The sequence below is a fragment of the Archocentrus centrarchus genome, chromosome 8 (genome assembly GCF_007364275.1).
Source record: "Archocentrus centrarchus isolate MPI-CPG fArcCen1 chromosome 8, fArcCen1, whole genome shotgun sequence".
Classification (NCBI taxonomy): domain Eukaryota; kingdom Metazoa; phylum Chordata; class Actinopteri; order Cichliformes; family Cichlidae; genus Archocentrus; species Archocentrus centrarchus.
Window position 1 is genome coordinate 9,458,242 of NC_044353.1, and position 126,822 is coordinate 9,585,063.

The window sequence follows — 126,822 nt, forward strand, 5'->3', positions numbered from 1 at the left end:
GCAGCGTAGCAAGCCACTGTTGCTATGCTACCGCTGAAGTATGGAGACTAATGCATGTAATAAACTGAATACTGTAACATATAACAATGTAGATATATAAACAATGTAGATATCTGCATTAATAACATAATAATATAATATGTAGGCACCAAAGTAGGGGGTGTAGATAGAAATGAGAGTATTATAATCATAATCTAATGCATGCTCTTTATCTCTATAGATGCACCAGAGGCACATTTCTTTGTGTCCTGATACCTCAACTCCAACTGACACTTTTTTTTTTACATGTATTTTGGATCCATCTGAACAATAAAGCAGTTATCTCTCTGTCATGTCTTTTATTATCAAGTAGAAATACAGTAATGTGCAAAAGTCTTGAACCACCCGTTATTCTTAACTGTCTTCAGGAATAGTCCTTCAGGCTTCCTGAAGGTCTTCCCAAAGGCCTTTGGATGTTGACTAATTTTGGTTCCATTATCTGTCAAGATGATCCCACACTGCTTCAATCAAGTTTTTTTTGGCATACGTCAGCCTGTGGTCCCTGTTTCCCTTCCTAAAGAATGGCTTCTTGACAGCCACCCTTTAAATGAGACTGTTTCTGATGAGACTTTGGCGAAAGGTACATGAATCAGCTGAAGGACCAGTTGCATCTTTCAGGTCCCCCCCACCACCACATTTCTTAAAGATATGACTTTCACATACTGTTCATCAGCACTCCTTCAGTCACTTCTTCTTTTGTCCAGTTTCCTCGAACATTCAAGAACACACTGCACACCATGCTGTCATATACCAGTTTTTCTGCAAATAGTTCATTGGGAATCACCTTGTTGGTGCAAAAAAAATACTATTTTATACCTGTCAAACTGTGTTATCTTTGATATTTTTCACAGATTCAACTAAATGTTATGTGTAAACACAACACAGGTTCTTTGAATTTTGTGTCTTTTTATGCTTAAATGATTCATTTCGTCGGTGTTAAGTGAAAATGAGTGAAAAAGCTGAGAAATGTCCAAAGAATAAATTTGGAAGACCTTCAGAAAGCCTGGAGAAGTGTTGCTGAAGACCACTTTTAAAAAATGACAAAGTCTGGCTCCTTGAAAGTAAAATATAAAGAAATGAGGGGTGATTCAAGGCTTTTGCACAGTCCTTTATTTATTATCATGATCTGATCAACTAAAAAAAAAGTCACAGATTAGAAATTGCAAGTCAAAATGAACTACCGTATTTTTCGGACTATAAGCCGCTACTTTTTTCCCACGTTTTGAACCATGCGGCTTATAGCCCGGTGCGGCGTTTCTGTGGATTTTTCTTTAACCACCAGGGGGCTCTTTAGCAGGATATGAATCATGGGACGTCAAAGTTGGAAATCAAAGAAGAAAGCGCCAACAAGTGCTAGCAGCAGGCACAAAAGAGATTTTTTTCAAACTCCCTCATCATGGAAACCACAAAATGAACTTCCTATGATGCCGCTTTTAAGTTGAGGGCTATCGACCTGGCACTACAGGAGGGAAATAGAGCCGCTGCACGTAAGCTCGGCGTGAACGAATCAATGGTGAATTGACTTGTTATAACTCAAATTTGGGGTTGTCTGTCCCCCTCTGTTGAGTGCCGAGTAATTGTGGAAAACCAAGAGCGGCGGAGATACCAGCGGCTTATAGCCCGGTGCGGCTTATATATGTACGTTTCCAGTTTTTTCCCAAAAATTTGTAGGTGCGGCTTATAGTATGGTGCGCTCTATAGTCCGGAAAATACGGTACATGGCAACCACACAGTCATAATATAAACAAAACAGTAAATATTATCAGGGTGAATACCTGTGTAACCTGTTAAATATGCACATACCTGCGTCATCACATACATATCATTGAGGACTTTTATGACAATTTTTAGCACCATAATATTATTCTAGGTTTGGTAGAGTGGGTTTGCTCGATTTACAGTTCAAAGTAATCCTTATTTATCTTATACTCTCAGTTAATTCACTGTGTGAAACATGCTGTTGCAGCTCTTATCCCTTTAAACTAATTTTCCCTTGACTGGCTGCCCCCTGAAAACAGATGATTTGAAGAAGAAACACTCAGTGCATCATGGGAAGCCCCGAGCAGCCTAGGCCTATTGCAGCATAAGGGAGGGTTCAGGGTCACCTGATCCAGCCCTAACTATAAGCTTGATCAAAAAGGAAAGTTTTAAGCCTAATATTAAAAGTACTGTCTCCCGAATCCAAACTGGGAGCTGGTTCCACAGAAGAGGGGCCTGAAAGCTGAGGGCTCTGCCTCCCATTCTACTCTGAAATACCCTAGGGACCACAAGTAAGCCTGCAGTCTGAGAGCGAAGTGCTCTGTTGGGGTGATGCGGTACTAAGATGGGGCCTGATTACTCAAGACCTTGTGGACCTTGAGGAGAAGGATTTTAAGTTTGATACTGGATTTAACAGCGAGCCAATGAAGAGAAGCCAATATGGGAGAAATATGCTCTCTCTTTCTAGTCCCTGTCAGTACTCTAGCTGCAGCATTTTGAACTGAAAATGCTGAAGGCTGACAGGAAATGAGTCCTCTTTAGGTCCTCTTTAAGGACTACCAGTAAATACTTTTAGATTAAAGTTGGTGTACTTATGCAATCAAAAAACAGTTAACAGGATTTTTTAGTATAATAATACTTCTTTTTAAAAATTGATTATCATTATGTTAAAAGAATCCAGCAAACCACACATGGTCAGCAGGGAATGTCATGTTGTGCTAATTCAGTAGGTTGAAATATTACAAATGTTTCATCATCAAAGTCAACTGAACATCAACTGAGAACATAAAAAGATTTCCGAAGGGGATCGCTGACAAAGTATTTCTTCTCCTGTGGAGTTGTGACCACAGTCCTGCTGCGAGACAGAAACAGTAACAGCAGCCATCAGTGCTCATTCATTTTGTCACAGTTACGCCCAAGAAAGTTCCTCTTTCTCAGAGAAATTTGGATTCAAAATGTTGCATCAAAGACAGATAAAACAAGGAGCAAAAATTAAAACTCCTCTGCGAAAAAGCTTTTTATAACTTTTCTCTGTATTCCCTCCCACCGCCTTGCCCTTCTCCTTCCGCCATGTCTACCTGTTACTACACCACTCAGTTTTGTTCCCTCTCACGGTGCCTGACATGCAGGCACATAAAGATCTTTCATTTACTTTCCCTGGAGTAAATGTCAGAGATGATTTCCAGAGGGACAAAATATAAACCGCTGCAGAGCGATGCAGGCCTCTCTAAATGCGTGGGCAGCACCATGAATTGCTTTGCTTCCTCCACCACTGGGGATTATTCGGTGCATTTAGAAGAACTTTCTGTCAAAGCTGTTAAAAAAAGAGAAGGAAGAAATAAGAAAGCATAAAGTCTTTAATTGGCAAAGCATAATATTGCCTTCCTTGGGACTCTTTAATGTCTCAGCCAGCGCTGTGTGAGAACAAGCTTTTTCACGAGCATCTAATTAGTGTGGGTTGGCAGTAACTTGTCTATATTCACACAGTATGGAGCCTTGATTAGTCTTCTCAGCCTGCAAATTAAATACAGCAGAGAGTGTTGCTCGCCCCTGCACAGGTCTGTTTATCTGAATCCAGCTGTGACGGCCTTTATCAACTGTCATGACTATGTCACCACAAAAGAGACCACATCACCGCCTGTGAAAGAGGTGCAGACAAAAGCAATGCGGACGACAGCACCTGAAAGTGAACATTCATATTCAGACGGGATGGTCCATCAGGAAGCATTTATGTGACAGTGGTCCTGCTTTTGGAAGCAATAAATCTTCATTTTATGAATCATCAGTGACTGCAGTGTGTATTATTGTGTGTGTGTGTGCGCGTGTGCCTGAACGGTGTGGAGAGGAGGGCAGCTGAGGTAAGTTATGTGGAACTGAAACCATCAGCAAACAGAAATACCTCAAACCATCGCCACACACACACATGACAGCCTCTCATCCCGTTGTCATGGCAGTAAAACACAGGATGGCGGCAAAATATTCCTTCAAACGGGTCAGATATTTATGCTCACGGCTTCCACTGAACAGAGCTTTTGTTAATTACACGTAGTGTACCGGACACAACTGTGGAGAACACACTCAGCAGCTTCTGTGTGTTTACGGTGACAGTTTGTTGGTGTGGCATTTTCTTTATTACAGCTACATGCAGAGTCTGAAAATGACACCCGCAAAGCATTGAATAAGTCTCAGAAGACGGGCTGCAACAATGTCAAATCTGAGAGGAAGACTTCTGCTTTTATTTTCTTCACATTTTGCTCTGATCTCTTCTTAAGTTTGTATTTAATGTAAAACCTTAATATTAAATTCAGACAGGTGTCGCTGAATCGTGTGTTTCTTCCTATTATATCTCAGGTATTTTGATATACACTTACCAGTCACTTTTTATTAGGTACATCTGTTCAGCTGCTTGTTGATCTAATCAGCCCATCACACCACAGCCTACCTGACCATGTCCATTTCTTTGTGACCACAGTGTACCCATTTTCTGATGGCTGCTTGCAGCAGGATAATGTCACAAGGCTCAGATCATCTCAAGCTGGTTTCTTGAACATCACAGTGAATTCACTCCACAGTCACCTGATCTCAGTCCCATAGAGCACCTTTGCGGTGTGGTGGAATGGGAGATCTGCATCATGGATGTGCAGCTGACAAATCTGCAGCAACTGTGAGACGCTGTCACGTCAACACGGACCAAAATCTCTGAGGGATGTTTCCAGCACCTTGTTGAATCTGTGCCACAAAGAATTAAGGCAGTTCTGAAGGAAAAGGGGGTCCAATCCAGTACTAGCAAGCTGTATCTAATAAAGTCAGTGTATATCACTCTCTCCATACATATAATATTCACTTGTTTAATAATTTCTTGATAGAAGATTATTCAACCTAAAAAGTTGAATAATGTTCATGATTTTATAGCTGAATGTGATGTTGCTGATGTGATGCTGATGTGTTGGCAATGAAATTTAGTGCCGACACTGCTGCTACACACAGGGGGGTGTGGTCTATGGATGGGGTCAGTGAAGGAGTTCATGAACCGTGTGGAGTTGAATTCTCAGAGTGTTTTTACTCACTAAAGAGCATGTCAGCATGAACTGAGGATTTGAGAAGGTTTCTGCCAACTATGGACCCAGCTCCTGCTTCACGTTGAAGGTGGTGGAGGAGTGTGAGGGCCACAAGAGAGAGACTGATGGCAGCATCAGGCGATAAGAATACCAGATCTGCTCTCTACAAGTGACCACATATTAAACAACTGAGTAAAATGAAATGTCACTGAGTGATGATCAGATGATTTTGAACCACTTACGGAAGGGAGGAGGTTCCTATAGCCTCTGATAGTTAGGACAAACACAATGGAAGAACATTAAAAATCTTTATTACAACATTGCAAGATGCTACATTTAGAGTCACATCAAATTATGCTAAACTGTGGACACAGTTGTTTTCGTTTAATCATGTCCTGCGTGTTGAACGCTTTCTTTTTTTAAAACAAATATGGTACTGTATGACTTCTTACTAAAAAACAATAAAACAATAAAAGTAATGCCCAGTTAAAGTCATAACAATGTCATTACAATAATCATCAACCACAGCAAATGCCCAAGTGAGATTGGTAAGTGATTTTTGCTCTCTCTGGGATATCTGTACTTCCACTTTCTAATATATCCCCAATGGCTAATGGCACTGTCAGAGCAGCTATAATAACATCTAACAACCGTAACTGAGCAGGAATCATTAGCAGATTCATAAGGCGGCAAGCTTTCCTGCTGCAATACATATAAACACAGTATTTCACCGCAGCAAGTCGCATAAATTATTTTAATACATGTCACTTATATTACAGCAAAACGCATATAATCTTTCTTGTAAGGACACAACGGATGCATGAAAGCACTGAGGAAGTGCTTTAAGAATCAGCAGTTTTCCTCTGGACAGTTACATGATGGAGCAGGTGAAGCCGCAGCAGTCCTTCAGCAGCGTCAGTCCGGTTTTGGAGATAAACGGTGCTGATGTCTGGGATTTAGACCCCACCTTCTGATCTTGCGAAGCACCTGAAGTGTAAAGGAGAGGACAGCATACTCTTCACCTCTGCGGGTTCACACTCACTGACTTTTACCAGGCACTGAATTGGCTTCAGTCACTGACTGCGAATGCCAGCTCTCTGCTTAGACTCACCTCTTGCAGCCAAAGCTTTGGGAAATTTGGACTGTAAGAAGGCGGCCATTTCTCTATCTTCCTCTATTTCCCTGTGAAGGAGCACAGTTTCTTGTTTTTATTTGCAAATTAGTGGCTTTTAAGATTTTATTACAGCTTGTTAAATGCCACTGGGTTTATTTAAGAAAACCTCAAGCTGTGGACGAGACAGACACATCTTCATCAACGCAGTTCAGTCTTCACTTCTATTTTCACTTTAATGAGTAAGGGGAGGTGACCGTCACATTCCTGCTATGTTTTTGCAGACAAGCAAAATGTCACCCAGAGATATTTCTTCAAAATAGCAGCCGCTACTTATTAGAAGTGACAGCTACTTTGTGAGTGATGGTGGACTTGCTATTATTATTTAGGGAAAGTATCCAGAGGGGCTTCATAAAAACAGCGCTATATGAAGATCTGAGGATAACCTTCAGAAATAAGTAATTAAGACTTTAAGGCTGCAGGTGATGAACTGGAGTACTCTGACAGAATCCTCAGACAACATAATCAATAATAAACTCTAAAGTTAAATGACAAATCAGAAAATGCTTTTTTGCCTTTAAGAAAACCTCTTTGCTGTCTGACTCCCTCTGTAATGCCATAATGTCTACATGGGCTGAGTAGCAGAAGAGTGCCACTCAGTCAAAGTTCTTTTTATTCATTAGCCTCACCTCAGCCTTTCAAACTCTACGTCATCCACAAGGAAGTCTCTGGTCTCCACCAGCTTGTTGATCTGCTGCAGCAGCTCCTCTTCTCTCTCCCTGTCCTCTTTGGACTTGTCTTTGTCTGTCCATTTGTCACAAGACAAGGCTTCTGTTAGACACTGTAGTTATTAGTTGTTCAAATTTAGGCTGCAGTCCATCCATTAAGACTGTAAAGCCCCATCGTGAAGCCTTGAGCTTCAACACAAAGCACACTCTGCTTTATCCTCAATTTCACTTTCACTTTGGAGCAGCATGTTGTAGTCAATAAGATGAGAAACTACCAGAAAAAAACAAACAAATGTTTACAGAGGTTAGTGTGCAGTAGGGTCATTTTCACACCGATTTCTATTCAGCTGGACTTCTTTTTGCAACCACAGGCATCGTCCCCTGCAGGCAATTAGAAAAAATGCAGATTTACTCTTCGGACCCTTAAGCTAAACCTATATAATAAGCCTGCCTATTATTAGTTGTAGTATATTTTCTGTAGGTTATTGGCAGGTTCTCAGAAAGGTTGCATATTGCCTTAAAAACTGATTCTATGTGAGCTTTACCGTATTCACATCTGCTGATAAGGTATCATGTTTACCCTTTAAGCAGGGTATGTGAAATTTAGCGCTGATGAAAATTTGCAATAAACACAAAATGAAATACAAAACACAAGAACCAGTGTATTGTACAAACTGAAATTCTGATGCTTTTATGAAATGGTCAAAGGGATCACCGAAACTATTAGGATAATATATAATATATTGTAAATTGTTAAGGTTGAACACACAGGCACATCATGTACATTGTATATAGTATTATTATTGGTATTATTGTTATTATGGTTAATTTTATATATATATATATATATATATATATATATATATATATATATATATATATATATATATATATATATATATATATATATTCTCTTTCTCTTAATAATGTAAATCATTATATTTATAATAAATGCGGCTGCTGTTACACCCAAATTTCCCCTCTGTGGGACAATAAAGGCTGTTTCTTCTTCTATTACCATTCACTGTCCAGTTTGTAAAAGTGTCACCACAATCCATCCAACTGTTTCACCCCAAACCAGAAATATCAGCCTCATGGCAACAAGAGGACAAGAGTTCATCCTCTGGGAACAATGAATTTTTCTGTCACTTTGCATAGCAATCCATTCAGTATGGGTCTGACCAGTTCTGAACTTTAGCGGCGGATTTTAGTAGTAAAAAATGTTCAGTATTATTTATTTATTTGTGGATATTCTTTAAATACACAAGCATACATACACTGATTAGGTATAACATCATGACCACTGACAGGTGAAGCGGATAACACTGATTATCTCTTCATCCTGGCCCCTGTTAGTGGGTGGGACATATCAGGGAGCAAGTGAACATTTTGTCCTCATTGTGTTAGAACCAGGAAAAATGGCTAGATTGTGATGGCTAGATGACTGGGTCAGAGCATCTCCAAAACTTACGGCTCTTGTGGGGTGTTCCCGGTCTGCAGTGGTCAGTATCTATAAAATATGGTCCACAGAAGAAACAGTGGTGAACCAGAGACAGGGTCATGGGTGGCCAAGGCTCAATGATGCATGTGCGGGTGGTCTGATCCAACAGACAAGCTACTGTAACTAAAACTGCTGAAAAAGTTCATGCTGGCTCTGATAGAAAGGTGTCAGACTACACAGTGCATCACAGTTTGTTGTGTATGTGGCTGCATAGTTGCAGCCCAATCAGGGTGTCCACCCCTGTCCACCGCTGAAAGCGCCAACAATGGGCGTGTGAGTGTCAGAACTGGACCACAGAGCAATGGAAAAAGGTGGCCTGGTGTGATGAATCACATTTTCTTTTACACCACAGGGATGGTCAGGTTTGTGTGCATTGCTTACTTGGGGAACAGCTGGCACCAGGATGCACTGTGGAAAGAAGGCAAGCCGGCAGATGCAGCGTGATGCTTTGTGCAATGTTCTGCTGGGAAACCTTGGGTCTTGCCATCCATGTGGATGTTACTTGGACACGTACCACCTACCTCAGCACTGCTGCAGACCATGTACAGTACACCCTTTCATGGAAACAGTATTCCCTGATGGCTGTGGCCTCTTTCAGCAGGATAATGCTTCCTGCCACAAAGCAAAAATGATTCAGGAATGGTTTGAGGAGCACAACAATGAGTTTGAGGTGTTGACTTGGCCTCCAAATTCTCAAGATCTCAATCCAATCAAGCATCTGTGGGATCTGCTGGACAAACAAGTCCCATCCATGGAGGCCCCACCTCACCAAAGTTGGCAGGATATATCCTTTAAAACCCATAACAATCCCAAAAATTGTGGAAATATTCAAGTGGTGGACTGACTGACACTGTTATCCTTAGGAAAAAAACAAACATTTGTGGCTGCAAAACCTACATAGAGTAGGTTTTTTTTTATGATTTAACAGGCTAATAAACACTTTGGTAAATTGAGCTACTTTTCTTTTTAGTTGCCAGAGAAACCATCTTTTGTACCTCGGCTGCCATCTCAACTTAATGAACAGAGGAATGCAGGTATTCCTTTGACAATATAACCAAAATTCAAATGGAACACAGAAAAGGCTCCTGAGGCTTAATGCTGTTTCACCTGAAAACCTTCCTTTTTTTTTTTCTTTTTTTTTTTTTATTGACGCCAAGCTCATTCTGAAGATGTGTTTAATTCACTGCAGTCCTTGTACTTGCGGGACAGAGGAACACAGTGTTTTACTGCAAACAGCTGATAGCTTTTCAGTTACAACAGGGTGAATTAAAACTACATGGGGCCCGTTCAAAACAAACTGTCACCAGGTTAAAGACAACGTGCCAAATGCTGAAGGTACAGGCTACTTCTTAATTTACCTGGGATTGAAACAAGTTTCTGCAGCTCCTGCTTCAGCCTTGTGATTTCTTTGCAGAGCTGGATGTCATCCATCCTGAGAGAAAAACAGACAAATAAGGAAACTGATATGTAAAGCTGCCCAAATTTTAGATGTCTGCAGCCGATATCCAGGTAAGAAAAACAACAAATAAACTACATTAATTAAAGTTTTTTTACTGACACTGGGCTTGTCTTCAGGGGGCTTTAGAAACAGAATGTTTCATGTGATTCTGTCCTAACACTACATGAAGCCATCAGCATATCAAACAAACACTGGACTCAGATTTTGGCCCCAGATGACAATGAGGTCTGTGGAAATAACACCACCACGTTGCCCTCTGTGAATGAATCAGACCTGGCAGTATCAGATCTCATTTCATCCTCTGACTCTGATGGTGATTTCAAAACAACAGGGGCTGCTTGCACGGGTATTATCTGTGTATGTGGCTGTGTTTGTGCGCGCATGTGCGTGTGTCTGTGTGTGTGTGTGTGTGTGTGTGTGTGTGTGTGTGTGTGTGTGTGTGTGTGTGTGTGTGTGTGTGTGTGTGTGTGTGTGTATACACATGGGCTGCTCTAACAGTGATGGTAAAAAGAGGAAAATGACTATAATAGATATACTCTGAGCTGCTGTTTTAATAAAATAGGTTTCACTTCAGTGTACTTCAGCTGTATATGTGTCAGGATGACTCACAGGCTCACAGTGAAGTGTTTATTCACAAATGCATGAAAGTAGGAGTGGGTATAAATATCACAGAGAGCCTATAGAATGAGGCGGCATCAGCTGCCTATAAGATGACCTTAGTAGTAAAAAAAAACCCCCAAAAAACCCAACAAAACACAGGAAAGATACTGAGAGAAGACCATTTTGAATCCAAACAGTGTTGAATAATAAAATTTTGCTTCAAAGGATGAGTGTGACATTTCTTTTGGAAACACTTCAGACTGAAGATAACAAATATCATGTTTACATTTTTTTTTTTTAACCTTTAATCTTTTTAGTCTTTGTTCTGTCTTGAGTGTTTATATGTTGCAATAAGAACAGAGGAATTGTATTTCTGTTATATTCATCAGAAATTTTTGGAGCTTTTATTTTGACATTTGTATAGACAGGAAGTGCTGAGAATTGTGGGGGAAAGCATGGCTGCACACTGAAGTCATTTATGTTACATCCAAAGCAATCCTTCGACTGGATCCTTCAGAAAGCAATGGCTTTTCACTCCAGTTCATGGACGTCAGTTCAATGTGATGGCTGTATACGAAGTCATTAAAGGAGCAAGTACGCTCACTTTCCTGGCTCCAGAAAAGGAGTTTGGCTGGCTGTTTATTTATGTTCATGCTCAGTGAGTACAACACATAGAGAGAACAGTACAGTGAAAAGCCATAACATCAGAGGGATTCTTCAGCAGAGTTATGGATCCCGAAACTGCAGAGCAGGATGAAAAGGTGTCAACGGTCTCCAGCTCCAAGCAGACCTCTTACTCACGGCAGTCAGTAGCTAGTGCTGCTGCTAAAGCCAGAGCTGTGGCTGAAGCTGCGCGCACGAGGGTCACATTTGCACAAAAGGAGCTTGAATTAAAAAAACAAAGAGCCAAATTGGATTTGGAAAGGGCCACACTAGAAGCAGATCTAGAAGCACTGGAACTCGAAAAAGCAGCAGCAGCTGCTGTCGCAGAGGCTGAGATTTTGGAGGCAGCAGCAGCCATAGAATGTGATGACAAACACAGTATCAGGAGTGGCATCTCGCCCTTGACCATCAGACAGCAAACTGAGGCGTACCTTGAAGATCAAGCTCAGGTCAGTCTCAAACCCACCACAGAGCCTCTAGACACGCCAAGTCCCCTCCAGGTTAGGAAGCCATCGCTATCAACAAAACAAGAACCCTCAGAATCTGGCATAGAGTATTACCATGCCTTACCCACAAAGCCAGACTACTCGCAGCTAAGTGAGTTTCAACCAGCTATGGGACGGCAGCCACTCTTACCTCAGTACACTAGGTCACACTCTCACTACCCTTTTAAGGCTTCTTCAGAACAGGGTCCACCCATGAAGCATTCAGATGCCACTCAAAGGATCAGCAAACAGCAAAACTCTCAGACTTCATCTACACATATGTTGGATTTTGCAAAGTATCTGGCGCGCAGGGAATTAGTAACCACAGGTCTCACAAAATTTGATGATCAGCCAGAGAGCTTCAGAGCTTGGCAGTCATCCTTCCTTAATGTCATTCAGGACTTGGAACTGACGGCCAGTGAAGAGCTAGATTTACTAGCAAAATGGCTTGGCAGGGAATCATCAGAACACGTAAAAAGGATTCGCGCTGCCCATGCCACTAACCCTAAGGCTGCACTTCAGTTGTCTTGGTTGAGACTTCAGGAATGTTATGCAACACCTGAAGTGATAGAGTGTGCTCTTTTTAAGAGGCTAGACAGCTTCCCTCGCCTCACTTCAAAGAAAACGTAAAACTAAGAGAACTGAGTGACCTACTAATGGAGCTGTTGGCTGCCAAGGAGGATGGATATTTACCAGGTCTTAGTTACTTGGATACTCCGCGGGGCATTAACCCTATTGCTGAGAAGCTGCCGGTGAACCTACAAGAGAAATGGCTCTCTGTTGGTTCAAGGTATAAAGAACAGTATAGGGTATGCTTTCCCCCATTTGACTTTTTTGTTGACTTTGTTAACAGTGAGGCAAAGTCCAGAAACGATCCCAGTTTTGTTTTGACAAACAGCAGTCGTTTTTATAATCGTAACGAAAAACCCTTGGTAAGGCATGATGGTGGGAAATTTGCCATAGCTGTTCGAAAGACAAATGTGTCAGCAGCAGCTGATCCAAACTTAAGTCATAGAGAAGAAGTGAATAGGAAGGGTACAAGTGATCTAGCTAAGTACTGTCCACTTCACAACAAGCCCCATCCTCTGGAAAAATGTAGAGCCTTTAAAACAAAGCCACTCGTGGAACGCAAGAAGTTATTAAAGGACCACAAACGGTGCTTCAGGTGCTGCTCAGGCACTCATGTTGCCAGGGAATGTCTGCTGGACCTACAATGCAGTGAGTGTGGGAGTGACAAACACTGCACCGCGCTCCATCCAGAAACTACACTCCTAGAAGTGTTGCCACCTGAATCAGTGCCAGATACAGACCAGCTAAACAACTCCCCTCCAGAGGTAACTTCAAAGTGCACTGAGGTCTGTGGAGATGGTCTCCCTGCACGATCCTGTGCTAAGATATGCCTGGTGCGGGTTTTTCCAAAAGGACAAAAGGAACACTCAGTCAAGATGTATGCTATCCTTGACGACCAGAGTAATCGCTCACTAGTCAAATCTGAGTTTTTCCAGCTTTTTAGCATTTATAGCGACCTTGCACCTTATTCACTGAAGACCTGCGCTGGAACCACTGAGATGATGGGGAGGAAAGCAGTTGGTTTCCAGATTGAAGATTTAAATGGTGAGCTGTGCTTAGACCTACCTCCACTTATTGAATGTAATGAGATCATGAGCAACAGGTCTGAAATTCCTTCACCAGAGGTGGCACTTTCCCATGCCCACTTGTTACCTGTGGCACCTTACATCCCTGAGATAGATCCTGAAGCACAGATTCTGATCTTATTGGGGAGAGATCTCATACGTGTTCACAAAGTGAGACAGCAAATTAATGGACCCCATAATGCGCCCTTCGCCCAGCGTTTGGATTTGGGATGGGTGATAGTTGGGGAAGTTTGCATCAACAGTGCTCACAAGCCCATTGTAACTGCCTACAAAACTAACGTCCTGCAGAATGGTCGTCCATCTTTCATGGTGCCATGCCAGAATAACATCTCCGTGAAAGAAAATTTGGGCTATGGCGGGGAGCATAGACCCGATATATACCCGTGCCTGTTTAGCTATGGGTCCATCAGAGTGCCAGCTGAGGAAAATCTCGGGTTGACTGTATTCACAAGACAAACGAATGACAACAAACTTGCCTTGTCCTTTGATGACGAGATCTTTCTGAACATCATGCAGAAAGAGTTCTGCCAGAATGAGCAAAACAGCTGGGTTGCTCCTCTACCATTTAGGTCACCCAGACCACGCCTGCCAAACAACCGAGCTCAAGCCCTCTCTCGTCTCCACTCCTTGCATCGCACATTGGGCAAAAATCCTGAAATGAAAGAACAGTTTATTGCTTTCATGAGAAAGCTTCTCGAAAACAGACATGCTGAGGAGGCACCTCCTCTCCAAGAAAATGAGGAATGTTGGTATTTACCTATTTTTGGTGTCTACCACCCCCAGAAACCAGATCAAATACGTGTGGTATTTGACTCGAGCGCACAAGAAAATGGAATTTCTCTTAACAGTGTCCTGCTCTCAGGCCCAGACCTAAACAACTCCCTTCTTGGAGTACTGCTTAGGTTCAGGAAGGAACTTGTTGCTGTGACAGCCGACATCCAACAGATGTTCTATGGTTTCATGGTGAGAGAAGATCACAGAAACTACTTAAGATTTCTCTGGCACAAAGACCACGACCTGACCAAGGAAGTATTGGAATACCGCATGCGGGTGCATGTGTTCGGGAATAGCCCTTCACCTGCAGTTGCTATATATGGACTTCGAAGAGCTGCCCAAAAGGGTGAACACATGTATGGACCCGATTCACGCCACTTCGTCGAGAGACACTTTTATGTGGATGATGGACTAATCTCTCTCCCAACTGTAGCAGAGGCCATTGACCTCCTCAAACGCACTCAAGCATCACTGGCAGAATCCAATCTTAAACTGCATAAGATTGCCTCTAACAGCATTGCAGTCATGCAAGCTTTCGCTTCTGAAGATCTGGCCACAGGTCTAAAAGACTTAGCGCTGAATGAAGAAATTCTGCCAATGCAAAGAAGCCTTGGGCTGTGCTGGAGTATAGATTCTGACACCTTCACATTTAAAGTTGCGGCTGATGACAAACCGTTTACTCGACGAGGAGTGCTATCAACGGTTAACAGTCTCTTTGACCCATTGGGCTTCGTTGCTCCAGTGACCATCCGAGGACGAGCACTGCTAAGAGAATTTTCGGCCGACATTTGTGACTGGGATGCTGAACTTCCCGCAGACAAGTTGAATGAATGGGAAACATGGAAGAAATCACTGCAGGATTTGAGTGACCTCCAGCTTCCTCGTACCTATACACAGCAGCCCCTTTCCAGCACTGCATATGCTGAGCTGTGTCTATTTTCTGATGCCTCAAACTGGGCCATAGGAGCAGTAGCTTACCTGAAAGTCATCACTACAGATGGACAGTGTCAAGTTGGCTTTGTACTCGGGAAAGCAAAGCTAGCGCCCAAACCAGAGCCCACGATCCCTCGCCTTGAACTTTGTGGGGCGGTGCTAGCTGTTGAAATGGCAGAGTTAATTCTTGGGGAGCTTGATCTCAAACCCAATAGTGTGAAGTTCTTCTGTGACAGTAAAGTAGTTCTTGGATACATCCACAATGACACCAAACGATTCTATGTGTACGTGCATAATCGTGTTCACAGAATCCGACAGACAACTTCTCCTCAACAGTGGCACTATGTACCAACAGATCAAAACCCAGCTGATCTAGCCACCCGATCTGTCTCACCATCACAGCTTGCAGAAACTACCTGGTTTACCGGTCCAGAGTTTCTTTATAAGCCTCCTGTGGCTGAAACACATGAACCATTTGAGCTGGTGGAACCAGAAACCGATGTGGAGGTGCGACCACAGGTGATGTCCCGTGCCACCCATGTGGCTAAGGGTAAATTTGCATCCGATAGGTTTCAACGTTTCTCCACCTGGAGGTCTTTGCTGAGAGCGGTTGCCTTCTTAATACACCAGACTCACTCATTCAAGACCAACTCCCCGGATACATGTAGGCGATGGCATATCTGTAACAGACCTCGTACTCCAGAAGAACTGGAGGCAGCAAAGCTAACCATACTAAGGTTGGTGCAAAGAGATGCTTATCCAGAAGAATATGCTGCACTACAAGAGAAAAGAGCAATTTCAAGTACAAGTGCAATCCTAAAGCTGGATCCTGTTATGTGCAACGGCCTGTTACGGGTTGGGGGACGTCTGAAACACTCCACTGTGAGTCTTGAGATAAAAAATCCAGTCGTTCTCCCGAAACGGAATCATGTCACCAAATTGCTGGTGAACCATTACCATGAAAAGGTAAATCATCAAGGACGACAACTTACGGAAGGTGCAGTTAGAGCTGCAGGCCTGTGGATAGTTGCTGGCAAAAATTTGATTAACTCTATGATCCATTCCTGTGTTGTCTGCCGAAAGCTGAGAGGGAAACTAGAAGTCCAGAAGATGGCCGACCTTCCCCCAGAACGTCTGAGCATGTCACCTCCTTTTACATATGTGGGGTTAGATGTTTTTGGTCCATGGGAGGTGACCACCCGACGTACCCGGGGTGGGGCAGCTCAGAGCAAGCGGTGGGCGATACTGTTTACATGCATGAGTACCAGGGCTGTGCACATAGAAGTCATAGAGTCCATGGATTCAGCTAGCTGCATCAATGCACTACGTAGACTCTTTGCCTTAAGAGGACCTGTGAAGCAGCTGAGGTCAGATCGCGGTACAAACTTCATTGGAGCTTGTTCCGAACTGAGAATAAAACAAGACAATCCTGGGCAAAACAAGATCCTGAGACACCTCTATGAGCATGGGTGTACATGGGAGTTCAACCCCCCCCATGCTTCTCATATGGGGGGCGCGTGGGAGCGCATGATAGGTGTAACCAGGAACATACTGGACTCCATGTTGCTTCAAAGTAAACATACTCACCTGACTCATGAAGTACTCTGTACCTTGATGGCGGAGGTGTCTGCCATAATTAATGCAAGACCACTGGTTCCAGTTTCTTCTGATCCTTCTTCGCCATTGCTGCTGACCCCTGCTATGATAGTAACACAGAAACCAGGTGTATCGCCACCAGCTGGTAGTTTTGTTGGAAAAGAACTTTTCAAGTGCCAGTGGAAAAGAGTACAGGCACTCGCTGACGAATTCTGGACCCGATGGAGAAATGAATATCTCCACACTCTGCAACCGAGGCGCAAGTGGCATGTAGAATGTCGCAATGTGCAAGTGGGTGACGTCGTGTTGCTTAAGCAGACGCAATCACCTCGTAATGAATGGCCAATGGGGCTGGTCACTGCTTCCTTCCCGAGTGGAGATGGAAAAGTACGAAAAGTTGAAGTCAGAACAACATTGGAAGGCAAAGTAAAGACTTTCTTAAGGCCTGTAAATGAGGTTGTTTTGCTCCTATCAGTAGAGAGTCAAAGGTCAGACAAAGACAGTTAAACTTGAAATGGCATGTATAGATGCCAGACGGGGAGTGTTCTGTCTTGAGTGTTTATATGTTGCAATAAGAACAGAGGAATTGTATTTCTGTTATATTCATCAGAAATTTTTGGAGCTTTTATTTTGACATTTGTATAGACAGGAAGTGCTGAGAATTGTGGGGGAAAGCATGGCTGCACACTGAAGTCATTTATGTTACATCCAAAGCAATCCTTCGACTGGATCCTTCAGAAAGCAATGGCTTTTCACTCCAGTTCATGGACGTCAGTTCAATGTGATGGCTGTATACGAAGTCATTAAAGGAGCAAGTACGCTCACTTTCCTGGCTCCAGAAAAGGAGTTTGGCTGGCTGTTTATTTATGTTCATGCTCAGTGAGTACAACACATAGAGAGAACAGTACAGTCTTTAAACTTTACTGGCTGGTTAAAGAGGAGCTCTGACTAGGACCGCTGTCTTTTCATCTCTTTGTTGATGCAATTCTCCAACAGCTGACGGACTGAATTGCTAAAAAGTTTGGGATGGAAAACTCTTTTACATGAATTCCCTCTCAAGTCGGCATTTTGCTGTATGACTTGCCGAGTGGTTGACTTTTGATTAAAGGTGAATCATTTGTACAGTACTGTGCAAAAGTCTTGAGCCACCCCTTATTGCTCTATATTTTGCCAGGAAAATGGGAAATAGATGCTGCAATTTATTGAATATCAATTCTAATATGAGCCTGAAAGTAAAAAAAAAAAAAAAAAAAAAATTTGTAATGGTTATAACACTATCCACAAAGTAGATTGAAATAGTCTTCTATCAGCAGTTATTCTCATAAAAAAATCAGGTAACACATTATTAATTAGTTATTACTTATTATTAATTAAACATATTGCTTGTCGCTCTAAGCAATAACATATAATACATCTTTGTGGCGTCTGCTTTGTTTCCACATAAAAATACATGAATGAATAAAGTCAGAAGTGCTTTTTCTTAGCTTAGGAAACAGGACCATCCACTGAGCACAATAACTGTCAGTGGGAATCTGAATGCGTCTATAATGAATCTGGCAGGTCTGGTTTCATTTCATCTCTCCTGGAACTGGATAAGAGCTAACCCTGATTTAAAAGTAGTCTGGAAAATTAAAACCCAATTAAAGAGTTAAACAGGCTGAAACCATCTGTACCCCTCAGAATCAGCCAGGTTTTTTTTTTTTTTTGTATAATAACTTTAATGGGTTTAATGAAGCCATGCTAAACTCCCTGATTTTTCATGTAATAACCATTATTAGAGCTTAAGACGGGTTCATAATGTTCTTATGAACCCTGTTTTTCCTGTTTGATACCTTAAAGCTAAGCCTCCCAGCTATATGTTGTAATCAAACTATGTCTTTAATAAATGTGAGCAAAACTAAAGCGGGTCTCTGTGTTGTAGTTTGAGCCATTCAGACAGGCATGATCAATTATCAAGAGTGGGACTGTGCATCGCTTTTCACCCTCTGGATATGGTTAGAAAACAAAAGCAGATGATGGTTGTGACATGTTACATCAAAAGCCAAAACAAAACCCAGAACAACAGCGATTATTTTCAGATTTCCAGCTCACCATATTATGCAGTTTTAGCCTCTCCTTCCTACTCTCCCATTGCATGTCAAAATAATGACAAAGTCACGATAGAAACCGAGTGAAATTTTAAAAGCCGCAGTAGAAAGAAAGGCCACCTTTCAAGATCTGACAAAATAACAAACAAACTGTGGGTGTAAGTGTGCTGGCAGTCTGCTAAGACCTTAAATAGCGGGGCTGTTTTCCTCACTTCCATCATGCACATGGCTGCTCCAGCCGCTGAAGGCTGACAGCTGTGGTGCATCATCTCTGACTCCTGAGGATATGTTAGCTGTATCTTGGTGTATTCAGATCCCTGAACTTAGAAGTTTTACTGTGTATGCAGCAGCAGAGGAACAAGCAGCAAAGCATCACGAGACAGAGGGACAACCATAAATAATGAATAAAAAACAAAATTAATCAGCTGTAGTCTGCTGTGATTAGACTTAAAGTGGACTGAATTTTGGAACACATTTAAATGTACTGAACATGAACAGTTCTGGCGAACAGGCAGATCTTACATGTATCTCAGCTCCGACTCTCGCCGTACGAGAATGTCTCGTATTCGTTCAATTCTGAACAGCTCTCCTTCAATATCCTCGATTGTGATTGTGGAGTCGGCCATCGAAATGACATCATCTGCTGAAAGACAGAAAAGATCAAAATACAGTTGTTTGCAGGGTTATAATAATGGCAGTAAGGTTAAGTATACCAAATATGATCATCTCAGACACACATTCTGGTCTGGTTATGAGCACAGGGACTGAAAAGTCCCTTTTAAACAATTTGTCAACAAGTTACAGTTAGGGCATCCAGTGGGATGAGCAGTCTTCACAAGAACAGCTGATTACCATTAAATGCAACAACAGGACAGGTGTAACTAATAACCTTATGACTGCTTTTTTTTTAGGTGCAGGGCATTGGTATTGTGGGTCCTGTATCTTGGAATGCCTCACAGACAATTTATGCTTGCTATTTGTTATCTGTGTGCACCAAAAGCAAAGTCATGATTGCTGCTGTCAGTTCCAAATGATTGTAACTTGGTGTGCACGGGGCTGTCTGGAGGTACAACTGTGCCACCAGGGCTGTCTCTACAGTTATTTCATTGATTTCAATGATTTTAGAACTGACAGGAAAAAATTAAATGTAATTTTTGGAGGTGGAGGTGGTTTTAAATATTAGATTAGATTAGATTCAACTCATTGTCATTGTCCGCTCAAGGCACACAACAAAATGATCGTTCCAGATCACTCATCCAGAGACGAGCATCTGCGGTCATGCAGCCAGAGACCGGCGCTCCCGTTGTGAGTATCAGCGTGTTCATACCGCACCCTCCCTCTATTCTGTAACCATACAGATGCGTCCACATGGGTTGCAAGACTGCTCTTTTAATTCAGTATGGAACTGCACTTCATTGCAGTCAGTTTGTGTTTATAATTTGCCAATAAAAAAAAAATGAATGCGTTGGAAATTTCTGCAGGAAAAAAATAAAATAAAATAAAGCAGTCAAATCTGCAATACTGCACGCTGAACATTGAAACCACCTTGGATCAAAATCTACATCCTGCTATGATGTGATCAGAGCTCTGTGGATACTTGCCCCCCAAGTAATTCTCCGTACATCCCTGAATAACTGCATTCCCCACCCTGCTCCTGCAGCCTCCTACTCCTCACCAGGAGCGATGAGTCATCTAGCAGAGCTTGGATTGGCTTTTAATTACCCGACCTTGTGTGAAAAGATACTACAATCACACTGAATCACCGGGGAACAGCAAGCAAACACAAACACACAAACCCTTAAACTCCCCACACAGCGATCCCACCGCTGTTCCACATATTAATTATCAGCAGGTGTTTTGGTGTTGAAGCCGTTTGCATGTGTTCTTCTTCTTCTCATTAATTTTGCTCCAAGCTCGCAGAGAGGCTCCAAGCATTCTCTCAAAACTGTTTCACACTGTCACTTTAAATCATACATATTATACAGAAGCTTTGCGTCAACATGCAAACTGCGCTGTTTACTCACTTTGAGTTCTTCATCCAGAAATCTTAGATGTCATTCCTTTTGAGCCTGCATGCTGCTGTCAATTACATTCTTTTTCTGTTTTAAAGATTCACGATTAGCAGTGTTACAATTTGGGATGTCAGTAAGAAAAAGTTAATATAGTTAGGTCCATAAGTGTGTAAACCATGATACAGTTTTCGAAATTTTGCCTCCACACAGCGCCACAATACAAAAGTATTGTGGCGCATTGCATGTGCATGAATGGCTGCTGGGTCACTAGTGTGAGTGCTGATAGTAGCAGCAGGATGAATTGTGAAGCGTAGAGGGCCGTGCTCTCTGCTCAGATTCAGACAGCTCTTCACAGTGCAAATGGAGATTGACCCAAAGCAACCCAAGAGTTTCCCAAGGCAAAGAAATGTGATATTCTTCAACAGTCAAAAACATGCTCTATTAGGTTGACCTCAATCCAATACAGCATGTTTTTCAGTTATTCAATACAAAGATGAAAGCAGAGAGACCCACAAACAAGCAGCAACTGAAGATGGCTGCAGTAAAGGCTTAGAAACAACAGCCTGTGGGTTCTAGACTTCAGGCAGTCGTTGACTGGGAGGATTTTCATCCCACTATGAAAACAATGCTCATTTTTAAAGCATTAGATTATCCAGTTCATTTTATGTGGCTGGCCAAATATTTATGGACCTAACTGTAACTCCTTAAAACTTTATTGTACATAAAATTTTTTGCTGGGTATATAAACTATGGTAGTTGGAACTATTTACAGGAATAATTTTCTTGGAATTTCAGTTTAAAAATCAGCCTGAAATGTGCACGTATATATGTATGTATCTGCATCTGTATGCTGACTTGATGTTTTAAACATCATCACCTGTCTCTAGACACTAGTTGAAATTAAAGAGGAAACATTCAGTGACTGAAAGAGCTGCGTAGTTTGAATAACTGGATCACTTGTTTGTGTCTCAGCTGAATGCACCGCCTTTCTTCTTCTTGCATAACAGAAAAGTGAATATGCGTAGATGATCTTTTACAGACCAAAAAATGAATATAATAGTCATCAGATTAAAAGATTTGAGGTATTAGAAAAGATCAGTTTAATCATTCTCCCAGCAATTTCCCAAATTATAGGATTATCTTCAGAAACCATGTTACAGACCTAGCTGCTGGTTGTTTTTTTGTTTGTTTTTTCTTTAATTGCTGTTTGTATTTTTAATCATGAGCATATTAGGGACTTTTTTTTTTTAAATGAAAATGGTTGACATTTTATTTCTTGCATGAAGCAGGTGGCTCTCAGACCATCATCAGGCTGCAGGTAGCTAGAAAACAGTATGATATTAACGTTGATAATGAATTATTCTTCTAAACTTCTTACGCATAAAATCTCCTCTACCCCACGGGAACCCTAAGATCCTAACTACGGCCCTGTCGACGTACAACTTTAACATGATGCTCACAGTTGCGATCTTCAAGGATACGAACCTTAAATTCTCTTTTCTGAAAGTCTGCTTCTGATTACTTCATGCTGTTGCAGACAAACTCAAACGCATGCGCCCCGAATGACACTCAAAAACTCACTTGATTTCTCCGTCGCTTCATCCACCTGCGTCTTTTCCAGCGCGCCATACAGTTGAGAGGATTTTCTCTCCTTCTCCATGGTCTTCAGAAGAAAAAAATAAAAACTTGCCTTTTTCTCTGCAGAGGAAATTCAGAGGAGATAATCGCGCAGTCTGTAAACGAATATTAAAAGGTTTCTACGGGGTCCGAGCAGCATTGCCGAAACATGTGGGTCAATACAGAAAGGACAGCTGCCAGCTGATGCTGAATCCATCCAGTCCTAAAGCGGATCTCTGAGCCTGGAACAGCTGAAGCGCCTCATGCGCGCTCTGAGGCGCCACCTACTGACGGACACACAGAGCAGCGGCAGGAACGAGTACAAAGTGGAAAATTACGATTAAATTTATTAAAAACTAACTAACTTTTTCCTTTCATATGGAGTCAAATCAAGATCTTAAACAATGTTAAATTACATTTTTTGCATTATGAGGAGCCCAAAGCCATACCAGACAACAGCACTTGTCATTTATTTATCATCTTCCCCAAACACAGGAATGCAAGCTGTTCAATTTTTGACCCAAAATTTACCCGATACTGTTACAGTTCACCCTCAGAGGAGCATGAAAGTCTGAACCAGAACTCATGGATGAATGAACTGAGACATTTTAGTCAGATTTTCAAATGCCACCTTCAAAACGTCCAGGTTCCCCATGGCTGCATCCTCTGCGCAGCATCAGTGTCATTTCATGCCAGTCCATCTCAGTCTGAATGTTCCATGAACTGTGAAGTTCATTGGCACAGAGTCCAGGTGCAAAGCTTGGTCACTTTTCTCACACCTCATTTTAAAACAACAAAAGACTCAATGGTTAAACAGACGTCTGCCATTTTAATGGTTTGCTGCTCTGTAATCACAGCAGAAGAATCCTCCACAGGAGAATAAGCTGTCTTTCATCGTGAATTTTTCATTGTGCCTCACTGAGTTGAGCTCTCAACAAACTGGAGAAAACTCAGCTTCATGCAGCCAGGCCCTTGAGGCGGCAGCCAGATGTTCGGGGAGTGCGGCATGCATCCGTCTGCATGCAGGAGCTGCCACTGTGCCATAGGTAGCCATGTCCCACAGCCAGGAATCCAGCCAGACATTTCACACTGTTGCTACAAACCCAGAAGCACATAAAGGAAAAATGAGTATCATTCATGTCATATGACATGGGAAGAACATTTGGAAGCCCCACAGTGTGAATACTGTTTCCAAAACTGGCTCATAATGTGTGGCAGATTCAAGTTTTTAGTGCTTTCTTTGGCTTTCACATCATATAAAGTAAGTAGTAGTATGAATATTCAAATATTTAACAATCCTTTCTATAACATACAATTAAAAAATATCTGCAGCTATAATAATTTTTTTGGCATAATTGGCTTAGACTTCACATACCCAGGTCTGCAACTGGTTGGAAGCAACACAGGGCTCTGATATTGCTCAAAGCAAAAGACAATTATCTTCACCTCACTGCATAGATATTAAATATTTAGCACTACATATATATATATATATATATATATATATATATTTTTTTTTTTTTTTTTTTTTTTTTTTTTTTGCATATTTGGCCACAGCAGCTTTTATGGGCAGTGGAGAGAGACAGGAAATGGGGGAAAGATACAGGGGAAGACACATGAGTAAATTGGCGATGGGCCGGGACTTGAACCCACGCTGCCCGCACTGCAACGCAGCATGTGCATGTGGTCGCCGGCTCCACCACTAAGCCACCCAGGTGCCAACCACTATAAATTCAAGACAAAATTTAAGGTAAAACATCACACTTCACAAATTCCACTGGAGACAATTTTTTCCAGCTATTGTATTCCCACAGACTGTATACAAAAGATGGATGTAGCCACTGTTACCCCACCCACTGGTTTTTAAAGCCTTGATTTCAGCAATCTGGGAACAGCCAACTTAAGCAAGTTGAATCTGATGGAATTTGAGGACTCTGCACACTGGTAAAGACTCACCAGTCACAAGGAAGCCGTGTCTAAAGCATACCCTGATTTATTGTCTATTTTGCTTTAAATGGGACCATAATTTACAAAATGAGAAGACGTGACACGGGCAACTAAGACCAGTGGCTCATAAGGAAAGCACTTTCTGTAAATGAGGTGAGAAATAGGTTGCCTTTCATACAGACATCTATACAACTGGCCTTTTTCTAAAACCAGAGCAGTCACCCCCTGCTGGTCACTGCAAAGAATTCAGGGATAAGGTTTTACAGGCCACACCCATCTTTTATAAATGGCCTATGAGTAGAGCCGTGGTCAGACAACAGAGAATATGACATGAGCACAAATACAAATCAAACATATTCTTACACAGGTGGCTTCTATATGTATGCATAACTCAACGGCTGCACAACTCAAGTCATTTTTGCACAAGACATTTTGAATGTACTCCAAGCACACGAACAAAGATTTTCAGCTTTCAGCTAATCAGTTCAGAGTTTAGAGCCCAGAAGGAAACACGAAGGTGATAACTGACAGAAGCCAGTGGCAATTTTACCAGCAGATAACCCGCGGGTTTGGGTGTGGTGCAACAGTTTGTCCTCACCTTCTGCACACGACTTGTGTTTACACACCTTTCGAGAAGCTTCCCACTTCTATTCAAATAATAGCTTGGGCTGTTTAAGCTGCCTGGTGGTACTGAGTAATTGCTTTGCTCACCCATAATCCTGCTGCCTTGTTTGCTTTAGAAAACAATAACTGCTTATGCAAATGTACATTAGGACAAAGCTCAGGAGGCCCAGAGACGAAGCCCTAAATTCTTCTGTGCAGCTGACACTTGCAGACTGATAAAAATGGAAGGACAGATGGGATGGCATAACATTTAATTCTGATGGAAAAGTAATGAGTGGGTAAAGTCAACACTTTTGATTGTAATTAAACCTGTCAGGGTGGGAAATCAATCATCTGAAGAGTGGCACGTCTTTAAGCGAGGCTGCAGAGCTAGAGGGGAATGATGATTTCTATTTCCATATTATAGAAAAAATGTGATGAATTCATTTTGTGACAGTAAATTTCTTCTATTCATGAAACTGCATTATGCTTCTTTTAGTATTTTCGCAGTGCGGGTGATTTAGTGGTTTACCCTCCTTTCATTGTTGTTGTTACTCCTGTCATTTTCCATTGCTTTATCAAGCCAGTCTCTTTCCTGTTCAGACTCTGAGTCACTGGCCTCACTTGCGTCAGCTGCTAACAGGCGAGAATAGTTAATCCTGCGCTGGTGAGGGGCTTTCCACTGGAGCAGAGGCAGGCATGCAGACCAGACTATCAGACCCATCGCCACTCCTCTGAAAAGCCACGTCAGCCCAATGCTTTGCGCCACAAACCCTCCGGCAAAGCTCCCCAGTCCACTACCCAGATGAATAGAGAGGGAATAGACCCTCCCGACGCTCCTCTCAGCCGCCAGCGTGGCAACGTCCTCGCACTGGAGCTTCACGGCCCACCAGATGGCTCCGCTACTGAAACAATTCAACACCTGAGCAGGCAGTGCAGCCCACGCTCCCCAGAGGAAGGAGTAGTAGAAGCACTGTAGCCCGAGACTCGCAGCCCCAACTGCGAGTATCCTTCCCGGGCTGAGCAGTTTGGAGACTCGCCCAGCCATCAGAGGGAAGGCGGCCTGTGAGAGCAGAGCGAGGGCGAGAGACAATCCCATATGCAGTTCACTGCTGCCGTGATCCTGCATCTGCCACAGGAGGAAGTTATCCACGGCCGAATTTGCTACCCCAACCAGCAGGGTGGTGAAGGCACAGAGCAGAGCACGGGGGGAGCCACGTACCAGCTGCAGGGCTTTCAGGAGCCTGCTGGTCCTGTCTCGCTTCTTGTTCAGGTAAAGAGGGAGGGAAATAGCCAGGGGGAAAACCAGAAATGCCAGGCCAGCATAGCAGTAGAAATGCACCACACTCCTGGGGGTCTGAGCAGCTATGAGACATCTCAACTGGCTCACCAGCAACCCGGTTCCCCCAACCCCACATGCTGCTCCGAGTACACCCCACACCCTGGTGCTGCCGTAGTGATCCGAGGCATCCGCGAAATCTAAATATTCATACAGGCCATCATCTACATTCCACTCCAGAGGGGCTGACACAGCCTCCCACACACACATGATGATGAGTATCAAGAAGAAGAGTTGGTGCTGAGCGTCCATCGTGTTCAGGCTGCTCAGGAAGCCCAAACTGCTCTCCTCTTTCTCCTCCTTGGGCTGCTCTGATCTCAGCTCAGACCTCTTATTCCTCACTGGAGTTCCCAAAGAGCTGCTGGTGTAAAACACTCTGGACCCGTTCTTAACCAAAACCGAATCATTCTCTTGTGACACATAAGGAGGGGATTTGGTTGTATGATTGTGATGATGATGATGCGAAGTTTCACTTGTAATAACAGGAGATTTCGTATCAGCGAGTGTGTTATGAAGGTAAGTGACAAATGACTGGGAAACAAGAGGTCTTGTCGGGTGTGATGCTGTAGGTCCGGTGCTGTTCACAAGCAGTTCATCAGCTGGACTTTGGGTTGGACCGACACTCAAATCCGATGTGTTACAAGTCTGTGTTTGCACATCTGCAGGTGGGATGAGCAGGAGAAGCAGAGCGGCTGCTGCCGAAAACACAACGGAGCCGCAGATCACCACTCGCCTCTTGTTGTAGTGTTTGGAGAGCAGACTCACCACGGGGCTCCACACCAGTGTAATAAAGTGCTTGGTGCCCATGACTATGCCTGTCATGGCAGGAGTCAGGCCCAGCTGTCTGAAGTACAGAGTGAGGAAGGGGAGCAGGCACGCTTTAGCACAGGAGCACAGGAAGTTAAAGCTGCCAGCCATAGCAAGGGCCTGCTTAACGTCAATCTGCTTGATCCTCTTCATGGTCGAGCAGCTTAGAGTCTCTCCTACTTGGTGTCACTTGGAGCGCTTCAAACTAAGAGGCACAGACAGAAAATATAAGGAAGTAAATACAGATACTTCTGTCCTCATGCACTTTTTCCAACTCTATCACACTGTTTGTTTACATGTCAGCTAAGCATTTTTGGCAAAGAGCAAAGGAGAAAAATGAGAAAGGCTATATGTGAGGGTTAATGGTTGCATAACTGTATAGGCTTAAAACTAAAAACATCCATCCCAAAAATCCAGTATTGAGTTGTTGATTTAATGATGGCAGTGGCTGTAGCTGAGCAATCTTAAAATGCTTCAGTGATTTTTATCCCCCGGCACAAAACTGGGAATAAATAACAACAAAAACAATACAAGCAGCCAGAAAACAGTACTGGCATTGACTGTTGGCATAATTATTTTTTACTGACCTACTGCTACTGGCAAAGCCCAGAACTGGTGCATCCCTGCTTCCCTGAGCCCAGTGTGACGTCTTCAGTTATCCTTTAAAAAAAACAAAACAAAAACAAAGTTCACCACAAGTCCAAATGCTAAAGATATTCAGCTGACAAATGGCATCAAATTAGGAAAAGAAAACCATTGAAAACCTTCTGAGGGCAGACTATGCCACTTTTCTTTTCACCATTTTGAAAGAAGGACTGAAAAATAAAGCACGGCCTGATGACAGTAATTCCGACACCTCGTAGTGTTGGAATTTATTCCTATATAAGAAACGCTTCTTATAAAAGGAATAAAGAAATATTAAAGGCAGTTAGTTATGTTCATATTATGTTAGCGATATGGAGTTGTTAAATAAAAATACACTGCCTCAGGTGTCCAGGCGATTTATTTCTGTTCTTAATACAAATATTCTTAATGCTGTGGCAGAGTCCCTTATTAAACGAGTTCAGGGCTGAGCCTCTTTTATTTCGCTGTAACTCCGACAATATTAAAGTATCTGGTTTCACCTTCATTGTCATTGCGGAAATAATCTAATACAAAAACAAGGAACTGCCAGGAAACCACCTGTCAGGCTGGACGCACCTGTACGTAAGATGTGGAGGATTAGTCCACGTCACGCCAACTTTACAGAAGGAGGGGGAAAAAGTTAAAACAATTACCTTTAAACTTCTGTCCACCTGAAGTTCCTTATCCTCTCCTATCAATCATTTCCCACCCGTGACTCCGACAGCACACCCACGGGTTTGACTCTTTGGCGGTCTGAGCGCAGAACACCTGTAGCAGTCCGGTATGCGCTCAGCAGCGGCGGCACCAGTTCACACCTGCAGATGCAAATTCCCACTACTACAGCTCCTCCTAGTGGTGTGGATGCCTCTGCGCGCCACAGGGGATCATCACAGCCCCGACAGGCACATTTTACAATGTGATCAGAGAGATCAAACTACTCTGTTTTGATATCTAATTAAAATACTGAGGCTGCATTTATTACAAAACACGTTATAAAAGCAGGTCATGTGGTTTAGTTTCTCATTTTTGTCTCCTCAGTGCAAAGTGTGATTATGCAGTTAAGAAACTCCTCAGTAAGAACCATTACCATAAAATGACCCCTGATCTGCGATATGAACCCCCTGCCTTTCTTTTCTTTTGTGCAACAGAACTTATGTGTTTGTTCTGATGGATCACGGATGAAGTCTTATGAGTATGCATGATTTCACTTAAAGGATCCTAAGTGTTGTCAAACCAGAAAGTATCAAACTCTCCAGTACCTCATGGAGCGATTCAAATTTAGAGACATAAAAAATTTTAACATAAAATATTATAAACAGAGCAATAGGATCAAGTCACATATGTTTATGATTTATATTTACCTCTCTGGCAAATGGTACTTTTACCTCCTCTGCTGGAGGCCAGAAAGAATCATTTTAATGTTTTACAGCATTTTGCTGATTTGTAACATATAGAACACACAGCTAGCTTATAAAATATGAAATTTATTAGAGAACAGCATGTAAAGAGCACTGTTGATACTTTGAGTATATTTTGTTAGTAAAACCTATGTACTTTTATCTGATTTCTTGTAGTACTGTGCCTTTGAAGCACAGCAAATGGTAAATGGACTGGTACTTATATATACACAGCACTTTTCTACTCTAACTGAACACTCAAAGTGCTTTTTCCTACAATCCTCATCCACCCAATCACACATCCATTCACAGTAGTTCTGTTTTCCCTTTATACCTCAGCACCTTGTCTAACATTTGCACACACACTCTGATGGACGCGCCAGGGACAACTCGAGGTTAAGTATCCTGTCCAAGGATACTTCGACATGCAGAGCGGGGAATCTGAGGAGCGAATAATTGACCTTCAGAATGGTAGATGACCCGCTCCACCTTCTGAGCCACAGTCGCTCGAGTGGTTAGTGAGAGATCCTCTAAAATAAAGGCTCTCAGTACTTAGTCCACCACTGACTGTTCTTTCTTATTACATTATTTGTGGTTATTTAGAATTCAGTTAGCAAGAGAATTTGAATCCAAAATATCAAGTGGATGGATGGATGGATGGATGGATGGATGGATGGATGGATGGATGGATGGATGGATGGATATTTTGTTAATGTAACATTATGTCCTGCAGATGACTGTACATATGAAGCAGTTTATGTCCCTCAGATGGTCACACCAGAGAAGGTGTTGATTGGCACTGACAGGACTTTGTCCAGATACTTGTTAAACGGCAGCTCTTGCTCGTTGCCGATGCTGCGCCTGGATCGAATGTTGCATCCTGGGTCCAAGCACGGAGAGATTTCTATTCTGTGAAAGAATGATAGGGCGGGTTAGTTTTTAAAATGGGTGGAAAGTAAAAGTGAAGCAGAAATGCTCTCAAAATGCTCTCCAGTTACCTTTGGATATCAGTGTATGTCCTGCTAGGGTCCTTGTCCAGACACACACACAGTGTTCGATGCTCCATTGTCTTGATGCTGATGTTTTGAGTTTGGATTTTCTATCATTAAAAATTCAGAACATTTGACAGTTGCCTTCAGATTTGGTTACAGTACAACTGCATCGTATATACTATATTGACAAAAGTATTCGCTCATCTGCCTTCACAGGCATATTCAATTCAGTTGAGTTTTATTTATATAGTGCCAAATCACAACAACCAGTCACCTCAAAGCACATTAAACTTGAGTGACAGAAGCACATTTGTGAGGTCAGACACTGATGTTAGATGAGGATGCCTGGCTCAGTCTCCACTCTAATTCATCCTAAAGGTGTTCTATCAGGTTGAGGTCAGGACTCTGTGCAGGCCAGTCATGTTCTTCCACACCAAACTCACTCATCCATGTCTTTATGGACCTGCTTTGTGCACTGGTGTGCAGTCATGTTGGAACAGGAAGGGGCCATCCCCAAACTGTTCCCACGAAGTTGGGAGCATGAAATTGTCCAAAATGTCTTCGTATGCTGAAGCATTGAGAGTTCCTTTCACTGGAACTAAAGGGCTGAGCCCAACTCCTGAAAAACACCCCCACACCATAATCCCCCCCTCCACCAAACTTTACACTTGGCACAATGCAGTCAGACAAGTACTGTTCTCCTGGCAGCAACCATACCCAGACACCCAGAGTGCTGAATCACACTTCTCCATCAGATGGAGAAGTGTGATTCATCACTCCAGAGAACACGTCTCCACTACTCTAGAGTCCAGTGACGTGGTGCTTTACACCACTGCATCCGATGCTTTGCATTGCACTTGGTGATGTAAGGCTTGGATGCAGCTGCTCAGTCATGGAAACTCATTCCATGAAGCTCTGTACGCACTGTTCTTTAGCTAATCTGAAGGCCACATGCAGAAAGTTGACGAGTTCTGTTCACTATGCACGTCAGCATCCACTGACCCCACTCTGTGATTTTATGTAGCCTACCACTTCATGGCTGAGTTGCTGTCATTCCCAATTGCTTCCACTTTGTTATAATCTCACCAACAGGTGACTATGGAAAATATAGTAGTGATCAAATTTCACATCTAGACTTGTTGCACAGGTAGCATCCTATCACAGTACCACACTGGAATTCACTGAGCTCCTGAGACTCATTCTTTCACAAATGTTTGTAGAAGCAGTCTGCATGCCTACGTGCTTGGTTTATACACCTGTGGCCATGGAAGTGACTGGAACACCTGAATTCACTGATTTGGATGGGTGAGTGAATACTTTTGTCAGTATAGTGTATAATGAGATAATTAGCCAATAAGCCAAGGCAGAAGAGAATGCCTTCTTACTGTGTTGTATGCTGGGTTCAAACTGTCAAATCTTGCTATCAGGTAATTCTCCCCTAAATAAAACAAACAGAATATTAATTTTTTTTCTCAAAAAAAAAAAAATTGTATCACATTGAAATAAAGCGATCAACCAAAAAACCTGACGCTGAAGCTGCTGGCTCTGATGTAATCACCACACGCCATGTCATAGCCGCCTCTCCTTTAACATTTCTTTTGCTCATCGAGGTCTGTTGAGAACACAGTTCAGTTCAAGTCTGAGTCAGCGTATTACAGTGTTAATGAGTGTAAAAAAATAAAGGGTGTACCTTTGTGTAACTGACTGAGAGAACCACTCCAAAGAGTTCCGCAGATGACTTCTTTTGACGCACAGAGGGTTCCTCTGTCAAAGACGAATTGGATCATGTCACCATTTGTTACCACAATCACGTCAATATCTGCACATGCACTGAAAGAGATTGACAGACGTACTCAAATGCTGGTCTTTAAGGTGTCTGAACTCTGGGATGTCGGCCTCCAGATGGGACACAAACAGCTCCTCCACTGAGGTTGCATCAGAGTTGCAAGGGGTCATCTAAACACAGTATATTTAATCAAACCAAAAAACTACATGTGTAGCATGAATAAATGATTGACAGCATCTGCCGGACTCCTCACTGATGTGAGCGCTGTGTTTCAACCAGAAAAAAAAAAAAAGATTAATGTCGTTAGTATTAAGCTGTGACATTTTAATCAGCTTGGAAGCAGTGAACAAGTTGGAAAGACATTTATACACTCACAGGCCACTTTGTTAGGCACACATGTTCAACTGCTCGTTAATGCAAATATCTAATCAGCCAATCATGTGGCAGCAACTCAGTGCATTTAGGCATGTAGACACGATCAAGAAGACCTGCTGAGGTTGAACCCGAGCATCAGAAGCGACGCGGCAGGGTCTGAGTATTTGGCTACACCAACTGAAGACCACACTGGGTGCCACTCCTGTCAGAACAGGAAACTGAGGCTACAGTTCACACAGGCTCACCAAAATTAAACACTGAAAGAGTGGGAAAACGTTTCCTGGTCTGATGAGTCTCGATTTCTGCTGCGACACTCAGATGGTAGGTTCAATATTTGGCGTAAACAACATGAACGCATGGCTCCATCTTGCCTTGCATCAACAAACCAAAATCGCTGAGGGATGCTTCAGCATCTTGTTGACTCTATTTCACAAAGAATTAAGGCAGCTCTGAAAGCAAAAGGGGACACAGAGCAGTGTACCAAATAAAGTGGCCGGTGAGTTTATATGTGCATCACCAAAAGCTTATGAAGTTATTATTTACTGAGCTCAACGTTTTTATACTGATTCAGTCCACCTAATGGATCACGTCCAATACTGACTTCTCATTTTAGCTCAGATTTGTTTCATCCTAGCGCCTAAAAAACAGTTTCCAAAGATAACACTGTAAATTAATACAACATGAAAGCATTTAAACCCATTTACAAATGAGGAAATACACAGTCTTTAAAAAATTATATACAAATTAATTAAAAATCACATTATTTAGTGTCAGAAGAGTCAGAGAATCTGGAGAAAGGGACAAGGCTGAAAACCAGTTCTGAATGGCTGTGATCTTTGGTTCACTGTAAGTGAAGACAGGAAGATGTAACACAACACAGTGCCTACCTATTACCATAGGTAATATATAGAATTATAGATTAGTACAGCTTTAAGTAAAATTAACATACAATGTAAACACACTGTTATTTTCTTTTTAACCTGAATTCTGAGCTACACCTGCGGTAATGTGATATTTCAGCTGCCGCTGCTGACACACAAAAACCCAACATCTCTTTGCATTCCACATTTGCATACATGTAAAACACAACATACTTGCATATGATAGCTCTGCTGTACCTTAACTGAATAGACCGGGAGGTTAACTGGCTGTGTCCCGCAGCGCAGGTAGTAACACATGGTGTCCAACAGGTAAAGGCTCAGCTCTGATGGTTTATTGTAAACAGGAGGCTGTACAAAGGGTAGACAGGATGAGATAAACTGCATTTATAGTTAATAAGATGTAATTCCTGCAGCTGGTTACCAATTCAGGTAGCGTGGGGATTGCAGCTCCCAGACTGCTAATGTTGACACTGTACCATGGATCCACTCTGTCCAAACAGGAGGCCAAAGACAATCTGCTGTCATCCTGTGAGGAATATTAGAGTTATGTAGTCTTCTGCAGTCACACCTGTCAGTGCTGCTTTGAATGAGACAGTGCAACTCACAGGTGAACTCAGTGAAGGCTCCACACCAGAGACCGGGATGTAGTACAACTGCAGGTCAAGTTTCTTGGTCAACATATTACGTTTGGACTCTTTCTCGCTGCACAAAAAAACATTTTGAGAAAGCTCAATTAAAAGTGTGTGCACACACACACACACACACACACACGCACACACGCACACACCCTCACCGTATGGCATAATAAGCCCTGGTGAGCCTTCCCAGCGTACAGTCGTTGCCCATTATCACCACTCGAGCCGTGCAACTTCGCTCCTCTTTTCGTAGAGAGGCGTTTCCAGTACCCACTTCAATCTTCTCCGTCATTAGAAACAGCTGGTCTAAAGACTGTCTTTTCCTCCAGGCATTTCTCCGTTCTTGTTGCTTTGGAGATCTGTCAGGATGCTGCTTTGTATCATCTGAGTCAGGCACCTTTAGATTTTTCATTATTCCACTGTCTCTTGAGAGCCTTTTTGAGCCAGAATTTAGGGTGAACTCTGCCAACAGATCCCCTTCAGGAAAGACAGATTTAATGCCAGTAAAGCTGCAACCTTGTAAGATCATAAATGTAAAGCATCAGATCCTGCTTGTTTGATGGACTCACATAGTATCGCTTCATCTTTCCACGTGAGGAACTTAATCTCTGGTAAAGGCATTGTAGTGCTGTACACAGGGCCTTCACCACCATTTATGATTTCTGTGAGACATGGGTGAAAATGAAGTGCCACATACCATCAAAATACTCTTATCACTGTTCATAATAACACATGCCATCACAGACTACACCCAAACCTTTGTTAGAGGCAGCCAGGATGCTTTTGTTTATCTGCTTCAGTTGGTTCAGATAGTGCCCACGACCACCCGGACCATCATTTAAACACTGGTTCACAGCTTGAACCACATCCTGGAAATATTCCTTCACAACATGGTCCTCTAAAACCTGAAAAGGTCAGATCAAAAAAAAAAAAAGACAAGAAAAGAAAGTCATCATGTCTGCTTAAGAAAATCAAGGGAACGCATCAGAGCCTGATGAATGAAATCTTTACCACCAGGTATTGTGTAATTTGTTGAGAATGAAACTTTGACATCACTGTGGCTACATCTATCTTATACATATAGTGCATCTGATCATGGAACTTATTGGGATTCATTTTCTGGGGATCACTGCTGATTCTTTGTTTAATAATACAGCTTCACAGCTCTGAGTTTACCTCAAGAGCTTGAGCCAGTCTGGAGCTTTGGCAGGTCATTTCTAACCCCGTCTGTAGCACATGGAAAAGCACAGTTTTCTCCATAGTTTGTGTGTTTCTGAGCCAGCTCGCCACGTTCAGGTACGCTTTAACTGTAGCTTCCAGTGGAGCAGAAAACACAGCTGGGTCTGCAAGCACAAACACTCTGGAGGACACAAGCAAAGAGGACAGCAGGAGACAATAGTGTTGTGACATATAGTCTAAAGGTCATTTTAATACAGACTGGAGGTCTCTCAATATGTTATGCCTACTTTTCCCGCATGGCAAAATGCTCATTCTTCATATTTTGCTCTGCAATGACTCTCTTCAGATACAGAGATCCTGTTGAGGGAAAGGGTTCGTGTGGTGAGAGTGGGGGCTAATTTCAGTTTTCAAGATAAATGTGTGATGATATGCGATATACCTGGTGCAGTCATTTCCATCTTGATGCTCCTCAGAGTGTGCAGAGCCACAGTGGAGTACGGCGACGGCAGGATCAGCAGTTTCACCAAACACTCATACAAGTTCTGATAAAGGCTTTTATGAAGCGTAACACCCGACTGGATATGGAAATACAGAAGCCTGTTAGCCTGTGTCTGTACACTATTTACAGCCTCAAACAAACCTCTCTGCTGCTGGAGCCCTTTTTCATATTTTCTCCTTTGAGTCACTCGGGCATGTCTTACCTGAATGACCACATAGTAGAGAGTGTGCAGCACTGGGATGATAGGCATGTAGGTTTCTTTCTCATGGCTCTGCATCCATCAGCAAAAAAACAAAACAAAACAAAACACACAAATCTGTGCTTTCATTCACTTTGCACTTTTTCAGGCAGAATTTAAAAAACAAAACAAACTTTAATAACAAAACTGAAAAAAAAATGCACAAGCTTTTGCATGTCTGGGTGCATTTTCAAGCTTTGAAAGTGGAGATGGAGAACAAACCTTAGAAACCTTTGTTAGCATCTCCTCCAGCTTTTTGACCAGAATTGGGATTAATGAAACACTGCAGGAAGGATTGTCTTCTACCTTCCTTTGGAGGCTCCATGCTAGCATTCCTGCACAGCAGACAGACAGTAGTTTGCTTGCATTATTTATTTTTGCATTTTTGGCCACAGCGGCTTTTATCATCAGTGGAGGGAGACAGGAAATGGGAGAAAGATACGGGGGAAGACATGCAGGCAAATTGGCGACAGGCTGGGACTCGAACCCGCGCCGCCCGCACCGATCGCACCGCAACGGTTGCATATGTATGTGGTTGCCGGCTTCACCGCTAAGCCACCCAGGCACACATTTGCTTGCGTTATCGCAAATAAGCGTGACTATGACCAAATCCTACTGTGTGTGAAAAGTTTTTGAATTTTTCTTGCTGAGATTTGGATGAAAGATTGGGGAAGAAAGGTGGTCTGGTCAAACGGGCTGGACAGAGTATTTCAGTAAATGGTTATCTGCTGGGATTTTCTCACACAACCATCTCTAGGGTTTACTTCCAAGGTATGCAGAAGATCATCTCTGTATGCACAACACATCAAACCTTGGAGCAGATGGGCCACAGCAGCAGAATACCACAACGGGTGCCACTTCTGTTAGCTGAGAAGAGGAAACTGAGGCTACAGTTTGCACAGGATTGGAAAAACATGGCCTGGTCTGATGAGCTTTGATTTCTGCTGCCACATTTGGCATAAACAACATGAAAGTATGGACCCATCCTGGCTTGTATCAGTAGCTACCTTTCTGGCTGTTCATGTCGTTGAAAAGATCCTGGACATCATCGCAGAGGCTGGATTCGAACGTGGAGGAGAGAGTCTCTTCGGCTGTTAAATAAACACACACACACACACACACACACACACACACACACACACACACACACACACACACACACACACACACACACACACTCAGCAATGTTTGCATTCTGCAGACTCCAAGCATGGAGCTTTAACTAGAAAAACAAGCTACCTAAGAGGAAAGGAACCTCCATACCTGTGGGATCGACCATCTTTTCCGCTCTTCAGAATCACTCTTCAGGAGTGTTAATTCTAGCACAGGTGACTCAGACCAGAACAAACCATGAAAAGTGCTCTCCTCGGAGGAAAACTTCAGCACTGACTTAGCTCCATTAGTCCCTGAAGTTCAAAATAGAACTGAGTACATTCAACAGCAGGTAAAAGAACTGCCCTGTCTGCTTTGATGTCTGAAGGCTGGCTGAGCTATAAACACATCACATTAACAAAACGCTGTTAGATTTATCATTCGGTCAAATAAATTACTCTCTGTGTGGCCTGAATTTCTCCACAACTCACCGTGAAAGCTGCTGTCCGGGCAAGTGTTTACGAGTAACTATGAAAACTGTTTCCTCCTGAAGATTCCCCTCTGCTTCCTGTTACTGACATGTAATAATGAAGATATCATCACATTGCAATCTAAAGTATGCTTGACAGGGTGTGATTAATAGAGAGGAGGAAATAAAATACTCTCCAAACAGAACTGAATGTAGTATGACTTTATTTTAGTTGGGTGACTTATAAAATCAAAATGTTCTGGAAGATATAAAAAAAACCCATCAAAATAAATAGCTTACTTTATTACACATTATTATTGACTGTCATGGATCAAAAATGTACACAGTAGTACTCAAGTAATCAGTTTTAAATTACTGACAGCAGATAACTTACATATTTTATTGAGAGAAGAACCTGTGAAACCCCCAACAAGCCAACAGGTACACCCACATTCCTTCAAACACAGTGAGTGTTCTTGTGTCAGTCAAAAAGCACGCGTACACTTCCTCACTAAACAGTGTGGCACACCTTAACCTAAATTAGACGGCACACCTGAAAAAAATGTCACTGTTTTAGTCTGTTTATTTTCTCCAGCTGTGCAGCGTCCGTGTCCTGATTCTTTTGGTTTAAACATTCCAGCATTATAATGACTTCCACTATTTTTTTCTTTTTTAGCGTTGCATCGAGTGCATCACGGATATGAGGCAGAGAATGAGGTGATGGGGAGGCAGAGCATGGAGCAGTAGGACGGGTGCAGAGGCTGAACTTGGCCTAGCAGTGGCTTGTAGGTCCTCCAGTCCAAGCCGCTTCCTGCTTTGCAGCACAGAGACACCTCACACCTGCAGGCGAGACAGAGCAGCACAGCGTGAGTCTGCGCGCACACTCAGGTTATGAGTCACTTTTTGGAGGAGCAGTGGAAACTGCTGGCCTCATGTTTATTCTGCATTTTTGATTTATTGTGCAAAATTCCCTTAAAGGTTTTGTTAATGATACAATCACGCACTCAATTTCGAGTAATTCACACATTGCACACATTTAAATTTGCAGTTGAGTTTTCTTTGCCCATCAAGGTAAACCAAAGACTGAGTTGAAATATTATATGTTTTTCATTATTTATGAGCTATAATTATCAAGGATCAGCACCTCAGTAATTTTCCATTTTAACAAATATTTGTGGTACTTTTGCTGCTAATATTTCTGTATTTTTATTTCAGTCAAGCATCTGAGTGTTTTTTTCCTTCAAAAACAGCAGTAACACTTTCTGCTTCCCTCGTTTGATCAAACCGGATTCTTTCATCAAACTGGGAGATGATGCTTTGTGTTACCTGGTGACACTTTGGATAAACTTCTTTTCATCCTGATCCAGACACACAGCAAAAGTTGTCCCAGCATCTCTGCATTCCACTTGCAGCTTGTCCACCTTCGCTTCTGATACTGAAATGTGCTGCAGAGGGAGGAGAAGTGTGAGGACTGGATGTTTCAAAGGGAGAGCGAGAACAACATTAGGTTTAATATCACCTTCACCTGCTTGTAGCCCTTTTTGGACTTGGAGCACTGCCTCTTCAGGACTTCTGTCATCGTCATCTGCAGACTGTCCGTTGAATCTGGACAGACAATATTTGATTTGCTTAGCTTGAAGGAAAACAATGAATATGTAAGACAAAAACAAAATAGAACTGGGAATCACACACACACCGAGCTCCTGGGGTGTCCTGCACTGTTTGTGGAGATTAATCGATGTGCAGACTATTTCTGTCTGGATACACTGGCTCCTCCCACTAATTGCCACCTGTAGCCGAGTCACAGATTTAAGAAATATGTCTGTCTGTCACCTTAAATATGTCATCCTATTAGCATTGCAGGAAATCAGTGTGTAGCAACACTACCTTGTTGTATGCAGCGCTCAGCGTTAAAGGGACAGCCTCTCGCTCTTCATCAATTCCGAACCTTTTGCTGGCAGCACCTTTAGAAAGAACACAAGACAAATTAGACAATATGCGCGAATGCGTGTGTTCACCTGAATGGTGTTGCTGTTGTCTGATGACGTCTTTTAGAGTGTGACTCACCCATGGCCTTCACAGCTCTGATTCCAGCGGTGTGTCCGAGCTCCAGAGACTGAATAAACACTTCCCTTCTCCTCTCTCCTCCAACCAGGGTGAGCTGTGTGGAGGAAGGAACAGAAATATTCAGTTTTATCAGCCAGTGAACATTAAGTGATGGTTACTGTGTCCTGCACACATGTGTGCGTGCGTGTGTGTGTGTGTGTGTGTGTGTGGTGCTCCTCTGACCTCAACCTGGTAAAGCTGCACCAGAACAGGCTGGTCTGCATGTCTGCAGTAATAAAGCACCAAGTCAGCCAGCAGGGGAAGCTGCTCCACGCTGCCGTTGCTGTGTGAGACGGCGTCATCCTTAGAGGCTGCCTGAGTCATTTACATTTCAGAGAATATCTGCTGTTATGTTGACAGAACGTGCAAACAGGACTTGATGATCTTAAGCATGCTTTATCAGTAAAGTAGCTCTGCCAAACTGGCACATGGTATAAGGTGTACATAATGAGAGCTGAGAAGGTCAGATATTTTTAGCTTGAATTTCACACTGAAACACTGAAAAGTCGCCATAAAACTGAGTCAGCTCACATGAGATGATTTCAAAAAATCCTCCTAATTCAACGTCAATTTGCAGTGATTGCAGAACCTCATCTACTTTTTTGCCCTAACATTGTGTTTCTTGCTTTACAGACTCACACCGTGTACTGAAAGAACCACTGAAAGGTGATGATGGCTGTGTAACATATACCTGACAGAGCACGTCAGAGGACAAGCTGAGCAGGCTGAGGACATTTCGTTCATACCAGGGATCCATTATACCCATCATGAGGGCTATATCAGTTGTACTGTCATCCAGTACAGGGCCATTTGAATCCTGCATAAAAAGTAAGGTATTAATACTCGAATCAGTTCAATTTAATTAACAACATTTCATTGTCCAAACTGTTAACATGTCCATAAAAACATGGCTATTATATTATAATACTTTTAAAAAATTGTATCATATTACAACTGAAAAAAAAACAAAACAAAAAAACTGTAAATCACAGCTTTAGGAGTGCCACAGACATGTGTCAATACTATACACTCACTGGCCACTTTATTAGGTACACATGTTTATCTGCTCATTAATGCAACTATCTAATCAAGCAATCACAAGGCAGCAACGCAGGAATGTAAACAGGGTCAAGATGACCTACGGAAGTTCAAACTGAGCATCAGAATGAGGAAGAAATGATATTTAAGTGACTCTGAATGTGCCACGGTTGTTAGTGCCAGACTGGCTGGTCTGAGTATTTCAGAAACTGTTGATCTGCTGGGATTTTCCCACACAACCATCTCTAGGGTTTACAGATGCATGTTTGCTTCTTTTCATTCACCTCTTTTTACTCTGTTTATACCCCACTCTGTATTTAATCATTAGCTATTATTAATCTCTGGCTCTCTTCCACAGTCTGTCTTTTGTCCTGTCTCTCTCCCCTCACCCCCAACCAGTCATGGCAGATGACTGCCCCTCCCTGAGCCTGGATTCTGCCGGAGGTTTCTTCCTGTTAAAAGGGAGTTTTTCCTTCCCACTGTCGCCAAGTGTAATTATTGTAGGGTCTTTACCTACAATATAAAGCACCTTGAGGCGACTGCTTGTTGTGATTTGGTGCTATATAAATTGAATTGAATTGAATTGAACTGAAAAGTCTCAATTTTTGCTGCAACATTCAGATGATAGGGACTGATTTGGTGTAAACAACATGAAAGCATGGACCCATCCTGCTTAGTGTCAACAATTCTGGTGGTGGTGTAATGGTGTGGGAGAAATGTTCTTGGCAAAGTATTTTTGCTGAGCAAATCCATCCCTTTATCACCATGATGGCTGCTTCCAGCAGGATAATGCACTATATCACAAAGCTCAAATCATCTCAAACTGGTTTCTTGAATATGACAAGAAGTTCATTGTACTCAAATGGCCTCCACAGTCACCAGATCTCAATCCAATAAAGCACCTTTGGGATGTGGTGGAAGAGGAGATTCTCATTATGGATGAGAAGCTGACAAATCTGCAGCAACTCTGTGATGCTATCATGTCAACATGGACCAAAATCTCTGAGAAATATTTCCATCACTGCATTGAATCTATGAACTCTATAAGAATTATTGCAGTTCTGAAGACAAAATGAGTCTAACCCAGTACTACCAAGGTGCACCTAATAAAGTGGCTATTAAGTGTGTATGTCTGTTATGTACTAATAAAGAGAAAAATTCTGGATTGCCAGGTTGTGGAAAACAAAACTCTAAAGAAACCCACAAATGCTTAATTTTTTTTTAAAGGAAGGATTTTGTTATTAATTAAATTTTTAGCACTAATAACTCACTGACTAGTGCTTTTGCTTAATGTACAGAAATATTTTTATGACTTATCGACATCTGAAATTGCAGATTTTATTATTCCAAAGTCAGTCATTTACCCCTGCTCAAAGAAAAGTTTGATAATTGTGTGAAATAGTTCTAACCGCCAGCAGGGGGCCCACTCCTCTGTCATTTAGAAGTCTATGTAATGATCATTACTTGGTGATTTTATGGTCTTGGTCACTATCTTGAAGTTATATTTAACACAGCACAATGTTGATATCGTCCCATTTAGAGAAAAGCTAATGATAAAAAGCAGATTATGTTTTGAAGTGTTGCTATGACAAGGTTCTCAAGTTGCGACCAAGATGGTTTTGTAAAGTGTGGTTTAAAAACCAAACAAAACAAAAAAGCTGGAAGCTGGAAACAGCCAAAATACTGAGATCAAGGCTTCAAACTGACAAACCAGTAAGTGAAATTTCACTGGCTACATCCATCTTTTATGTACAGTCTACAAATTTGATGTTTAAATCTTTAAGTTTAGGAGAGAAAGCGGTTTTTTAATGTACCAGGAAGGGAGTGTTTTGCAGAGCCTGGCAAAGTAAAAGTTGTATTAAAAATTACTAAACGATACTAAAAAGTGGTGCCATGCTCTCTATGAACCTATGGAGGTAACAGACAAGATGAACTGAGATGGAAACGTGGTACATGTTCTCACCACAGAGGTAGCGGTTTTGGTTAAAACTGCTATCCGTTCTTCAGTTGGTGTGTGCCCTCCTCCTGGACTTCCAGCTCTCCTTTTGGTGGGAACAAAGTAAAACTGCAGTTTGCACATCTTGGTCAGTTGGGGACATTTACTCTCTTTCTGCTGCAGGTCACTGTAGGCTCTGGCCAGCCTCCCAGCCTCTCTGTCACCTCCAAACACCACCACTTTGACAAGGGTAGGCACTTCTACCAGATCCTCCTCACTGCAGCTCAGGATCGGCCTCCTGCGGATGCACAAATGCTTCTGTGGGGAAAGAGGATCTAAGGGAGCAGGGGACGCATGGAGAGGATGAGCCTGTTTGAGCTGTGATCTAGTTTTTTGAAAGTCTTTGCTGATTTCGCTGTGGTAGGCCATGCTCTGGACACGGCGGCAAACCTTAGGACTGCGAGGGGTCTTGAAAAGCAACGAGAAGCCGAGGAGGGATCTGGACTTCTTCTTGGGTTTCTTTCTAGGTTTTGGCTGGCTGCCTTGTCCTTCCTCTATGTCCTCCTGCGTTGTCTCCTCACCTGATTCCACACCTGATGAACCAGATGGCACCGACCAGCTGGAGGAGAGAGAGTAGCCGGAGTCCCTGGAGGACGAGGATGCAGTGGAGATGCGATGGCTTTGAAACTCGTGATCCTCTTTGTTTCCTTCCAGTTCGTCTTCCTCATCCAGGCTAGTGTCGTTATTTTCATCATCGTCCAGTCCAGTTTTATGGAAACAATCTGTTGAATCCATGCCATAATCAGCTCCAAGGATGTGTTTCAGAACATCTGCATGGATGCAAAGAGCACGATTAATGCTGGACAAAACATGGCTGCACAGCAGGAGTACAAAGAGGTTTGATTTTATACTCGATGAGGGAGCTTTATTTTTGAAATGTGCTTAAATTGAAACTATTACCAAAGTTTTCATTTTCCCAGAGGCATTTGTGGCATTTCGGGAAGGGCAACATGAAAATCTCAGCAGCCCCTGATGAGAAGAAGAAATACTGAGATTAAAGAGCCATTTTGATACATATTCTTTATAAAGGGCAGCAGTTCATACGTTTAACTATCTCCGTGTGATATTCTCTGTCCTACCAGTGTCTGTGCAGTCATCAGCAGGAGCAGGCACAGCAAGACTTTCACGGAGCCTCTCCATGCTTTGGAGGAGACCCTCTCTAGCTGATTTAAGATCTGCTGCAGAGGCTGCCATCTCCATACTTTCAGTCAGTGCCTTCAGGATCTGCTCCAGCTCTTCAGACTGCTTACTCTAAAAGGAGCAATAAAAAAAAAAAGAAGATAGCTTTAGGGGGAAAAAAGTAGTGAAGAAGATGCACATTTACAAAAAATGTCAGTGGTGAGTCACCTGCAGGGCTTTGCAGAGTTCCTGCAGGTCATGTTTGGTACCCAGAGCTGCCTGAAAGCTGTGCAGGATCAGAGTGATGGTGACGTCTCTGCTGGAATGGTGGAAAGCACTCAGCTGCTCAGAGACAGACTCGACCTCTGGAGGAACGTCATCATCTGGGCTCACCAACAGCACCGTTCTACATGCATTTACACCCACAAACACATATGTTCAGGATGCACAGGAATGTATCCATTTATATTATGTAATCATGACAATTTTAATGGACTTACATGGTTTTAGAGCAGTGAATCCCATGTGAAATACCCTGCTCTGTCCTCACCAGTCTTTGAAATGAAATACCTACAGCAAAAATAAGAGAAAGGTAAAATATAGTGATATACAGTATGAATATAAACATATATTTTATCAGGTAAACACTGCCTCCATGTGGTCACAGGGTAATCAGCCAAACCAGTTGTTCCTACATGTTTGTGTGTCACTACAGCTCCACCAAATAAACTCAGTTAGCCTTTATTGTCCACACCAGTCAGGCTCCAAGTCAGTTCATATGGTTTTAAACTCTATTTGGCTCTATTAACTACTTTAAACTGGTTTGATTAACCATTTAAACAGTTTTGTCATTACTTTCATTTACAAACATTTACCAACAGCTTTGAGTTCACGTTCATCTCTTAGCTGTTTCCTTTTAACTTAATTGGTTTTCTTCTTCTCTGATAAAAGGGTAGAACCGTCTCTGTGAGAACAGTAAACCATCCTTCTTCTTCTCTTGTTTCCATTAAACTGGCGTCTTTAGGAAACTCAGATGCTCACTGTTATTGCATAAACACTTGCTTATTTAGTTAGCAAGTGTTATTTAGTTAGTTACTACTACTTCAGCTGTGTATCTATTCACTTGAACTATTTCAGGAGTCAAATTATGTATATCTTTCATATTTCAGTGCTGTGCATATTAGTTTCAGTGCAACCTGGTGCTCGGAGCTCCTGCTGGATGATATTTAGCAGACGTTTAGCGGCAGAACTGCACGGCTCGGGCCAGGCCAAGAAACTATGGAACAACAGGTAGGCCTCCTGCAGCACGCCGCAGTCTGTTGGCACATAAGGAGCCTGCAAGAGGCAGAGAATAAAGCTGATAAGTGCTGAGGTGCATTTTTTTTTAATAGTGCAACTGAAGAGGGGAGAGGTTATTCTTGTTTCTGCACTGATCAGTAAGTACAGACTCACTTTCAGGAGGGTGGAGGAGAACAGAAGAGTGAGCGGCACCACCAGTTCATACTGACACTCATCCAGCACCTGTAGAGGAAGAACAACCTTGTATTGAAACCACTGCCATTCCTCCTGTGGCAATAAACAGTGTAGAAATGGATGTTAGTGTTTCATCTTTTCACCTCATTTGTTTTCCTCAGTATTTTCTGTAGGAGGATGAGGAAGTTGTGTGGATCTCTCTTTACAAGTTCCTCCAAACACCAGCGGTTTAAGCACAGTCCAGCTAGTCAGGCAGACAAAAACAAACCTGAACAGAGCTGCTTATTTCTCCTTTTAGGTTTCGCTGTGATGACAATCAGTAAACAGACTGCGTAGGCACTCCACTTATAGCCATGAAGATGCTCATTAAAAAGAAGATGGTAACACCACTTTCACTTACTGCCTCGTTTTTTGAATGAAGTGCTCTTTTTTTTTGTTTGATATTTTAAAAGCAATCTTGCATAACATGTTATTTGCTCATTCTGTGTGTCACCACTTTCAATTCCCATTTTTTTTTCTGTACATTCCTAATTCGTTGGACATGCAAGAGTGTAAAACTACTCAAAAGAACATTTGGCCCAGGCTATTTTAAATCATTTTACAGTTTTTCATCACTAGTTTTAACATGTAATTTTCCCCCACACTGGTTTGTTAGGTCAGTGAAATATTACCATTAAAAGCAGCTTTGGTTTCGAGTCCTACCTTTCCAGAGTTGTGTGTCGGGAGTGTCGATCCCCAGGTCACTGAGGCAGCGCTCGAGGACATGATGGATCCGATCCTCAGTGCACGAGCTCTGATCCAGCGTCTCTATCATCTTCTGCCGAGGCATCCACAGACAAATAACAGAAGTTAGGCCAACAGGAATCTCCAAAAATAAAAGCAAGAATTATACCCTTTGATGCTTTCTTGTCTCTTCAGTCGCTCCTGTTCCTGCTACTGATGTTGTCCACACTTTATAATCATTGTTTTTCCTTTCCAGAGTAAGACCTGCTCTCACAGGCAGACAGCAAGTGTCCAACAAGTGTCCACAGCAGGGCAGAAAACACAGTAGACTGGCACTTCCTACTAATGCCAGTGAGTCACAGACTGCGTGAGTGGACCGGAGGTGAGGTGGTGGAAAACAGCCGCAACAACTTCTACTTTTTCATTCTTAAAATCAGCTGGTGACACCAGATTTCATATGACTCACAAGCAAGTTGGAAATGACTCTTACAAATGGACAACTTCCCATCTGAGCCTCATTCGTCTCGAATCGAGCAAATGCGTTATTTTAAAGTCAAAACAGTTGGACAACAAAGAAAGAACTGCTGGAATTTGCTTACTACAGATCACATTGCACCTGTGGTTAGGCCGTTTATACATTTAGTTGCAACAAAAACCGCACAGTGAAAGAGATAACAGCGTAAACAGACTCTCCTGAGACATGTTTGTTGTAAGGTTTACTCAAACTCAAATTCAGCCCCCAAAATGGATGAGAAGGAATATTTCCCCGGTATGTTTTTTTTAAGGAAGCTGTATCTGGAGAAATAAGGCCATCTGAGCCAACCAAAACAGGAAAAGCCCTTCTGAGGCAAGCAGTGTAAATTAAAGGGGACCTATTATGCTTCTTGTATAATTTGTATACACTGTCACAATAGCGGATGCTCACATTAAGCGCACCCTACTAAAGTAATGTGAGTGGAAAGCTTTCAGGCTGCACACTGATCAAAACACTTGTTTTCCAGCACTTTTTCCCCCTTTTGGCTCTGTATGATATCAGTAAGAATGGATATCCCTTATATGTTATCTCAGGAACAAAAGCCCTGCCCACCTACTGTTAAAACTTATTTGTGAGAATCAAAAGACACTGAGCTTAAAGAGCTTGTGTTAGGCCGAGGGTGAACTGAGGGGCTGCACTTAGACACAGTATAAACTAAATAGGGATTATTTTGAATTGTGAAATATGCAGGAATAAAAATATGTTGCTGGGCATGAATATAAAGAGCTCAGCTGAAGCTTTTTTTCTTTCTTTTTTTTGAACTGAACTGTTGCTGTTAGACATGACATGGGGTGAAATAGATGGTATGCACCGTATTGCAACATAGTGGTGACACTGAAATTTTATGTTCAAGCTCTGCTGCCACAGTCAGATAAACTCAACTAACCTTTCACCAAAGTCACCAGCAGAACTAGAGCTTTCAGCTGCTTACTGTATTTTTGCTGTTTGCCCATTTCCTTATAGGTTCAATTATTGTAATGTGTTTGTGTACATGATCGCACGCACAGAAACAGATCCTCTACTCGGAAATTACTGTAATAGAGGACACAACAAACAGCAGTTAAAGCATAACATGCGATAGTTAATGACACTGACAATGACGCGTAGCCATGCTGTGGCTTTGTAATAGTAGAATGAGCTTCAAATCCAAAGCAGCAAAGCACAAAATAACTACATGTGCACAAAGCACATGACCAACAAGGATATGTTGCAAGTGTTTGTTTGCAGCGGCTACCTGGCATGTCCTGCTGCAGCACGCAAGTCTGTCAATTGTCTACTGAGGAAGCAGGTGTTAATCCATTGTGTGCTGTTGGGCTATATTGTTCAGGCCTGCCATGTAATCTTGATGTGCCACAATGCAAAATTACCAATGTTTGCTGGGGGGCAAGGATCACTTGACACAATAGGATCACTGCACATTAAGCCAATGAAATGTATTTCACGGTGTGAAAGCCTGATTACATTTACATCAGCTTTCAGCAAAAGAAGGGGAACAGGAAATCTGCAGAGGCTGAATTATAGTTTGCAGTTTGATCTGTTGTAAGCTGGGTGGTAGATGCTTATTCCAAAAGGAGATGTCATATACACACAACAGTCAACCTGACACACACACACACACACACACACACACACACACACACATGTGTCATGCACATGCATGCTGAAGCATAAATATTTTAAAGACCTAAATTAAGAGAGATAACTCTTACCAATGAATCCTGTAATCTGTGTCCTAGATCATCCCAGATGTACCACAACTGAGAAACGCCAACGAAGGGAAACAATACAGAGACCACATCCTCCTGTGTTGGTGCTTTTCAAAAATAGACCCTCCGACTGCACAGCTAAGAGAGCGTGTGCTGCAAAACAGGAACTCGATGAGTCTTTACGCTGAAGCAGTTTACATGAAACATTGTTAGGTAGGCAGTAGGTGGAGCCTTTTCTAAGACACATGTCATTTTACTGAAGTTGTTCACTGCATCATGTCCCAGTGGTTTGGACTATGGTGATCAAATGTCTGCATCCCCAGAAAAACTCGGCTTCTTAATCCTTTACTTACAGGAAATCAATCAGATGAGTTTCGTGCAGGTTTCTGAATACAGAATCCTCAGCTTGACACCACCTCTAACAATGGCCTGTGTGAGTGTAAGCAGTGTACATGCAGCAAGAAAATGGCAACAAATGGACAATTTGTGTACAAATATGTATTATTAAACATTGACAACAGCATTTTGAACAGCTTAATGTCAAAATGTTCTGTCTCCAGTAAATGAAAGGACCAGACTGGTTGCCAACAGGCTGTGGTAGAAAACATATTTCTGCCATCACTGGACCAAAAAAAAACAAAACAAAAAAAAACATTTAAACCACTAAATGACCTTTTAAAATAGTACAATTCAAGCAGACTGAGAGGAAACTGCACTTGTGCGTCTTCTCTAAGCTGTGAGTGCAGGACTCTAGCTCCCTCTAGTGCCTCAGGTGAGTACCATAAAGAGAAAATAAACTGAGGGGACAAAGAGGGGAGAGCTGCAGCTTGTCTCTTATCTCTTGCTTTTTAAAAATTATTATTTTTTTTACTAATATGGTCTTTACTAGTTTTTTTGTTCAAATGTTTGTTAACACAAATAACATGGCAGTAACACAGTGCATTTTGGCGCATAGACATGATCAACATGACCTGCTGAAGCTTAAAATGAGCATCAGAATGGGGAAGAAAGGTCATTTATGTGGCTTTGAATGCAGCACGGTTGTTGGTGGCAGACAGGCATGGTCTGAGTATTTTAGAAACTGCTAACTCTACAGTTTACAGAGAATGGTCCGAAAAACCAGTGAGAGACAGTTCTCTGGGCAAAAATACCTTTCTGATGTCAGAGGAGAATGGCTAGACTGCTTTGAGCTGATAGGAAGACAACAGTAACTCAAATAACCACTTGTTACCTCCAAGGTGTGCAGAAGAGCATCTCTGAATGCACAACACATCAAACCTTGAAGCAGATGGGCTACAGCAGAAGGACCACACCGGGTGCCACTCCCGTCAGTTCAGAACAGGAAACTGAGGCTACAGTTTGCACAAAAGATTGGAAAAACATTGTCTGGTTTGATGAGTCTTTATTTCAGCTGTAATATTCAGATAGTAGGGTGAGATTTTGGATTAAACCACATGAAAACATGGATCCATCCTGCCTTGTATCAGGGGTTCAAGCTGCTGCTGCTGCTGGTGTGATGGTTAAGGGAGTAATTTCTTGGCACACTTTAGGTCCCTTAGTACCAACTGTGCATCATTTAAATGCCACAGCCTACCTGAGTATTGCTGTTGACCACGTCCATCTCTTTATAACCACCGTGTATCCATCTTTTAATGGCTGCTTCATCTCAAACTGGTTTCTTGAACATGACAGTAATGACCTCCACAGTCACCAGAGCTCGATCCAATAGAGCACCTTTGGGATGTGGTGGATCAGGAAATTCACATCACGGATGTGCAGCCGACAAATCTGCAGCAACTGTGATGCGGTCATGTCGATGTGGAGCAAAATCTCTGTGGAATGTTTCCAGCACTTTTTTTTGAATCTGTGCAATGAAGAACTGTTTGCATGTCACATCTTTGCACTACCACTTCAAAGACTTTATATGTTTTACTTATTATTTTTAGATTTGTTTAAATTTATGTCTTAAATTTTAGTACTTTCTACATTCTTTTATACTTTTATTTGTACTGTGCAAATTCAGATTTAGATTTGTGTTTACACCGTTCCACCTGAGAGTAATGCAGTTTCAATTCTCTGTATGTGCTGCACATATGTGGTATTAACAATAAAGAGACTTGACTTGACTCGGCAGGTCAAATTAATTTTGTGTCGCGTATTGGTAATTTGATGAGCAATGAGCTGAGATAATTGGCAGATGTGCTTCACTTGTTGTTGTTTTGTGAGCGTTTTCTCTTTCACCTTACAGTATGTTGTCACAGCGTACGTGGACTCCAACGACACCAGAAATAGTTTCGCAACTGTGACACATTTATCAGCTTCCCCTTTCTTCAAAACAACCCAGCTGTTGCACATTAATCAGAATTACAGTTTAAATAGAAGTTACCAGAAATAAAGGCTGGTTTAAATAGATTATGCTTTTATGTTTCACATAAATTACCCAACTAAATATTCTCCATTTCCTCCCTTACTAATGGTACCTGAATATTTACATTCATGTGGCCACATACAGTAGTTTTCATAAGTTTACAATATGCAACACGTGTGTTTCCATGAGGGTTTCAAATTTAAACAATAAATGAGAGTTAAAAAATAAAGATCCGGATTCAAGTTTTGACAAAAGTGGCTATCTGTAAAATAATGAAGTCTTTTATTGGGTTTTATTTCTTCTGGACAGTTCTGATGAATGTTTTTTAATGTACAGTTTTTCTGACAGGAAGTTTGTCTGGCCAGCAATGACTTTACTTCCACTTGCAAATGTTGCATCATTAATTTGCGGCCATATTAGACACTAACAGCATAAAAAGAAAGAAAGTCTCTTGCTTCTTGTAGCTTGCCGGGGCTGCAAGCACAGCCGATTTCCTCTGAGTAAAGATAAGGATGTGGTTGAAACCACTGTGGCCAGTGATAGTATCTCAGATGTATTCTGTTTTTACAAGCCATGCATACAGTACTAAGTAAAAACTGTGTAGCTTAAAATTAAATTACTGCATAATTCTAAACTTCAAACTTGTAGTTTCCAAAATGAATCGGAAGATGTCGCTGCTCCCTCTCCGACATCTGTGACACTCAAAGAAAGCTCCGACTCCTGAATGAGCGGAGCCCCCTTTTTTTTCTATTATAACAGAGAGGGAATGGGACAGAAAGAGACTGAGGTGGGCAGAGGTGTGACTGAGTGGACAGGCAGAGGCAGAGGGAGAGTCAGAGCCAACTGGGCATTTGCCATATCTTGGTTTTATTCTCCATTTTTTAAAGAGAGAAGAAACTTTATAGCAGGAGTTTCTTCTTTTTTCGTGCGTAAATCGGATAGGCTGTGTCTCCAAATTCTTTGGAGTTCTTCTACACTTTCAGGCTGAGCAGTATATTTGGAGGTAGTGATCTGGGTGGAGTTTTCTTTGCCTTGTAAGAATATTTCACACACATTTATTCCCTTTCATGGTTATTTTTTTGCGTCCTAAGCCAATCTCCAATTTCTTCATCAGCATTAATTATTGTTTAATAGTTGTCTTTATTTCTTAATAACTGACTGTAGCGCCGTTGACTGATTATTTTGTCCTCATTGCTTTTCAGCGCAAGAGTCCCTGCGACGCACGGATTACAATGCAAAGGATTTTGGAGATTTGGGTCACCTTGGTGACAGTTTCTGCGCTTACCAAATGTGTCTTTGGAGGATACGGGTTCAGCATGTTTGCTGCACAGTCTTCCCCTCCGGACCCGTGCTATGATGAGAACGGGAATCCTCGGAGATGCATCCCCGACTTCGTCAACTCCGCTTTTGGGAAGGACGTGCGCGTGTCCAGCACCTGCGGCACTCCGGCCGCCCGCTACTGTGTGGTGACCGAGAAAGGAGAAGAGAGGACTAGGGACTGTCACACGTGCGACGCAGGAGATCCCAAAAAGTCCCATCCACCTGCCTATTTGACAGACCTCAACAACCCTCACAATCTCACCTGCTGGCAGTCTGAAAACTACGTGCAGTATCCGCAGAACGTCACCCTCACCTTGTCCTTGGGTAAAAAGTTTGAGGTCACATATGTGAGCCTGCAGTTCTGCTCACCCAGACCCGAGTCCATGGCGATCTACAAGTCCATGGACTATGGCAAATCGTGGGTGCCATTTCAGTTTTATTCTACTCAGTGCAAGAAGATGTACAACAGGCAGAACAAGGCAACAATTACGAAGCAAAACGAGCAAGAGGCAATCTGCACGGACTCCCACACAGACATGCACCCTCTGACAGGTGGGCTCATAGCCTTCAGCACCCTGGACGGCAGACCGTCGGCGCACGACTTCGATAACTCCCCGGTGCTGCAGGACTGGGTGACGGCCACCGACATCAAAGTGATCTTCAGCCGGCTTCACACTTTTGGGGACGAGAACGAGGACGACTCCGAGCTGGCCCGCGACTCCTACTTTTACGCAGTGTCGGACCTGCAGGTCGGAGGACGGTGCAAGTGCAACGGGCACGCGTCAAAGTGCGTCAAGGACAGAGAGGGGAATCTGGTTTGCGAGTGCAAACACAACACGGCGGGACCGGAGTGCGACAGGTGCAAACCTTTCCACTATGACCGACCCTGGCAGCGCGCCACAGCCAGAGAAGCCAACGAGTGTGTCGGTAAGGCATCCCCCCGTTTTGTCCTTCACTGTGGAAATATTTATTTTTGCTGACTAACATTCACGTCAATACTACTGTAAACCCCCCCCCCCCCCCCCCCAAAAAAAAAAACAAGCAAACAAACAATTGTTGTATTGTTATCCGTGTTTTCTGCTGTTACTCACACACACACACACACATAATAATTCAGTCCAGGTCATTATTCGTTTACTTTTGTTCTTCTTACTTGGAATAAAACACAAATAGAGCTCCCCTCAGAATTTTATCCTCTTATTTTAAAAATATCTTAACGCGTCTAGTCTAAAAATGTTTACTTTATGCACAGGACCAGATGGTAAATTTTGATCATTAAATTCGAATTGAATTCCTTTGCCTTTGGCTAAATAAATTTTATCTGAGGCAAAGAGGGAAAAAAGGCCTCATGTGTCAAGAGCAAGCTGAAATTTCAGGACCTGCTCAGTAAAAACCCACAGAAGAGACGCCTGAATCAAACTAAAACGCCTCTTAGAATTACTTACTTGAAAAATTAAGCTACATTATTGATTATACTTATTATGCTTTTTATACGTCTCAAACCAAATAAACTGTTGTTGAAACAACCTGAGGAAAAAGCAAAATCTATTTTCAGAGGCGTAAAAAGATCCAACAAAACTTGGGAATAAATAAACTGCAAATTGTTTCAGTAAACTGAAGAATTCACCAATTTAGTTCAGAAAAATACTAATAAAATTAAAAGAAACATGCATTTTAGATGACTTACAGCTACAAACGTAAATAATTTCCCGGACACAGGGGCGCAAACATAAAACATAAAAATCTTTTAATTGTTGTTTACCAGCTTAATACTCTATATTAGCTCTGCAGAAAAAAAGCACTTTGGTACCCCTTGATCTTTATCAACTTCCAGAATAAATCCTTGAATAGGAAAGAAAAGGCAGGAAGTCATTTCAGCAAACAAAGTGCGCCTGTCCAAATGCGTGATTGCATTTTGTCCCGCGTGTTTCCGACTGTAGTAGGAGCTTTAATAGGAAGGAAACATTGCAGCTGCAGAGATACACTGCAGGGGCGTGTTGTGTTTCCATAAGCAGGTGCTATTACAGATTGGACGAGCGATTAGGGCGGTTTTATTGACATTTTTGGCACGTAGAGTATAAACTGCCACTTTAGAGGCAGTAAACTATTCAGAGAGGAGGACAAAGCGCGAGGTAATCTGAAGCCAGATCGGAGTTTTTATTGTAGAGAGAGCGTATTTGCTGCGATGCTTATTACTTTGAACAGAGCAGCAGGGTTTATATCAACAGCTAAGGCGAAGCAAACCTGGAAATGTAACAAGTCCCGACACTGCCATGGTTTGCTCAACCAAACGGAACAAGTGAACAAGTTGTTCCCCTTGGCCTCCGCCTTTCGCCCCTGCAAAGCCAGCATGTGAGTGTATTTTACTAAAACAAAGGCTTGTCACTTGTGACATCCATCTCGCTGTCAGTGGGAGGCCCCCTTTACACCACCTCACTCTTTGTGCGAGTGGTGTCATCAGATAAAACCGCAGAAAAGCCAGACTGAGCATGTCTTCCAAAGAGGAAATAATAAGGGTGGCCTGACACCTTAGCATGAAAGAAGAGGACCCAGGGGAGGGGGGGTTGTTTCCATTGAGCGCTGGGTCCATATGGCCTGGCAGTGGGGATGCAGAGTTGTGGCGCTAATGATCTGTCGGGATTTCTCCTCCCTGCTGTAGGACGTTATGATATTGAGGGAAGAGTGAGAAAAAGCGGCGCGGTTATGGGAGAGTTGGTTTCACTTATTGTTCAAGACAAAGTCAACTTCCCATGACTTCGCATGCAGGGTCGCCATCATTTTGTCAAAAGGCATTTATGTTGGCAGCAGCAGGCTTCGCATTCCTATCAGCTGGAGGTGCACGACTGACAAATTTGTCCATAAAAAAAAAGAGTGGCACGGGTCCCTCCCCTCCCTCTCACCCCACGGAATGCGTTTGGCCACCCAGTGTTTCTTCATAACTTCCATATGAAGTGAATGTTAACATTTGCAAAGAGACAGAAAATGACTGCAAGGACATGCAGAAGGCAATGCAAGATGAAAAAAGAGAGAGATGCAAAATTACAGTACAGAGACTGAAAAGATTACAAAGAGACTCACATGAGTACAAAAGGATGCAAAGCAGCCACAAAGAGACTTACTGACTACAAAGAATCACTAAAGGGACACAAAGAGACACAAAACCAAAGCTGTGTCTCTGGAGTTACAAGCAGCTTTTTTTTTTTTTTTTAGGTAGATATTTTACATCAGAAATAAACTAAATTGTTTATTTAGTATTGCATTTCTCATGAAGGCTTGTTTCTATTCATTATTAATTCTTATTATAAACGCAAGTCTCTGCACATTTTAACTTACTGTGCAAAAGTAGCCTTTTTTTTTTTTTAAATCTCTGTGTGGCCCACAGCTAAGTCTTTTTGTAACTTTATTATTCACGACTATAAAAACTGGTTGAAATCAAGCAAAAAAGGTATGTAATCAACAATAGTTTTCAAAGCAAAGCTGCAGATTCTGCTCTTAAAAATGTTTTATGAAAAGTAAAATAAATGTGACTATAAAAGTTTTTGCTTTCCATGCATTGAATATTGCGGTGCGTGTTCACTGAAAGCTGACTTCCAGTTTAACAAAAGTTTTGCAAAGCTTTCAGATCAGCATTCTAATAAAAAGTGTCTTATACTGACAGGTTTTCCACATTTTTCTAAGTGCAGGATTTATAGTTTTGCTCTAAAATAATTTTTGATTGCAAGCTCGCCCTGTTTTGATTACATAACAGACACTAAAGGAGTTCCACACACACCAGCTGCATGCAAACGTTTCGAACAAGGATCTCCCCATAAAGCCTGCAAACAACGAGCGCCGTGCTTGTTTAATTACTCAGTGCGTGATCATATTTGACCGTGAGCCATAATCAGTTATATAAAGGAATGCATAATGTTGGGAAACGCACACATATGGTGACACATCAGGCTCTCCTGTCCCAGGCAGCTGCTTCATATTCTCTCCGTGTTCAGCGTAGCACTGACCCCTGACAGTTAGGCCCCCGCTCCTCTCTGGCCTGACTGACTGATGGGCTGTGAAGGGGACTGTGGGAAACTTTGGCTTGCCAAGTGGGTTTTGAGGCAAGATGAAAATGGTCGCCTCAGTCACTCATACGTGTAATTTTGCACTTGTCCAATTTCAGCTTTGTTTTTGCTGTCACCCTGCCATGTGATGTTCTGTTTTCTAATGGCTATAAGTCAACTGGAGGCTCGGTCAGTCTCACACTTTGGATGCACATGCTCATGTATCTCCACATGTCTGCTCTTATGGTTTGTGGCCTTTTATGCAGCTCTAGGTGTTAAAAAAAATAAAATAAATAAATTGTGGGAGAGATTTCATCAAGCCACCCGGTGATGTGTGATAGAGATCTGCTCACATTTTAACACAAACTCAGTTACTAGTAGAAAACAGTGTTAGGCATTCATTAAACCTACACAGATATCTCTGTGAGTAAGAGCCAACCTATTTGCCACCCACAAGGTAGCTGAATTAGGATGTGATTGTATCAGTTGCCTGCTGGCTCCGCTCCCAGTCTGTGCAGCACATCTCAGTACACTCTGTAATAAAGAATCTAAATGCATGTTCACGTATCCTTAAAGAGCCGCTAGGTTTGATGGTAAATAAGATAGAAGATTTCAAATCAATACTACAGCTGCCTTTTAAGTGGTTGCCAGACTTTTTTTTTGTTCTCGTTTTTGTCAGATGTGTCCCAACAGTCCTCTTAAATGAACTCAAGTGGTGCTAACAGCAGCACTCGTGTTTAAAATGTCTTCATCTGAATTTTAAAACCAGTTAAAATGGATGTTAATGTGCACTTTTACCCACATAAAAGTGGATGCTGTCGCAATATTTTCATCTGAAAGAAGTGTCGGTGTTTAAGTTGATTTGCATTTGTACAGCCGGGCTACCACTTGGATTCAATCGAATCAGACTTTCAAATCAGTCAAGTTATGAGTACCTTTAGAAAGCAGCAGCTCAGAGAGAGAGAGAGAGAGGGGAGACACTGCTACAGGCAGGAGGGAGCCTCACGATACAAGGACGCCACATTTGCCATTTAAGTTTTTACACAACCGCTCCACATCCAAGGCCTGCTTTCATGTTCAGTTTACAACTGAGCCATGATGATTTCAAGTATGCATCAGCCTTTGTCCGTGTGGCTGAATGGGACCACTGACACTGTTTCTGCTGACGGTGACTGTGCCACCCGCCTCCCCCTGGGATGCCAGGTTAGGCCAGGCCAGGCCTGCTCACCATCTGGGTCTCATTTCAGCTCCATGGCAGCGGCCCATGTGACGGGAGAGAAGAATTTCTGTAAAGCATGATGTCATAGGTTTTCTTGTAATAGAAGCTGCATTTGGGTCCCTTCGCTCTCCCTCTCGTCCTGTTCCCCCCTTCCTTATCCCCCCACCTCCATCATTCTCTGGCCTATCACTGTGTGCCAATGCCAGGAGGACAAAGTCAGCCCTTTTTGTTTAATTTGGAAGCTGAGACATATTTGTGGGGGGTTTGATTTTTTTTTTTAACGGCAACAATAGCCATAGGACAGTTATTTCTGGGATTGTTTTTGTTTTGATGACTTCTGTTTTGATGGGTATAATATTTCAATACACCATCTTAACAAGCTGCATAATACAGGAATGGAAACAAGCTGTGTTTATAGATGATGAGACAGACTTTCTTTAACAAGGGGTTCAATGCCTCTCATAGTAAGTGAAGTACCCAAAAACAAGGCATTGGTGAGGAATAACCGTGATAGGGATAATGATAATAATCAAAAACAAAGTAAATGTTATAGTGAGCAGCATGCTCCTGTTGTGGGTGCTTAATGATCCACAGCCTTTTCCCTTTGGGTTTAAAACAACCTTCATATGTGCTGTGCAAATAGTCTAAAAATGACCAAGACTCAAAAACAGCAATACAAAGCGCTTTTAATAAAGCTGAAATAATGAGAAGAAAATAGAAAGATATGTTAAATAAAGAGCAGTTAATAGGAAACAGGTGTGCTGCAGGTGAGGAAACACTCAGGAACATTTCTGGCATCGTAGCAGCATGGAAAGTCAGACACCCTTGACAGAATCCAATCGGGACTTGACTGCCAGTCCGACGGACTGACGAGTCTCAGTCATCTAGAACATGTCAGCACTCGACTGCAGCATGGAGGCACGGGGGAGGAAATCTCAAATGGTGTGGCCAATGGGAGAGAAAATTGCAGGCAGTAATAAAGCAATTTGTTTCAATCAGTAAAATCAAATATGAAGCAGACTCGCCGGTGCTTTTCTTATGAATATGAAAAAACTCTATCAGAACAGCTCATGTGACAGCTCCTCTGGAGAAAAACTGAACTAAGGCAGCAAACTGGAGACAGCCGCTGTGGAAACTGTGAGGAGATCCACAGTCCCTCACCACGGCATTTTCTTCTCTTTTCCTATCCAGTTTTTGAGCGGCCACTTATTTCCAAGTTTATCTTGCTGCTTTTTAGAGACTTGAAAAATTACAGACTCTTTTTGGTTTCTGTTTGTTGAAGTAAACCCCAACAACTGAGATGTGAATGCAAAGAGTTAATCAGTGCTTTGTTTTGTCCCATATCTCATCATAAATGAGGTACATTCTTTTAATCAGTAATATGAATTAACAGTGTTTATGTTTGAGCCACTTATTAACAGTTTACTTGGATGCACTCAGAAAAAAAAAACCCCATAACAAATTATCACAAAATTACAAACTATTAAAAAATTCCTATGAATTAGTTCAACAAATACAACATATAATTGTTGATAACAAAAAAATAGAGCATAAAGAATGTAATCAGTAATTTTAATATAGCCTTAAGTAGACCCATAATTTAAAAAAAAAGTTACATTTTATATACTATAATTACCACAACATAATTTATTCTAATTTACCATCATATAAATATGACTGACAGTTTATGAAAGATGGTTGCAACCCCTCTGGCTGCCCTTTGTTTCTTTGCTCTGTGACCAGTAAACACTTTCTTAATGAGTTTACGTTCATAGTTGCTCATTTCAAGTCTTATTTAATCCAACATGATGTTCATTTTGTAAATTATGGTCCCTTTAGAGTCAAAAGGGAAGATAAAGCAGTGCATGGTTCAAGTGTGGTGTCCTTCGGTTTCTCAGTAAAATCCACCCCTCGCTTGTAATGACCAAAACCAACAAGCCAAAGGCTGAAATGCTCAGCTTAAAGCTTCACCACAGGACTTCACTAAGCAGTGGGTGATGTCACAGTACTTACAGCCATCTGTTATATACAGTATGTGATAAAAAATAAACACCTTTCCTTTTTGGGACACTTCTTCCCTCCAAATATTTTGCATACAGTCTTTGGTCCATGCTACACCTACTCTTTGCTGAGGCTGTTTGTCCATCATCATAAACCTAAAAGCATGCTGGGTGTCTGGATTATGGGAAATCAATGCTTAGTGTGTCTAGAAAAAAAAAACTGTCAATATCTACAGAAATATACACGTGTATATACAGAAAAAAGAAGGCTTTAAATATTGCACTTCACAGACCCGCCCGGGTTCACGACAGCTTGACACGACTGGGATTCAGCGTCTCCCTTGTAACGTTTCAACAGCTCGTCCTGTTGACATTCCCAAACTTCTGCTCAGTAGGACTAAAGCCTACATTTTCTGTGATTAAGGCTCCGTGTTAGGCGATCCTCTGTGCTGGAACCAGATTCGTAGTGGTTCCAGAAAAACATCATTTAGCTCTGTCACGATTACAAATGGAGAACAATACTTCTGAAATTGGCCCTCGCTCTGTCGCCTCCAGTCTGTCTTGCAACATAAGCCTGTGTGACTTTGGTAAAAGGTTTCTCTGTATACAACCAAACCATAAAACAAAGAGATGTATTTGGGGGATCTCAAAAAAATCCACGCTCTGCTACAATCCAGTGTCCTCTGGGTAAAGGCTGCATGTTTTGAGGATTTTGTTTTGTTGAGCTCATAATTCAACACAGACACGGCTGTTCGAGCCAGAAAGGTTTCACTCAGGCTTTTAAGAACATACTGAAAAATCTTGTTCTGCTAAGTTTCGGATGGTGGTTTGGAGAGGTGACTCAGTGTTTTGAGTGGAGCATGTTCACTCTCATTTACTGCTCGTAGTCTTCATGCAGGGGCTGTTGGACACCAGAACTCCAGTGTCCACTAGCGCAGAGCATGCTCAGATCCAACATGCAGATTGCTTTATTTTACATTTGAATCCAAAGCGTTTGAGCTCTGTCTGATTACATGAAGCACACAATGCTAGCAGGAACATTTTGGTGGTTGAGTTTGACACATGCTGTGATGAAAATGGCCCAAAATATATCTTTTTGACAACAAGTGCAGTACATCCAGCAGTTTTTACTGAATTTATTGCACAGTGCAGAATACAGTTTGACTCATGTTGCACAGGTGTCACCTTCAGCTTGTCTCACTGCATGTCTGAACTTACGCACCATGCAAAACAGCCAAGAGTATAGCATCTCCGGCTGAATGATGGTCTTGAGCTGGTGATTCACAGAAACTGCTTGACTATTTAGATAGATAGATAGATAGATAGATAGATAGATAGATAGATAGATAGATAGATAGATAGATAGATAGATAGATAGATAGATAGATAGATAGATAGATAGATAGATAGATCTGTCTAAGTCTATTTGAAATTTGCTCCTCTGACTCTGAAATTTGCTCCTCTGTAGGAGATGGTGTAGAGGGTCATCAGTCATGCATGATGGATAACAGTTTGTCCCTTCTCTCCATCACTGTTTCCAGAGCATCTTGTTTGCAGCCAATAAAGGAGCCAAACTTTTATATTTTCCCTTGATTGGAGACTCTTTTCTAGTTTAGTTTTCTTTATACACCACCAACTTTCCTCTTTCAAATAAATAAAAGCATCCACTTTAAAATAAACCCACCAAGACAGGTGTAAAACCAAACTTCAGAAAATTCACATAAAATGAGCAAACATGAAAAACAGGACACTCAAATATGTCAGATCATAGGAGCTTTTTTTAAATTTACCAATAACATGTCAAACTAACTTTAACTTTATTATCCTCCAACATTAGCAGCTATGACCCTATAATAACTTGCTTTTTGTTTCAGTGATAGAGACAGATTGTTCTTACATTATATGCAAATACACAAATTTCACATTTGGGAATTTTCACTGACTCATGTACTCCTACATAAAGGAGACTCAGACTCAGACTCAGACTTAGACTCAGATTATACTCACTTTTCGATGCTAAATAATATCATGGTTATAATTATTTTCATTCTTACATTTATTTGACAGCAGACGACACTGTTAGTGCAGCAAGTTGAATGGCGAAGACATTTCAGAGTGTTTATTTTTGTTCGTTCACGGGGCGCCTCGTTGTTCACGTAGTCGAGATGAAATAGATGCACATGTGTGTGATGCTCAACTCTTTGTGTCCATCGTCTGTCTACATGGAGCTGACTGGGGCTTCCAGGGTGGCATCGGGACCACCTAGTGCGTGCACATCGAGCCCCTTTGAGGCGCTGAAGCAGGGCAGGCTGGGAATGATTAATGGGCCAGCGGAGTGACACGCTCCGCAGCTCAGCTTCAGACCCCCAGCCAGCTCCCCTGCTGCGCCGCCACCCGACACAGCCAGCTCAGTGACAACGCCGCTTGTATGACCACACACAACACACTTCCTTGGTGTCACTTACCCAACTTACCCCCAGTGTCACATCCCCCTCGCCCCTAAAAAAAAAAAAAAAAAAAAAAAAAGCGTTAAGCAGCTCCACAGTGGAGGAAACACTAAGCTCCTTGAGCTGGTACCATCCTTCCTGCTGCTCTGTCAACACAGGCCTTTTTACTGGAAAGAGAACAACTGACAACCGGCTCAGCTATAGATGACTAACAGATCTGGTCATCTATGAAATGTCTTGAACTTTGCTAGAATAACACTTATACTAAGTCTTTACTACAGTTTTATGAGAAATCTTAATTAGTTTGGACCTCTTGGTATGTGTGCCTGATCTCAATAGCATCATTTAAATGAAACATGACTGCTGTTTAAACCTTCACCAAGCATTAGGAATTCCAGCTGTTAACTGCCTCACACCTCTTTTCATTAACAGAAACTTTGCTTTTAAACTAAGTGTAGACATAATATGCCTACCTTAAAGAGGAAATAGGGCTGTTGGTTCCAGTTTCATATTTATTTTTCCACACAACCTCTGTGGAGGCGTCTCCGAGCGGCTCTGTTGCTCCATAATGGATTTCTACATCCTCCTGTGCTCTGGCTCCATCCCTCACATACCCCAGTGACCAATTCTTCTCTGAGAGAGAATGAGGAACCACTTATTGGATTTGAGGGGATATCCAGCAGGATAGATACAGGACAGGAAAATTCTCTGGCTACCAGACATGGTTCCCTAAATGACTATAAATATCCTAGGGTTCCACATCTGCTCAAATGCGGGAAAACCTGGGGATTCATCAGCGGGAACTCTCCCTCTGCTCTCTCTCTCTGTCTGTGTGTGTGTGTGTGTGTGTGTGTGTGTGTGTGTGTGTGTGTGTGTGTGTGTGTGTGAGAGAGAGAGAGAGAGAGACTGAGGCAGACTGCTTTGGCAGCCTGGGAGCAAGGAATCATCCACAGGCAGAGGATTAAGCTGCCTTCCAGTCTGCTGTAACTCTTCCAGTCTGAGTGGGTATGTAGACTGTTCCCATCCTCCCCTTATCTCTTGTCCAGGTCGTCACAGCTACCGTGGGGCAGATGGCTCACAATTCCTTAACATGCTCTAGCCAAACAGTAGAAAGTGATTTCCTTCCTCTCCCCGATTGGTCTGAGATGTGCAGCAGACGGTTTCCTCCCATCTCTGCTCACAGGAAAACATCGGGCACTGACCGTGTGATCTAAATTCAGGCAACGCCAAACAGCCTGTAGCATGCACACAACTACATGTTGTGCCATGGAATTTATTTACACAGACAGTGAGGCAATTTCTCATGATAGTGAGTCAAAGATAGCGCCTTGTATCTGTTTCCCACTTAGACAGACATTTGGGAAAAATAATGACCTCAGAACAGTGGACCCAAAGACGATGTTAGATTGCACCATGATACACAACGATCGGTACCTGGGCTCTGTTACTGCACCTTTTTCTACTCTCTGAACAGAAGACAGTAAAGAAGTCACAAAGGTGACTGCAAGGTTTCTATTTATTTATTAAAAATGTATTTTAATAAGATGACACTGCACTCATTGATGCAACACTGATTGCTAAGAAGTTGCAGCCTGCCACCGGTGGTGTTTCCTCTCACAGCTCACTGTGCTCGCTCTGCTTTTGATCTGAAGATTACAGACTTGAAAATTAAAAACTTCTGTTCCCACTCATCATCTCTACCAGCAGCTCAGGGGTACATTAGCCACAACAAAAAAAAACTCTGTTAGCGTTTCCATTGCATTGAGGGTAATGTGCATATGCAGTGAGGCCCATATGTGCAAGCATTAGCCTCTGGGGCTAAACATGAAGCTGATGCTGAAGTGTCAAAAGCTGTAGTTGTCATGGCAGGCCGCCGTGCAGGCAGGAAGGAGGACCCCAAATAGCAGACTCGGGACAGGTGTAATTCATTCACTCGCTTTATTTACCCCAATCTGACAGACATTAACATGAGCTCTCCCTGGCATACACTTAACGGAGAGACGTGAAACTAACTAGACTTGACTTGAGCAAACAGACGTACATGCAGGACAGCAGAGAACAACCATCAATGACGCGACAAAGAACAAAGCAAACCCAGGGGCTTAAATACATACAGAAGGCAATGGTGGGTAACAAGAAACAGCTGGGGAACACAGGGCACAGGTGAACAGAATCTACCTAATCAACAAGGGAAGACAACTAGACAGGACACACAGGGAGTACTAAACTATCAAACTAAAACAGGAAGTAAACAAAGACATAATGCAGACTAAGCACAAACCCATAACCAACTGAAGACCCACATGAGAGAAACCAAACATACATAATCAGAGATAACCAAACATAACCAAAAGAACACAAAGCACTGGGCCACCGGCCCAGGATCATGACAGTACCCCCCCCTCAAGGGCCGGCTCCCGACGGCCGCAACGAAAAACAAAACCCCAACCAGGGTGGGAGGCGGGGGACCAGGACGGAGGGCTCGAGACAATAAGGCCAAAAGGGCAGCAAAGTCCAAAAAACGAACTAGTACAGAAACAAAAGCGGCAGCACAAGGCTGGAAAAAGAGTCCAAAAACAAAACATGAGTGACCAAACACCCCAAAGACACCATTCAGGGGGCCTGCCAAGGAAACCACAAAAGTGGCAACTCAGTCTTGGGGGCCGCCCGCGCCTCCAGCGGCGGCGGCGTGGACGTGGCGTGGCTTGAGGCCGACCGCGCTCCCAGCGGCGGCGGCAGCAACGAAGAGGAGTCACTGGAGGCCGACCGCGCTCCCAGCGGCGGCGGCGAAGAGACGAGACTGGAGGCCGACCGCGCTCCCAGCGGCGGCGGCGAAGAGACGAGACTGGAGGCCGACCGCGCTCCCAGCGGCGGCGGCGAAGAGACGAGACTGGAGGCCGACCGCGCTCCCAGCGGCGGCGGCGAAGAGACGAGACTGGAGGCCGACCGCGCTCCCAGCGGCGGCGGCGAAGAGACGAGACTGGAGGCCGACCGCGCTCCCAGCGGCGGCGGCGAAGAGACGAGACTGGAGGCCGACCGCGCTCCCAGCGGCGGCGGCGACGACGACGACGAAGAGACGAGACTGGAGGCCGACCGCGCGGCATGCGGCGCCGACGAGGAGGGGTCACTGGAGGCCGACCGCGCTCCCAGCGGCGGCGGCGACGAGGAGGGGTCACTGGAGGCCGACCGCGGGGCATGCGGCGGCGGCGACGGGGAGCAGACACTGGAGGCCGACCGCGGGGCATGCGGCGGCGGAGAAGGGCGACCCCGGGCTCTGGTGGGGAACCCTCGGGTGACGTGGAGCGCTCGGACTGAGCAGAGACCCCCACCGGCTCGGACTGAGCGGGACCCCCTGGCTCAGAGCGCTCGGACTGAGCGGGACCCTCGTGCGCGGAGCGCTCGGACTGAGCGGGACCCTCGTGCGCGGAGCGCTCGGACTGAGCGGGACCCTCTGGCGCGGAGCGCTCGGACTGAGCGGAGACCCCCATCGGCTCGGACTGAGCGGGACCCTCTGGCGCGGAGCGCTCGGACTGAGCGGGACCCCCTGGCTCGGACTGAGCGGAGACCCCCATCGGCTCGGACTGAGCGGGACCCTCTGGCGCGGAGCGCTCGGACTGAGCGGGACCCCCTGGCTCGGACTGAGCGGAACTCCCTGGCTGCATTGCAGGGCGCGCAGCCGTCTCCTCCGACGACTGGGGCTGCTTTGCAGATAGATCGGGTGAGTCAGATGGTGAGGATGAGGGTGACAGGAGAGCTGACTGAGGGCGAGCTAGTGCTACAGGAGCGAACTGCGTGGAAGCAGACTGAGACTGGGAGGTGGCTGGAGCTACAGCAGACTGAGGCTGAGGGAGAGCGGCTGGCTGAGAGCTAGGGAAATCAGGCTGCGTGGAAACTGACCGAGAGCTAGGGAAATCAGGCTGCGTGGAAACTGACCGAGAGCTAGGGAAATCAGGCTGCGTGGAAACTGACCGAGAGCTAGGGAAATCAGGCTGCGTGGAAACTGACCGAGAGCTAGGGAAATCAGGCTGCGTGGAAACTGACCGAGAGCTAGGGAAATCAGGCTGCGTGGAAACTGACCGAGAGCTAGGGAAATCAGGCTGCGTGGAAACTGACCGAGAGCTAGGGAAATCTGGCTGCGTGGAAACTGACCGAGAGCTAGGGAAATCTGGCTGCGTGGAAACTGACCGAGAGTGAGGGAGAGCTGACTGAGATGGCTGGGAGTGAGCTGAGGCTGAGGCTGACTGAGACCCTGCTGCTGCAGTTAACGCTGAAAACCGATGCGAAGGCTTGGACCTGGCTGCCCCCACCCGCGGAACAGGAACGGGTGCAGAGGTCAGCCCGTCCGTGGCTGCCCCCACCCGCGGAACAGGAACGGGTGCAGAGGTCAGCCCGTCCGTGGCTGCCCCCACCCGCGGAACAGGAACGGGTGCAGAGGTCAGCCCGTCCGTGGCTGCCCCCACCCGCGGAACAGGAACGGGTGCAGAGGTCAGCCCGTCCGTGGCTGCCCCCACCCGCGGAACAGGAACGGGTGCAGAGGTCAGCCCGTCCGTGGCTGCCCCCACCCGCGGAACAGGAACGGGTGCAGAGGTCAGCCCGTCCGTGGCTGCCCCCACCCGCGGAACAGGAACGGGTGCAGAGGTCAGCCCGTCCGTGGCTGCCCCCACCCGCGGAACAGGAACGGGTGCAGAGGTCAGCCCGTCCGTGGCTGCCCCCACCCGCGGAACAGGAACGGGTGCAGAGGTCAGCCCGTCCGTGGCTGCCCCCACCCGCGGAACAGGAACGGGTGCAGAGGACAGCCCGTCCGTGGCTGCCTCCCCCCGCGAAACAGGTACGGGTGCAGAGGACAGCCCGTCCGTGGCTGCCTCCACCCGCGAAACAGGTACGGGTGCAGAGGACAGCCCGTCCGTGGCTGCCTCCACCCGCGGAACATCTCTTGCATGGAAATGGGTGTCTGCAGTCTTTTCTGTGGCCAAAGTATCAGAAGTAGTTTTATGGGTCTTTGAAGGAAAGGGAGTTCAGTCCAACTCAGTATTCGCTCTACATAACTATGAGTTAATGGTGGTAATGAGTCCGTAAGCCAGGGGTGTTCTATTATTAGTCCATGAAGTCTGTGTGCTATGGCTTTCCCCTGCTTGTCACAGGGTTGCCGAAACCACTGAATGCACAATTCCAAAACATGTTTACAGGAGTCCTGCTTAAATCCCTCACTGGGCTGTTTACACAGTGGTTTACAACAATCTGGTTCCATTATTTTCTTTTTGGGGTGCAAAGAAACAGGCATAGACAAAGAGTCACTCACGGACATGATTAATGGTGTATGAAGCGGTGACGGCTGTGTGGAAACCTGAAGCTGTGGTGACTGACTCCGCGGCGATTCTCTCCGATGCTGCCGGGAGCTTGGCCTTCCTCCCTCAGCGGCAGGCAGCGGCGAAGCGGAAGCGCTGGGAGGCCAGGGACCCCTGTGTCCCAGGAACCGGAAAAACGACTCCTCCGGAGTCATTCCGGGCGGCGGCTCCGGCGAAAAGTCTCTTTGCTTCCTCCGGGTTCTCGTCCTCCGTGGCTGCGGCGTGGAAAACCGCGGCGTCATACCGCACGGCTCCGGGGACGAATCATGCAGCTGCTGCCAGGAATTCCCCTTCCGCCATGGCTGCGGCGCCCGCTGAGGAGGGGAGGGACCAGTGAGCGGAGTGACAGGTGAGCGAGCGGCAGGAGACAAAAAAATTCCGCCAGTGCGGATAACTCGTGGCTTAGGAGGAGGAGGTGAGTGGCGTCGCCGGGGACCGTTCCAAAAAGCAGGTCCCCCCAGCGCCAGGCGAGTGCCACTGTAGGGGTCGGAGTCTGCGGGGTCCATTCGTGGTCGCGTCATTCTGTCATGGCAGGCCGCCGTGCAGGCAGGAAGGAGGACCCCAAATAGCAGACTCGGGACAGGTGTAATTCATTCACTCGCTTTATTTACCCCAATCTGACAGACATTAACATGAGCTCTCCCTGGCATACACTTAACGGAGAGACGTGAAACTAACTAGACTTGACTTGAGCAAACAGACGTACATGCAGGACAGCAGAGAACAACCATCAATGACGCGACAAAGAACAAAGCAAACCCAGGGGCTTAAATACATACAGAAGGCAATGGTGGGTAACAAGAAACAGCTGGGGAACACAGGGCACAGGTGAACAGAATCTACCTAATCAACAAGGGAAGACAACTAGACAGGACACACAGGGAGTACTAAACTATCAAACTAAAACAGGAAGTAAACAAAGACATAATGCAGACTAAGCACAAACCCATAACCAACTGAAGACCCACATGAGAGAAACCAAACATACATAATCAGAGATAACCAAACATAACCAAAAGAACACAAAGCACTGGGCCACCGGCCCAGGATCATGACAGTAGTTCCTAGAATGGCCACTGGTTTCTAAAGTGAGCCAGTCTCAACAGACATTGTGTTAAAATGCTTTACAGCTTAAACTAACATGCTACAAAGAGGGTTTTGGTCTTTATAGCTATTTTTGTACAGGGGGGTAAATTTTTCTGTAAGTACATGCTTTAAATGGTGTTAGGGCTTAAAGGTTGCATTATTAGGAGCACGACTGATTTGAATGACAGGTGGGTACCAACACAGCACCTGTAGCCACTTACTATCAGCTATGCTACATCTTTACACATCTATTTAAGTCACAGAACTGGACCTATCAACCTTCTCCATGATGTTGCCTTTTGGATCCTTTCTAATACAAATATCTGAAAACTATTATCAGATGTACTTGTGGTAATTGTACTAACAACTTGTCCAAAAGTATGTGCACCAGTTGTGGTTACTGAAATTCTAATGCTTTATTTGTATTACTAATTAGCATGTCTGTGCAATGTAACTACAGCAGCTGTGGAGTCTGTGGATGCCACGCTTGCTAGTTTTAGCTGATAATTTTGCACTTCATCTATTATAATATTGTCAGTTCAGCTCCAAAAAAACAAAACAACAAACAAACAAATAAAAAAAAATGCTATAACCAAGTCTTCAAAAAGAGACTTTGCAAACTAATGGGTGACATCACCTTGGCCATCTTTCACATACAGTCTATGGTCTGAGAATCTCTTGTTATGGCAGGTAACTGATTATGATTTGTAAAATACGCAGCATGTCCCTTTAAACAGTACTTCAGAAAATGGTAAGTCAGTAATAAAGCATACAGGTTTGACTGACAGCTGAGGCCTTCCTACTGCGTGTGCTTTACTCATTACTCCTGTAAGTTTCAGGGTCACTGACCCTTACTGCTAAGATTTCCTGCAGTTGATATGTTTCAGGAAGACCCCAAGCCTTTTCCTCTTCACTCACTTCCTGGAAGCCACCTAGCAACCAGGACAAACTTTGGGACAAAATGAACACAGCAGTAACAAAAACCCTGTGACTTCTCAGTGTTTCCATAAGAGCAACCATTAACCATCATTTCCCTCATTTTCCCCCTCCTATCTGAAGAAAATTTGATGGCAGTCGAGTTGTAACATTTTCCCTTCACACCTTATTTGACTTGTATAGAGAGCAAAAAATCCATAAATGAAGTGAATAAAAACTCAAAAGCAATTTGCACTTAAACTTCATCTTTGATAGCTAGGACAAAGGGTTAAACGTGCAATCTAAAACACACAGGAGAGACATTTCTGAGATGGGAATGTGGCCAGTTATAAATAGGCCTTTGGAGAAAAGTGGAGAAAAGCACAATAAACATGCCACAAAAACGATGGATTGTCACCTCAGCATTATGATTTACAGCCTAGTGGCTTCCTGCCTCTTCCTCCCTTATTCCCTCAGCACGGGAGAACACAGTGGTGCTGCCGCGTGCCGAAGTGTTAAAATAACCTCCTTGCTCTGTGGGGGTGATTTGGACCTCAGCCTAACACTGGAGTCCTGCAGCAGCCTTGCTGTGTTTAGATGTTTAGGACAGGTTTAGTCTGGAGAATGTCCCTTCAGACCACAAGCTCAATTAGGTTGCATTCATGCAATGTCAGGTTTACTGTAAATACAAGCTGTGAGCTGGAGGAAACTATTCAGGCCAGCCTCAATTCAGTCATTACAGTTAGGGTAAGTGGGTGATTTTCAAATGTCTCCCTATTGTATCAACACTTCAACCACAATTCCCATAATCCAAAATTGCTCATAAGACACAATGAGTAAGAACCATAGGCTACAGTAATCCAAAGGACAGAATAAGTACAAAGCTTCTGGTGCCACAAAGGCCACACCACTCAAAAGTTTTATCCTACATCATGCCAACCAGCTGGGTTTGTGACTAAACTTAAATGATAGAGAATTTTGAAGATCTTGGTAATGAGATGGAGGAGAAAGGTTTGTCAGACAAGAGGATATGGATTTAAATTAAACTGATAATTTATAATGTAGAAAATTCAGGTAAATGTTCAGACATTAGTAGCAATTAAAGTGTGACTGTGTGCTTCTACTAGGTACTTTAAAGCACTGACTACCAACCAGGTCCCAGTGATTGTTTATGCAGATTAAAAATGCATATCCAAGAATCACAATACTGTGCAAAAGTCTCAAGCCACCCCTCATTTCTTCATATTTTGCTTCCAAGGAGCCAGAATTTATTTTAGTATTGTCATGTGGTCTTGAGCAACAGTTCTCCAGGCTTTCTGAAGCTCTTTCAAGTTTTTCTGTGGACACTGGCTGCTTGTTCAGTCCAGTCTTAATATCTGACCAGCCATTTATAAACTGACCTATAATCATTCAAGCAAAGGAGGAACCAGTGTTGTGTCTACACATAACAGACAGCTTAGCAAAGAACCAATTTTGAATTGTATCTTTAGCCACTTTGTTACTAGCAGCCTGTTGCAAAAACACACCATTTTTTTTGCCATTTCTTTAGTTGGATCTATGAAAAAATGTCAAAGATAACACAGTCTAACAGACATAAAATAATATTTTTCCACCAAAAAGGTGATTCCCATAAAGCTATTAGCAGAAAACTTGGAATAGTTCAGCATGGTGTGCAGTTTGTCCTTAAAGAAATGTAAGAAAATGGGACAAGTGGAGGACAAAAGAAGACGTGGCAGGCTAAAAACTATGATGAACAGTATCTGGAAGTCATGTGCTTGAGAAATAGGAAGAAAAATCCAGCAAAGACCTGACACAAGACCTGAGGGTGGCTGTCAAGAAGCCATTTTTGAGGAAGGGAAACAGGGAGAAAAGGCTGAGGTATGCTAAACTACACAAGAACTGGACTGAAAATCAGTGGCAACAGGTCTGATGGAGTGAAGGATCTAAATTTGAAACTTTTGGTTCAAATGGTCATCAATATGTACCAATGAGAGAGGTCAGGAGAGAGGAACAACAGTGAGTGCCTGCAGCCATGTGTCAAACACTGTGGAGGCTCAGTCATGGTTTGGGGCTGCAGTGGTGCCAGTGGTGTTGGAGATATTGTCAAAATTGATGGAAGTATGTATGCAAATAAGTACTATCAGATTTCTCTGTCAATGCAGTAAAAGCATACCTGGATAGAAAAACACACAGTGGAACACCATCAGTCAACTCAACTCAACATTACTGAAGCAGTTTGGCATCATCTTCACAGAGAACAGAACAAAACAGTAAGTGGAAATTGTAAAGAGAAGTTCAACTAGTTTGCTAAAAGCATTGGATGGATGGTTGAAATAACTGTAAAATTAATGAACAACAAAAACAGTTAACATACTGGTTAAATGGCTGCAATAGTTTGATAAACGTTGAGGTTAAGTTTAAATAATCACCTTGTGCTTTTGGGATACATTGTAAAAAGTAAAGGCTAAAAGGTGTAAATAGTTAGATTAAAGCTACTCTTAGCTCAAAGTAATAGATGAACAGTTAAGAAAGGAGGGATGGGGCTTTGTATTGCACACATGTAATCCACATACCATAAAAGCTGCCTTTAGAGACAGAACGGAGGGAACAGAATTTGCTTATCAAGCTTAATGACCTTAATGACCGAGGACCTTTTCATCACCTCTCCCATAAACTCGAGGAAGGAAAGGACCAGCACTCCTGTCAGCATGTTTCCACACCTACAATTTGGAAGCTCTCCAGTTCATAAATGAAAATATACAAGGCATCAAACAAAAACACACAGTTTTATCAGAAACTAATAAGCTTTTATGAGATTATTACTCAAGAGAATATTTCAACAACAGTCACAGTGGGTGTGTTTAATGACTGACGCACACACGCACACATACACACACACACACACACACACACACACACACACACACACACACACACACACACACACACACACACACACACACACACACACACAATGCATAAAAAAAAGGAAGTATTCTCCAGTGAACACCCCGTCGTCTTGAACAGCAGTGACAGCAGGATGTTCCGTCACCAATCTATCAGCTTTGTGCTTTAATTGAAACTAAGTGCAGTCTTGTTTCCTCCAGTGGGCTGCCAGGAAGCAAACCTCAGACGGGATCAAGATTTGGCTCAGTGTTAAATTTAAACATATGACCTCTGATGGTGGGAGGATCAGGTGAGAGAGAGGCCTTGACAACAGGTCTGGACATCTGAGGAAAAACTAAGAAACGAAAAAACTAACAGCCAGGATGTCCACCCCCCACCCCCGATTTTTCCATGATATTGTACTTTGAATAATAAGCTTACAGTATGAAAAGATAAGACAAAAGCCTGACAGAAAACGAGTGACATGCAACAGAGATTCCAAGTAAGACTGTTGCAGTACGGCGTATGTTCCAGCAAACTGAACCAGCGCTACGCCCAATCCCGCCTCCTCTGGACTGCTCCCAATCCTGCAACAACAGGATAAATGGGCTGAGATACACTGGCCATTATGCATTATTATTCATAAGAGAGGGTGTGTTATCCTTGGCACCACCTAGCAGCCGGCTGTTTAGAAAGGGGAGTGAATAACTCTGGTCATTACTGATTGCACAATTACAAAACGTGGCTGGTACAAAATGTTGGGTCTTGATTTTTCCTTAGAAGTAAAAAGGGTCATGGCTCAGATCAGACAGAGCTCGCACACTGCAGAGAAAATGGGAAACGCTTCATTGTACTGCTACACACGCACAACATTGTGAAGCCAAGCAGGTAAAGCCAGGATTAATGTCTGCAGATCATTAAAACCTGCGGGAACTACTATTCTTTTCGAGTCACCTCTAGCAGGTCATTAATTGACCCACACAAATTATTACCAGCTAAACTTAAATTACACTGAGTAGTGGTAAATTGCATGAGCTGCTGTCACGCTGCATTACCTAATGACATATACCATACTGAGAAGGAGAGTGGAGCGCTACTTTGGTCAGGCTGACTTGGGTGGCTGTTGATGTTGAGGCAGTGCATTCCCCCTTCGCCAGGCAACCAAACGGTTTACGAGCAGTTACTCACACAAAAGCACGGGGCGGGCTGATTGCTCAACTAATTGATCTCCACCAGAGATCACAGAGCTGTGCTCATAAAGAGGGGGAACGCCTCCCATGACATCAGCGCATGCTGCACGGCGAGACGGGACCTGCAAGTCAGGGAGAAGACTTATTCCCACACTGAGAGAAGCAGTCGGCAGAGAGTTTACACACATTTTGCAACCAATAATCAGCAGCAGGGTACTCTGCTATTAGACAAAGTGGTTGGTGGTATAATGATAACCTTATTAGAACGTCGAAATATAAAATAATATACACATAAGCTGCATGGGAAACATTTACAATGACACGTTCTCTTCAGTGTAGTGTAGAAATTTGCTTCCAAAATCTTTATTATGCCTAACACCCATAGGGGAATTCCTGTTAGGTCAGAGGCTGACAGGTGCTCTGATGTGATCGACCCGTTTAAACACAGATGAACTGATCATGGTAAAGTTTCATGTAGTGAAAAACACTCTCCTTTCTATCTTATATTAATATATTTAATCTAGACTTCAGTTTGGGTTGGAGCAGCTATAAGTTTTCCTGATTACAGACATGTAAAAGAGCATACACAACTTTATCCCTTTAAGCTTTCAAATAAGGATAACTGTATCAGCTATTGTAGAAAACATATGTACTTTCAATATGTACAGCTGGGATTATTTCACATAATCCCAGAAAAAAACTTGCAATAGTTTTTTTTTTTTTTTAACTCACGTTGCATCACACAAAACATCAATTGATATCTACACTGAGGCCGAAAGCAAACACAGTAATGCAGCACATTTTCACAGAGACACGGGAACATGCTCGGGCCTGGGTGAAGTGGAAAAGAGCGAACGCTTTAGATGGGCTTTCATCACGAGGATAATTCAATTCATCAGCTCAGCTCATACCTTTCATCTCTTACCTGGTCCCAGGGCACAAAGTGCAACCTTGTGTTGTCTGACAGCTCCTCAGAGGTGAAAGGTGAGCTGAGTGATGGCTCATTATGTTTATGTGTCTGCTGTTATGGTAGCAGTGCTGTCGCAACACCCCACATGGAGCAGATGTGTGACTGCCAAATTAGCCATGATGGCATCATTAGCCTGATAGCACCTGCCCTCATGCAAGCAGGCAGATGCAGCTAAACCATTCTGTTAGCCTTTGGCCTTCATATTAAATGGAAAGAGGTAAAGGTTCTTGTCAGCTTTGCTTTGCTGCCACAGACCATAAAATGTGTGATGTAATGTTAGCTCTCTGTGAAAGTGTGAAAGATGTGGCTAGTTGTTTTCAGCCAAAATTCAAATAACCCAAAGCGGATAGTTTTGCATTGCCATCATGCATGCCTAATAAGTAGAACCAAGCCCAGTTTGTGACGATCCATGCTCAGTATGTGAAGGACACTGGCCCCTGAACTAACCCGAGGGCTGATATTCCAACAGATCCTGCGCCCAAGTCTAGACTCCCAGTGCTTATCCATATCTGGCAACCACACTTGGTGGCTTCTCACATTTGGTCCTTCAGTAGCAGGACACAGCTGACAGCACTCATACCCAATCAGCCTGAGCAGACTGACCACCTGGGTGGGCAATGTGGTGGAGCCAGGGGACAAAACGAATGCAATAGTCTGTGGGAACAGTCGAGTCAGACAAACGTGTCAAAGTGAAATTAAAATGTATTTTTGCTAAGAAATCGACAGACACTCTGTAGCCTCACTGTTTGTTATGATGTGTGTTTGTCTGGTCAGAAATGTAATTAACCAAAAAGGAGACATTCAGCTTTTATTTCTTTTTCTGCCACGTCAGCTTTCCTTATGTTAGCGTTCTCCAGGCATCTTGAATTTAACTTGATTGATGGAGTATCTGCGTAAGCTGGCACTAAAATGATTTGTGATCATTCAGCTGCAAAGGCCATACAGACAGTTAAGTAGCGGGGGAGCGTGGGGACACTGTGGCATATCTGGGTTTTGACAGTGCAGTTATTTGCTGTTGCCACAGCCGGAGACTTGAGGAACAGAGACTGCTAACAAAGGGTTGACCCCCTCCTTTGTATAACGTGGATAAACAAAAGAGTGAGTATGTGTGTGAGAACCAAAAACAGTGGGAATCCATTTTTTTTTTTTTTAACAAACTAAGTTAACTAGATTCTCCTTTTGATGGAATTTGCAACAGATGATTGTTTAAAAACGGGTAAAATGATTTCTTGTGTTTTAGAAGCTGCACTTTGGCTGTGATGTGCTCCTAACATTGTCAAGATAAATACCTAGCCAGAGGCTTGCAGCTCTGACAGTTTATACAAATATGCCAAAGAACTGTTTTGTCCACTTTGAAAATTATGCTCCTCAGCTGCAGTTTGGCTGCACCCCAACTGGTCACAGCAGATCGCCTTTTAAAAAGAAGGTTTTTGTCCTCCTTACCGCTATAGCTGAGATCTTTCTCATAGGGAATCATAGGATCGTCTTGATTCTATTTACCTTACAACATAAAGTGTCTTGAGATAAAATTACTGTGACTTGGTGCCTTATAGATAACTGACTTTTGGTAAAAAAAAATTTCCCCTTAATTCATAATTATACATAATTTAGAGACACAAGACTGAGACCCCAATTTATTCTGCAAAAAAGGTGAAATTTGTTGCAGTTTTTTTTTTTCAAACATTTTTTTAACCACCATCTAGCGACCATTAAAGGAACTGCATTTTTAAGCAGTTGCAAACTTCACTTGCCACTTAGTAATTGTATGATAAACACCGCAGTAAATCCTGTTTTAGAAATCCTGTAGTTAAATGCATGTTGCTTCAGTTTCTTGTCCCTGGGAAAATATATGGTCTGTAATTGTGAGGCACTGGATAGTTTTGGGCTACAGCACCGTTCAAAAGCCTTGAGCCAACCCTCATTTTTTAAAAATATTTTGCTTCCAAGGAGCCAGACTTTCTTGTAATTTTTTAAACTGGTCTTGAGAAACAGTTTTTCAGGCTTTCTGAAGCTCTTTCAAAGTTCTTCTTTGGACATTGGCTGCTTTTTCACTCATTTTCAGTCAATTCTTTGTACCTGACCATTTTCAGAGGGATGTTTTTTGTTGACCTTTGAATCATTCAAGCATTAAAAAAGGCACCTAACTCAAAGGATGAGCCAGTGTTGTGTCTACTCATAACAGACAAGTTAGCAAGGCACCAATTTTAACTTGTGTCTTTAGGCACTTTGTTACAGCAGGCTGTCACAAAAACACATCATTTGTTCCCTTTTCTTTAGTTTGAATGTACAAAAGTGCCAAAGATAACACAGTTTGACAGACAAAATAAAATAGTATTTTTGCAATAACAAGGTGGTTCTGAGCCAAGAACATATCTCAGCATAGAAAATACACAAGACCTGAGTGATGCATCTGGACTTTCAGCTGATCCATCTACTGTTCACTGAAGCCTCATCAGAAATGGTCTCAGTGGAAGGACGGCTGTCAGGAAGCCATTCTTTAGGAAGGGAAACAGGGCGAAAAAGCTGAGGTATGCCACATTACACAAGAACTGGACTGAAAATCAGTGGCAACAGGTCTGATGGAGTTATGAATCTGAAAGTTCTTGTTCAAATGTTCATCAGTGTCCAGCAGTGAGTGACTGCATTTCAGCCAGTGCGGTTGGAGATCTTGTCAAAATTGATGGAACTGTGAATGCAGAAAAGCACCATCAGATTTTGACCCACTGTGCCGTACCATCTGGAAAGTGCCTTAGTGGCAACAATTTTTCAGCATGACAATGATCCCAAACTTGCCAAATGCAGTAAAATCATACACTGTAAAACCAGATGAGTTAGTTCAACTCAAATTATTTGAGGAAACTGATTGCCTTGAATCATTGAAGTTCATTAACTCAAACATTTAAAGCATGAAAAAAATTACTCATTATGAGTAAAAGTAACTCAGATATTCTGTGTTAAAGCAGCTTGGATGTATAAAGCCAAAAATGCTCTGATTAAAAGAAAACATAACATTCCTGCCATTTTTTTTCTTGGGGTGGGGGGGGGCTTTATTTGACAGTCAGTGGTGAGGAGAGAAGGGGAAGTCATGAAGGTCGGGATGCAAACCCGCGCCGTCACGCCACGTGGCACGCGTGGTCACCTGATCTTCCATTGAGCCGCCCAGGCGCTCATGAGTGCCTCTTTTTTTTTTTTTAATGTACAAATGTACTTCTACAAACATTATTTGTGTTTATAGTGAATTTATACTAGTGAATTTTCTTTGAATCAATTTATTTAAAAGTTACTGATTTAATTATTTATTCTATCTTTTTGATATGACCAACATCAAATCTTTACACTGTGGGGAATCACTAACAATTATCTGCATACATATTTGGTATGTGATTATTTAAAAACTGAAATAGAAACAACAACTGAAAGATGAAAGATGAAGTGGTGTTTACATTTTTTGTAATGATATAAGGTAAACTCCAAGAAAATCAGTCAGTGGAGCTAACTGGAAATATATTACAACAACTTAAAATACTCAACACATTTAAGTGTACTTAAAACAACTGAGTTAGAACTTCAACAATTCATTTTTAAATCTATTTAATTTATGAGAATGAGTGGCTCCCACTTTTTCAGCAGATTAAGTTAAATGAACTTACTTCTTTTATTAAGATATACTGTTAGGTTTTACAGTGTGCCTGGATAGAAAAACACACAAGTGAACACTATCAGTCATGGATTGGCCTCCCCAGAGCCCGGACGTCAACATTATTGAAGCAGTGTGGGATCATCTTTGCAGAGAACAGAACAAAAGGCAGAAACATCCAAAGAAGAGCTTTGAATGTCCTTCAAGAAGCCTGGAGAACTATTCCTGAAGACTGCTTAAAGAAATAAGAAGAAAGCTGCCTCAGAGAGTTCAGACTGTGCTGAAGAATAAATGTGGTCACATCAAATATTGACTTTCAAGCTCATTAGAATTGTACAAACTCTTTTTTTTCTTTTAAAGTGCATCTTCATGTGTGTTTGCACATGTTTCAATAAATCACTGCACTTATTTCCCATGTTCGTAGAAAAATATAAAGACATGAAGGGTGGTTCAAAACTTTTGCACAGTATCCGTCAGTGTCTAATAGCTGCTAAAAGAATGTAGCTAGTTTGTGTGATATTGAACAGCCAAAGCTGGAGTCTCTGCCTCTCCTTTTAATATAAATAGTATATAAGTGACAAAGTGCAGCAAAGCGAACGAAGTATTCACATTTTTCACCCCCCCCCACACCACCACCACCACCACCACCTCCAATATGTGCCTCATTAAAACCACATCTTGAACACCAACTCCTCATGTTCATTCAGTTGTTTGTCTCATTCATGCCATCTCCTTTTCGACTTGATCAAAGAAAAGCAAAATCTTTAAATAATTTTCGTATTTTGATGCTTTGTTTGTTTATATAACACCAAGGGGACAGGGGCAGAGGTCACTGCGTAAACCCGATCCATTCTGTGGGAGATAGAAATCTCCCCACTGCAAATCCATTTGGTTTTCGTTCACTGTTTACATTTTTCTGAAATCATCAAAAGCACTCCGGAAACTTGTAAAAAGGATTCATCATCTGGAGTCCTTGTTGCTGAAGTCCTTTGTTGTTGTCTTTGCCCTTATCAACCTCACAGCTGCTGCAGTGTTGTGTGATTGAAATATTTATTGTGGGGGGGGGGGGGGGCGTGAGCCTGGTGGAAGTAAGCCTGGAGGCAGCCGAGGGTGACGGATCGTGGATCATTTTTATGCTTTTGCATCGCCGAGTCAAACGTGCTTTATGAAAGAAAGTCCACGAATTCTGTGTGACACATGCACTGGCTTTAATAACGAGGCTAAGTGCACCATTCTGGGGCCATGGCAGCTACAAAACTGTATTTATGACAAAGATTTAATAGCAACCCTAACGGCAGAAATTATTTGTTTTTCTGCCATCCATTTCATGCAACACGATGTGATCAGCGACTCAGTGGTGTTTTTATGAGCCTTAATAAGGACTACTGCCAGAGAATAAAGCATAATCTCTTCATTGCATTATTAGACACAGCTTTCTAGTTTAAGGAAAAGATTAGGGCATGACCTTATCTATTAAAACCACACTGCTACAACTGCTACAGCTCTCTACAGTAATGCTTATTTTGTCAGTATACACAGTGCATGCAAAGTGTTCAACACAGCATTAAATGTATTAGGAAAAAATTGAGGGGGGGAAAAAAAAAAAACTTTCTGGTGTTCATGATGCAGTGAAACTGTGAAAAACAGGATTATAATATACTGTACGCAAAATGTGATTTGAGGAAAATCACAGTGGAAAGCTTAAAAAAGGCTACTTTTTATTATAAATATTTTATAATACATTTTTATAGTTGCTCAAAAACAAAACAATAAGCTGTAAAGAAGGGTGTAACTCTATAGCTGCAGCCGTAAAATAGTTATGCACATGTTTTTAAAATGATAAAATGCTGGGGGAACAATAATGTATTTTTTGGGCTCCATCTAGTAATCGAAACTGATGTTGGAGAACCTCCTAGAAAAGCTTTTATGTGTTGCCATATGATCGCCAGCTGAAGTATTGCTTTTGCGCGTGTTATTATTAAATGATACTACACTGCTGCTGAGACAAAGCAGTGGAAATGAGGGAGAAAGCTCACTTGTTATAGTGTAAGTGTGGGGTGCAGTTCACAGAGTGATTTTCATCTGTACCCCCCAAAAATATTAAGGCTGTCATTTAACACAATCCAAGCGCTATTTTTCTTTTTATAATACACAGAAAGTACAAAGGCACTTCATGGATATGAATGAACTCTTGCAACTCTTCTGAAATATCACCCACATATGCGCCATAGGTGTTATGCAAGCATTGTATAAGCTCTATACACTGGAATCGAGTACACGTGATGCAGTCACAGTAAGTACGCGTTCGTCTCTCTTTGTCAGATCAATAAACCAACTGTTGTCGTGAAAATATGGCTCTGTAATCTGCAGCCTAAGTGCTGTCTTTCCCTCAGATCACAGGCTGCCACGAGACACGAACCCTGTTTGATTTGGCGCACGTCTCCGGCTCATGATACCAGCGACTGTACAGGATTATACACAGTGAGAGAATAATTGCTCCTAGATAAACAACAATTGTGCTGGAATTCTTTCCCTCTCCGTCTCTGAAGAAGCGGCACATTCTTTTCAGGCCAGATCACACAGAAAGCCCTGCCTCACGTCTCACAAGCGCTGTCATACATGTCGTACCGTTAAACATCTGACACCTGTTGACAGGGTTGGTAAATTCCTGCTGCTGCGATGGTGGGTTTTCAAACCACCCGTAACCAAATTTCATTAGAGATCATCATGCACAGACATTTGATTGTTTCTGAAGTGTGATTTTTCCCTGCAGACGGGGCGAAAAACCGCCTCCGCCGAGCTGTGGGATGCGTAATTTTCATCCAATATGCACACCCACCGAGAGCGCTTCCTTACTAAGCCTGATAGATGGCACTTGAACATAAATAGATTGGAATAGCATAGCTCTAAGTAGGCCCTTGAAACCAAATGAAAGCAGACCCAGAAAAGACACATTGCCACTCTGGCTGTCCAATCAAAGCAAGCAGCTGTTTTGCAGTAACCATTCCTTTTTAAACTTATAAAAGAAGCTCAGTCCTGCAATGTGTCTCTCTGATTGCAGACGGTATTTTAGACCTAATAAAACACCTTATTTAACTCAATTAACTAAATGTTCTTCTCTAATGACCTGTAGTCACCCTATTGAGAACTTTCACACCAATTTACTTGGGTATTAGATTGCAGCAGGATGTAGTGGAATTAGAGTCAGTGGCTGAGATTTACATGTGGCTGGGCTTTTCAGTAACTCGGTTATTTGGCAAATGTGTGACAGATTTTTATTGAGAGGCATTTGGAGCCTGCTGCTCCACACATGGCTTATTATCAGCACTCAAGCTATTGTCACTGCAGGAAAACCACTACAGTGACAGTGTGAGCAGAGTGGGGATGTGTGGATGAGATAACACAGCTCATTAGAAGAGCCTGGGGACAGCTGAGGAGATAGCACTTATTATTCTCATGATGCTGTCTCACAAACATAGAAGAAAGTTGTTGTTTTTCCATGTGAAAGAAGATTTGATTCCAAAAAAAAAAAAAAAATAAATAATCACCGGCTTCATTTATCTTCCTCAGCTGACATCAAATCAAAAGAATGAAATTAAGATGTACTGACTTCTTTTTTTTCTTTTCTTTTTTTTTTTTTGTCTAAGGCTGTTTTGTTTAAAAAGTAATTGTGTACTTTAAAATGATGGCTGAAGTGTTACAGTTTGTGGAAAGATGAAAGTCCAGTACCAGCATTGGCTTTCTTTAGGACAGAAAACTGAGAGCACTCAGTTACCTGTTCATGAAAAAAGGCCCTGTTGCATTTTCCCTCACACTTCCCTTAAGTGGAGATAACATCTGGGATAAGAAAGCAGCAAAGAGTAAGAGGGAAAGGGAGGAGGGAGCATGTGTGTGTGGGGGTATGTGTGTGTGTGTGTGTGTGTGTATGAGAGAGAGAGAGAGAGAGAGAGAGAGAGAGAGAGAGAGGTTCTTCAAAGCCTGGCAAACTGCGTGTTGGATCAGCCTTGGAGAGGGAGGTGTGGGAGATAAGCCTGCGACAGCTGCCAAACACCTCTGTGTTTTACTGTGTGTGTGTGTGTGTGTGTGCGTGTGTGTGTGCGTGCGTGCGTGCGTGCGTGCGTGCGTGCGTGCATGTGGGCCTCCCATTCAAAAGGAGTGTTGCTGAATCCCAGCCACCTGCCGGCTCCGGTCTCTTAAGGCAGGTGTGAATCAGTCTGTACGTGATTCAGACCACTGATGAACACGGAGCATATGTGACAGTCTTATCGCCTGCATCTCCCTGTAATAACAATGAGACGGGTGCGCTGATGGAGAGATTACCAAAATGTGAGGCACTGTGGGGGTTGCTCATGTAAATGGTACATGTCTGACTCAGCCAAAAAACGGGGAAAAAAGTGAGCTAAAAGGGAAAAAAATGATAAAACAAAGACAATCACAGCTGAGAATTAGAAACCAAATGTGTTCAATATTGAAACAAATATAGAAATATGATATTTAAAAAGTGTATACATGAAACAACATTACGCTGGCAGAAAAACTACTGCCTTCTTTTGCTTTCCCTTAAAAGGCTGCACATTCTCCGACCCCTGGGAAAAACACTCGAAGGATGTTTATTCAGCTTTTTACACTGTAGCAAATAAACAAACCAGAGATATAACACAAAACAATTTTTTAAATTTGTGACACATACTTCAAACAAGTTTAATTAAATTATGTTAATTAATGGCATATCTTTTCCAAGAAGATGAAGAATTATGGAATCACTTTGTATTCTGCAAGTCTAAAACAAATACCTGCACAAATCTAAACATCCAAAAAATAAATAAATGAATACATAAATAATATGCAGCTAAAATAAAGCATTTACAGACCTTAACAAGCTGTTGCACCTGGCTAAGTGAAAGGAAGCGTGACCCCCAGCAAGAGAGCTGTCAGTTGAAGCCAAACTCCTTCAAGATGTTGGTTGCTCCCAATTAGCTGTGTGTAAAATATGGAGCAAATACAAACAAAATGTGAAGGTTAGAAAAGGGAAATATACAAGTAGACGGAAGATGTCAAAGCACCAAATGAAAAGCAAATGTGCAGAAACAGGAGTCAGCGTGGCTGACACAACTGTAAGAAATGGGCTGAATGAACATACAGCACAGCCGAGTGCAAACCAGCAGGAAACACCAAAACAGGAGAGAACAAGGTTACTGTGGCTGATTGGGTGGTGATCAAGTCATTTTCAGGATGATAATATATCACGCCACAGACCAAGGAGTGAAACGTGACTGAAAATCCATGGTGGAAACTGAAAAAAAAAGTGTGTGTGTGTGTGTGTGTGGGGGGGGGGGGGGGGGGGGGGGGGGGGGGGTGTCTCCTGCAAAGGTAACCTGTCAGCAGCTATTCACTAAAGCTGGAACCAGTTTCATGGACGATTTTCATGAGCGAAGGCCACACTTCAAACAGTTCTGGCAATTTAAAAATGAGGAAGTGCAATAAATAAGTAATGTTTTTGTTGATGAGTCCATAGTTTTTTTTTTTCCTCTATGATTCTCTGTGATCTGGAAAAGATAAATACCACCAATTAAAATCAGTGAACTTGTTTGAGGCATGTTTTACAAAGCCAGGCTGTTCTGCTGTGAAATAAAAATTGTTTTGTCCTTTATCTGAGAAAGTAAAAAAAATATCTACACGAGCATCCTCCAAATTTAAAGATTCTGTCATTTTTGACGACGGTTTTGAAGACGTCTTCATTTTTGAAGATGGTTGTACCCAGTTAAGTGGCTACTTAAAAAAAGTACTTAAAAATAAAACACCACTGGACACCTGCACTGGCCTGTCACCATGTTTTTTGGGGGGGTTTTTTTTGTATTTTTTGCTGCTCAAAACTAGAAATGAGCCTCAAGTGACTATTGGAGAAACTGCATTGTTTTGCTCACTTGCATATTTTAAGCCTAGTGAGTGATGCTTCGTAATAACCTAAGCTCACGGCCAACTATATCTAGTTAGCTGGTTAGCTACTTAAACTAACTGAAGGATCAGGTGCGACTATTACTGTCTTTCTAGTGACTTGCACTTGGTTTAATTATACTTGTTTTGAGGCACTTCTTGTTACAGCTGATAGGAGCTACTTGCCTAAATTTAGTAGAACTGGCTCAAAGTAATTTAGTGAAAGATGAGTCGACTGGTGGCATTTTGAAATAAAAGCATTAGTAATTAAATAGGTACAGTGCCATTATTATTTCAAAATGAATTCTTTATTTAATGCATCAGTGCATGAGTAATATGCATCTTGGGGTCAATATTCACGTCTCTCAGATGCGTGGGAGAGTGGATGAAAGTTTTCCTGCCTGACATCACCAGGGTTCAGAGGTTAAATTCACAAGCAGGTGGCCCAGCGACAGAGAGCCTGAACCAGGACCAGGCTTCATTATTCTCAAGCCAGACCACAGCACACCATCTGTTTCAATAACCCCGTCATACTCTGACAAACCCATACCGGGAGATTGAACTTTGTGATGTTTTTAAGAGAATGCATTTTCTCAGACTGCGTTTTCTCAGACTGAATTTGGCTGCACCGTAATTGCAATTTGGAAAGTCTTTAAACTCTGTGTGCCGAGTTCTTCGCTGTCAGATAGCGGGTTCATATTTCTAAAATGTCAGCTTTTCAGGAGCTAAGAAAAACAGTGCTGTTCTCTGGCTTGATGACACTGCATTTGGTTTCGTGTGTCCACAGGTTTGGAGTGTTTCAAATGACAGGGGACTGTGTAACCATGCGAACGGAGTGAAAACACAAAAATCAGCAAAACTGAACAGTTTTCAATGGCCGTAGCTCAAAGGATTGCTTAAATTCAATAAACTGAGGAATGAACTTATTATGCTTAGCCCAGCTGCAAAATGTCAAGGTAGGAGTTCTTGCAATAGTGATGAAAGTCTCCCTCTCTCTTTCTCCCTCTGTGCACTCAGCCTGCCACTGCAATCTGCATGCCCGCCGCTGTCGTTTCAACATGGAGCTGTACAAGCTGTCAGGGCGCAGAAGTGGTGGAGTCTGTCTCAACTGTCGTCACAACACAGCAGGACGCCACTGTCACTACTGCAAGGAGGGTTACTACAGGGACATGACCAAATCCATCTCTCACCGCAGAGCTTGCAAAGGTAACAGGAGGGGATGCTGTAATTCTTGAAATACGAATCCTCAATCTTTCTGTAAGACTGTCATTTGGATACATACTGGGGGGTGGTGGTGGTGGTGGTGGTGGTGGGGTGTCCTTCAAAAAATGCTGTGCTCAGTGCAATATACAATTAGACATGCAACGGTTTAAAACAGACTTGAGTAAGCTACTTTCAGCTGCTCCCCGAAGGGGCTGCCACAGCAGGTAGCTCTATATGTTTGATTTGGCAGGTTTATTTTACACCGGTAACCCCTCCTGACGTATTCCCAAAGGGGTTTGTGTCTCCTCCTGGGATGAAACCAGGGATGTTTCACTTGTTTTAGGTGAATGCGTAAACCACTACACAACGGAGCCACTTAAACAGATTTGAGTAGGCAACAGCTAAAAATCTTATAACTTGTAAGCGGCAACCAACCGTGGCTGAAATTGAATGCAATGGTCACATGAGCCTGTCTCCAAAGGTGTGGATATTTGAATAGAGCAGTGCAGAGTAGGCCACTAGTTATCCGCTATTTGTCACCTTAACTAATCTGCATCACTGAAATGGACCTCTCAACCACATTTGTGACATTGGTGCACTTTGGATCATTAGAATGCCATTATGTGACAAATATGTTCTCTAACTTTATGCTAAAACACCAACTATCAGAGGTTTTTTTCCTCTCAGTCAGAGACAGTATAAAAGATTAATGTACAGTAGTTACGAGACGTCACCAATTGGTCTCGTTTTGAAACCTCAAGATGTCGTGTTTTGAAGGACCTCATTGTGAAACTGCAAGTTGTTTGCCAATGAGCATTCTCTGGATAACCCTCCCTTCTGAAACAAAATGGACTTTTATTAAAAATGACCCGGGGTGAGTGACTGAGACCAAAACTCATCAGGAACGTGTTAACTTAGGTCAATCTCAAGGGTCGCTTTCTCATAGAATTCAGTCACTTTTCAGACCCAGATTCTGAATCCATTTTTTATACCCTGTGTTTTTGTGAGTGAAATTGTAGTATTTTATGTTAGCACAAGCTAAAATTATCTGAGTCTTTGCACCACCCTCTCAAGCAAATATGGTCATTTCTGGCTCCAGAAAAACCAACAAGGTGGATGGCCATAATGACAAAATGGTTCAAAATGGTCCACAAACCAATGTTTGGGTATGTGGCTATCTTTTATATACAATCTATGTTTGGATCCAGAAATTCCTGCCCTTTAAAGGAGAGTAATGTTAAGGGTGATTAGAGAAAAATATTTGTTAATTATAAAGTTATATTTGAATATTTTATAGAAAAAATTAACTGTAACATCCAAAATCAGGCTCTGTGTAATATTTTATGCACCCACTGTTCACCATGTTCAGGTATTAAAACAATTCTTTAAAAGGTTTAGGGAAAAGCACCCACCTGTCCTGGTGTTGGTGAACTGACCCGTGTACCTCCCGAGCTATTTGGGGTTCTCCGTGAATCCCTGACAAGACAAACATAACAAGCAGACCAGATGTGTGAGCTGATCCACTGAGCAGAGCAGTGAAAACAACTCGCTAATCATCCCTCTCTTCCATTCAGACCTCCAATGCACATACACGTGTGCGTAGGGAGACAAAAACCCAGCACGCACACACAGGTGTGAGCGCATACGTCCGGTTTGAGCCCAAGCTGCTGAGGATTAATGTGCGGTGGGAACAAAAGCTGAGCTCCTTCTGTCTTGCAGCACCTCTGGGAGTAAAGACAGGCTCAGTGGCCCTGAGCAAGCAAACTACTGTCACTCAGTCACACTCTCTGGCAAAATAATCCGCAGATGCACATTCCTATGTGAGGCATGTATAGCAAGAAAGTCAAGAGTAGATGAGCCATTGTTCTTTATTTCCATTATCAGTTGAGCTGAAGTTCATCTTTTGAAGAATATGAATAACAAAAAATTTTAATTTTTTATTAATTTTACAGCTGTACCCCAGCATGCTTCTTTTAAACAATATTTCAGCCATTGCACATTAATGTCCAACCTCTTCCTGCACGCTAATGACAAATGAGAGACTTTGGGTTGATGCTCATAGTGTGGTCTTCAGCCACATTCACCGCTGAGCTCTGATTGGCTGGTGACAAGGTCTTGGAATGCCTATCCTCTGGTGCCCCTATCCTTGGTACACCGCTGGCTATCAAAACACAAGAGCAGCAACATGATATTTCCTACTGCATGCCACAACAGCCTTCCTCTGCTAATTCACTCTGACTTCTTCAACTTACATGAAAGGAAAGCGAAGGCATGAGAAGCCGAGCCCACAAATGCATTTTAGAGGCGTTTTATATCAGAGACACCCTGAAACAGTCTGCTGCATGAAGCAAACTCAAGCCTGATAGATCATCTGCACTTTAAAACTTGACAAATGGTTCTTTGCAGTGCTGTTTCAGTCTGCCAGCCTAAACATTTTCTCAGGCTATATTTGGGGAGTTGTTCAGTTCAGGGGGTCAGAGCGAAGAGCAGGTTAGTTTAACAGAGGTTCTCACTACACATAATAGCGCAGCAACACCCATACGTCTTTCCAAAGTCTTTCCAAACAGCTGGATCAGTAACCTGAACACTTGAAGCCCTTCTCCCCATCCCCTTCACATGCGCTGCTCACTGCTCTGGGATCAAACCCAAACAGCCTGATTGCTGTCTTACTCCTCAGGTGACAAAAACAGGGTGATGTGACATTAGTTAAAAACCACTATATTTATTGTTCAAGTCAGCCAACCATCCCACTCTGCTGTTGTTGGACAGGAAATACAGCGCAGCGCCAACACAGCCAGGAGGAAGTCTGCTTTCATTCTCCATCCCTGGGCTCCCCCCCACCTCCCGATCCTTCACATCTCAACACAAATTCCTCCCAATAATTTGCTTAATAGTTGGAGGTTTAGTGGAAAAAAAGGCTCTTCCTTATACTGTGCCTACTTCTCCAATAGGTATGTGGAATGCCTCATGCTTTATTTCCTAGATTAACAACTTCACCCCTCATCAAGCGCAGTGTAAACACGGCTCACGGAGAACCACAGTGGATGCCGCCCACCCCTAACAGTTTGTTTTTTTCTCAAATCGCCTCCTATGTTTGGCAGTCTAAAAGCCTTTAACCAGGCACGGTGAGCCCAGAGAGATGTAACTGGCACATGGTTCACTGCACTGTACCCCTCTCTAAAACCACTCAGTAACCATTCAGCTCTACAGCCCCCCCTTCCCCAATGGCAGGGTGAAATTAATTCATGTTTCCAGTTTCTAGCACCTGCTGTGAGGGCAGCAGTAGTGTAGTTTTGCTTAAGATTGCAGTGTTTAATATACAGTCTTGCCTCTCTTTCAGCTTACACAGTTTCAGATTATACAATACAGTACATTGCTTTGGAAGAGTTTAGCATGAAGCACATGCCTACTCTAAAGTTACTTATTAAAAAAATGATTCAGAAAAAAAATATTTGAGGAAATATGCTTACTTGCTTTCAGCGTTGGTGTTATGGGCAGACCTTGGGGTTCCAGGCAGATCCAGGCAATGCTCGCTCTGTCACTTTAGCTGAATTCTGTCAGGTTGAGGTCTGGACTCTGTGCAGACCAGTCAAGTTCTTCCACACCAAACTCACTCATCCATGTCTTTATGGTCCTGCTTTGTGCACTGGTGTGCAGTCATGTTCGAATAGGAAGGGGCCATCCCCAAACTGTTCCCACCAATTTGGGAGCGTGAAATTGTCCAAAATGCTGAAGCATTAAGAGTTCCTTTCACTGGACCTAAGGGGATGCATGATGTGTCTCCACTGCTCTAGAGTCTAGTGGCAGCGTGCTTTACACCACTGCATCCAAGGCTTTGCATTGTGCTTGGTGATGTAAGGCTTGGATGCAGCTGCTTGGCCATGGAAACCCATTCCATGAAGCTCTCTACACACTGTTCTTGAACTAATCTGAAGGACACATGAAGTTTGGAGGTCTGTAGTGATTGACTCTGCAGAAAGTTGGTGACCTCTGTGCACTATGCAGCTCAGTATCCTCTGACTCCACTCTGATTTTAGGTGGCCTACCCCTTCATGGCTGAGTTGCTGTTGTTCCCAATCACTTCCACATTGTTATAATCCCACTAACAGCTGACTGTGGATTTCACTGAGCTCCTGAGAGTGACCCATTCTTTCACAAATGTTTGTAGAAGCAGTCTGCATGCCTAGGTGCTTGGTTTATACACCTGTGGCCATGGAAGTGATTGGAACACCTGAATTCAATGATTTGGATGAGTGAGTGAATACGTTTGGCAGTACAGTGTATCTTTTCATTATATTTTTTATTTGCAATCACAGCCTGAGAAAAGAGCCATGCGATAGACTGGTGACCTGTCCAGGGTGCACCCCTTTCACCCTAAGGCAGCTGAGAGAGGCTCCAGTCCACATGCTGAAACCAATGGATGGATATCCTGGGAAAGCCAAAGTCTCTAGAGAAAATGGGGACAGGCCTAAAAAGAAATATGAAAACATAAAAGAACAGCAGGATACATTGAAAAACAAGGCAAAAAAATTGTTAAATGTGTTGAGGAGATTCTGTACTCACAATTAGTGACTCTAACTTAAGCACCAAAAGAAAATCATGAAAAACTTGGGCTTTTATTTTTTTTTTCCAAAATCTACAATTACCATACACTGCAGCAATTCCAAGTTAGGGCCACTTTTATTTTTAATCATAAAGTTAGCATAAAGATATTTCCCGCTATTACTTGCACTGGAGCTTAACAGTTTCATCCATACAGTTCACCAAAACTCTCCTCCAAAGTCATATTTCAAAGTTATTTATTTGTTGGTTTTAATCTCTGCTCCCTCAAAATGACAACGTGCTCATCTCCGTCCTGCTGCTTTTACCATCTGAACCAAAGCCACAGCGTGCTCATGAACTCATGTGTCAAAGTGACATTCAGCTCCCTGTTGTCTGTTGCTCATGGGAAATATTCTTAACTAACTACTGCTAAAACCTGAAATATTGAATAAATAACAACATTAGATTGTCCAGTTCTTTGATTACAGCTCTTATCCAGATATATGAAGCAACTTGCCGACCAAATCCCTCTTCCAAGCCTGGATTTTAATCATATGGTTACAAAGTCAACAGGATTTTGGAATGAGGTTTAATTATTTGTGGAGCAGAAGCTACAAGTTGCACTTTTTCTTTGTTCCCAGTCTAACTTTAAATTTTACTTGTATAAACTGACATTTGCAGTATGCACATGCAAACGTGCAGTAGCAGGCAACAGAAAACCATGGTGGTTGAAATGTTTAGACTGAAACAAAACATCTCTCCATCGCGTTGTTAATTTTTATCGTTAGCTGTGTTATGTGATGATCATTTTACTGCAGCCGTGGCTTCCATTAAATGGCCCTCCCTCAGATTTATGCAAAGAACATAACTGCTGTTGCGTTCTTGGAGGGGAAAAGAGGTAGATCCCTAAAGAATGTCACCATTTGATTGTATTTCAGCAAACTGGGCAGAAGCTTTTATATGATACGAATGAAGCAGAAGAAAAACAAAGAAGTTAGACCTTCTTAAAGAAAGATTTAATAAGCATCCCCTAATGTTCATAAAGCTCCATAAATTCCAAGTAAAAGCAACGTCTACTGGACCACTTCAAGCAAATTTCGAATGACTCCGCTGGTACACATGCAGGACTAATAGTGAGGCTGGGCTTCAACTTCAAACACAGACTTTATAGTAAAAGTTTGGCAGAGCATACACACACACACACACACACACACACACACACACACACACACACACACACAGAACAAATTTCTCACATTTAACGTGCGATCCTCCCAACTAAAAGCTTAAACAGACTTTGAAGTGCGTTCCACTCGTCCATTAATGGGAAACATTATTCAGGCAGTATTTGCAAGGAGCTCTTTGCCAAAAGGCTTTACATTGGAAACTCAATCTGAAGAGCACACAGCCTGTCTGATCGCGCTGAAGCAGAGGGCACAAAACCGGCTCTCGAGAAGCTCGCTACCCTCACGCACAAACGCATCCGTAACACGCACAGACTCTACATTTGGTGTCATGCTGTGCGGGGAAAGTGAAATACTGTAATTAATCAAGTTATTTACCCTTCTGCGTGCCTTCCAAAGCAGACCTAATGAAGAATCTTATGGTCGTAATGGGTGGAGGGAAGCAGTGTAATTTGATTGAGGTTTTATGCTGGTGCAAGGCCCAGTTCCCCATCTGTGATGGTCTGGAAGCAAAACACAGGCTGCTCTAATGTGAATGATTTCTTACTAGGTTTTAGTGCTAAGATGACTTTTTTATTGTATGGAATATGTAGAGTCAGCAGAGGAAAGGCCAGAGGCATGCTGTTATTTGTTTTGTACTAAACTGCTCGTGTTTCCTTTTTTTTCAAGTCCGAAGTTGTTTACTTGTGTACAGTCTAGCTTGATGCCCTTGTTCTGCTTTTCTCCATTCCCTCCACAGCATGTGATTGCCATCCAGTTGGAGCAGCAGGGAAGACGTGTAATCAGACAACAGGCCAATGCCCCTGCAAGGACGGAGTGACGGGGATCACCTGCAACCGCTGCGCCAAGGGCTACCAGCAGAGCCGCTCTCCCATAGCTCCCTGTATCAGTAAGGGCTACTTCTACCACTAACAGCACGGTTTGCCATTTTAAATGCAGGCGCAAGCACACCTTTAACCAAATCACTTGCTATACATCTAAGTCCAATGAAACCCTGGTCGAAGAAATTCTGCCTCACAGACAGGACTTGAAAAGGACAGGACGTGCCTTTTTATGCATGAATCCAACGCTCACTCTCATCTTGAGTTATTTTTATACCCTTGTTCCATTACTTTGGATAGATATTTGGCTGTTTAAACCTGAGTCTGGATAAACAGAGGATTACAGCTTGACTAACATGGCCTTGTTTGCCTTCAACGCCGTTAACTGGCAATAAATCCCCGGAATGGATCCAAGGGATTGATGGCTGATATGTTTATTGGCTGTATCTACTGCTGGCAGATTCCAGGCCCTTGGCAATAAACACCAATGCCTCACAAAAGCAGAGATGGGTCACTAGTAGCTGCTTTAGCCAGCAGCATCAAGTAACTGGCTGGTATGTACAGATAAGATAACAGTGATGTCCGCGATGGACGTCTACACGCTAATGATTGTCCGCTATATTACCAGGGCTGACAAGCCCATGAGTGGGAATTGAACATGGTCTTTGTAAAGTCAGAGTCTTTGAGCAGATTCACAAAGCTAATCTAAACCTGCGAACCTGCTGGAACAGGATTCCTTTAATTTTGTTGGGGCAGTAACACATGTGGTGTAAAAGCTGGAAGAAACTCAGCTCTTCAAGAGTAGAATGGATCTGGTTTCTTGTAACTTTTTGAGATGATGTCTTTCGGTTTTAATGGTATGATATTAAATTTTTGTATATATCTAAATCGCTGCCAGCTCTGAGTTTAACAAGACCAGCAGCCTTGGCTCACTGTACCTTCAACATACCAGAGTCAGTAGGGAAGCAGGACATTAACAGGAAACTCTTTTCAGTACATCTGTGTGTTAAAATCAGCTTCGTACTTTGATATGCTCGGGGTAGAAATTCCTTTATTTTCTCATAGATGTAACTATCGCTATCTAATATGCAATATGGCGACAGAGAATTGACATTTTACTGTACTTCTTACTCTGTCACAGAGATCCCAGCTGCATCTCCGACAGCAACTTACAGCAGTTACGAGGAGCCGACAGGTGAGTGACAAAGCAGATATTGGGGTGTTTTCAAAACTAAAAAAGCTTATGAATTACTTTTATATTTTACTACACATTCTCTTTTCAAGCTCACCTGCTTGATTTAGTTCATTTGTAATAATTCAGCTATGATATTTCATCATTGTGGGTGGGTTTTTTTTTTTTTTTTAAATCATTGTGCAACTAAACTAAGCCAACTGTTCCTTCATGCGTGTAATTAGAAGTGCATCTCGAGCACACGCACATCTTTCCACGCTCCTCAACTAAACGCACGTCGGCGAGGTCAGACTGATGCTGATGTAAACTCCAGATATTTTGCCAGTGCTCCCTGTGGCCTCGTTGCCTGTATTCCCAGCCTGCCCAGCAGCCTCCCCAGGGTTTCAGCCCTAATCTGATTACATGCTTCATTTGCACCAGTTTGTATTTCAATCAAGGCTGGCTGTACCAGCAGTGAAGCTCTGCCTGAACCTATTGTTCATGTGCTCTGACAAGAATCAGCATGTCAGGCTGCTGGCATTAGATGATGCGCTGCACCAGTATACCTTTAATGTACAGCACTTTTTGAGTCTGTCCTTGTATGATTATTCTTAAATATTCAACAAGAACTTAAATGCATGTCAGAAATTAATTAGTTTTCCTTGTGATCCAGGTTTGTTTAAATAGGCTGAGTCACCTCTGATCATCAATCAGTGTCTGACGAGAGTGGCGCCACTGACTTCAGCGCGCTTTGTTGCGAGTCCCACTTCCTGCTATAGTGACTGCCGAGGCTGTGTGGAGTTTGGATTCCTGTCAGAAACTCCAAACAGACACCACCCTCCAAATTAGGAGCAGTGTGGTCCCCGGGGACCCCGCAGAAAGAACGTGGCACTGCTGCAGAGATGCACAAAGGGGGCGTTTGTCCTCACAGCGGGAGATTGGACCTTAATGAGAGCCGTGGGTGTAATGGCCCACTGCAGCAATTGCGCTAAGGGGCTAATGGGCAACGTCAGCTATCAAAGAGAGGTATGATGAAGGCCCCCAGGGGCCTGCAGGAGATAAAGAGTACCCCCCCACACCCCACCCTCACCACTTCATTTACATGGAAATCAGGCACGCTCGATATGGACTCGTCAGATTCATTTACTTTGGGATTTCCTCTTTTCTTATTTTTCCCGCCAACCCAGAAAGCAGCCAGGCATTCCAGCAGAAATGCTTTCTCTACATACATGAATTCGATCCTCATCCCACGTCCCAAACCGCTCTTTTTTCTCTCTCTCTTTTTTTTTTTTTTTTTGGAGAGGGAGGAGAGGGGTGTTTTTTTCTTTCTCCATCATTACCCAGGCAACCTCATTCACACAGAGTATAATGGGGAAGAAAGGGGAAGACTGGACAGAGGGCTGGAAGAAATAATGAAGTTTGTCCATATTCAGGCAAGCTGAAAGGTCCCCCCTCTCTCTCAACTGCTCCCCTCCTTTCTCTTCAGACTGCCCAGCCCAGCTTTCCCACCCCCCCAGAAAGGAGCACAAGGCTTATTGCTCTGTGAGAGGCAGAGTGGGAGGTGGGAGGTGGGGGGGTGGGGGTGGGTGTACACTCGGAGATGGTCTGCTTCCAATTTGTGTCAGTCAGTGGAAAGTGGAGGGAACAAATGATTTCAATTTTCAGTTTGGCCTCTGGTCCCACCACCACCTTCCTCATTACAAAAGGTAACTGGCGCAGTGACAGCACGACAGAGTGGCCATCGATAAAGCCCTCTGGCACACACACCCACATACACATACAGTGGTGTAAAAGGGCGACGCTGCTGAGACATTAATCAAAAGTCTGTGAGCTTCTCTGTCGTTGCTCCTCTCAGGAAGGACGCTGCACATTTAGCCCCGGAGAGCTTTAGAGTATTCACTTTCTCGCCTCATGTGGCTCAGAGGGTGCTAAGGGTCCCCGCTAATGTTTGGTAGGTCTCTGGTTAATTCCACTCTGTGACCTTCTTTTGTGCTCGAGTGACCTCGGTAGCCCGCAGAACTGACACAAGGGATGCCGGGACAGTGACGAGGGAGCAGGCTGGAATGGAAAAACATGGGAGGCGTATAGTAGGAGCGTGTTGACGGACACAGGAGGATCTGTGTAGGCGTTAATCTGTTTCACAGTGGCACTCTGAAAGCATCTTTAAGACCCCGGGGAGGTGCAAGGAGTGTGACGCAAGGGACTGCGTGTAATGTTCATTCAGCTGAGGCGCTGTCTGATGAAACTCACATATTATGAATGTACATTTAAAAAATTTTCTGACTTAAGACTTCCTCCCCTTCTCTCTTCTCATCCTCAGATTGTGAATCTCACTGTAAAGCTTCCAAGGGCAAAATGAAGATCACGATGAAAAAATACTGTAAAAAAGACTATGGTGAGTGAGTCCGGTACACAGGAATACGTACTGCCTGATGTCAGCCAGCAGTCACGAGGTCAAATGTGTCAATTAATCTGATCCGGAGCACGGCCAATCCACACCGTGTAGCTGTGTTTTATTGCTGGCTTACTTAAACAGCCTCAAGACATGTCCACTAATCTAAAAACATCTCGACTCTCTCTGATATGAGCTTCCACGCACGTAGGCTAACGTGTTTGACCCCTGAAAAAAGAAAGCTTTATAAAAAATGTTCTCCTGAATTAATCACTTTCAACTGAGGGCAGGGAAAATTAAGCTTTTCAAGATGTATGAAAGCCAGCCAATATTCTGTCACTTGTAATTGCTCGTTAGTTATGCTGATTCAGTTGATCTGATCACATCATACAGCCATCACACTGGTGACATATTTCTTTTTCTTATCGCTCATACGTACAATGGAGACAGTAGAGGACGTGTGTGTATACCTCAGAATTATCATTAGCATGGGTCACCACCGGTGTTTAACCTTGATTAAATTGCTAATTAACATTGTTTGTGCAGTTGCATGGCAATAGATACATAAAAAAAAGCTGGGCAGTCACCACACTCAGCCTGACTTCATACCAGATGTTTGTGTTAAAGAGTGTGTTTGCTTGAGAAAAGAGGAAGTTTTTGAAAATGCAAATGTGAACAGAACGAGCACCGTCCAAGCCCGTTTAAAATTCCCTACCACATGTACTTGGGAAGCAGTTAGACAGTCAGACATCCAGCCCAAATATTAAAATTCAGATTATTGGCAGGATTATAATTTGTTTGTGTCATTCATGAAGCAAGATTAATAGGTTCGCAGAATTATGATGATTTGTTAAGAACTTTATATTTTGAACTTTATTAGTATTTCTCAGAGAGAACGTTCAGTCAGTAATATGAATCTTAGTTTGATCTACTCTTGTTTTTTTTTTTTTTGCAGCATCTATGTTTTTTTTTCCTTGCCAAAATAACTGTTTACATTTTTTTATACCTCTGCGTGAGCTGTTCCTTATGACTGATGTTAGGCGGCAGTCCCACTTTATGTGAGCACGCGGTTATGAAAAAAACTTCATAATCACCATCAGGATTTTTTCTTAGCAGGGTTTTAGGTTTGGTGGAGAAAGTCTGGCTTGAGTTGAGCTTGGCTTGCAGTATATGACTTTGGTCAAGAACTGGAAATTTAATCATTCAATCAATCATTATAGTTAAAGGAAGATTGTTATGTCAGTGTGCAGTAATTCATATTTGGCAGTATGGATCTGTTACCACCCTTGACATGGATATTTTAAAAGCAGGAGGGGGGGGAGGGTAGCAGCAAGACAAAACAACCATCAGCACTGATTAAGTCACACACAACATGACAGGTGGAGCTAGTGTTAAGGTGGGTTGCAAAGCGGCATGCCAAAGCACGGCAATTGCGTGCAGCTAAAGCAGCTTAAATATACAATACCAGTCAAAGGTTTGGACACACTCAATGGGTGAGTGTGTCCAAACTTTTGGTAACTTTCTGATGTGGGCTAGCCAATCTCCTGAGATTGTGTCTAAGCTTCACATGATTATGTTGTACGTGTGCCAATTTGTGATTTTTAGAGTGTAACCTTGTTTCCAGACTTACTGTAAGGGCGAGCTAAGCTAACTGACGTTTGCCTTCAGCTAAATATTTACAATACAGATGTGAGATTGGTATTTTTGTTCTTACCAAAAAAAACAAAGTGTAATGTCACCAGTTTGGTGACTTTAAAAATGTTGCTGCAACTGACATGGTGACACAAAATTTCCCGAAGATTGTTGAGACATAACCTGAGGTCAGTCATCGTAGCTCACTGCAATGCTTAGACTCATGAAGATTAGGAACTTTTTAGGATGCGTTGCTTATTCAATGGACCTAAATGTTTATACTGCTTTAAAGTCTCCCCACCCTGCAACACCTTATATATACAACCACTCATAAAAGAATCACAGCGTGGATGTCTGAACTATGTTAAAATTATGGCAGCTTTGCACCCCTGCAGCAAAGCTTGTAAAAGAAAAACAGATCGCACAAAAATGTGCGGCTATGTATGTGATGCTCAGCCGGGATAGTCTGAGGCTTTTGGCAAAACTTTTAGCAGTTTCAGAGCAAATCACAAACTGATAAGAGAGGCCAAAATACACAGCAATCACATTATGCCTTCAGTGAATATGCAGAACACGTGAAACGGCTGCAACACATTGCTAATAATGCAGTGCCAGGTATATAAACATCATTATCACCGCGTTAAAACTTGCTGCAGGATATTTGATGCTTTGATGATTAATGATGCGGGCCCATTATCTGTCCACAGCCACACAGTGGTAAGGTGATAAAACAGACAAAATAATGTATACAGTTATTTAATTTCACTCCCATGCTGGCTATCTCTCCGTTCATCCACATGGCAAAGGATGCACTGCAGATTTTCAGCAGCACTAATCATCACAGTGTTATCTGTTATCACTGGACCCACATTTGTAAACAACCGAGACAGGAAAAAATGTTTCCAGAAAAGATACACACTTTCAGTTAACTCAGTAAAACTAACTTCAAATTATATGTGCACCTTGTTTGATTCAACTCTGTATTAATTGTAAGTTTTCAGACATTGTTGACCAGGATCTGGAGCAGCGAGTTCATGTAAATTCATGCAATAACTAGTTGCTGTAACAGTTTGTCCCAGTCAGAGCTGCTGAGAGCCTTTCATCTACCATGAAGTTGAGCTCTATCAGTCTTTTAATAAAAATAATTATTGGTGAAATTTCATCAGTCTGACAGAAAAGCCCCATTATGCACTTTAAGCCTGCATTCAGCTGTAAATTGGCCAACTGTATTTGATTCCCCCTTACAGCTGGGAAGACAGTAATTCAGTCCATTTGTGATATTTTGCTACTGAGCCAAATGCAGCTATTATTCATATTTTCCTTGACTTAAATCTTAATCACTGGAGCTGAGACAGGCCGTGCAACTATAAATCAGTCATGCTCAGTCAAAAAAAAACAAAAAAAGCGGGTGGTTCCTGTTGATTGTCTCTGAAGTTTCCCCTAAAAACTCTGGAAGCAGATGATTCTGCCGGAGTGGCGCTGAGGCACTACGGCAGACATCATTGCTTAGCATGCATTTCCTTTGCCGTGCTCTAATTCATTTCTCAGGCCTGTCGCCTTGCTTTTGTGGGGTTTTTGAGTCTCTTTTCTGTTCTTTGAGGGGCACAACCCCCATGTGTGAGTGGTGATGCAGGCCCCTGGGGGTCACGGGAAGGGGCCCTCTGTTTAAACACAGTTGTGCACTCCGCCGCCACAGAGCATTCCTCGGGGCGCAAACAGGTGGTAAATTAAGCAGACGGTGACGGATTGCCACCCCGGAGAAAAAGAAATATGTTTTGTTTATTCAATTTTTGTTTTTCATCACTGCCGTAGCTACGGAGACGGCGGACACAAAGGGATTATATTCTTGCCTGACACCCTCCTCTGCACACACGTACCCTCCCTCTCCCTGCCACAGGGAGGACAATGAATCAAAGAGCCGCGTGTTTACCGACGCCCCGGGATGGTGCTCAAAGGCAAGGCCTCCCAGCCTAGCTGGCCACCTCTCTTCGCTCACCCGAGGGTAACGGGTCCCTGATCATTCACTCAGCTGATAACCAGAGGGGACAGGGGCCTCTGCACGGTAATTAAGCGAGCTCTAATTTCATTAGCCCTTGCCTGTTGGTGGCATGCAGTGTCAAGTCGCAGCACACCCAAAGAAGATAAACCCAGTGGGAAGTTTGGCTGTGAGAGGGAGGCTCAGTTGGCAGCCATTGTGCGAGTGCAGGATCATCTCACACTTCCTCTCACAGTCTGCCTCACCAAACAGTGTGCACTATTTTGTAATAGATTGCTTGACCCTGTGCTCCCATTCTCTCTGTGCTGTCTATTTAGCTCAAACCAAGTGGCAGAAGGTGTGTGTGGATTTGTGTGTGTTTGAATACGCCGCAAAGACTGAAAACATACTTGAGAGAGAAAGAAAGAGAGGCAGACACTGACAGAGAGACTGTGCCTGGACGCCGTAACAGAGTCTCCTCCAATGAGTTGAGCACAGCAGCTCGGGGAGGAGAGCGCTATCTCCGCTGGATTCTCACGCTGTGAAGTTGGATGAGGCTCTGGGAGCAGAACCCGGACAGCTCATGAGGTCGGAAACACATCCCGATTCTGCTGGAACTTTTTCTGTGGCTGTGAAGACAAATAGTGGCCCCTCCTCCCCCCCCCCCCCCCCCCCCCCCTCCTCACACACCCTTTATGTGTCTGGATGAAGGAGAGGGTTGCATTGAATGGCAGGGCTGTGAGAGCTCCCTCTACTCAGCCCAACAAACCTTCTTTCTTCTGAAATTGTGTGCAATTTGCTCACACCATGCATCGACACACATACTTAAACACCCCACTCCTCCAGTTCTCTGCATTCTTGGCAGCAAGACGGGTGATGAACATGGAAAGTGATCATGTTAAGGCAGAAAGGCGACTATAGGGCTAAAAAAAAAAGAAAAGAGACATACATGTTATGTTATTATTATAAAACCACAGAGGTAAGGGATTAACAGTATTAAATTGGGTGAACATATGTAAATATGAATTTTTTACACCTTAAGCATTATTCATAATCTAATCGAGTCTTCTCCAGATTAGATGTTTAGATGCCAGAAAGCTTCCTTAGCTGCACGGACATCAACCAAGGGTTTTGTTTTCCACACTTATAGGAACCTACCAAACATCTCAGTAACATATGATAATTAGTCATTACTAAATCACAATTATGATTTAGTAATGACTAAACAATTTGAATGATTTAGCTGTGTTGACTTCATCAACAAGGCTTCTCATATTTGTGATGTTTGTGGTTTTAATTGGCACTATCCATTGATGTAAATCAAATTTAAAGACTCCAATTTCTAGTCTAGGGATTGCAATTTTATAAAAAGATAGATATATGAAATGTAGAATAATGCTTGATGAACCATTTAACCCGTGGGCCTCTCTTTGAGAATCCAGGGCTTAGACGTATACTATGTGTTCCAAGCTAACCCCCCTGGGAAGAACACTTCACTTCAAGCACATATTAGCTCCGGCACCTTTGCTGTTTGCCTCTTGCTGTAATCTCAGTGATGCAGTAATTAGCTGCTTGGTTGGATGGAGAATCTGCACAGGGGAGCTTCTGTGAACGGAGCTTTAGTCATTTCCTGGTATGAAAATATCTCCTCCAAGAGGTACACCAATAGTTACCAGGTTTGGCCTGATTTAGCCTGAGGTCGTCTGTGTTTAGATGTTCAGATCTAACACCTGACAGAGCAATGGAAAAGCATTTGTTTCAGAAGTTATATTAGTAGCAGATGTGGTGTTTTTCTATAAAACTTTTCTTACGTTTGCAACAAAAAAAAAAAGAAAGAAAAAAGTAGAGAACCCTATATCCTATTTCTTCTGCCTTTAACCCAACCTGGCCACCTAAAAGAAAAACATGCCTCTCTGCCCTTCATGCCGATGCGCGCTTTCAGATGTTCTACATCAGAAACTGTAGTGCAAAGGCAGTCAGGGAGTGCTGTGGAAACTGTTGCTGTAACAGGGAGTGTGCTCAGGGGCACAGAAAGGAAAGGTCCTAGGTCAGAGATAAAGGGAGGGGCCTGTGACGTGCTGCAGATTTCTGGGTAATGTTCAGACAGACATTTTTATTCCCCCTTTTATGCAATGATACATAATCGCTAGTGCAAAGGTTTTTTTTTTCACTTCCCCAGCTCAAGGCAAGCTCTCAAGGCGAATGTGTTCATTTAAAATGATTTTGAGGAATCTATAATTGCTACAGTATAGTTGTTATATAATTAGCAGGGTTATTTACGTTTTAGTACAAGGGGTGCTATTATCTATGCTTAAGAATAAGTACTAAGGATCTGAATCACTTGTTCTTGTGGTTGATTTAACCTGTGCTTTCCTCTTCCTTCAGCTGTTCAAGTGCACGTTTTGAAGGGTGACAAGGCAGGCGAATGGTGGAAGTTCACCGTCAACATCATTTCTATCTACAAACAAGGTGAGCACCGCATTCGTCGTGGAGACCAGCTCCTGTGGGTGCGCGCCAAGGACGTGGCCTGCAAATGTCCCAAGATCAAGCCCGGGAGGAAGTACCTGCTCCTCGGTACAGACGACGACTCCCCCGGGCAGAGCGGCGTAGTTGCCGACAAGGGAAGCCTGCTCATCCCTTGGAAGGACCTGTGGGGCCGCCGGCTGAGGAAGTTCCAACAGCGTGACAAGAGGGGGAAGTGCTAAAAGTAGCTGCAGAGGAGAGGAAAAAGAGAGGCGGAGACAGAATTAGGCCTCCAACGGTGATGAAATCAAGAGGATAAGGACGGATGAAAAAAATAAATAAACTGGAAGAATTAAAAATAGAGAGACACAGGTAAAAAAGTAGGAGAAATGTGGAAATGACTGAGTGCTGCTGCTCTGAGCTGGAGCGAAGAGTTTAGTGTTTTCTTTTTAGGAACAGTTGTGAAGGAGCTCATTCAACAGTCTGTCTTTCAACAGTTGTTTTGTTGTATTATTGCAGAGTTTGCACCTAATGTTACAGATATGTCCCACCCTGATCATTTTGCCCACAATGCTTTTTTTTTTTTTTTTGTTGAGTGACACATCCTCTCTATCACCCTCTCTGTGTCTTCAGAGGATCCATTTCCACTGTGCTGTGAAAATCATTGCCTAGTTCAATGAAGAATTATAGCGTGGCACCGAGAGGCTCTACTCCTGTAGTTTCTCTCCGCAACCTGCCAAACTTTTGAAAACATTTTTCAGATGCAAGCAAGAAAATGACAACTGTTGTCTCAGAGTGCCATTTTTCCCAAGAGCTCCCTGCTCACAGGTGAGTGTTACCTCAGTAAAACAACTCATGTTATGGGATGAAAAAAAATGCCATTGTTCTGTATAATGATCTCATTACAAGCAAGTCTTTGCTCAGTGCTTATTGATATATCAACAGTATGTTGTGGCTGTGACCTCTGCAATGTAAAGTAACCATATGTGCATACGTAGACATTATTTTGTAGTAGGTGATGCCGTAGCATCAAGTAGATGTAGAGTAGATTTGTCAACCATGCACTTATTTTTACTAGTCAGAAGTTTTTAGAACATATGAAATATGTTCCCACATTTTTAGAATGGTGCCCAAAAAAGAGGGGGAAAAAAACAAGCCTTTACCATTTAATAGAATGTATAGGTAGTACAAACACCACTTGCCTCAGTCATGACTCCGTGGGCTGATGTTTCTGGTGGACTGTAACAACCCTGTATAAATCTGTCACAACTACAGAGGAGTCAGAGTGTAGTTTTTTTTTTTTTTCTTTAATAAAGGACTAATTGTAAGTTGGACTTCCCAAGCATTTCCCAGTGGGAGAACTGATGAAGTGAACTATTTCACCTCATTAAAAAGAAAACGAGCGAGAGAATATCGACCTATCAAGCAAACCTCATACCACTGACAAACTGCATGCTCACTATTTACTGTAGCTGACTGCCTAATGATGATTGTGAATTATGTACACATTTACTTTGTACACAATATTCAGTGTTGTGGGAAAATAACCTGTGGAGTGATAAAAAAATATATATATATATCACAGATGTTTATTCAGCACACTGTGTCAAATATTCTTCACCTCAAAGCGCCTTTTGAGGACTGAATTTCATCATTAAGACTTGGTACTGGACAAAAGGGCATGACCGATTGTCTACATGTTATATAGCTGTATAGTATTACTTTTTTGTTGTTAAAACATTAACTAGATCTATCTCCACGTGAAATTAACCAGAGTTTTTAAAATACTAGAGGCTTAATAAAAGAAAAAGACAAACAAATGAATGTCAGACAAATTTCTCATGTTGAAACGAATATGTGCACCCAGGGGATCACACATTCACACACACACACACACACACACACACACACACACACACACACACACACACACACACACACAAGCATACAATACACCAACACCCAAATGCACGCATGTACACAGTCACATAAATACACGGGTACACCTCAGTACTCTGTGCATCATACTGTATGTATTTGTTGATTAAAGTTTTTATAAAGTCTTTGCCAACTCAACTGTATCGACATTTTTTATCCTGCAGGCATTTGCAGAAAGGTACTCTCTGCCAGACTTTTGTTCTCCATGAATATTATATCAGAATAATTATCTGCTCATGTTAATACATTGGCTTGTAAATGTTGTTTAGCAGTGTCCATTGCAAATGGTTGTGTAATGTCTTGTAATACTAATATATTATGTTTATCGAAAATGAATATATTTAATGATACATGACACACAAAAAAAAATGTGGCTTTCGTGGTGTTTGTTGTCGATCTTTTATTTTTTACTTTTACGTTGGATTTTAGATGGCTGTAATGAAAAGTATTGATAAGTGTTTGGCTATTGAACAGCCTGGTAGTCCTGAAAATTAATTCATTTGAAATAAAGCTGTGCAAAAAAAAAGAAAACAAAAAAAAAACAAAAAAAAGGATCCCTGCTGAAATTGCATGTTTAGTTTCTGTTTCCTCTCATGATCAAAAAGCTTCACATGCAGTTCATTCCGGGCACCTGATCAAACCATGCACTTTAAGTTTCGGTTGCAACTGGAAGCTACTTTTGTGCTATAAATTTCTGTTTGCAAAACATAAGAAGCAAAGCTCACATAAAATAAAATGTTTTGCAAAATCCTGTAAAATATAACATTGTGGATGTTCCCATTTTGGTAACACTCTAGATTGCAGCCCCCAAAAAGTGTAATATTGTAGTCCTCATGAGGTATCATTCAAATACTTATTAAGTAGTTACAGGGTAAGTACAGGGAGGGAGGTCAAAAGGTTGCAAAATAAAGTAATCTGAGTTACAGTAGAGCAGAAAACATAGATGGGTCTGCCTTTACCGCAACATGTAGTAAAAAAAACAAAAAAAAGGTTACATTTAAAATAATGACAATATACTGATGAAGTCATTGGAGGTGTCACATCCAACACCAGACGCATGTATCAGTCCTGCTTTTAGGGAAGCCACAGGTTCTATGAGCTTTTACATACTGACGTATCATTAGATGACAAACAGCTGTGTGTTTTTATTGAGGTTTATTGCACAATATACAGTACAGTATAAAGAGTACAAACAGTAAAAAATTAACGAATTACAGTTCTGTGCAAAGGTTTTGAACCACCCTTTATTTCTTTATATTTTGCTTCCAGGGAAGTGGGTTTTCTTGTAATTTAAAAAAAAAGTTGTCTTGAGCAACAGTTCCCAAGGCTTTCTGAAGTACTTTCAAAGATTTTTTTAAATGTTGGCTGCTGATTTTTATTCCAGTCCTTGCACCTGGCCATTTTCAGAGGTTTTTTTTGTTTGTTTGTTTGTTTGCTTGCTTGCTTTTTTGTTTGAACCACTTAACACTGACCTATGAATCATTCAAGCATTAATAAGGCACCTAACTCAAGGGTTGAACCAGTGTTGTGTCTACACACAACAGACGATTCAACGAAGAATCTATTTTAAATTAAAGCTTTAGACATTTTGTTACTATCAGCCTGTCACAAAACACCTTTTTTGGCCTTACTGTATTTCCATGAATGTTTGGAGATGTTTCAATAGATCGCTGCACCTATTTCCCATTTTCTTAGTAAAATATAAATATATACGGGGTTTCTCAGGACCTTTGCACATCTAAGCTGAGATGGTGTGATATCACCATCTCAGCTTCCTCTTCTTCGTCTCTAAAACACTTGCATCAGGAAGTGCATCTAAGATGCAGATGGGTGTTTCTTTTTGCTGGCATCACACATATGTGTGGATATGAAACACCTGGCCATGCAGTCTGCCTAACTGATATTAGACAGTACAAAACATGGACATAGCTTCTGGGTCAGATAACTGAAGCCAGTGTGGAAGTGCCTTAAACCAGGCCACCAGGTGGCAACAGGTGTGGTTGCAAAAAACCCTTCAGGCTGTATGGAAATCTGTGGTAACGCAGCTTTCACTGAAACACTTTTCCTGCTGAATTTATGGGCTTGGTCACTCATTTTGGGTCATATAGAAAATTAAGACTATTTTGTAAATTTTGGTCTTAACAATGTTTCAAAATGGAGGATCATGTGTGGTATAAAACTGCACGCTCATTGGATAACAAGTTGACCATGACAAGTCATTATCCTTTTCACAGTCAGACCCACCCTTCCTTGTCACATTTAGTCTTTTGCGACCATGATGGCGACTAAGGAAACTCTCAACTCGAGGTTTCAAAACCAGTGGGAGCTATATTGCAATAGCTACATGGATCTTTTTTTTTTTTTTATCTCTATATGGAAGCATTTAGGAGCCAAAGCTACTCAGCCACAAAGTCTCAGAACATGTAACATTACAGTGCAGGGACCCTGAATGCTGAGACACACTGTTCACCAACTAACTGCAGAGTTAATGCAAATCTCGTATTTAACTTAAATATTGTAATTCAGTGCCACATGTAGTGCAGTTTAAATATTTTAAAAAGTACTTTCAGTGTAATTGAGCTCCAAAAGATAATGGTGTCCCCTCATTCCCTATAGGACCAAGTATATGAAAGGGCGAACTATAACTTACAGGTTGTAATATAACACATTATCATACTTTCTCTGCTACAAAGCAACATGCCAGTGTGTAACTTATAAACACAGCTCAGTGGAGTCAAGGAGCACTTCTATGCGGTACAGCGCAGTGAAAAGTAAGTGCTTCCAAAATATAGGATCTCATTTTTATTGAAGTATAGTTCTGTAGTCAAAGTTTATGTTTCATTTACATAATTAAAGTATTTGAAAAATGAGCATGCTGTTACATTGTTATTAATCTAAAGGATTTGGTACATTTTTCTGAAAACGTGGCTTCACTAAACTAAGGTGTCAGTGTGACAGAGCAATGTGAAGCAAACGGTAAAGCATTAGCAGCAAATAGATTAAAAGATCAGCTGCTGCCAAAGAACTTGAACCATGTCCTGCAGCGCAGATCATTTATGTTGGATCTCTTGCCCCGATAAACTTCACAAACAATAAGGACTGGCTGTAAGATTGCTATTCTGCAGGCAAATTACTAAAAGTGTGATATCATCAACGTGTCTAATCCAAACCGCAGATGTTATTGTTGTAGCTGGGAGGTTTTGGAATCAGTGGAAACCCTTAACTTATTCCTATGGGAGTTTTTTTTTGCACAAAAGCACACTATTCTGAACCTGCTCCAAATGAGAGTCCATCTGTCTTGGCTCATGGATGGGGTATTGATATACTGTTCCTGCAATGCCCAGTGCAAAACACTCCGAAGGGGCCAACCAATTATACAATGAGTGCTGAAAGCTTAAGCTGTGTTCTCCATTAATATAAGGCCACCAGGACCACTAGCCACAGAATCGCTCTACTGGCAAAAAAGTGGAGAGAAAGCAATAAATGAAGAGTTCAGTAGATAAATGCATCATCAAGCTCTAGATTTTGTTGTTAAAGCTATGTTTCAAGCTCCCTGACTTCCCTATTAGTGCGGTCACAAAGGCCTGCAAAACATGAACGATCTCACTTCAGCTTATGAAGGCTGAGCGTTGCATAAGAGAAAAACCGCTGCACTGTGGTTTTTCTCATGATTTGGGCGGGATGGGAGAGCTGAAAAGAGATCTGGGTGTGTGTGAACTTCCCTCTCAGTATGTGCAAAGATGAGGCTGGAACAACAAACACGCAGACACAATATGACGATAGTTTTGGTGCATCGAAGTTGCTCAGAGTCGACCTAGCGGCAGGGTCAGGTTTCCACAGCAGCATCAACTTTCCATACTGATGAATCCCCCAGCCATTGTCCTCCTCGGAAAACAAAGCCAGGCAGGTTGTCTCCGATAGCGCGACATGCTTAGGTTGTTTTAGCTTTGGTGGCAGGGTGGCCCGCTGCCCTTTGACTGTGTGCTGTGCTGACATTTGCCAGGAAATGGAAACAGCAAGTGGTTGAGCGAGATGGCTAAAAGTCCCATGATGAGCAGTATATCCTATATGTTTGCTGATGACAACAGGATGGAAAATACCCTGATTTCTTTATCCGACTGATCCCATAAAAACAACCAGAGGGTTTAAATTTATTGCCTTTTCCTTATTGTTCCTTGCCCCCTTGTTTTTCCCTGAAAGGTAGCCAGCTGGTATTATGACACCACTGTGGCTGTCTGCAAAGTTAAAAACAACATCACATCAGGGACTATTTTACTTCCATGCATTTTAAAACTCTACCGAGACACAGTATGCTCCAAGGTCCTTAAACCCAAGTGGCCTCAAAGTAGTCAAACACCTTGGAAAAACTGAAGGGTCCTGCAAACTTGTTGTGCACGAGTCCATACTATAAGGTTAATATGACTAAATCCATAAATTGAGAAATCTATGAAACACTCAAAAGCTCTTAAAAATTTCATGTGATGAAATGGACCACCATGTTGAAGCAGAAAGCACCTTAATCCCATACATAGGCCCTCATCAACAGGCCTAACAAAGTATTCAATAGAAGAAAATCATCTAATTACTAGGTAATTACAGTGTACTTTCAAGTCATCCATCAACTTAAGTGTTAATGAATAATGCTTTAAAGACTCTGAATTATGTTTTATTGCACATCCCAGGAGAATCTAAATGAGCTTGGATTTGCATCATCCAATAACTCCAAACAACTCCAAACATTTAAAGCCATCATTTCTAATCAGCATTCAGAGACGAGCTGCGAAAGCAGCAGCAGTCCAAGAAGGGCTCTGCAAGTGGCACCACATTTTATTTTAGTCAAGGAGGCTCCATCAATTTTATTAAGTCAGATTTGAACCCTGATTTTATGCATGGGATTTCTACAACCTCACTCTGAGATGGCAAACTATATGTAACAGTCTTTTGTTTTTCTGAAACCCACTTGGCCTCCTGCTCCTTCTTCTTAACCCTCTGTAAAACTAGAGCTGCACCACAGATGCTGTTTTGTTTGCTCCTAAGCAGCCGACTAAACAGAGAACAATATAACACTCTGTTTTCTCAGCTGACTAAATGCATTTCCAAACTCTGTTTACTTTGCTTCTCATAAGGACGGGGGGAATAACTTTAAAAAATGCAGAGCAAATTTCAACTCGCAGTTATGCAAATGTGCATGAAGATTGACGGAACATAAAAACTCAGGAATTTGGCCTGGCAGTTTATCTTAAACCAGGCGGTGTCTGCTACTTTTCAATTCATTTCACTTTTATTTACATGGTGCCAGCCGACAACAGCAGCCATCGCAAGATGTTTTATATTGTAAGATAAAGACAATATTAGGTCCTCTAACAGCTCCTCGACTTTTTTTTTGTCTTTTTGCCGTGTCTTCCATCCATCGATAGCCACTCTTTTGCTTCCCAGCCTTCACCAGAATGGATAATTAAGGGCAAACAATGAAGCACCTTTGGAGATACTTTTGACATATTTGATATCAGCTCACTGTGTGATCAGCGTGATAAATATGCGAATGCACGTGCACAGACATGCAATGCTTTACACACACCCCGCTTTTGACACCAACACCTTTAAAGGCCTGCCCACCCCTCCACTCACTCATTCACTCTCACCCAAACTGCCTCACAATTTCTGCCTTTTCTTCCTATGCACATAGTTCAAAAGCTGTATTTCTGGCTTACTAGATTGGAGCACAAAGGCTCTTCTTATACATCCTGGAGAAGCCCCACTGGAGAGGCCTCGATCCCATCCCGGACAGGAGAGTGCACACACAGAGAGTTAGCCCTCCTTTTCCCTCATTAACATTCCCATACAAGATTAAGCCACTTGGCTTTTGGATGGTGTGTGCTATATTTTTCACCCATGCATCCCCCCCCCCCCCCCTGCACCCCACCCCCTCTGCATTCTCATGGTCCAACTTAAACGATCGGTAAGACAATCAGCTCATAAACTAGCTCTGCTTAATGTCTATTCATGCACACTCCCGGGTCCAGGGGATGCCAGAGTGGACAGATCTCTCTGGAGTCTGTGCCACAAGGAGAGCCCTTCAGTTGCCTGGCAGTAGCACCCCATCCAAAGGGGACAGCAAACACAGTTTAACTGAAACTAAAAGCAATTTGACTTTTTTGCAGTTTAAGCACAGTTTGGTAAAATCATATCCTAATGTAGAAACTCCTCAGTCCCTATTTATTTTATTAATTGTTTAGTTTTAGTGACAGAATCTGCCATTCCTGTGAGCCTCGCTGTCTACTGTACACTCTCATACGGCTGCATCAAAGCTGCAAATTCAATCAAGACTGTTAGTGTGTTATGGACACATATGTTATGTATATATTGCATCAGTGTGTAGCTTTGAGGTAATTTAGAAAGCACAACTTTGTTCATCAGAGAATACATTGCAAATTGATTATTTCAGAAAAAAAATGTACAAAATCTGGAAAAAGAAGAGAGATGTGTAAAAATCTCATTTCCTGCTCACTGCTTGGCTCTGTCACCCTTTCCTTTCTCCCTTCCACCCTCCCTTCCCTTCTCATCCGAATACATTAATATCTGAAAGTGCTGGCTCGGACCAAAAATACTCATGGACTAAACAAAGTGCAGAGTGACTTCAGGGTCTGGGATCTTCAAATAAACCCTGCCTGGGTGTCATGGTGACCAGGAAGTGGAATTAACTGCTATATTAGCTGACCTTCATCTTGTTGTTTGTCCCAACCTGCCTGGCTGGGCCCCGGGCTGGCGCGTAACCACGGTCTCCGGGCCCAACAATGCGGGCATTTCCCTCGGCGAAAAAACACAGGCCTCGGGGGTTTACTGAGCAAACAAGATGAGCCCTGCCAAACACTCCTCGCTCCCACATTTCACAATCGCTTTCTATATCGCCATTTCTCCTTCTTTGCTCTGGCCCAGCCGTGGAGCTCTGAGAAGCTACCGGACAGTTCTGGGTCGAGCGTGAGGCTGAAACATGCGACAACAGAGCGCAGACCTGCGGTGAGATTTAGTGTTAGGAAAACCGCCAGAGGTCTCGTTTCAGTTTCCAGAGTGGCTGTGAGGTAAATGTAAAACATTTTTACAAAAGTTTTCACCTTTCTAATGAGCAGTGTGACTGTTTATATTTGCCTTAGTGGTCAGAACAGGAAATAGAACATTTACACATCCACAATTTTATTTTTAAAATCCACTACACCTAGCTTTGCATGATGACTTCAAAATCGGTTCAGCTCCTCAGTTCATCTTCTGTCTGAAACAGGCTGCTGGCTCCTCCCACTTTAAGCCTACCCTCACTTTCTTCTGATTGGTTGTTGCTCTGACTAATGACCATCTTAAGAATTTCCTCACTCTCTGACATCATACAGAGCAAAGAGTAGAAAAAATGTGTTAGTCTGAGCTTTGGGCACACAGGAATTAGTTGTGCACCTCATTAACAGTATATGACAGAAAATAAGACAAGTTTTCCTACATGTGTTCTTCTGCTCAGGACATGAAATATTATGAATCTGGTGTGCAAGCAAGCAAAATTTCATTTATATCACACTTTTTGTTCCATGTAAAGCACAATGTCCTGCATAAACAATGAACTTCTGCAGAGACTGCAACACGACACTATACAGATAATGTCAAACTAAGTCAGTAGTGTTGTGTTGCAGTCTCTGCTGTAGCTCATGGTTTATTTAGCACATAAGCAACAGAGTGAATAAAATAATTAAGAACAGCAATCACAGAAAAAAAAACAACAAAAAAGAGTGAGAAAATAAAAAGATCCACCCATTAAATAAAAAAAATAATAATTCAGTTAGATAGTAATTAAAACCAGCAGTAGACCAGTAAAAATAATAAGAAACATAAGCTCAAACCAATAAAAGAAGCAGAAATAAAATGAAATAATAATTAAGATCAAATACAACCCCCACTACTACTACCAAAAAAATATATATACATATTTTTTGAATCCCCTAATTTAAAATAGATGAAACAAGCAGAACTCAAATAAAATGATAATTAAGATTAGGAACTAGATTACTGAAAGGCCCAACTTAAAAGGACCGTCTTTAGTTTGGGTTCACTAATGCTAATCATGTTGGAGCACACATAGCATGCGGTGGTAGACTTTTCTAGCCACATGAAGCATAAAAGGTGAAAACAACTTCATCAGTACTGGTTCAGATCCTCGGGAATAAACACACAGCCTGTTCCAGATGACCTGAGCTGCTTCATAGTTTACACGCATGTCCTGGAGATACTGAGGTCTGTGGGGGCCCTTAAAAGCAGGGATGAAAAAAATGAAATCGTTTCTAAATCTAACTGGAAGCCAGTGTGGAGGTGTGGTGTGCTACACAAAAAAACCAAACTGCATCAGCTCTGGTCAAGAGGAAGGTCAGGTGACACAGATTACAGGATTAAAGATGTAAGGTATGGTTGTAATAGCTGAATGAATATGCTCCGTGCTGTGTGATCTGAGAAAACCTCAGCTTCCAATGTCCTGCTATGAGAAGTCCATGAGGACTCTGAGAGCTCATTCTTTCAGTCCGGCTTGCATCTCTAAGGGAATCATGAAACTGCGAATGGGTCAATAAATGCAAGTGGGTGTTTCCAGCTATATTAAAACCCTTTTTTCCCCCGTTTTATTGTATTAATTATGTCACTTATCTTGTTTTAATGCATTTACAGGAATTTTTCCTGTATGCATACAGGAATAAGCACACCAGAAGTGACAGGGGGGCGAGCCACTGCACTGTTTGTAACGCATGTCTTTGTGGTGTAGAGAGATCCGTTAGGAAGTCTAAACATCATGACATGAAAACCAATAAATGCCAATTATCATCTCATCTAACTCACACACAAGCAGGTTTCCAAAGCTGGTGTGCGAGTAGGGGATTTTGCCTTTACAATAAATCCTATTCAATGAAACTGTCTTCATGTACTGTGACCAGAAAGCACTGATTTTTTTTTTTTTCAACGAGCCGTGTGTTTAAGAGGTTTGTGTCTGCTTTAGCCATTAGTCAGAATGTTGTTCCATCCTGCTGAAGCTGACATAAAAGCAGAGTAAAAGGAAAGTGGTCCTGCGCTGCTAGTAAATCAGCCTCCTCACCAGCTCAGATTAACGCAGGGAGACATCAAACAGTCAGCGAGCAGAACTGTTGCACAGAAAAGCAGCGGAGAGCACCAGAGACAACTGCTCCTTTACTGCAAGGCCGTGACTTCCCTGTATTTCCTGTGAATACTAAAAAAAAAAAGAAAAAAACTCTGCTAAATTAATTTGTCTCAGAGGAAGACAAATCTGTGTCAACAGGAATAAAAAATATACAAGTTGACAATAAAATATATTATTTCTGAGATTTGGGGTTAACGCCGTAAATTCTGTCGCAAAAGTATCAAATAGTGGGTGTAGAGCATCAGAAATATCAAGACTCTGGATTAAGAGAGAGAAAAAATGAAATGCCCCCTCATCTCTGGATATGAGACCTGACGGTGCTGTTGCTGATGCCGTGTGTGTGTTACCTGTGCGTGTTTCACAGCGGGTGGTTGGATTCAATTTTGCTGCCACATCAAAGTGGCGCGGCCATCAAAAGCCCAGCATCAACCCGGGGATCAAACACATCTCAGTCACTGTAATCATCAGGAGGGTCACAGGAGGGAGACCTGGGTCAGACCGCCAGCCTGGAGGAAATCCATTTACAGATACCTGCACACACAGACACACAGGCATTCACCTTCAGGATGGTGACCTTGGGTTTCCTGCTGCGAGATTATTATTAGAACATTTTATAGGATTATCAGCAGTTACAAAAGTGTCAGAATGGCTTTGATTGCATGTCGCCTAATGCTACAAAATGCTTTAAAAGCCCCAAATAGAATAAAGAAAGCTCCATATAAATTCAGAATATGCTGGTGCACAAATTCAAATTTTCATCAGTTTAACATGGTCACGTGTCTCGCTGTGGTCTTTTTCTACATGTCCTCTGTCTGTGTTAATGTGTGGGGGACCTGGGGGGAAAAAAATGACTGTTTCCAAACTGAGCTCTGCAGGGCAAACATTTGCAGAATTGCTGCATTGAATAGGAAAAAAAAAAAGGATCCATTTTCAGGAAGCTGATCAAACACATGTCAGAGAGATAGCGTAGCTCTTGAGAAAGAAGCACGACTCTAACATCCATCACCGTTCCATATGTCACACTCTTCTGATTCAGCGTGTCGGTGCTTGTAAACACCAGGCTGAATTAGAGCCCGTCTCATGTAAACAGTTCACCCGAAATCTCCAATCAGAATGACTGATGATGGTGAACATCACACAAAGCGGCTAGATGGTGTGACGCACAGTCTATCCATATTTAATTCTGACATTTTTACAAAAAAAAATTCAACAAAAATTAAACATTTTGGACTTTCTTTAGATTATCGTTGGCCTCTGTTGTCAGTTTTGTCTGAATTGTTGCAGGGATTCAGCTGATTCGTCTTTTTAATTGGCAACAATTCCACCTAATTCCTATAATTTATTTGCTTCAGGTAGTACAGTAAAAAAAAAAAAAGACTCGTGCCACTGTCACAATGGTGATAAGATGGAAAGCTTAGCAAAATTTCAGCTTGCGTTGGCTTGTAGTAAAAAGCCCTGTGAGTGCTCAGTTAGAGTAGAAAAGCTCAGTCCAGCATCCAGCAGTCAATGTGTGAACTGTTCCATCCAATCAGGTTAGGATCACAGACTGGAAATAAAACCTGGATTTAGCCACCTCTGCATTTTGAAGGCTCGATGTCAGTATTCTGATAGAAGTCATCATGACCAAGAGACTCCATCAACTCCATCAACCAACACCCTTCTCCATGAAAACGCTCCAAAAGGCACCAGCGTAACAAAAATAAGATTGTGAGGTTCACTTCTGTGACTCAAATTAGCAGAGGTGCCTGTGTTACCACATCTGGGGCCTCTCTAGTAACTTTCCATAGTGAACAAAAAAACATTTTTCAGCAGGCTCTAAATATGCTTTTTAATTGTGTAAAGTTGGACATTATTAACATGGGACTCTATGGGGATTGACTCACTTTTGAACTAGTCTCAAGTGACCGGTCCAGACACTGCAGTTTTCTGGCACTTTATTTTTCAGCCCTGGAGATTGCCAGGACTCCAGAGCGCCAACAGAATTAACGGAGAGGCTGGAAAACTGATTTCTATGATCACAATGTTAAATATGGAATAAGGGGCTCGTCTACATAAATAGAAAACATTCCTTCAGGCCCATCTAAGATCTCTGCTGACCACCTAGCACCTGGCAATGCACTTCTCCTCTGTGACCAGCTCAGAGCTTTGCAGTCCCATTATTTGCTCATCCAATCATGACTAACATTCCTGAATGATGTGTGCTGTCTGCTTCCATCTGGACAACAGCTTCATTCTCCATGATAAAGCAGAGCATGTGTTTAACCTGTATGGGAAATTGTAAAACATCTCTCTGCCTCCTTCTTTTCAAACACAAAAGAGACCAGGGCTATGAAAAACAGCAGCACAGGGCCATCATGACTAATCTGAAGCTTGTACGTGCACACACAAGATAACCAGCCCTATGGGGAAAAAAAAAAAATCATTCTGTTTCAGATTTGTTTTGCTTGAGGAAACAAGCACTGCACGGTCAGACTGTAATTAACAGCTAAGCCCTTTTCACGTGGTGGGGAAAAAACATTGATAAATCAGGTACTTCTAATCACACGAACCCATTACCAGAGTGTGACCATACATCTCAATGCCTTTTCAACTTGTAAGAAGAGGTGCGAATCTTTTGCACCTTAACGAGCAGTTAATGAATTAATTGTTAGTAATTAAAAAATGGGTTCTGAACAGCCACAGCAGGTGCAGCGTGTACTGAAGACGTAATTTGCCCTCACCATCTCTCGAGTTTAAAACAGAGTGCGGTGTAAGCTGCGGTTATAGTCTCAGGGTCGACTGGTTGGTTGATTGGTTGATGTGCTCTCACCACTGGTGCCACTTTTATAAGGAGAAATGTGTGACATCAACAGCCCTTCGAGACCGATCCGCAAATTCTGGCAGCGAGAGGAACCAACTTCCCCTGCGTTTTTTTGCCAAAACCTGGTGGCAGCTGCTAGCTTAATTAATGTTTACATCTACTGAACTTTTACTCAGAGCTGACTCCAAGCTAATTGACACCATGTAAAACAAGTCGCCGGTATGGCTGCATTTTTTTTTTCAAAAGGACGGCCAAAAAAAAGTTGAGTGCAAACAGCTCGACTTCCAACATGGCAGATCATCTAAAAGCAGTAAGCTAATTTCTCTCTGTTTGGTCGTTCCGCCAGCTTTCATGTTTAAAGCATCAGGCTTTGAATGTGAACATATTTGAATTGGTTTGTGTTGATATGCTTGGTGTACTAATAGTTTTATAATGCACCACATCCAGCTACACCCTCTCTCAGGTCCCCACACAGACCACGAGGGATGTGAAGCCTCCTCTCCTAACAACGCGGAAAGTCTGCACCTGAGAGTCTGCCCTTAGGATTTCCATTTAAAATAATGACATTGAAATATTAATTATGCTGCAAAAACTAGCTTTTTTTTTTTTTTAAATGTCAGGTGCACTCCACACACTGTGGCAGATTTCTTTGATCTTTGAGATAACATGCATCTCCCTCAAACCCACAACCGATAGACTGGTTCAAAATAAGGTGCAACTCTGTCCAAGATTTGCTTTGGTTGAATACAGCCCTGCTTTAAACAAGCTACAAGCCATCAAAGGCCTGGAAGTTACATAGAAATATAGTCTGGATCAGATCTGACTCACATTTTGTTCTCTTATTCTCATTCTCTGATTCATCTGTACCTCTGTTTTTGTTATTAAGCACTCATCACAGAGGTCTCGCTGACCTCTTCCCTCACTCATGCTTGTTTTTCCTCGTGCAGAGCCTCCACTACTGTCAGCAGCCAACCTTTTCGCAGAGGATGACTTGGACAAACCCTCTCTGACACTAATGTGGCCCCGAAACAGTCGCTCTCTGGGGTTTACAAGAGGATGCATGTGATCCGTCTCTGCTTTGATCCAGGCAGGACTTGAGGACGTTACACACAAGAAAAAGGAAGAGGGTGGCGTCGCATTATCTGCACTCTCTGGCCTGAGCCAGTCTTCCGGTTTGGACTGGAACTGGTGACAGACACATTCCCCTTCAGCTTCACACGCCGTTTTCTCACAGCATCGCCGCTAGAGATTGCAGCTCGTGTGTCAGGACGGGACGGTAAACTTTCATTGGGCTTGCCAGTCACGATATCTTGTTTAGTGTTCCTCTTTTATTGTGTCTGTAGCCGTTGGCCAGCGTCAGCTCTTGTGAAGTTAGTGAGCATTGTTCATCGTGTTTGAGATTTACAAGGCAACTATTAACACTTATTTCTCGTAATTCTGGGTCTGTTAAAGAAAAATACCTAATAAATGAGATGAAAATGTGCCTAACTGAGACACAATGAATGCTGAAAACAGTAAGCTACAAAAGACATTTAACAGCCTTCAGTTATTTCTCTTGAGCCTGTACCCTGTTGCTAGTGGGCCAGTGTCTCATATATCCTTATCGTTGCTTTTGACTTGTTTGTCCTTAACAACTACAGGAACAATCCTTCCGATAGAGTGTGAGCGTGAGTTAGAGCTGGGTTGGGGCATGGGGGGAAGGATTAGCAGTGCGACAGCTGAAACACATTGAAAGATGGAAATCATTATCCACTTTAAATAAGATGTCAGATTGGAGAGGTCGAGACTGCATCGATAACACGCAAAACTACAGGCACTGGAGTCCTGTACGTGACTTTTACTGGGGCGGGCAGATCATGTGGAAGAGATAGATGTGAGCCCCGAATCCCTTTTATTAGACTACTTCACCTTGCGTGCAGCATCACTGAGAGGGAGAGTGGAAACAGCCTCTGTGCAGACTCAACAGGCTAAAAATGTGTGTGTGTGTGTGTGTCACAGAAAGCATTCCTGTCTGTCCAACATTTCTACGTCCAGCGTGCGTGTGAAGCTTGACGAGGTTCCCCTCTCTTCTCTCCAGGGGAGCTGTTGTGAAAAACTCAGTGGACGTCTCTCTTCCCAGCATCTGGCTCTTAGAAGTGTCTGTGAACACATGGGCCCATTAGTTCCACCTCCGGGTGGACTCCTGCCCGATCCACACTGATGTGATCTCACAGGGGCCTGGGCCAGCCCTCCCTAGAGACCCATAACCACCCAAAGGCACTAGAACAAATAGCATAGCACTTATGCACACTCCTTTATGGCAGGTGATTCCTTGCCCTGTTTCCAGAGCACGCAGGAACTTCAAAGTATCACATTCGCGCCATTGTTCTCACCCTTGGCTTCATCATCTCCAACCTGCCACATAGTTGGATTTTTGGCTGGGACCAGAGTTAGGCATATGCAGGTGAGGTCACGGAGGAGGACTTGTGGGTGTGCTTTGAAGCTACAGAAAAGGGGGGTTGGACTCATGTACTATACACTTTAGAAAATAAAGTTACTGCCTGAAAGTAGTCCAGTATATAACTGCCCATAAGAATTTTTTTCAAACTGTCAAACTTCAGTCCCTCATTACTACTTTTTACTCCTGATTTCGTTACCGTTTGTCTACTTTCTCCCACAGTTTGTTTCGTCTCTGTACGCTCTCCTTTTTTTTCTCTTTTCCTTCCTTCACCAACTGGTCGCAGTGGACAGCTGCCCCTCTCTGAGCCTGGCTCTACTGGAGGAGTTCTTCCTTTCTTCCAGTCACCAAATGCTTCCTTATCAGGATCATCTGATTGCTGGCATTCTCTATCTGATATTGTAGGGTCTTTAGCTTGCCATATTGAGCACCGCGGGTGGGACTGATACCATTTTCGAACTGTTGTAAAGTAATGTCAAATGGTGCGCTGGAATAATGACTCCTGCCCAAACAATTTGCTTAAAGATGATGAGGAAAAAAACAGAAGTTCAGTGTTGGTTAAACTATAACTGTCACAGTGCACAAAATTTTTCCTGCATAGAAAATTGTGGTTTTATCATTTCCGCTTGCTTCTCTTTCCACGTATATTTGCTGCCCTTGTGATTGCTTTCCTCAGCCTAAAGTTCTGCACCTGCGTCCGTTTCCTCTCTATCTCTGCCTTTGCCAAAGCAGTTTATGTCCCATGTTAAACTTTCCAGGAGTGTACTCCTGGTTTTCACCTTTCCCTGCACCTTGTGGTTTGTCTGCCTGATCGAATTGATGTCCTGTGTACTGAACCCTGCTATCCTCTGCTAACAACAGATTGTGTGAACTTCTACTGATGAACAAATCAATACACTGCTTCCTGCACTGTAAAATTGTGCTTTTGGTTTTGCGACACAAGAAAAATACATCATACTCTAAATTATTTCTTACTTTTTTCACTATAGTCTCATGTACTACATCATACATTGCTTGGAAATATGGAAACATTCAGAACTCGACAGCCCTGCTGTGCTTTGTTCAGGCTGCTAAGCTATGGTTGGACAATCACTGGTCAGAAGATGATTTTAGTGACCTGTCAACTGTCTGCAAAATCTAAAACGGTTCATTACTTAAGTACATATTTCTCTGTCGTATTTGATTGGAACTGATTAAGACTCAGATTCATTTTGCTTTAACTTGAGCTCACAGCAAAAACTGTGTCACACTCACTCATGTTGACTGCCCATTCAAGATGCTGAAAAATAGGCCAGTAGGAGGCAGACAAGAGGAAATAGACGGCAGAGGGTGAGATGCGTGAGGAGTGGAGGTTATCCGCCAGCTGAGGAAACACTGCGACTGGCAGGTCGAAGCTTTTTGTGGTGAAAATCATCTTTAGGGCCAATGAAAATGTTTGTGCAGAAACGTTTCAAACATCCTCACAGGAAATAAGAAAACTACTCTTCACTGACAGGAAACATACATCCTCTTACTCACATATTACACAGACCCTGGCAAGGGACGAATTCTTCCTGACACTGTGGGTGAGAGTTCAGCACAGGAATGAAACGTCACAATGACAGATTTGTCTGATGAAAGATTTACGCATCAGAACACTGAATGCAATCATCATTTAAGTCTCCACTCTCTTCTTCTTCTTGTGGTATGAGCTTTTAATCCTCCTGTGGTCCACAGCAGCCTCCACAGACGAAAGTGTAATAAACTGCAGTTCCTCACATGGCCACTTGAGGCTGGCTCCAAAGGTGAGTCAATCCATAGGTTCTCATGTTAAAATGCACAACTTAACAACTGAAATAAACATGTTTGCAGGCTGATATAAACATGGTTTTGGTTTCTATAGCTAATATAAACTTTTTACATGCTTTTTAAATGTTAAGGCTGTGGCTAATTTAACTGATATCCGGTTGCCTACACAGATTGCTGTAGGCAGCTGTCTGCAAGGTATCACCTTAATCACTGAATTGGTCCTGTTGCTGGTGTTTGTGGTGCCGGTGCCTTTTGGAGCATTGTTAATAACATATTCTGACAAATAATATGGATTGATGTGTGGCTGATTGTACTAAGAGGCCATTGGGATACTTTTTTCTTCAGTTTTGTTGAGGGAACTTCTAATTTACTGCTAATACTTAGCCCTGTGTCTGCTTCAGTGCGATGCCTTCATAATGTCAGTGGATTCAGCTTGCTAACCAAGCTAATGTGAGCTGATAACTTAGCACTCCACCCTCACTTCTGGTCACTCAGAATCAAAGCTACCTTCAGTTGATCTCCAAGTCCGTCATTTGTGTGCAACACAAATGACGGACTTGGAGAAGGCATTCGACCATGTCCCTCGGGGTGTCCTTTGGGAGGTCCTGCAGGAGTATGGGGTGTCTGGCTCGTTGTTGCGGGCCATTCAGTCTTTGTACAACCGCAGTGAGAGCTTGGTCCATATAACCGGTAATAAGTCGGATTTGTTTCCTGTGGGTGTTGGACTCCGTCAGGGCTGCCCTTTGTCACCGATTCTGTTCATAATTTTTATGGACAGAATTTCTAGGCGTAGCCAGGTGGCGGAAGGCTTCTTCCTTGGTGGCCTCAGAATCTCATCTCTGCTTTTTGCAGACGATGCGGTTCTGTTGGGTTCATCGGGGGGGGCCTCCAGCTCGCAGTGGAACGGTTCGCAGCCGAGTGTGAAGCGGCCGGCATGAGAATCAGCACCTCTAAGTCTGAGGCCATGGTCCACAGCTGGAAAAAGGTGGAGTGCCCTCTCCGGCTCAGGAACGAGTTCTTGCCCCGAGTGGAGGAGTTCAAGTATCTCGGGGTCTTGTTCACGAGTGATGGGAGAAGGGAGCGGGAGATCGACAGACGGATCGGGGCTGCTTCTGCAGTTACGCGGACGCTGCACCAGTCTGTCGTGGTGAAGAGAGAGTTTAGTGTAAAAGCGAAGCTCTCGATTTACCGGTCAATCTACGTTCCTACCCTCACCTATGGTCACAAGCTTTGGGTAGTGACCGAAAGAATAAGATCACGAGTACAAGCGGCAGAAATGAGTTTCCTTCGAAGGGTGGCTGGCCTGTCCCTTAGAGATAAGGTGAGGAGTGCGGCCATCCGGGAGGGGCTCAGAGTAGCCGCTGCTCCTCCACATCGAAAGGAGCCAGTTGAGGTGGCTCGGGCATCTGATTAGGATGCCTCCTGGTCGCCTCTTGGGTGAGGTGTTCCGGGCATGTCCCACCGGGAGGAGGCCCCATGGTAGACCCAGGACACGCTGGAGGGATTATATCTCTCGGCTGGCCTGGGAACGCCTTGGGGTCCCTCCGTATGAGCTGGAGGAGGTGGCTGGGGAGAGGGAAGCCTGGGCTTCTTTGCTTAGGCTCCTGCCCCCACGACCCGGCACCGGATAAGCGGGAGAGAATGGATGAATGGATGGACAAATACAAAGGGTTACACCATCGAGCTCCCTCTGGGTTCTGTTGTCATCCACCAATCACAAAAAAATTTGCACCTCTTCATTGGACCACTGTGTTCATTAGTCTGCAGTCCTTTCCCTCGTTGCTGGGTTTCAAAAATGGCAGGTTTGATTCTTGTGAAGGAGTGACCCCGACTCTAGTGACATCACTCCCTCGCCAATTAGTGGCAGTTGGCACATTTTCAGGACCTACTCAGCTCGCTTGGAACCCAAACTGAGTAGGTACTAGTACTACTACTACTACTACTACTACTACTAGTGGAAAACCCTAAAAATCAAGTAGATATGAGTCAAGTTGAGCTGAGTAGGTACTAATGGTATAGAGGCATGAGACTTCAAAAACTATGGGAGGCCTCACTCTCATTGATCATTTTTATACTCAGTCTATGCGCTAGCATTACTTTACATTGTAACTTTTTGAAACAATTTAAATAGATTAAATTTGATTGTTTTTTTTTTTAATTCTCTGTTTCTTTCCTGGGTGGAAGCACCATATTGGTCTCACAAAAAGCACAAGACAAAAAGCCTGCAGTATTGCTGGTAGCTCTGTGGGCATGTCCTTTATTTTTCATGTATTGAGTTTTTAACCATAGTATTGGACTAATTGAAATTTTGACCTGATGATGGCACTTGATGTAAATCTTAAAACAAAGATCTCATAAAGTGACTGCAGTTCAGACTGTGGTTAGCAAATATCTGTGGCGCTATGATTCCATCCAGCCAGTGCTGAGTAGTTTTAGTCTGGAGTGATGTGATGGACTAACTGATGTTGCTAGCATGGATAAAAAGCAACCTCTTCTGTGGACTGATTTTCTTGACATCACCCCCTTCTTTCCAAAACATTAATTTGCTTTAAATCCTTTTTCTTGTTCTTTTACCAGTTGAATTAATGAATAAGTTTGGAAAACTGACTATAAAAATTCCTGGGGGATAGATGGGCATAACTTTTTCTTTTACTTTGAAGCCTGAACTGGATACCAAACAAGTGAAAATGTGTCTAAGGGTAGAAGCCACATGAGATTCAGGTCTGTTGAACCTTCACACATAATGGAGGTGAAACAAACAGAAATTGTGGACCTGGAGATGACATCACCAGCCTAGGATCTTTTGCCAGAGGCTCAATGTAGGGAAGATCTTTTTTCCAACACTTGGCAAGGGAAACTTGTACACTCCAATCCCCTTTTATTGCTATTTACCTCTTTGCCAAGCTTTGTCGAAATCGCATAGTTTCACAAGATGAATGTGAAAGTGAAAAAAAGGCCCTACAGTGTGGCTTCTACAGTCACCCAGCCCTCCCTCATGTTTCAGCTCTGCACAGTATCTGTGTGCGTCTACTTGTCCTGAACCTAAATCTTTTAGTGTTGATTCTTCCCACCTATAAAAGGTTCTTGAATGGATGTGTGTTACGCTTTTAGCGCTGTTATCTTATTAAGCAGCCAGAGAGGTGCGGCAGCATCATAACAGAAAGGCTCAGGCGGTCTGACCCACAACCGAGCAACACTCAGCCACCCCACACTTTTTCTAAATATGTACACAAGTGCACAAGAGAGCAGCGGTGAGCCCAGAGGAGACCGCGCTGGCGCTCGCTACACCCGCAAATCATAAATCCACCATCGGACAGGCAAGCTGAGCTGAACGTTTAGACACTGCGGGCCAGGTGATTTATGGATCGATGTAACCTCTGGAGTTTAAAAATAACAAGAACAAATCTCGCCTGGGATGGAATACCTCTGCACTGAACTGATACAGCTAAACCACTTTAAAGACATTTCATCCACTCACCAGGAAAGTGTGAGTTGGAAAATTGGATGAGTTATGTGATATATTATAAAAGACTCCCAGCGCTTATATTTTAATAAAATGCTGCAATGGTGTCGGTGTAACGCAGGGAGCTTATAGACTCTTAGCAGGGGAAAACAGAGGGCGTTTAATGAGAAGTCGTTACTGGAAATATTATTAAAACATACTGTTAACAGCCTCTTTCATCGCTCAGATTAAAATCGTTTCCTCGTGACTTCTCTGTACATGCTGTTTAGATTGAACATCACTCACTCCCTAAAAGAACCTCCTCTAGCGACCTGCGCCAACTCCCACAGGCTCACCGCTTTACAAACCAGCACCTGCAGGACAGAGGAGAGTGCCAGTAACTCACACTGTGGCAGATCCCAGCTCGAGCCTTTCTGGGTGAAGGCCTTCCTGCGCGTCAGGGGTTTGCTCTGATGATGGAACCCACCACTTCCTCACTGGGCCTCATGTTTAATGGAGTGCAAAGTTCCCTTTAATATTTCTACAGGTGTCAGGCACAAGGATAGAGAGGCACAGAGGTCTTCTTCTAATGGAAAGCCTTGTAAAATTTTCCATAAAAGCTCCTTTTAGGAGGACAGAGCATATAAAATATAGAGCAAAGAAAGACTATAAGAGATTGACTTTTTTGAATATGGTGTAAAATCAGGGGTACGCTATTTGCCTTAATTTATAGAGTTTCTGCAGGAATTCATGCTCAGATGTCCATCATTTTATTTAAAGCTTATTCTGGTCTTTCTTATTCTTTGAGCAGGTGCACAGTCCCATCTGTGACACAGAAAGTGTCTCCTGTATTGGAGTGGAGATATAACTTGTCAGTCTACAAGGCAACACAATTTATCTTCATTTGCTCCCCCCCAAAAAAATCAGCTGTCCTTTGATACCAAAGATCACAAACCCAACTTAACAGTGAGGGTAACGCAGACAGATTGCTGTTCTTCTGCTAACACTAATCTGCGTGGCTCACACAAGAAGCTTTCACTGTGGTAGGTGTTTGCCGGGCACTGCAGAACAATCTAACGCTGTTTCCCCAGCCACATACAGCTGTCATCATCTCCATTCACATGGCCTAGATGAGCAGGAAAACACTAATCATGTCATCACTGTTCTGCATTGGAGCAAGAGCCCTATTTAGCGCGATAGCAGCGTGTAATTACACTGTCCTCTGGGGCTGTGGCATTGCGGTGGGCCCGGCCAACGCCAAGAAAAGCAGCGGAGGAGCTGATTAACTTGGACTTACATCTCGCATTCTTGTACAGCGCCTTGCCGCACCGGGCTGCGTGCACGCCACAAACAATCGTCACTAATGGCGTTCATTGATGACAAGTTTATGTTCCCAAAATACCTCAAAGACCTCTGCACACACAGAGCATAAACACATAAATGGAAACATGGTGCCATGCATAAATTCTTATGTCTGCAATTTGCTAGTACATATTCCAACTCACAAACAAAGCACAGGCATGCTGTTATTGGCATTTGCACATTCACACATGCTGTAGCGCTTAAGCCCCGAAAAACTTTGAACTTAGTTTAGTTGTTGCCGGATGCCAAAATAACTAATTCACACAAACATGGCAACAGTGCTAAGAACGTACAGCCGTGCTTTTAGTATTTAGCCCACATTAACATACAAACATGATCAAAATGGCTGGATTTATGATCATATTTAACTATTGTGTTCATCATATTCACCAATTAAATAACACTCATCACAAAATATATCTGAGGTTAAAAGTAATGCTGTTCATTTTGCACCGTCTCAGTTGGAATACCATCTACTTACTTGTGTAGTGTGTGAATTTTGAGGGCAGTGCTGTCTCAAATCAAGCTTGCTCATTTGCACAGAATCAATCTATGATTGCTGCATTTGAAGATGACAGTTTAGCACACACTCTCCAAACAGTTCCATATCATATGTGATGTCAATGCTGAATATAAATCTCATGCTGTAAGCTAAGATTGTTAAGATATTTCAGTCTAAACTAAGGCGGTGGTATCACTACAAACCTGCATTTCCCTACTTACGCCATCATCTTTGTGTCTCCTCTTGAGCAGCACCACGTACAGGTCAGGAGGAGGTGGCAGAGCTTGTGAAGACAGATTTTCATCACCATTTGTTAGGCTGCACCTCACACATTAAAAATAATGCTTAAAATATTGCCAGTCTAATATTAACAAGTGCATAACAGACAACCTCAGCAATCACTGGACTTGCTCCTGGACTTGCATGTTGACTATTTATTACCTGCTTTGGTGTCAGTCCTCAGTAGGGCTCGCTCTATCTCTATAACACAGGCTCGGCAGCAATTAGACTTAGTGACATTTACTTGGCTTTCGACACCAACACACACATTCACAAGGACACTTCCTTCATGTGGGTGACATGGGATAGGAACCACCACCCTTCAATGGTGGAAATGCCTCAAAAGGATATCCTGGTACTAGCTGTTAGCATGGCATTTTGGGCCAGCGTGCTACCACCTTTTCTATTTAATCTGTATTCACTTATATGCAACATTCCTAAACCGCATGCACCATGTGTACAGAAACACATATCTCTGGTTTAGGTAAATATAATTTTTTACGAGTAGGAGCATAAGAACAATAATAAAGCTTTCCCCGAGTGCATGCTCTGCACTCAATCACAGTTATGGATCTCAGTGTTTTACACGCATGGATTTGACTCCATAAACATCTGTGTTTTTTCACTGACAGCCAACGAATGTTTATCTGAGAACAGAGTCAAACCAATGAGGTGACACGAGAAAGAGTTTATTTTGTGGTTTTGCAAAAACATAGCCGCACACTGCTACTACATCATGTGGAATTCTTTGTAAACAGAAGTAATCCAAGTGCATACCTGACTTTTCAACGCATACAGTATCTGCTTAACGTCCTGCCACAAAAACATCAAATACCTCAGCCCGATAGGGGGAAAAAGTCCTACCTGAAAATATATCTGATCAAATTATTCAACAATTTTCCAGAATAATAACACTACAAATGCACAGCCTGTTGGTTATATCAAAAGTGTGTCCATTTATGATGGATGTGCACCTATTACTTACTATTCCTTCACCCTGAAACCAGCAGCGTGAGGGTGTGAAGATTAGAAGCTTATCCAATTAGCCTTGTGCTAAACCAATCAGACGCATTTAAAGCCTAAAGTGCCGCCACACATCAGCAGAACTGCAAAGAAAAAAGGGTATCTGAAACATAAAGATGTTTTTTCCTCAATAACATTAGAGCAGGGGAAAGCTTAGATAACTCAAGCATGAATAATATTGTGAAGAGACCACACAGTGCGTCTTTAAGCATTGACTGCACAAATATTGTTTGATTAAAAACCTCTGAAAACGTTTTTAGTAAAACTTGCTTACCATAGAAAACAGTGACTGTGTGGCTGCAATATTTTCACACAAATGGTTCGATAAAGCTGCAGGAGACACAAAGGGGTCACTGAAACACCCTGTAATTTAAGACAAACCACCGTGCTGGACTGACTCTGACTAGCAGCATGAATTACAATAATTCGACTTAAGTCATTCATAATTAGAGGATGCGCGCTGCCAGTATCTATGACATAATGATTCTGGGCCACCTCTGTGGTTTTCTCTCATGGATTCTCCACCGAGCTGGCAGAAAAACAGAAGCCACATTCTCTGCTAAATACTGCCCTCTGCAGGACTGAAGCTGCATCGCTCAATCAGTGGGAACAAGTCCACTTTTGAAATGATTTGGCATAAAGGATTACTGTTTTTTTTTTTTTTTTGGTCATGCTACCCACTCAGGGATTAATGTCACATACAGGGAGCCCTAAAGGCATTTATGTGCCTTTCATGTTTGCCATAATTCACCCCGCAAAGATGCCACCCCAGAGGTCAACTGCAGGGGACGACCGAGGCCGCTTTGATTCAATGTGTCACCGGTCATTTATGTCTAAGAGAGAATTATGACACTTTTTTCCTCATTTGTCATCATGGCAAAAGCTCAGGGTACATAGGCAAGAATGCTTCTCCACCCACACATCTGGGTGGTCTGCCCAGCTGAATGTGACCCTAATAAAGACTTTTGTGCCTGCAGCGGCTCCGAACAGCGCCTGTTCTGCCGTGAACCCCACTTTTGTGGAGGTGTCAAAGGGCACTGATTCATGACACATTATGCAAAACAAAGAAACAAATAAAACCCTGTTTGCTCTTAAAATGAACTGCAGAGATATCGTCTGACTTTTATGACATGACGTAAAATGAGTTTTACTATCATTCCAGATGGAATGGTTATGGTCATTTTCAAGGACTTACCTCTCATCTTGTTTGCTATGATTGTCAGCGGAGGGAATGTGTTTGTATATTTGACTTATTTCCATCCAGTATGGGGAAAAAATACACTGTAAACTTTGCTAATATCATTTTGCACTAGAAGTGCAAACATCAAACTACTTCCCGTTTTGTGTACATTTGAATTAAATAATCATGCATGCATAATTCTTAATCTAATTTCTTCAGCGGTTGTGAAAAAACAATACAATGAGTGATTTGCATATTTTATTCAGCGCATTTCCAGGTCTGGATTGTGGCACTGCAGCAT

At 42.7% G+C, this 126,822-nt stretch overlaps 5 protein-coding genes across 7 annotated transcripts; 1 reads left to right on the forward strand and 4 right to left on the reverse strand.

Moving 5' to 3' along the window:
• Window positions 1-5,474: 5,474 nt before the first annotated feature.
• Window positions 5,475-22,480, reverse strand: LOC115784383 (bMERB domain-containing protein 1). 2 transcript variants are annotated; one of them, XM_030735606.1, is made up of 6 exons: window positions 22,261-22,480; window positions 19,190-19,307; window positions 9,774-9,847; window positions 6,876-6,990; window positions 6,187-6,257; window positions 5,475-6,062 (listed from the first exon to the last, which is right to left on the reverse strand). In XM_030735606.1, exons 1-6 carry the CDS (start codon window positions 22,337-22,339, stop codon window positions 5,947-5,949), a joined length of 573 nt encoding a protein of 190 aa, XP_030591466.1. In that variant the 5' UTR covers window positions 22,340-22,480; the 3' UTR covers window positions 5,475-5,946. The 2 variants fall into 2 exon arrangements, with proteins under 2 accessions (XP_030591466.1, XP_030591465.1); XM_030735605.1 differs by having other exon boundaries at window positions 19,190-19,310.
• A 1,508-nt stretch (window positions 22,481-23,988) lies between these two features.
• mfsd6l (major facilitator superfamily domain containing 6-like) lies at window positions 23,989-28,401 on the reverse strand. Its single transcript, XM_030735540.1, has 3 exons — window positions 28,270-28,401; window positions 27,580-27,652; window positions 23,989-27,197 (listed from the first exon to the last, which is right to left on the reverse strand). The coding sequence occupies exon 3, from the start codon at window positions 27,143-27,145 to the stop codon at window positions 25,367-25,369; it is 1,779 nt and encodes a 592-aa protein (XP_030591400.1). The 5' UTR covers window positions 27,146-27,197; window positions 27,580-27,652; window positions 28,270-28,401; the 3' UTR covers window positions 23,989-25,366.
• Window positions 28,402-29,180: 779 nt separating this feature from the next.
• Window positions 29,181-36,983, reverse strand: pik3r6b (phosphoinositide-3-kinase, regulatory subunit 6b). The gene is made up of 19 exons (XM_030735521.1): window positions 36,862-36,983; window positions 36,606-36,689; window positions 35,821-35,933; window positions 35,563-35,631; window positions 35,301-35,436; window positions 35,149-35,218; window positions 34,859-35,042; window positions 34,440-34,587; window positions 34,252-34,344; window positions 33,841-34,159; window positions 33,653-33,749; window positions 33,469-33,573; window positions 33,285-33,395; window positions 31,859-31,961; window positions 31,696-31,769; window positions 31,530-31,617; window positions 31,391-31,443; window positions 30,012-30,112; window positions 29,181-29,922 (listed from the first exon to the last, which is right to left on the reverse strand). The coding sequence occupies exons 1-19, from the start codon at window positions 36,875-36,877 to the stop codon at window positions 29,778-29,780; spliced, it is 2,109 nt and encodes a 702-aa protein (XP_030591381.1). The 5' UTR covers window positions 36,878-36,983; the 3' UTR covers window positions 29,181-29,777.
• Window positions 36,984-37,424: 441 nt separating this feature from the next.
• LOC115784320 (phosphoinositide 3-kinase regulatory subunit 5-like) lies at window positions 37,425-47,996 on the reverse strand. Of its 2 annotated transcripts, XM_030735503.1 has the most exons (18): window positions 47,859-47,996; window positions 45,594-45,708; window positions 45,035-45,135; window positions 44,871-44,939; window positions 44,615-44,753; window positions 43,919-43,988; window positions 43,647-43,824; window positions 43,379-43,550; window positions 43,200-43,268; window positions 42,267-43,069; window positions 39,957-40,082; window positions 39,449-39,580; window positions 39,227-39,320; window positions 39,047-39,123; window positions 38,856-38,949; window positions 38,685-38,764; window positions 38,486-38,604; window positions 37,425-37,999 (listed from the first exon to the last, which is right to left on the reverse strand). In XM_030735503.1, exons 2-18 carry the CDS (start codon window positions 45,703-45,705, stop codon window positions 37,852-37,854), a joined length of 2,583 nt encoding a protein of 860 aa, XP_030591363.1. In that variant the 5' UTR covers window positions 45,706-45,708; window positions 47,859-47,996; the 3' UTR covers window positions 37,425-37,851. The 2 variants fall into 2 exon arrangements, with proteins under 2 accessions (XP_030591363.1, XP_030591362.1); XM_030735502.1 differs by lacking the exon at window positions 47,859-47,996 and having other exon boundaries at window positions 45,594-45,909.
• A 3,028-nt stretch (window positions 47,997-51,024) lies between these two features.
• ntn1b (netrin 1b) lies at window positions 51,025-102,933 on the forward strand. Its single transcript, XM_030735535.1, has 7 exons — window positions 51,025-51,257; window positions 51,426-52,470; window positions 84,227-84,415; window positions 90,878-91,027; window positions 92,101-92,154; window positions 94,451-94,525; window positions 100,515-102,933. Exons 2-7 carry the CDS (start codon window positions 51,456-51,458, stop codon window positions 100,832-100,834), a joined length of 1,803 nt encoding a protein of 600 aa, XP_030591395.1. The 5' UTR covers window positions 51,025-51,257; window positions 51,426-51,455; the 3' UTR covers window positions 100,835-102,933.
• Window positions 102,934-126,822: the final 23,889 nt, after the last annotated feature.

Excerpts from the sequence above, each read along its gene's own strand:
- LOC115784383 (XM_030735605.1), bottom strand. The coding sequence starts at position 22,339 with ATGGAGAAGGAGAGAAAATCCTCTCAACTGTATGGCGCGCTGGAAAAG. Across the intron at positions 6,258-6,875 it reads GTAGAGTTTGAAAGGCTGAG|GGAAATAGAGGAAGATAGAG; the intron begins GTGAGGCTAATG and ends GCTCCTTCACAG. Across the intron at positions 6,063-6,186 it reads CAAAGCTTTGGCTGCAAGAG|GTGCTTCGCAAGATCAGAAG; the intron begins GTGAGTCTAAGC and ends TTTACACTTCAG.
- mfsd6l (XM_030735540.1), bottom strand. The coding sequence starts at position 27,145 with ATGAAGAGGATCAAGCAGATTGACGTTAAGCAGGCCCTTGCTATGGCT.
- pik3r6b (XM_030735521.1), bottom strand. Across the intron at positions 34,588-34,858 it reads GACTGGCTCAAGCTCTTGAG|GTTTTAGAGGACCATGTTGT; the intron begins GTAAACTCAGAG and ends TGACCTTTTCAG. Across the intron at positions 31,770-31,858 it reads CCTTAAAGACCAGCATTTGA|AGGAACCCTCTGTGCGTCAA; the intron begins GTACGTCTGTCA and ends CGTCTTTGACAG.
- LOC115784320 (XM_030735502.1), bottom strand. The coding sequence starts at position 45,720 with ATGCCTCGGCAGAAGATGATAGAGACGCTGGATCAGAGCTCGTGCACT. Across the intron at positions 44,940-45,034 it reads TACTGAGGAAAACAAATGAG|GTGCTGGATGAGTGTCAGTA; the intron begins GTGAAAAGATGA and ends CTTCCTCTACAG. Across the intron at positions 38,950-39,046 it reads TGAGCGCTGCATACAACAAG|GTGGCAATTAGTGGGAGGAG; the intron begins GTAGTGTTGCTA and ends ACTCGGCTACAG.
- ntn1b (XM_030735535.1), top strand. The coding sequence starts at position 51,456 with ATGCAAAGGATTTTGGAGATTTGGGTCACCTTGGTGACAGTTTCTGCG. Across the intron at positions 52,471-84,226 it reads AGAAGCCAACGAGTGTGTCG|CCTGCCACTGCAATCTGCAT; the intron begins GTAAGGCATCCC and ends CTGTGCACTCAG. Across the intron at positions 92,155-94,450 it reads CAGTTACGAGGAGCCGACAG|ATTGTGAATCTCACTGTAAA; the intron begins GTGAGTGACAAA and ends TCTCATCCTCAG.